Source organism: Coloeus monedula, assembly GCF_965178545.1.
Source record: "Coloeus monedula genome assembly, chromosome: 11".
NCBI classification, from domain to species: domain Eukaryota; kingdom Metazoa; phylum Chordata; class Aves; order Passeriformes; family Corvidae; genus Coloeus; species Coloeus monedula.
In genome coordinates, this window is record NC_138791.1 from 176,611 (window position 1) to 295,499 (window position 118,889).

General features: G+C 41.9%; 1 protein-coding gene across 4 annotated transcripts; it reads left to right on the top strand.

Annotated features, from left to right (window-relative positions):
* Nucleotides 1–8,642: 8,642 nt before the first annotated feature.
* FGD3 (FYVE, RhoGEF and PH domain containing 3) lies at nt 8,643–110,926 on the top strand (the record flags this gene model as incomplete). 4 transcript variants are annotated; one of them, XR_014226743.1, is made up of 20 exons in its annotated part: nt 8,682–8,778; nt 62,233–62,403; nt 65,595–65,763; nt 66,850–67,447; nt 74,138–74,227; nt 75,437–75,573; nt 76,650–76,806; nt 81,485–81,623; nt 82,418–82,476; nt 85,107–85,253; nt 85,920–86,012; nt 87,916–87,995; nt 88,399–88,429; nt 88,910–89,011; nt 93,093–93,155; nt 99,283–99,405; nt 101,634–101,786; nt 103,593–103,733; nt 108,666–108,781; nt 109,590–109,722. XR_014226743.1 is itself a non-coding variant. In XM_082289078.1 (19 exons), 19 exons carry the CDS (start codon nt 8,643–8,645, stop codon nt 109,812–109,814), a joined length of 2,814 nt encoding a protein of 937 aa, XP_082145204.1. In that variant the 3' UTR covers nt 109,815–110,926. The 4 variants fall into 4 exon arrangements, 3 of the variants coding, with proteins under 3 accessions (XP_082145204.1, XP_082145206.1, XP_082145205.1); XM_082289078.1 differs by lacking the exon at nt 108,666–108,781 and having other exon boundaries at nt 8,643–8,778; nt 109,590–110,926; XM_082289080.1 differs by lacking the exons at nt 108,666–108,781; nt 109,590–109,722 and adding an exon at nt 107,904–108,126.
* Nucleotides 110,927–118,889: the final 7,963 nt, after the last annotated feature.

Genomic DNA, 118,889 nt, shown 5'->3' on the forward strand with positions numbered 1-118,889 from the left:
AAAAAAAAAAAGAAACAAAACCAGATGAAGGTATACAAGAGTATGAAAGGGGCAAGAAGGAAAAAAAATGGCAGCTGTGGATGAGGTTGGACTTGAGCAACTTGAAGCAGCTGAATCTGCTGTGGGTGTGGATTGTTTGGCATAAAGCCTAGGGAAAATTCAATTCCAAAAAACCAGCTGCCAATTTAGTGTAGTCTGGTAGTACAGATATCGTACTGCATAGTGTGCATTTCTCCATCTTAAAGGGATCAGCTACCACATTTATTAGCTCCAGGGACTAGGAAGAGGCACAAAGAACATGAGACCACAGAAGGAAGGAGCAATGTGAAAAAATGAGGAGAACATGTGAGAGAAAATTATGTTCCCTGGCTTTTTTGTGTGGTTTCAAAATGTCTCATGCAAGTGTTCTGGATTCCAGTAACCCTCTGTTTTAAGCTTTGGTTGGCTAAGAATGATTTCCTCTTGAAGTGTGAGCATGAGCCCAGGTGCGCCCCAGTGGGCAAGAAAGCCAGGGATACCTGGCTTGTACCAGCCATGGTGGGGGAGCAGGACCAGGGAAGAAGTGATCATCCACCTGTGCTGAGCACTGTGAGGCCCCACCTGGAATCCTGGGGTCAGTTTTGGGCTTCTCATGACAAGGAAGACCTTGAGGAGCTGGAGTGTGTCCAGAGAAGAGAATGGACCTGGGGAACGATTTGAAGGACAAGTCTGATGAGGAGAAGCTGGGGGAGCTGGGTGAGCTCAGCCTGGAACAAGAAGGTCCCCCCTGAGGGATCTGAAATCCTGAGGGATTTAAAAGACATGTAGGTGTGGCACTTGGGGACATGGCGTAGCCTTGGCAGTTCTTGGATAATGATTGGACATTATGATCTTTGAAGTTTTTCAAACCAGAACTATTCTGTGATATTTCTTCTAATTAATATCTGAGTCAATCCAAACACAGCTGTACTTATTTTAATATCCATATCAAGTGTAGGTGGATACCTCTGACTAGCCTCAGGTTAGGGTGCTTTTAAACACATTTTTAACTAAGTTAGCTTCTGTGGTGTTACATTAAGAGAACTAAGTTCGGTGCCTACAGAATGCTACCAGCCAAGTAGTCGGTGTCACTACCAGCTTCCAAAGCTAAAATAGCCCAGGCACAGGGATACCTTATACTAGTGATTGACACACTGCTGGGAGGTCTGGGGGGATCTTTGACCTTCAGTACCCTCTTGAAATTGTGCAGAAAGTCACGGACGGAGGGAAACAGAAAGGCAATTACTCAGAGAGTCAGTAAAGCTCACAGGTCCAGAAAGGGAGCCTCAAGATGTGGGTGGGTAACATGGCAGCTGGGTATCGAGTGTTTTAGAACAGCTGAGATAGCATGATGGTAACCACATAGTGCCCTGTATGACAGTACTCTTTCAGAGTCTGCACCTCTGCAAGTAAGCACCATCCAGGCTGCAGTCTGTGCTCAGCTAAAATGTGGAAGGTGCTGTTGGAAGCTGGGGGTAGTAGCAGTATGTTCACAAAAATAGGCTGCAAGATTTGTGTAGTTACAGAGTCTCAGAGCTTCTCACACAAAATACAAATATTCTTCTGTGGAGCTGTTTATACCAGGTAGTGTAAGACTGGTTGAAGTGGTGTGAAGAAGATTTGTGCATGTGCACTTCAGGAGACTGTAGAGGAGGCAGGAGTGCAAGTCTGTGCCAAGCATGACACCTGTCCATCAAAGGCATGACAAGAATGTTTGTCTCTGACATTACTGGCTGTGGGTTTTATACTTAGCACCCAGCAAATAACAGCATGACTTTGGACATAAGAGTTAAAATTGTACTAGCAGATCTGTTTATGCAGCATGGCTGGAGAATCTGGCCAGTACAAAGGTGCCTATTAATCATATTCTTTACAAGTCTGGCCACCAATAAAGGTCAGAACTGCTTTTTGTTCTGCGTGATACTTGTGCTGAAAGCACCAAATTTCCAGTCCAGTTGCCTTGTGCTCTGGAATTACCCAGTTGTTGAATGTCCAGAGCAACTCCCTTTGGAAGTCAGCTCGGAGAAATAACATTGACTGTGGTCTACATGAAGGGAGTAGAATCCGTGGTGGGAGTCGAAAAATAGTAAGAAACATAAAGGTGATGTGACCCTTATACCCGAACATGCAAAATAAAATTGCCGGCAGCTGTGTGTGATCAGGGAGCAGTTCTGGCAGAGAACACGAGATGGCAGTGCCAGACAGGGCTGGAGAGAGGCACAGAGAGCCAAACAGGGCGAGAGAGAGCCAGGCAGGGTCAAGCGGCACCAGCCAGCCGGGCTCGTCTGCTCACAGGACCCTCTGCTGCTTCAAGGAAAATGAGAGCTGAGATCAGGTCAAAACTGGTCACACTTCTTCCACACTAAAATATTTGACTTTTGTCTCAGGAATTCTCACCTCCACTCCCCCCCTTCTCCCTTTCGTTCAGGTTTGCCATGGTTACCCATGGTTTTGTACAGCTCACCTTGGAGGTATTTCTTGCTCTTTCAGTGAGTCACTGGCTTGGCAGCTCAGGAATATGAAGTTTTATGAATGGATACCAGTGCTGCAAGTGATTACTCTGAGTCACATGACAGACAATATGTGTAATCACAATTGTGAAGAAATTTTTATTTTTCTCTTTTTTGATTGCTCCGGTAGCCCAGTTCGCTTCCTGAGCATTTGCCATTTTTCTGTGTGTCACATAACTGTTGTGGGCTTGTGCAGGATCTGTTGTGCACAGAACTTGCCCTGCTTGTTAATGTCAACGCTCAGCAGGAATGGGTTGGGCAGCAAAAGCTGTCTTCAGCTGTGTGCGGGGTTACGGGTTTGACAGAGAAGCCAGTGAAGAGTTCGGTCTGCGCCTTTCCCTTTGCCCATCTATAACCCCAAGTCGGAGAGCACTGTTCCAATCAGCATGGGCAGGGTTTCATCCTGACTGAGTCCAGCAGCCAGTGGGCATGCTGGGAGATGTGGCTACGTATAAGTGAGTACTTGTGCACATTCTCAGCTCACCACTCACTGGCATTGCCAGCTTGCAGGCAGGTTTTGTGAAAGGTAAGAAACCAGGCAGGCACTGCCGAGGGTCCTGCAGCAGACATCATCCTATTGTACAGGGAGGAACAAAGTTAAAACTACTGAAAGCAATCATTTCTTCAGAGTAAAGTTTTACTAAATGTTTTGGCTTCAACTGATTTGCTGGGTCACCCTTAAATAACAGAGTAATTGCATAATTGATGAAATGTATGTAGAGTGACATAAAAAAGGAGATGAGAATTCTATTCTCAGAAATCAAAATGAGTCAGTGTTTGTTTCTGAATCCAGATTAACAGTGACTAGGGTGACAAAAATCAAATTCTGTAATTCCCTCTTTTGTTTAAAAGCTTTACCTTGTGTCTGCCAGACCACTGTGGCATGTATTAGAAGTCAGTGTTTCTGGAGTAAATTTCTAATCTAGTGGTGCCCAGAAAAAAAACAGTATTTTCCTCTCCTGTTTGACAGAGATTCCAGTTTTAGTATCTTTCTAATCAAAGCACCAATCTGACAGAATCTCAGTTTGACTGATTTCAGGTTACTGAAAGTCTTGGGTAAAATCTGCAGTGACCTTTAGATTATTTAATTTCTGAAAGGGTTTACCTTCTAATCCTGCTCATTGTTAAAAGCACTTAGGTACCTCTGTGCTTTTCCTTTTGAATAATGGGGTTTGTGTTCCTGAAAGACATTGACTGTGAAACTCATCACCCTTGATGCATCTGTGCCATGTTCCATGGTTCAATTCATAAAGCACATCTTGTTTTTGAAGGTAATATGAAAGTTAGTGTTGTTTGAAAGTGTTTAGTTCAATGGTGACAAGCTGTAACTCCTCATTTACTTTATAATGTGATACAAGAATAAATGATGAACGTGGCAGCTGAAAGGACCTTCTGGGTCACTGAGTTCACCCCCACTGCTGCAAATGAATGTGCACATCTGACAAACCTACAGCTTTAAGTAATCTAAAAATATGAATGCAAACCCACAGTAAACAGAACCTAATGTATGCACAGAGGTTTCCATAACACTACTATGCTCTGTCATGAGTTCAGCCCTGGTATTCTGGTCACAGCCAGTAAACAGAGAGACACTCACTGGCAGGTGAGGAGTCTACTGGCTGTCACGTGCATTGGCTGTTAGCTAGTGGTCAGCAACACCTCATCATCCTCATCATCCTCTCTGCTGAGTATGGATGGTCACACATCAAGTGTAGCTTTTCTGGTCAGAATATTATGAGTCCCCTAATGACCTGCCCTTGTTTTACCCCAGAGACAGAAGTGAATGGATCCACCACTCTTGTAGCTCACTGTTTTTTGTCAAGCAATGGCAACAGGATTACTGTTTTCCCCAGCCCAGTATTTAAAAGATGAAGAATGGCTCTTGTGCCCTCCTTGGGCATAGAGGACATTTTCAGTCGTGAAGATCAGGCTCTGAAAACAGGTGGTCCACTGATCATTCATTACCTACTTCTGCTTTCAGAGAGCCCAGATAACAATGCTGAGGTATATTACCTTGAAAAGATCTGAATCAATTTAAATGAAAAAAACCTGATAAGTCATTATATGAAGAACACCAGTGAAATTAGAAAGTCCGGGATTGGAAATGCCTCAGTGTTTATAAAAATTAACATTCAAGCCCCGGTAAATATTTAAGTTCAACTACTTCATGACATGCAGCTAAAATACTATTCTGCTCTGCTATAAAAATTTCATGCCAGAGTTTAAAATCTGCCACAGGACTTGTGTCCCAAATGGAGGGCTGCTTTACTTTTATCTGCAGTTCTTACTTCTTTCTTTTGTTTCGTGGGTTTTTTTTTCCTCTGGATTTTTAGCTGCTCTGGTAAGTCGGATTGGTGAATATGGAATAGATCTGCTTTTGCCTAAGGTATCATTAAAAAAAAGACAACCCAAACCCTACCTCAGTATGGTTTTGGCTTAAAAATATTTTCCCTTGAAAGCTACCTTTGATCAATCATTTCTTGCTGACTTGTTTTTTTTTTCCAAATTTAAAAGCAACAGAATAAGTTTCAGTGCTGCCATAAAATTTAATTGTTTTTATTGCATTTGCTGGTTTAATCTCATTGTAAATGATAAATTAAGCAGTTCTGCTTTATCTGCAAGTGCAAAGGTCCAGCTTCAAATTCATGGAAATGAGATTGCACAAATACTCAAAAGACGTCCCAGTAATCTTCAAATCTTCATTTTCACATGAAAAGTAGGCTTTTCAGGAAAGAAAAAAACTCCAATCAAAATTCCAAGATTTATAAATAAGGACTCTGTGCACAAAGGAACTCTGTGTTTGCCATAGAGTGTCATATGATGGCAAAAGCATGAGCGTCACCCCAAGGATTACATGATCTGGAACAAAACACACTGTGCATCTCCTACAGGAAAAGCATGTCAGACAGACGCCATGTATTTGCAAAGCCTTGGCTTTTTGGTCTCCAATGTCTCATTAAATCTAGAAGAGGTTATTCTCACCCTCATTAAATTTATCTTTTGTGGACATGCAATGGTAATCCTCATCGAACTGCAAAGCCTACCATGAAGGAAAATTACTTTGTATTGAGAGAGCTCATCTTGTATCAAAATTTTAATGCAACATGACAGGCAACTTTTTTGTTTTTGGAGAGAAAGACTATTTGTATGAACTTTGCTGACCACTCACTCTGCATTTATTGGCCCTTTTCTCTTAACCTTGCACATATGTGCATTGGAAACCAAGGGACTGAAAACAATTAAAACAAGCCCAAGATGAAGACCATATTCAACAGACATTGCCCAGTGCTTCAAAGCTTAAAGAAGTTCATTGTACTGGGTACAAAGTAGAATTCGCAGCTAAGATTTAATAAAACTAAGACCTTCAGGTGCTCAGCAAGGTCCAGTTCATTGCAGAAGATTTCCAACGGGTTTCTAGTCTATTTAAGAGAATCTTCAACTTCTTTGAGACTAATGCTGTGAGTGACAGAAGTGACAGAAATGTCAACAAGGCAGACTTGCTTCTATTATGACTTCCTTCACAAGACACGAAGGGAAACAGCTCAGGTACCTGAGACAGGTTAGAAGAAAAGGGCTTAAAAGAGATGGATATGTATCTACCGCCTGCAACTCAATGAAGGGTGGCAATCCCGTGCTTGTTACTCAAGAGTCACAAACTGTGCCATAAATGATCCCAGGATCATTTTACTCCTCACGGTTTTAAAGGATTGGATGCCTCTCAGTTCAGGTAGGAAGAAAGTTCCGGTGTTCAGGGGAGGTGTCCCAGCAATGTCTTTTGTCTTCTAAACCCAAGTCTGCGCTGTTTTGCTCTTTTGCTGGTAGTGTCAGACCACCTTCTTCTTAGCTGTTATTCCTTCCAATCCCTAGCAGAGCTGCAAAGCAGAGCCCTTCTTTTCTTTGTTGCTTATCTGTTGAAACTTCTCTCTGACTCCACACGATGTACTATGGTTGGAGTCATGGCTTATTTCCCAGATGTAAAGAAATTGACGCTGGCCCTCTGTTACAATGTTGCTGGTCAAAAGCAATGGCTACATCTTGCTTAAATTGTTACCTCACTCCAGAATAACTTGCCTGATTCTGGTCAGAGATACAAATTATATGCTGCAGATACCCGGACTGTAGATACTGAGTGCCTAAAATGAAAAATGGTCCAATTCTCTAGAAGAAGAAACAACCTAAAAAACAAACCAAACCAAACCAAAATGCTGGCTAGGGTGGGGAAAGAACTGGGCAGGAAATAAATTGGTAATTTTAAAGGATTGCTGGTTATTTGGTGTTCTGGTGCTATATCTAACAAGTTTAAATGCTAAAAATAAAGCTTGTCTCAGCTTCCCACTTTATAGCATGGACCTTGCTTTCATGAGAACAAAGAACCTGGGAAATTTTCAACAATTTGTTTGTTTCTGCTGCTGAATCTCCATTATACCTGATAACCATGCAGCAATGTTTGGTGAGCTTGGATCTGTTCTGGGGAAAATGCTGTAGAGAAGACCCACCTCATTGTCCTAAAGGACAGGACTAATCTAAGAGAGCCATATCCATTTTTACAGCAATAAATGTCTGAAATCATTAGTTGTGTATTAAATTTGTGTATTTATATTAATGCTTTGAGGTAGGATTTTGAAAGTAACAGGTAGGATTCTCAAAGTGACAAGAAATCCAGGTTGGTCCGTTACTGATAAACCTGCTTTCTTACTTTGGTTTATCTAGACCCTATTCATAGAGCTGATCCACAACAGCTACTTCTTTTATTCTTGAATGATTAGTCCATGGAAATTAATTTTGGGGATGTCACTGCAAAACTGCTTTTCCATTCCACCACACTATTGAAGCGCTCAACAGTATATTTCCATACTAATGCCTGCATCAACATTGGATATTTCAGGGGGAAGGTAAAGAGCAATGACAAACTACTGGGTAATAAAAAATAGACTAAAGCCCAACACAGATAACTTTTCATTTTACTGTTTTGCAGTTTTTTTCTGAAGTTAAATGCCTTTGTGAAGACCGTTTTACATGACTTTGTGCTTTTAGAGATAGATTGCTTGATAGGTACTTTCAGGCTTAATACGTTTGTTTTTCTCCGTGTTATTTACTCCTTGTGATGAGAAGCTGAGGTTTTAAATCTCAGAAAGCTCTCCTTTAAATATATGCCTCACCTGAAGAGGCAGGGTTTCCTTCTGTGGAAGGAGCACTTCACCAGGGCTACAAAAGAGAGCATCACCCTCCAAATCGGCTGCAATCCCTCCTAGCTACAGCGTCCTACTCCCTGTCCAGGCACACAGTACTAAATCAGGTGGGCCTTCGGGTCTGACTGTTTAAAAAGCTCTAGTTTCTTGGAATGGTTCTGGGAGGTGGGAAGAGGCTGGCAGGGTTTGGTCCCCTCAGTCAAAATTCGAATCTGAATTGCTCTCTGACACGTACATGGAAGAACAGGTCAGTCAGAGAAGTCATGCACAGCTCGAGGTCTCTCCTGGGCCTCAGCATGTGTCCCGCAGCCGCCCCCAGCAGCTGCACCGAGAAGCTTTTGGCTCCAAGGGCAACAGCCGGTGTGGAGCCTGTAGCCCTTAGGGTTTCCCTTTGTATTGCTTGTGACGTGATTTTGAGCTTCGCCCTGGGTTCGTCCTCTTTCTTACTGCAGGGACCCATAAACACCTTCCCTGTGGCATGCGAGTGGTGAGGGGCTTGAGCGCCCCTTGCTCCGTGCAGCTGTATCCCGGAGCCCACCGGTTCACTCGGGGGGAGTGGGATGTGGTCCTCGGTTAGCCCGGGACGGGTCTGGCTCAGCGGGAGCTCCTCGCAGCGCTACCCAGGGGCCACGCAAGCGGCAGGCGCTGCTTGCCCAGGGCCGGGCGGGAAGAGGGCAGGAAAGGGTGTTGTCCCCCTCCCCTTGGCCCCTGCTCCCGGCCCTAGGGAGGGGCCAGCCCCGGCGGGTGCGCCCTTTCCCCACCACCGCCCCCGGGCCGGGAGCAGCACCTGGTCCCCCGGCAGCCGGGGCGGCCCCTCCGGCGTGTCCCGTTGACGCTTGGGCCGGGCCGGGGCGGGGGCGCATCCCGCCTCCTCCTCCGCCGCCTTCAGGGGCGCCGCGTCCCGCTGGCGGCGCCTCATGGCGCGATGCAGCTGCAGTGGGAGGGAGAGGAAACCCACCCCCCTCGCCCGGCGGCCGCCTTTGTAACCGCCCGGCCCAGCTCAGCGCGCAGCGGCTCGGGGAGCGCCGGAGCGCGGCGGCGGGAGCAGATGGAGCCGGAGGGTAAGGCTGCGCCCAGCCCCCCCCTCGCCCCGGTCGCGATTCCAAGGAAGCCCCGCTGTGGCCCGCAAGTTCTCGGTGGAGGCTGCGGCGGCCGCGGGGAGCCGGGCCGGGAGCGGGGCGGCGTAGGGGTCCCGGCGGGCCGCGGGGTCTCTGCGGCGGAGCGGGAGGAGGCTGCTTCCCGGGCCGGCCGCGCTCCAGGTGTGCGGAGCCCCCCGCCGCCGCCTCCCTCCCCTTCTCTGCCCTCCCCTCCCCTCGCCGGCCGGCGGGGGCTGCCCCGCGCGGTCCCGCTGGCTCTGCTGGCGCAAGGGCCCCGCTCCGCCCGCGCCCTCGGCGGGGAGCCCGGGGATCGGGCCGCCTCGCCGCGGGGAGCCGGGGGGCCAGTGGAGCGCAGCAGCCCGCATGGACCCGGGGGCGCGCTCAACTAACTTTCTTTCTTTAATTGATTTTTTTTCATTTCGTTCCCGGCCCCCGCGAGCCGCTGGCGCGGTTTTGATGCAAACCCATCGCCCGCGGGGCCGGCCCGCCCTCCCCAGGCCCGACCCGCAGCGGCGCTGGCTGCGCTCCCCGCGGACGCCCGAGCGCCGGCTGCGGGCTCACCCCGAGCTGCCCTCGCACACACACCCTGGACCCGGCGTCCCTGTGCGGCTCACAATGGCCAGGGAATCCATGTTTGAGTAAATGCACCACCGAGTTGTGTAAATATATTTTTAGTTCTCCTAAAACCACACAAAATCAGTTCTGTAAAACACTCATTTCAGTAAAACTGCTATTTAACTGTATAGATTAAATTTATTTCCTGCCAATACGTGTTTTGGTACTTATGAAATGCTGAGGTCTTTTTCCCTCTCTCTCCTTTTTAAATACCTTTTGGAACTGTTAGTATGCTAAACATAAACTATTTCCAGTTGCACACTGGAAATCTCAGAACCATAATGGTCTGTTACGTTTAGCTGGCTGTCTCTGTAAGACCAGCATTCTCCTGGAAAAAAAAAAAAAAAAAAAAAAAAAGGAAGGGGAAAAATAAAAGCCTGAAAACCCCTTATGTTTAGAAAACTGGCCACATGCGTTGTAGCTGTTATTTAAACCTCAGTACCTATGTCACATTTTCCATTCCAAGTATTAAGAGTGGTTTAAGTATGTTACAGGGATATGCTCTACCTTAGTTCCATTGCAAGCTTTAGGGAATTTTAACACAAAGGAAAATAGCTCTGCAACATAAAAGAATCTTGCAGTGCCTGATACGCAGCGGCACCAAGGAGTGGAAGAGACTATTGGCAATTGTTAATGACCAGAATTGGTTTTGTTGAGAGGTATGCAGGATGGAAAGGGGTTATGTGTGGCAATGAATACATTGGTAGAAGTATTCTTGCATTCTTTAGAAGAAGTTTATTCTTCATAGAGAGCTGTTTTTCACAATGCTAGGAAGATGTTTTAGAGTTCATACTCCAACTAGCAGAGCTGTGTTTATAATATCCCCTGAAATAAACAAGCTGGGTTGTTCCTGATTTAGCTCACTTGTGACCCAGTTCTTTATATTGTACGTGTTCTTACCTTAATAAAGCTAGAGAAAAATGATAAAAATGAGATTGCATTTGAAGGAACTCCTTCTTTTGAAGAAATAAATTCTTATTTTTAAAAACTGGAAGTTTTCTGCCCTGCTTCGTGGGTAGGTAAAGGCTGGATCAACCTAGGAGAGATGATGGTGAATTGCAGAGCTGCTGAAGATCCCTGTCTGCCCTGGATCCAGAGATATTCAGGCAACCTGACTTCTGGCACCAACTGAACTTCTTGGGTACCAATCTTCAGTACATTAATTTTTAGAGGCTGGTCCTCCCACATGGGTTGGAGCTTGCAGTAGCTGAAATGCCTATGTTAGCAGCCTCCTGCTCTGTTAGTGAAGGAGCCAGGGTTGTCGTGTTAGTTGCTTGTAGATTGGTGGAATACGTAACCTGCTGTATGTGTATGTTTGTGATTTTCTTGAGTGTGGTTGATGCTCTTCAGTGAGCTTCATTCCTGTTTTCAGAGTCAGGGCACTCAGAGTGTGGTGATCTAAGGGAAATCTGTAGAGCTTACTTGCTCTTGTGGCTCTGATCTGATGTGCCCTGCTTGCATAGTCCTGGCTGGAATCATTCTTGAATGGAGCTGGAATTGCTGTTGTTCAGTCTCATTTGGTGCAGCTTCTTGCATTTAAATGTATGCCTGGAACTCTTGCTGAAAGGGAAGACGGGACTTTCTCTTTCCAGAGGACCTTTGCCTCTTGCCAAGTGTGCAGATCTAAGGCCTGAAAAGCATCTTCCACGCAGGCAGGGGAGAAAGACGGGGTTGATACAAGGTCGTGCTTTCCTTAAGGAAATCCGGTATGGTGTACTAATGCCACAGAAATACTGACCAACACAATTCTTGGTGTCTCCCCAACTCCCAACATTGGCTGAGGTGATAATGTAGAATGAGGTCAGGACTGCAGAGTGTATTTGTCTTGGAGTATCTCAGAGGTGCAAGAGGGAATACTATATTCAAAACAATGAAAATAGTAGAATCATAGTGGTGATGGTCCTCATGGCTTTTTGTATGGGATGAGCTTCTCTAGTGTGATCCAGAATGAGGAAGACTGTCTTAGGTGAGTAGTGGTGGAAATGGGATGTTGAAACCTTGAGACACCAGGACGGACAGACTTGGGAAGTCAGAATCCCAGGTGATGATATTTCATCAGTGCATTGTTTGCACTGCAGTGTTTTCGAGGCAGTTTTTGTGGCTGGGTTTTCCAAAGTATTCCAATGATTTTATACTCTGAGGTCCCTGATCAGGTTCAATGTGTTTGGTTTTGAGAAAGCTTTGTTCTCAAATGAGCTATGTGAGATGGAGTGACATGGGCAGTGCTGCCCTCTGAAATGCGACTTAAAATCCATCTGCTTTCTACTGGTTTTCAACGAAAAATGAACAGCTAACTTCTGCAGGAGGTTTTGGGAACAGCTTTGTCTTCCCATGTGTCTGTAAGCTCAAAGAACACTGAATGTTCCTGACTGAAGCTTGTCTGTACCTGCTGACCAAGCTCAACAATTATGGATGCATGGGGTTTCTTCCAGATTGTCTGGACTGATTTTTTAGGGATCTTGATACGATTATTGGGGATCAATAATGGTCTGTCTGTGGTCAGTGAGTGTGACCCAGTGGTCTGTGTGAGAATTGAAAGGGCAGAGAGCGTACGTGCAGCAATGATGTGATTAATGCTTTGATTCCTCTGACTGTGCACCAGTTTCTACTGAAGCTATGAACTTGTGAAATGCTTTTGAGTAAGATTAATTTTCTTCTTCAAGCCATTTGTTAAAATTTGCATTTTAATTTTTAAATTTAAATTTTTCATTTACCAAAAGTTCAATTTGAAACTAAAAGAGGTGACTGGTAAAACCTAAGTAATAAATATTTCTAGATCCCTGGATACAGATACCGTGTTAGACATTTGAGCCATTGATTATGTAGATGTTAACTTGTTTGAGTAGAGTGAAAAGTGGCAGATTAAAAGCAGTAATAACTACTGTGGTATCCATTTGCGTTGGCATTATCAAATTTTAATGTGAAATTTGATGTTTCACTTGAGAGACTGACTGTGACTTGTGATTCTTACATAATGATGAATATTGATACTCTTTGAAAATACGTCTCTTGTTCCAAATTCTATGAACTAATGGAAAGTTTCTTTTAGGTAAAAAATCATGTGACTTCATATATTTCTCAGATGTGGAGACAGAGCATACGAGTTAGGCTGAGCTAAGATGGACTTGGGCATGAATGAGAGAGGGAAAATAGGAGGAAGTATTGTTGAACTCCTTTCCATGATTTGACAGCTCTTGAGCCATGCTGCATGCCCAGCACCAGCTCTCAGGGCTCCCATTTGTGTTCTCTGCCAACCTCTTTGGACTCCCCATGGAGAACTGAGCCTAGCACCCCCAAGCACAGGACCCCAGACCTCCAGGGTGCAAATCCACATGAAATTGAAAATAGGTGTCTGCAGCTCAGTGTTGCATTCGCTGCAGCATTTGGGAGGCATTCAAGTCACAGCACGGAACTCTGGCTGGTTTGGAGGTTATGGATGGTGAAATTTGAGACGCCTTTGTTGGTGGAACAATAGTGAGGTACACTGGAAAGTGCTTCCAGGGGAAATTTTTTTTCCCCTCCCTCTACTTTACCCCCTCCCATTCCCAGCCACGTCCTAAAAGCAAGGGTTAGTATAACTAGATTTGCATTTTACACTTTGCAGTATCTTAAAACTTTGTGGGCCTTTGGGGTTTTTTTCACAGTTTGTGGCTGTTCATTTTATCTGTGCTGCCTGCTGTTAGGAGTTCCTGAGACTACAATGCTGAGTGTTTTCTTAACATGGGTACTGGGCGAGGGCTGTGCCAGCCTGTGCAGAGAAGATGTGCTGGCGTGTGGTGTCTCTGCCTGTGATGCTAATTGGAGTGATAGCCTCATGCTCATCTCTGCTCCCTGCGTGGTGTGGCCATTGCTTTTTCTGGCAGTAGTCACCATATCCTTCTATGAGAAATACCCAGGTCTGCAGTTGTGACCTGGCTTCTCAGGGTTGACACATTAAGTGGCATTATTGAAAGCACATTGCCTCTGTGGTCCCTGACCACTACCTCACAAAATGCTGTTCTCCCTGCCTTTTCTTCTGTTTTACTGACTTTTGTTGTGAATTTGTCTTTCTGTGAAAGAGTTTATTGGTTTTACCTGCTTTCTTATGTTCTGGGTTGGACTTGTTTTTTGTCCACGATTAAGACCCTTGTGTGAGACAGAAATCCAGTGATTTAACTGCTGTGAGAGGGCTAGGTGAAGAATTGAGGTGGAAGGCTGAGAAGAGGAGGTTGTTGACACAGCATAATCTCAGTCATCTCTTGCAGGACTCCCTGCAGGATCCTTGAGGGGCTCAGCAAAGTGAGCTCATCAATTCCTCATCTATGGTCCCTCTATTAACAGAGGGATGAAATTCCTACCTGGAAGCCAGGCTGTTTGAATAACCTTTCGGATATGGGCACGATGTTTTTGTCCCTCAGTCTTTCTTCTCTCCCTCTTAGTGTAATTAATTCTGTGGTTATGAACTCTAAAAACCAACGTCTCTGTCACGGTTAACCATCAGCATAAAAAAGTTGCAGGAGTGTTAATATGGGATTTTTCTCCTTTGTTAAGACACTTGGTACTGCCTGAATGATGTAATGTGCATTAGTGGTGGGGCTAGTAAATCTGGCTTTACTGTCACACAGCATCCCCAAGAGGCTGGTCAGACTGACTGTTGTTGGTCCCTCTCTGTACTCGTGTTGGGCGCCAATAGCCTGAGAAAGATATTTTGTGTCTTGAAGAAATATGTCAAGCGTTACCAACTTTTTTGTCTTAATTGCTGGTGGCTTTCTAGAGAGCTCAGAGGTACTAAAGGCAAGAATAACCATTTCTAAATTTTTAAATTTTGCAGGCCTCTAGAGTACATTTAAATGTGTTGGAAGTATCGACAGCTGTTCAGAGGACACTCCTGAGGTTGGGTCAGAAACAGTCATCGAGCAGTGAATATAATCATGTAGAACTAATGCTCTTCAAATCTGTTGCCAGCCATAGGCAAAATGCATGTTTTGGGATGACAGAACCTTCACAGAATTAACAGGGACAGAGCAGACCTCTGGCCATTGCTGTGAGAGGTGAGGAGCTGTGAAGTGTTGTAGGTTCTCATGCATTTCAGCATGGCCACAAGCAATTACCTTACTGGAACTGCATTTTAAAATCCTGAAATGTCCCCTTTTGAAAGATTGTTCTAGTTCTTTATTTCTTCTTTATTCATCTAATTGATTCTGCTTCTTAGAAATTCTTTTGTTTAATGAATATTCAAGGAGAGAGCGTTGTTATGCTGGACTATTGAATGAATAAATTACACATTGTATTTGCCCTTTTTGTCTCCTCAAGCACTTTGAATAACCTCTGCCGAAGTATATAGAACCACTGCTTTAAGTGCAGCTACCTTTATGGTTAATGTCGGGTACTCATTGAGCTGGTTAATTAATGTGAATGGCTAAAACACTAACACAGGGTCCAAAGCTGACACAGGTTACATGTCGGCCTGCTATTGGAAGGCCAACCTCTATCCTTGGGATACAGCATTTGGATACAGCGTATGCAAGCAACAAACACATCTGTACGTGGCATCATGGCAATCTGGATGGATGAATTTTTGGAGGATACCAGCCTTGATATTAAAGAATCTAATTTCTAAAAGTCTGAAGAACCCAGTAGTCCCAGTATTTTTTGGAAGACAGGGCGACATCTAAATACCGCTTGGATGTCAGCGGTTTCTCCTCTTTATTTTATACTTCTGGAAAACAGGCAGGTGTCTGACTATAATGAAGGAATTTAACATTGGGGTCTAGTTTTCTTAAACTCTTGGCCTCTTTTTGTTCTTTCTTTTTGGGCTTGCAGGATCTGAGCAGAAATTCTCTCTTGGTAACTTAACCCTGAGCAAATATTTACATTCATGGGATTCTTGCTACTTCAGCAATCATTTTGGGCTTTGAGTTTGGAACAGGGTTGAAAGTTAATGTACCAAACACTGGGGCAAGGAATTGTGAAAGGAAGACCAAAGAAGCCTCCAAACATGGGTTTACCATGTTTGATATGAATCACCTGCTAAGTGTAATTTGGTTGTCACTTCCAGAATGAGATTTACAGAGATATTGTGTTTTCTGCCACTGGCCCTATGTAGTGGTTTGGTCCAAAATACTCATTACTGTATGACATGTCTGATACATGACTGTATCAGACACCCTATGTGTCTGATGGGGGCTTGTGATTTGAATTTTACCCACAGCTTTAAAATGCTAAATACAAATGTTTGTGTAAAAACTGAAGGGAATGAAGTAGTAGAATAGAAGACTGAGATAGAAAAGAAGGAAAAAGTGAGTACAGTGCAAAAAAACCTGATAGGGACGTAGGAAGAGATTTTAAAGAGAGAGGGTTTTAAAGTAAAAATTAGTAAGTAATCTGAAATTTGTAAAAGAGGAAACCTGTACAAAATGCTATGGGAGTTTAACCTGTGAGCACTGAAGAAGCAAGGGAAAAGTTCTCGGAGGTAACACGAAGAGAGAGTTGAATAAATACAGTAAAGGAAGGAGTGATCTCTTGCAGACTAGTGGATTAAAATACCATGAGAGTGCAGCTTCCCATGGGTTTGGTTTTATTCCTAGGTTTTGCTGTTACAATCCAGCATCATGCCCTGTGCTGGCTGCAGTGTTTCTGGGAAAGACAGGGGATGACAGTATACTTAGTTCTCACACCCTTGGGGGAGAAATATGCAAGGTTCCTCATGGAGGCTCTCAGCGGAGGATGGAGCTTCCTCACACAAACCCACCTCGGCCACACCTTTGGAGATGTGTTTGGAGCCCCAGGGATTTGGTAGCTGTCTGGCCCTTGGGTCAACCACTGCAGCTCCATGCTGTTGCTGGTGAGCTTCCAGGAGAGCAGGGGGGTGCGCACCCACGTAGGATAGCTGAACACATAACCCAGTGCAACCTGAAGATTGTATTCCCTCTTAAATTTGGTGGGAAAAGGGATTGTACCCCCACAGGCAAAATTGTGCTGCTGGTTGACATGGTTGTACTGGAGCTGTGGCTCAGCCTACAAAACCTGACAGTGATTAAGGTCCAGCCCCCAGGCTGTAGTAGTGTACAGCTGCGTCTTGGAACTCTTAGGGGTTTGTACTGAAGTAACATATATGGTTTTTCTATTTAAATTTTTTTCCCATTTTTTTCTTTGTTGAATATCTACAAAGCCCCTGACTGGGGGCAGATGAATTTTGCCTGGAGGAAAATCTCAGCCATTCCAATTTCCTGTTAGAGCCAGGTGTTCCACCTCTGTGAATCGCTCTCACTGGCTGTGGGAGTCATTCATGCAGAGTGAAGTTTCCCGTGGAGGAACAAACAGTGCTGCCTGCTGAGGTCCCCCAGATCTGTTTTACTAATTGCTATTGAAATTCTTACAGCCTGTTTCTTGGCTGTAGAAATGCAGAGCCAAATATCAAAGTTGGGGGCAGAAGTCCCCCTCTAATTATTGCACAGTTCAGAAATGCATTTCTTAAAATTTTTTCATCTTATACAAATACATGCCTTGCTTTGCCATTCTTAATTTACTGGTGGAAGTGCAAGTGTTCACAGCTAGGGGAGAGTAAGATTTCCTCAAAATAGTAAAATAAAAATAATAATTTTAAATAATCCTGACTCATCCATAAAGTGTGGAGTTGCTGGAACTGGGTCTTTGGTTGGAGTTATGGCTGCTTGATCTTGATTGTGGTGCAGTCAAAAAAATTGCTTCACTTGGAATGCAGAACAGATGCTTTTCTTATTCCCTTGAAAGGAGAGTGTTTTTTTGGTATTTCCCAGACCATGCAAGTCCCAAAAGTTATTTTAAAAACTGCTAATCCTCTTCTTAGGACAAAGAAACTGCCGAAGCAAATTTTGAGGATAGGAGAGCTGCTGTGTTACTTGTCCATCTGCTTCGGGGTTCTGGCCACAGACTGAAAACCTTTGTAGCAAATGGTTGTGGAATAGCTGGCAGCAAGAAGTGGTTTTACTATTTCTTTTCTTCCCCCTACACCCAATTCTTTAAAATTTGGATCGTGTCTTAAAGCTGGAGGGTTCATCAGCTCACAGAATTCATGGCCTCTATGGAAATTGAAATTTTCTTATGGCTGATAACAGAATTTCTAGTTGTTCAGAAACTGTATACAGAGTTGTGCCACAGTTTTACTTGCATGTTTGAAGAGTTAAAATGTTGTGTTGTGACAATATACTCGAGGGTGGATGGTCCACCCCACTCCTCTCTGCGAAGTGTTGTATTTTGGGTTTGAGCTGATTTATCCAAAGCTGTAAGGAACTCGCAGGTGAGTTGCCTCCAGCTGCACAGTGTGCACTGTTTTATTGCTCCCTTTTCTCTCCTCCCTCCTTGCTGGATTAGGTTTCACCATGGAGAATTGAGCAGGATCTTGCTGAATGATTTTTAATGACAGCAGAGGCTCAACAGAATGGTGGTTTCCTCTCTCTTTGATGGAGGGTCAGAATCACAGGAATCATAGGTGGCACCTGTAATCTGGGAGAGGCTTGGTGAAATGCTCTTAAAAGTCTTAAACCTTGAGAGCACAGGTTTTAAACTTGGCTGTTTGATTCCCCTACATCTGCTTTTGCACCTACATTGCTTGGGTCTCCCAACCACAAAGGTATTGGCTGCTAAGAGTATATTCCAAATCTGCCAAACACATTAGATTATCCTGTCTCCTGTTTCCTGATCTATTCCATCAGCTTTATTGGACGAACATCCAAACCCCTGTTGAGTCCTGGTCACCTATTTGTCCTACTTCACAGTGCCTGAGGAACCCTCAAGTACCACTGATATGGCTCAGCATCAACCTACCATTTTTTTTTCTCTCTTACATTTCTCACTGTTCTTGGTCTCTTCCCTCTGACATATTCCTGTTTTGTGGAAGCTCCAGGATATTCCTGGTGACATCTTTTCCCAAGATGTTTCTGCTGTGACATCTGCTTGGCTGACTAATAAAAATTAATAAACCCTGAGTTACTGCAGTTTGAGCTGAACTTAGACTTGATCTTCAGATCCTTCTGGAGACCAGATTGCAAAAATGCACATTTTTGTGCATTGCTCTCAGCATTCTAAATCTTCTAGTTTTACATCCAAAACATTGAGGTTTAGATAGATTGTGTTTGTGGAGTTAGGATAACTCTGTAATTGTGCTACTGTTTCCCTGAGTTTTTATTTTACTTAATTTAATCCCCACCCCCCACTGAATTTATAGTCCTCTGTCTTGTGATGGAAGAAGCGATCTTATGTATTAAATGAGGCTTTTGAGCATGTAATCTCTTGGTGTAGCTTGAAGAATTCTGGGTGTGGCAATATGATAACAAAATCCATCATCGTTGTCATTCCTTAGAACCATGCATCCCACAGGGAGTCCTTCAGGCACCTACTGAGGAGGCTCTTGGCACTAAAAGCTGATTTTTTATTTCACCAGGTAGTGGGGAAAATAAGATGAGACTTCACTTAATATCCATTTGACTAGTAAATCAATATATTGATCTATTTTTTGAAATGCATTGAAGATGTTTAAATGACATGTGCCTTAGTTTCTAAAAGTACTGCAGAATCATCATTTGCAGTAAAGCCCTTAAAAGACTTTTTTATGAAATAAAATTGGTTTTTCTTTTTAAAATGGTAAGAGTTTTCAAATAGAGCACAGTTATAAAAGGAGGAGTAGTCCAAACGTGATTCTGTAACTTCCATTTTGGTTTTGTTTGTTAATTTTTTTAAGACTTGAAAATCAGATGGTGGTTTAAGGATTTTTTAAGATGATGCTGGGGATTGCAGTGGGGTGCCCTTGCTGAGAAGGGTTGTGGCAGACCTTCAAATCCAAATCCTTATTTTTCAGTCTGGTGTAGTGATGATGACTGTCATTTATTTCACTTAGAAGCAGAGCATGCTTTTCAGCAACTTTGGTGTTAAAAGACATGGCCCAAAGAAATTTTACAGTTTTCCCCCTGATGATTCTGCTGCCAGATAGATATATTGGAGGGAGGTCACACTTCCAGGGATTAACACAGGCTGGAGCAAGATAAAGCCTTGTCTGAACAGAGCAGGCAGTGCTTTGCCTTGGTATTGCGTCTTGGATGTCTTCTAATGTCAGTGGGTAACCAGCACAGGACTAGAGCTGATCAGCCAGATTGCATGCCCAGAGATTCCCAGAGAAAGGCAATCTGTTGGAAAAATGCTTATCCAAAAGGGAGCTCGAACTGGAAATATGGTGGTAACATTCAAGTTACTGTTGGACTTCTAATCAAAGTTCTGCTTAAAATGATGCTTCTTAATTATGTGTATTTGTAGGTGGTGTTACAGCTGGGTAATAGACTTACGGAAGTGTGTCTATTGAATGAATGTGTAAATAATGTCCAGAATAAAAGAAATGCAATTAACAAGACTTTTCTCCAGAAGGACCACATTTATCGAATAGGTTTGTCTTTTCTATGTTAGCAACCTGGTCTAGTAGAAAGTGTCCCTGTCCATGGCGGGGGGCATTGGAATGTGGTGGTCTTTAAGGTCCCTTCCAATGAAAACCATCTGTGATTCTATAATTCTATGAATATGCAGAAACTGGATGTAGATTGTTACACTTCCTTGTTTTGGCTCTGACTTGGAGTGGGTTTGGTTTTCAGTGATGAAAATGTGTTGCGTTATCTTAAGCTGACTCTTCAGCTGATGCTGAATTTGTCCCCACTCCCTGCACCCAGCTGGCCTATTCAAGATGTGGTGTACAGTCTTCATTTCAGCTTGCTGGTATTGATTAAATTATAGTGTCCAATTTTTTTTCTCTTCCTTTTGAAATACATAAAATGCATTTTTAAGAGCTGAATGTCACAATTGCAGGATTTTAGCTACTTTATTTAAACAAAAAACCCACAAAAACTGGAAGTCTGCACTTTTTCTACATTATTTTTATGTTTATTTAATGGCAGTCATGATAAAGGCTGATTTATGCAGGATTTGAAGTGTAGCTCAGCTGTGGATTTCTACAGCAGTTTACAGATAGCTTAGAAATGTTTGTAAAGGCTAGATAGTGACAGTGTTTGGTTCTGTTGTCAGGCTGAAATATGTAGCATATTCAGTAAAGATACTGACATCTCTGGTCTCTTACTTGGAGCTGACCTAGATAGGTCAGCGTTGCTGCTCTCTGTCAGTCCCACCCATTTCATCTGTTCTCGGTGTAGTCTGAATACAAGGACTAAAACGGAACTAAATGCATTTTCAGGTTTTGTTGATTACTGATATTAAATCTAACGTGGTTTTTGGCTTGGGTTTTGTCTTGTAGGTTTGAAATTTTTTTTTTTAAACTAATTGATTTTTGAGAGAAATCAGGAGTATGACTTCCTTCCTTCCAGTCTGTTTTTCAGTGTTGACAATTGTCTTCTAAATGTTAGGTCTAAGCTGACAGACCCACACTCCATCAGGCAGACCTGCTTCTGAATACATTCCCAGCACACTAACTATTCCAGAAAGTTAATGCAAACACCTTCAGTTTCTTCCTTCCTTCAACTTCTGTCATACTGACCATGTAAAAAGAACTATTTGCATTTAGATTTGATTAGTTTCCCTGTGCTAGTCTCCAAATTAAGAGCACTCTTTAAGCTCTCTTCTGGTAAAGCAACTTGCAGATATTTAGCACCTGCTTTTTTGGGGCTGTCCATGTAAACTCATCTGAGGTCTGGCCAGCATGGCTAAGAGTCTTCTGGCTGGGAAGATACCAAAATCTTTGTTACAAGTACTGTTTTGGGGGTGGTTTTCTTGTTTATGTTGGAGGGTTCTGTGGGTTTTTTTTGAGGGGAGGGATGTTGTGGTTGGTTTTGTTTGATTTGTTTGGTTTTTTTTTGTTGTTGTTGTTTGTTTTTTTTGTTTGGTTAGGTTATTTTGTTTGTTTGGGATTTTTTTGGGTGTGTTTGGTTTTTAAGAAGACCTTCAAAAATAACATCAGGTGTTATATACATGCTGGAATAACTTCATCCCAGTGGAGGCAAACAGCAGATCCTTGGCAATATGAGCTCAGCTTTAGCTCACATTATACATTATTGGATCCTTGCATGGAAAAGGAGCATTATCTTCTGAGTTCAGGTAGGCTAACCCACTATTAAAAGTGGGCTTGCAGTGTTTGTAAATGTGGGCACACCATTGTTTTATATATGTAGTCAGGATTATGATTATTATTATTATTTATATATGTAGTCAGGATTATTATTATGTTTTCTGCTCTTTGTACAGTCATGATTAGTTTCATGGTGTCATGGTTTGGGAATGGTGCTCCCCAGTTTAGCGTTCCCATCAAGACTCTCCAAACCATGCTCCGCTCGCTCTCTCCCCCATGGCAGCTGGATAGGAGAATTGGAGGCAAAACAGATAAAGATCATGAGTTGAGATAAGATCAATTTACTGAAAACAGCAATGAGGTAAGAAAATTAACAATAAAGGCAACAATAATAATACTGAATGAACAGGAAGGAGGCCAACGATTCACAGGTGAGTGCTAATCACCATGCAGGACCCCCGATAATACCTGGCACCACGCTGTGCCACCTGGAAGGGACCCTTTCCCCATCCTGGAAAATGATGTGAAGTGGTATGGAATAACCTCTGGATTCTGCAGCAAAAATTAACCCCTTCCTGGCTGGAACCAGGACACATGATTCTGTTGGGATGACACTTCAGAAATAAGCACTGATACTCGAGTTTTTAGTGCTGTAGTCAGCTGGCAATACTAAGCAGACCCAGAACAGCAGAGGAAAATACTGACCAGTGTTTTGTTAGGGGGAAAAAAATATTCTCCTGGGTTCATAGGTGTTCAGTATATTCCTTTGCAGTTAGATCCAGCTTTGTAAGAAAATGGGTATTTATTTTCCCCAGATTTAGGTCCCAAGTATGGTCAGAGATCTGAACCAAATGTAGAGTTCCCTACACGTCATGTCATGAGTGTTCTCCATATTCAAGTGCTGGGTAATCTCCTTAGATTATCTTTAAAAGTATTTGAGAATGCAGATTGTAAGGTAATTTGACTTTAAGATCTGGGGTGCTTTACAGTTAAGGATTGTCTTCAACATGTCAATATCATTAGGGAAAAAGCCCAGGCTATTTTAAATAGTTTTTCTATTATATTTTCCACTCTTTAATTATGGGCTTGATAGGAGTTTTAATGTTTATGTGGCATGAAAGACTTTTGTCTCTAAGAGCAGGAAATGACAGAAAAAAAAAAAAGTTTACCTCCTGTTACACTCCTCTGTTCCAATGGGAAAATAAAAGTAGGAACAAAACTTTTTTTTCCCCCTTCATTTTCCTCTTTGTCAGATGGGGATGCGTTTGTTACAGTGGAAATTGATTGAAGAAGTTCCTTTTGTGCTTCAGCTTGTGAAGTACACGGGTCCATCTGGAAGGACTAGATTTCTTTCAGTTGGAGATTAGGGAAAATTGCAGCAGTCAAAGCTATCTGTCATTCTTGAAGTAAATATGTTTTCTGATCAGCAGCTCAGGTGGTTACATGAGGGCAGGGGAAAAATGGGATGCTGAAAAGTGTGGTAATTTGGGTTCTGCCAAAGAAAGGAGCTTTGCAATGGTCTTATTCATTGGGGAATAGTCTAAACTGCTGGTTCTGCAGCAGTTCTGGGGGTCCTACAGGCAGTCCCAATGGTAACAGAGGCTCTCTTGGCGTCTTATAATGGCTGATCAAGTCTGAGAGAAGAAAATAGTTTTCGGCATTTCTGAGCTGTTCACCAGTGCTCTGCTGGTGTTACAGGAAACTCCTAACTGCTAATATTGTCAAGAATGCTCCCCTGCCCCCCTCCCCCATTGCAAACTTGAGTTGCTACTGTGCTGGCAGCCAGAAGTCCTGGCACCAACACTAAAGGCAAAACTAGAATGATGTGTGTTTAAGGAATCTGTAAGATGTAAGTCAGGAAAAGATTTCTTTAGCTGGAAGCTGGTGTCATGGTGGAGTTACATCTTTTTGTATTGAATAAAGTGGCATTTGATTTAGTCCTCAGAAGACCACAGATCTGCCTCACTGGAAAAAGTGGGTGTTGTAGGAAAATCAAGATACAGCCCTGCTAATTCTCGTAAATATCTCAGCTTCTTTCCATGCTCCTAAACACAGGGTTTGCAATCCCTAATGGGGCATGAGGACTCCTCACTGAAGTGGCTTTACTTGGCACTGCAGTAAGACATTCTGGTGCCTTGAGCTGTAACACAACTTAATTTTGGCACTGTTGCTGCCCTGCAGTTTGTGGAGGAGGGCTCCTCTTATTATATATGCAGAGTTTGGAGCTTTTTATTCTGCTAGGACTAATAGCAAGACCATATCTTTACCTTGGAGCACCAGGGGTAAATACATGGTGTATTGCAGTGTATTGATTTTTTAAATATATATATAACTGTATTAACCTCTTTAGTTACCTAGAGTATTTTTAGATTTCACCCAAAACAACTGGGCATGGAACTAGGAAGTTGCTGAGAGGTAAGGTGCTACTCTATAGTGTTCTGGCTTTATCTGCAGTTAGGTAGACCATGTTTTGCACTTGGTTGCTTGATGGTTTCTAATCAGGAGAATCAGAAACTTGTCCTGTTTCAAGTACTGACTTACACTGTATAATTGAAACAGCTGAACTTTTAGATGTTAGTATACAGTGCTTACACTTTGACTGAATCAGCCACCTATGAATTGAGGTTTGAGGTAATGCTTTTTGGTCTTTGTCGTCTCAGTTGGACCTCTGACAGCAATTGAGAAAGTCAAGAAGAAGATTGGCTTTGTTTCCTCTGATCTCCTGAAGCTTTTTGTCTTTTCCATACTTCATCTTGGTCAGTTGAGGACTTTATTTAGAGTCTGTAAAAAAGAGGATTAGGTTGTTTGAGCTGTCTGGAAAACCCTGTTGGACTTGGTTCAGCTTTAAGGCTGCCCAAAATTTTGGGCTGGATCTAGGCTAGTGTGTTACTAGCAAGACACTCTTTGCATGAAGAACTGGTGGTGTTTTGGATAATCTCTAAGGTTTCAGCTTGATCCAGAGTGCATAGACACTGCATGGTCTCCTTTGCAGCCAGAAAGATCTGCTCTCCATTTGTAGCATTGGCATTTATTAGTGGCAACTGTGACTTGGGATGCAGAGATAAGCAGTCTCTTACAAACCCTTTCTCAGTGGATGCTGCCTGTTAGAAATTCCCGCTGCGAAGTCTGCTCTCACTTTCTCCTGGATAGACTGGACTTTGTGGTTGCCTTCTCTCTTGTCAGGTTTGGGGGAAGACTGGATTTGGCTTTTAAGGGAAGAGTATAAACGATTCTTGGAGTATTTCTGTTTCTGATTCAGGAGTGGGAAGCAGTTATAGTTGATGTTGGGCACACCATAGTTTTATATATGTAGTCAGGATTATTATAAACAGTGACATGTTTTCTGCTCTTTGTATGGTCATGATTAGTTTCGTGATGTCATGGTTTGGGAATGGTGCTCCCCAGTTTAGCGTTCCCATCAAGACTCTCCAAACCATGCTCCACTTGCTCTCTCCCCCATGGCAGCTGGATAGGAGAATTGGAGGCAAAACAGATAAAGATCATGAGTTGAGATAAGATCAATTTACTGAAAACAGCAATGAGGTAAATGTTCCGCTTAGGATGTATTCTTAGTTTTTAATGTTTAGTGGTAGATTTTGCTTATGTAAAATGTTTACTTTGAGGTTAAAAATACCAAAGAAAGGAAAAATAGCTTGTATTTTCCATGTCTACATCAGTAGCTACTGCAGCCTGTAGAACTGGATCTGTGGAAGGAAGGTGGTGCTGGGGACCACCAACTGCCCTGGGTGTGAGTCTGAAGGGCTTATACGTTCGGTCAGCTCATGGTAGGCCATGAAGGACCACATGCCTGTCAGCAGCTGTTGTGTGCTTGACGCACTCACTGGATGCCTCTCCTCTTAAAAGAGAACAAGTCATATGCTCCGAGACTGTGATGAGCTACAAACCAAAACACAGTAGCATGAAGTGAGTTGGGAGATAGCTTCAAAGGAACTCTCTGGCTAGCACTAAAATGGGGATGGTGACACATCCCTTGTCAGCCCCTGGAAAACTGAAGCCCCTGCACACTGGAGTTTGACAGCCAGTTTGGTGGGGTCATGCCTCAAGGCTCCAGCTGAGCCTTGGTCACTCTTTTCTTTGATCCCACACAGCGAAGAGGTGTCAGAGAGCAGATTTATTCTGTGTCTGTAAGGTAAGGTGTCCTTTGCTCATCGAATTTATTTTGGATCATGATGAAGTTGATGGAGTCTGACTTCATAACGCGGAACAACCCAGTCTAACACGTAACTCAGCCACTAGACCCAAAAAACTAAAGTAGAAGAACCTCAATCCACCCCACTCCTTCTGGTTTGATAGCAGTGACAGCAAGAGATGCCCAGAACCTGGAGAGGGATCACAGGTCAGCAGGAGAGCACCTGCAGAGCACTGCAAAGGAATTCCAACCACTCCAGCCAGTAAATTGGCTTAATTGGGGCCCAGCTTAAATTCCTCTATGCACATGAATACAGCAAAGGAAATAAACAAGAGGAGTTTAAAGCGTGCAGTCCTATGATTGTACTAGCTGGGGCTGGAGCCAGGCTGTGAGAGCTGGGGGTGTTCAACCTGGAGAAGAGAAGGCTCTAAGGAGACCTTAGAGCCCCTTCCAGTGCCTAAAGAGTCCCTAAGAGATTTAGAGTGGGACTTCGGACAAGGGCCTGGAGTGACCTTGGACAAGGGGGAATGGCTTCCCACTGCCAGAGGGCAGGGTTAGATTAGATTTTGGGAAGAAATTCTTGGTTGTGTGAGTGGTGAGGCCCTGGCACAGGTTGCCCAGAGAAGGTGGGGCTGCCCCATCCCTGGAAGTGCCCAGCGCCAGGTTGGACAGGGCTTGGAGCAACCTGGGATAATGGAAGATGTCCCTGTCCATGGCAGCAGCATCTTGTTGAAAAGAGACTATCTTTAAAATCCCATTGAGCCCAAATCATTCTAGGACCTTGATAAACAGAGCCATGCTGTGGAGGCTGGGCTGTCCTCTCTGGCAATTGGCTTTTGCCATAATTTCACACAATTAAAACTTGCTTTAGTGCCATCAGCAGCCATGACCTTCCACAAAAAGCAATGAAATTTTTTGAAAGGCCAGGAAGATGCTGCTGATTTTTCTGCTTTGTAAGATGGTCAACACTTGTCTTCTTCCTATAAACTGGAGTGTTTCCTGGAGGTATGTGCCCCATTGTTTGCTTATCAAGATTGCTAAATATATTTCAAAATCAATGTCTTTAACGTATTAATTGGAGGGGGGATTACTTTTCAAATTGAAGCATTAAAACTGATAGAAAATAATTTTTTGTGGTGATCCTGGCAAAGGCTCCTTTTTTTTTTTTTTTTTTTTTCGGTTGGTTGGTTGGTTTGGTTTTTTAGATTTTATTATTATTTGTCTCTAGGAGCTTCATTAGAAGGAGTTTCTTGCAATCTCTCTTTCTCTTCTTGGCTCAGTCTCTTACTTCTCTTTAGTGATAAGAAAGGAGATGTCTGTTTTTTAAAATCATGATATCAGAGCGGATTAATGTTGCTTTAGAGAGGAGCACAGAATGTGTGTTTTAAAGGCACTGAAAGAAATAGGAAGTTTGATTTCTAGTTAAATGTTTGCTTTTTTATTTAAAGTTTTGCAGCATCCTTGTTGGCCTTGATTAATTTTCTAAATTTTTTGGGTTTTTCTTCATGAGGGAAAACAGCTTGACATTTCACCCAAGGTGACTGTTTTCCTTTAAAGCTCCAGTTCCAGATTCAGATAGTCACTTATAGATCTCAGATTAGATTAAAAAGCTAAATAAATATTTGACTGAGATTTTTCAATGTCTTTGTTGGAGGCATACAGCTTTTTAGTAGCTTTTGGACGGTAAGTCATAAAAAAATTGCGTTTCCCGAATTTCAGTGAGGTAAGTCCATCAAATCCCTGGATGTGTTATAAGAATCTTATGGCTGATCCTCTTCTAAATACCTGCACCTGGCAGAGGTTTGGACTTCTATTTTTTAATCTCTGAGGCCTTAGGTAAATATTCTCTCTTTTTAGTTCATTTATTTTTTCCTCCCTAGTAAAATTTTTTGTGAGAGGTTCTTTGGTGCAGTTCTGTGTCAATCCACCAGATGACACTTGATGCTTAAGGATGAAAACCTGAGTGATCCTGCATGAAAAATCTGTATTCCTATGTTGGTTTAGAAAAAAATTCAGAACATCTTATTTCCAAAATGTTTTCATACGGTACTTGTAAAATTTGAGGGGTGTGTATTGGGAATATTTATATATTCTGCTTGGGCTTTTCACATGTCTCATAAGAAAAAAGTAAATGAGAAGGGTCTTTTTTATAAAGGCTTTGAACAAAACCATGCAACAAATAAAATCACAGTCACCCTCACCTTCTGGTGAACTGTTACTGCAAATGATACTCCCTGTCCCTGGGAGTGTTCAAGGCCAGTTGGATGGGGCTTGGAGCAACCTGGGATAGTGGAAGGTATCCCTGCCCATGCCAGAGTATGGGATGAGATGAACCTTGAGAGCCCTTCCATGATTCAATACTCTTGTTTAATGAGCGGTTAGTGGTGGGAGCAAAGATGCTCAGAAGGGCGTGTTCTTACCCTCTTAAACTCATCAAAAGGTGAGTGATTTTGATACCCATTCATGTGGTGGAGCCCTGGTGCCTTTGCAGGTTTTACCACAATGTTGACAGCGATTACAAATACATAAATGATTTGGACTTAGCTTCGTGAAAACAGAATGTTCTTGAGCACCTCCCTGTCCATGATAGAAAACCAAGTGAGGGTGGCTCTGTTTTGTCCCAGTGTGGAGCTGAGCTCCCTGTAGAGCCATGGTGTGATAAGGCAGTGGGTTAAAACCCAGTGTTAGCACAGGTCTTCTGTGTGTACTGTGGTGAGTATAGGAAACAGAGGAGAAAAACGAGCCAGAAATTTTTGCTGTAGCAGTGTTTCTTAAGTCAATAAAATAAGACATTCTAAAAGGCTCTGGGTGATGTTGTTTTGATGACCTCCACAGCTCCATGACTGTACCTGATCTACCTCAGCAATACTTTTGTACACCCGTGTCAGTTTGTCACTGCTGTTCATCTTAAGAAGCAACTCCTACCCAGAGAGTGTAAATTAGAGATGGGTCCTGTTTTGCTGTTTCAGTTCAAACTGTGTGGAATTTAGGAGGATTATAGACATGTGACAAGGGTCAGTGGCTGGTAAAAGCTGAGTAAAAGGCGTAATTTTATATGAAATAATCCGCCTCCTGCCAAATAACTTAATCTGTTGCATTTGTTAGTTTTTTGTTCTGTTCATGTCTCTTTCTTTACCTCTGCTGAACCTATTCCTAAAGTACTCTGCCTAAGCAGTAAGATTAATTACACCACCATTTTGGAGGTAATGCGGCTCACCAATGTTTTTAGTAAAAAGCTGTAAGATTAATCTAACATTTTATTGATACTATCTTTGAAATAATGCAGTTGAAATAGCTAGCACATGAACTCTGCTTCTTCTCCCAGTGGAAAACCTGAATCTGTGGCTGTGCCTTACTTGTTTGGGGTTTTTTGGATAGTTGGGAGATGCCAAATCATTGCATCTGACGTAATTCCCTAAAAGGCTTTGCACTTAGGCATAATCACCATCCAAGGTGCAAGCAAGGGTGTAGTGGCAGCACCCATGGCAGTCTCTGCAAACCCACCAGCTGGGGGAACGCAAGGTGTGCCCTGGCTGTGACTTTGCAGCTGGAGCTGGGAGATTGCAAACTGTGGGATGTCCTTACTATCCTGATCATTCAGGGCTGTGTTTTGCTCTTTGAAATGACCTTTTCTGATGAGCATTAAAGTCTGAAGAAATCAGAGTGTTATGGGGAAATTTTGAGATCTCAAATTCAATGCTAGTATTTTTGTTTGCTTTATTTTTTAGTAAAAAATAATTAAAAAACAAAACAAAACAAAAACCGCTGACAAATCTAGTTTACTGTATCTATTGTAATGTAAGATAACCTACTACTCTATCTGTGGGCAACAAGAAATGGCCAAAAAATCTGCAGAACAGATGTGGAAGAATATTTCTTGTCTGGGAATTATCTACTTAGCTATTCTGCTTAGAGGTGCGTGTATCTCATGGATCTATGTACGTTCTTGATATAACAACAGATTTACCCTGATAAAACCCGTGATCAGTCAGTGACATTGCAGTTTATTTGTTGGCCAGTCCACCTGTGTTCTAAATCTGTCCTAGCATTGGGAAAATTGTGGATGGGTCCTTTTCATTAGTAGAGCCTTGTTCAGGAATTTAGATCAGACTGCACAGTTGGAAGGATTGGGTTGCTTGTCCAAAAATGCTGATTTTAGGGAGCTACAGATTTCTGGGACATGGCCCACCCTGAAGACTTCTCTGCCTTTTGTTTTTTTTCCCTCTCTTCCCACGCTTCTGTAAGTTGAAAAGAAGACAGAGAAGGCTCGGAGAATTGTCCATGAATATTGGTCTTGCCTAGTGATAGACTTCTTTACTCTTTTACTGGAAGTGAGTAGGTTTACATTAGATATTAGGAAGAAATTCTTGACTAGGTAATGAGGCCCTGGCACAGGATGCCCAGAGAAGCTGGGGCTGCCCCATCCCTGGAAGTGCCCAAGGCCAGGTTGGACAGGGTGTGGAGCGACCGGGGATAGTGGAAGATGTCCCTGCCCATGGCAGGGGGTGGAATGAGATGGGCTTTAAGGCCCCTTCCAACTCAAACCAGTCTGTGATTCTATGATGCTTTTGAATTGATTGTGGGTGGAAAAAAAAAGAGGGGGAAAGTCTGGGCACATGGACATGAAGGCAGCCCTCGAAAGCAGCCCAGAGCAGCAGAACACTGTGCCTTCTGCAGAGCCACTTCTCAGAGCGGGATTAAGGGCTACAGCAGCTGAAGGAAGGTATCCATGGGTAGCAGCATTGTCTGTCAGCCTGCCAGTTCCCTCAGCTGAGGCCCACATTTGTAGTGTTCATTGCAAATGAGCAATATTTCATTTTTGGTTGCACGATTTAAGGTTACTTTTGCTACCTTTTGCTAGTATACACTTCCACATTTTTCAGATGATATATGTTGTCTTTAGCCCATGCAGATATTCAGAGGTTTTCTAATGCAGACGAAGGCTCAATCTGGGATCAATTTGGAAATACAGTGAAGAAGGGGTGCTCGTAAACCTACGCAGTCTGTCTGGGTGAGATGCTACAAGATAAGACTGTCAGGATACCTCCCTTTAGATGAGAGGTGGACAGTCCCAAATGGAGCATGGAAAGCTGTTAAATGCCTGGAGGGACATGAAAGTTTGTGTTTGGAGGGTTGACAAAATTGAAATCAATAATTTGTACCATTTGGAGTTTAAATCTGGGTTTCCCTTTGTTGTGTATCTTGTGCATGAGATAAAAACCCCACAACTTCACCTCTCTTCCCTTTTTACTTGCCCCACCTCTCATATATTAAAAGAGAGAAATTCTGCATGTGATGGCCCAAAAGCCAAGCTGGGATGAAATAGTTTACAGGCCATGGTATGCATTTGTCATATTCTTTGCTGCCCTCCCTCTTCCCTTACCCTCTGCTCCCCAAATCTTTTCTTTTTCACTTCCACTCTTTCTTCACAACTTTTCTTATAATGTTCACGGTCAACTCTTTTGTTCCACTTCAGTTTTGTCTCAGAACCCCATAAAAGAATTAGACCAAAACCATAAAGAAGTAACTGAGACAAACTGAGCCTTTAAACTGTGTTGAAAAGAGATTTGAAATTGAACAAGGGGGGTTTGTGCATCCCTAATTAGAGGCAAAGCTAAGCGAGCATGACAGATTTATTGATGATAAACCTCAGTTTTGTTTAAACATCTGTTGAAGCTCAACTTAATAAGTGACAGCAGATTACTGCTGCCTCAGATGCAGTTTCTGGGTGCCCGTGGGACTCTGGAGGAGCTGCGTCATTATGTGTTTGCAGTACCAGTCCCAGCAATCCTGGGGCTCTGTCCGCTGTGCAAGGTTTACTACAAGTGTCCAGAAAATTGTCCTTCTTAAAATCAACTTGTTTCACTACAAGCAAGAAGATCCAGAGTCTTCTCAAGGTGTACTACTGAAGGGGGCAAAAGATGCATAAAAATTATTTTCTTTTGGATTAAAGATCTGAACAGCTCTTGAAGGCAAGCAGAAGACCGCAATGTTCCAAGGGCAACAAAATATTTACCTTAATATGAACTTGAAATTACTTGTGTGGAAAATCGTGTTTTACAGGTCGGGGAAGAGTGGAGTGGGGCACCAATCACGGGGTGGTTCAGTGTGGCTCTGTTTTAGTGCTGTTGGCATTAACTGAGGGCATGGGTGGTTTGTTTGACTCCATTTGCACACATTCTCTCACTGTGGGAAACGTGGGAATTTCTTGAAAGTGGTGTTCTGCCTTTTCTGTCTTCGCTTGTGCCCTACATTTTTTCCTGTAGTCCAACAGGTCCAAGTTTTGCTTTGTTTCATAACCAGTACAGTAGTTTTCCACCTTTTTCATACAGAGCTCTTCATTTTTCATATTCATTTATTAATATGAAAGGACATTTCCTTGAGAAAATGTGGGGGGTTTTGAGCCAAGAGTGCATTGCCAAATGTTTGTCTAGAAGATGTCATTAGTACGGAGGGAACAAACGATAACCAGCCCAAATCCGAATCTCTTGGCAGCAAGCTACAACAAAGAGCTCTTTGGGCTGTCCTGTGCCAAACATTTAAACCCGTGTGAGAGGCTGTGCTTTAAAGAACAACATTCAAACCAGAAGTCCTGGGTGCCATAAAATTGGCAAGTTAGTGCAAAACAAGTGCATTACAACCTTGTTCCTCAAGCCAGGTTGTAGTCCCATGGCTGTTTGAAAAATCAAAGGACAAAAGTAAATCCTTCTTCTGCAGGTACTGAGCTTGTTCTGGGTCCAGAGCAGCTCAGGACAGACTCTGGTCACAGAGCAGTTCCCTCCAAATTGCCATGCTCAGGGCCCAAAATAGCAGCTGGAAAAATTCAAAGAACTGAGTCTCTTGATTTGTAGTTTTTTCTGGGTCCGTTCAGCAAAAACCTCCAAAATCTCAGCTGGGAGGTGTTTGAATGTCTGTAATTGATATATTGTTTCACGTGAATGGAAATGTTACTTCATGAAGTGCTTCGGGATTTTTTGGGGGTTTTTAAAAACGCCTTTTGTATAATAAGATTATTATTAAGCCTGATTAATTATGGTTGAACACATTCCAAAATCCAAGATGAGGACTCTAAAAACTACAGGCTTGAGTTGATTTGAATTTTGCAGATCTTTGTACAGGCACTGATTTTTGATTGATGCAATACTGAAGTTAGTAGGATTTTGTCGATTTTTTTTTTTTTTTTTTTTTAAATTGTATCTATAAAGCTTTAAGTTTTCTCTTGGCATGGAGTGAGATACATGGATTTGCCATGTCAGGCAAGTGTGCTGCTGCTGGTTCCTGACAAGGAAACTAAGGCATTTGTACCTCTTAGGCCTGGAAGAGAAATGAGCAATTGAGTGAATTGTAACCTTTTTCTTTACAGCAAAAGATAAATTGAAAGGGAAAAATAAACAAAAAAACTTTTGCTTTGTTTTTCATGAAAGCATACATATGTACAGCTAATTGCAAAAGCTGCAGAATAAAGCTTTGAATGTTAAAGCTTTTTTCATAAATCAGAAGTAAAACAATAGCCCATATGAAAATTGCTGACATAATCACAGGCTCTTTGTTACTGTGCAAATTTCTGCAAAGTAATTTGTCTTAACACCATTTTTGGTGTTTCTGAATTAATTTGGAAACTAAGCAAGAGAAAGAAGACCTCTGGTGGTCCAATTGAATGTTTAAGTAGAGGAAAGCAGTGTAGCATTCTGCCTGCTCCAGCAGGAGATGCTGCACTGAGCCCAAAAGAAGTACAGAGGGGAAGTCTCCTATTTTTCCCCTGTGCTGGGCACTGATGAGGCTGTGCTTTGAATCCTGGGTTCAGTTTTGGGTCCCTTATGACAAGAAAGACATTGAGGGTCTCCAGTGTGTCCAGGAAAGAGAACAGAGCTGGGGAAGGTTCTGGAGGACGAGGAGCAGCTGGGGGAGCTGGGGAGCTCAGCCTGAAGAAAAGGAGGCTCAGGGGAGACTTTGTATCTCTCCACAGCTCCCTGACAGGAGGGTGCAGCCAGAGGGGATTCATGATCTGCTCCCAGGGAACAAGGGACAGGACCACGGGAAATGACCTCTTCCCCATCAGGGAAGATTTAGATTGGATATTAGGGAAAAGTTTCTTCACTGAAAGTGAAGCATTGGACAGATTGCACAGGGCAGTGGTGGAGTCACCATCCCTGGAAGCCTTCAGAAAATATTGATGTGGCACTTGAGGACATGGTTTAATGGTGAACATGGTGGCGCTGCATTCGTGGCTGGACTTACTGATCTTCCGGGTCTTTTCCAGCCTTAATGATTCTATGATTCTATTGCAGGGTTATGTCACCTTTAGTCATGAAAAATAGGTGTTAATTCAATGAAACCTTCCACTTTCTTTGGCTAAGGCTGCTGTATTATGGAATTTGGATGGGAATTAGTCCTTGTTTTGGGCGTCCCATATTGCATTCTAGATCCTTACAGAAATATGATTTCTGTTCTGGATAGTGTTACTTTGATATAAATCCCTATATGAGCCCACCTGCCTCTTTCCATGTGCTAACAAGTACATTTAAAAACAATTTTTAATGGACTTGTGAAAATCAATCCAAGGCTTTTCTACTTGTGGAGGACAAAATCTTTGATCTGTTAAACCTTGTATGGCAGCAGTGGGATGACCCTGTTTCAGCGTGGCATGAAGAGGAAGTATATTCTTTGGAAAACTTGATGCTTTGCTTGGCAGAACTGGTTTAAATCTGACTTCTTTCAAATACACTTACTGCTCAGTGCAACTGAATCCATATGGGATAAGACTCTGTTCTTTTTACTATTTCTTGCATGAAATGCTATCATGATACTAACTTCTCTGCACAATGTCAGTCTCTGTGTGCTTCCTCACTTTTTTTTTCCCTGAAGAATTGCACGTTCTTTTTGCATTGGGCTGTGACCAATGTACAGATTCACTTTCTGTAGTGCCAGTGATGTTCTGCCAGTGTTTTAGTAGGGGATTCCCACAAGAATTCCCCTACCTCTCCCATGTGGAGGAGTTGTGTGCACCAAGAATACACGTACTTCAGTTATTTACTTTGTGGAGTGGGAAAACAAAGGCTCCTATTTACTTCTTTCTGTTTGAAACAATACTACCAGCTCACTAACTGGTGCTGAAAGGAGTTAGCCCTGTTGCAGGAGCCAGTTAGGACTCTGGCCAGGAGTCCCTGCTACAGTTCTGTTCCCGCTGTGAAACCTTGGCAGCACTTTCCTTTTGTTTTTTACTTTCTTTCATTTCTTTGTTTGAACTGTGAACAAAGCCTGTTTTTAGTAAGTACTCGTACAGTGCCTATCTCGATGGGCTCTGCTTTCCTTTGGGATTTTTAGGTGCCTTTGTAGGAATAATAAAATTAAAACTAGCCACTGGTCCAACAAGCTGTTATCAAAGTGCTCTCACCAAGAGCAAGCCCTGGTGTTCCACATCCCCAAGCTTCCAAAAAACTGTGAAATCCCTGGAAGTGAAGAAGGCAAGTTGCCTACATTATACATACACACGCATTCAGCTAATTGCAGAGGTTCATTCTCCTCACTGATGACTTCAGGATGTCACGAACCTGAGCAGAGTGTGCTGCTCCTGTGCACTGTCTGCTATGGCAGCAGTGATAGGGATTTTGGGAAGAAAATTGTTCAGTGATGTTATTTGTGAATAGATTTGTATTAATATTTTTCTTAAAGAGATGATACATAAAATTAATCATGAACAATTACGGTAACACCAGCAAAGTACATATTTTTAAGTTTGAAGTTATAAAGGGGGTGGTTGTCAAAGCATATATGTGTATATATATATGTATAATGTACAGATGCATATATACATATATTAAAAATTAAGAATTACATACAAAGAATTAAAAAGAATTGGCCTGGCTCATGCTCTTTCTAAAGCTGTGGGTGTTATGCACCATTCAGAGCACACAACTGTGGTTCCCCTTGCACAAAGACTACCTTTGTTTTTTGGGTGAAGTCATGGTCTATTTAAAACCCTGTGTTTTAATAATGAAGTTCACTGGAAACGGAAGGAAATGAGACCATGAGGTTTTGTCCCAATAAAAACCGAATTGGAAATTGCAAAGTCAGCTGTGAATAAATGTGCATGTCATAGTTTATGGTTTCAGCTTTTGAGTTTTGTTCCTCTTTTCTAAATGTTTTGGAAGAAGTATATAGATCCCATCAGTGACATCATAAAAATAAGTTCTACTTACTTTCAAAGCATTTTCTGACCATGAAAATAAAATGAAAGTAGGAAAAGGCACGTCATACTTTTCATATTTGTATCTGATAGATTTCGTTGGGTTGAACTTCCAGCTCCCCCTGTTCCCCATTTCATGCTGGCTCGGTTCTGGATTTTCTTCTGGTGTGGTTCCAGAGCAGAACACTCTGGGGACACGCAGCCCAAGATTGAAACTCAGAAGCATTTGTGCTTAAAGGAATGGTCAGCACTGCCTGTCCGTATGACAATAGTAATTATAACCTATTATTAGTACAATGAAATTTAATACACTTACTGAATATGTGGTATGAAATGGCTGGATCAAAGGCCTCTAAAGACCCAATCATCTAGCTTTATTGAGGAATTTCTTTTTTGTTTGTTTTAGGAGAAAAATTACCCAATTTAAATAGCTGAAGTTATTTGGGTGTTTAACCTTCTTTTGCCACCGTTTATATCATGCAAGTGATTTAAACCTCTCTCTTTATTTTTACTGCAGGTCTTAAGGGGGAATTAAAATAAGTTTCAGAAATTTGTATGACCAGGGCAAAAATTTCTGTTTAGTTTGTTTAAGTCTAAAAGAGAAAAGATGCTGAGTTCTTAAAGGAATATATTTTGGCAGCAGAGGTGACTGACAGCAGAGCTCCTTCCGTTTTCTCAAAAGTTACTTGGTTTTCAAAAGTTTCTCTTGCAACAGAGCAGTGATAAAACCCCCTTGCTGTCTTAATGCCTCTAAGGTAACTCCTAGTGGATTGGAATGATCAAGCTTTAAAGTTGCACTGCTCCTATAGTGATTGCACATGCAGGGGGAAATAATAATTAATGAACACTGTTTCATATAGCTTTTTTAAACTCATATTTTAAAGCAGCCATGGTCTGTAGGGTAGCACCTATATGCCTTGTTAGTGCATACGAGGAATTTTTCTGCTGCTATATGAGAAGGAAATGCTGGGTGTTAGCAGAGATGGGGTTTAAAATGTTGAAAACTTAAGGAGAATTGTGAAAAGTCATCTTTTAAAAAAAAATCCCTTCAGTTTCCTTTCAGCTGACTTGGACTAGGTCAAACAAGGGCAAACCTGTGTGGCTCACAAAAGTACCCTGAGTTTTCTGTCTTCCTAACCAATCAGCTCTGCAGAGGAGAAAATTGTAAAAATACATATTGCAAATCACAGAGTGTCCCTGGATCTAATAGGTACCTCGGTAAATTTCCATTTCCATGGGCTGGTGTACCATTTCACCTTCTAGTGGCATTATCCAGGGACCAGATAACATGATGCACTTGTACTGCTCTCAGAAGGATTAGTAATTGTACATCTTTTTGTTGGTTATTTAAAAGATATTACTCCCCTTAAAAAAATGATGCTATTTTGCTTGCTCCACTGTGGCTTGACTGATTTGTTGCATCTTCTTAGGTTTTTTAAATTTATTTTTGGTGCATGCAACTACTGATAGTGTGAATACACAGCAACACAAGTGTCTGCAACAGATATCAGTGTTGCAGTTAGGCAAGCAAGCTGACTTTTCCTTTGTTTCATTGGCAGGTGAATGTAGTTGTCAGAGAATAAAATATAGAGTAAACAAATAATAGGTATCAACTTGTTCCCTGTTTTGCTGGGTACATGATTTGAAATGATCGTTTGCTCTTAACAATAGCCTCTTTTTGGTTTGGTGGTTTTTGTTTTCTTTTTTTTTTTTTTTTTTTTTTTTTTTTAATTTTATATCTGCTCTTCCAGTAAGAGGTTATCAGTCATCTAAAAGCTACCACCAACTGTGAGATTAACTCTTCATTTCTTTGGACACGCACAGGTCTGATAAAAAACTTCAACAAGGTTACAGGAGGATCATGTAATAATAAATAGCCAGTCATTTGTCAGTTTTGTTCTATTTATTATTTTACAGTAGAAGACTAAAGTATGTTTTTTTCCCCCTCAGCTTTGCACATCTGATACCTTGCCTTGTTACTAGGAGACGAGGTATGATGCGTATGTTCCTCTCCTGGAGCACAGCGGTTTTAGCCACTTAATCACAGGAATGATGGCTGGTCAGTCTGTTGCTATTTAGCTGTTAGAAAGTCTAAAACTGTGAAGCTTTTTTGTTTGTTCAGGGAGGTTTCAAAGAAATCTCCTGGCTGCCCTTTCCAGACATACCTGGATATCTGCAATTTTTGTATACATATAGAAATGAATATATTCTTGACTTTTAATAATCAAAACATGCACTCCCTGCAATTTCATGGCCTTCTGCTTAGCCTCAGTGTTTACCTTTGTCTCTCCCTGGCAGCTGCCTTTTAAAGAAAAGAATAATCAATCTGAGCTGCTCCCTGGTCTTGTTGAGCTTCCCTGGTAGTTGATGGTGTGGCTTTTAATCTGGTTTCCTAAGTAAGTGAGGTTTATTCATTTTGCTTTCTGTCCCTTCTTGCTCCTCAGGCTCATTCCAGAGTGGTCAATAAAAGGGGTAAAGAGCTATACAATTTTTTTTTCCTTTTCCTTTCTGTTTTTCCCAAATTTATTAGCCACATAAACTGGTCCCTAGAGAGAAGGAGACAAGTGGGCAGAAGCATCAGGATGGCAGCTGCCGGCCAAACAGTGGACATCTGAGTTGCTTCAGACTCTCCCCATCCTGCACTAGTTGGTGCCTGCTGGAGCTGGGAGAGGGGCGCAGTGAAAAGCCAGCATGGTGTGAGGGGATGTGGTCAGAAACATCTAAGCCCATGCCAGGTGAGCCCTGCAGAGCTGCCCCATGGCTTTGGACTGCTCTGGTTTCTGGCTGTTTGGATTTTTAAGCCCTTTCAGCCCTTCCCCATTGCTTGTGTGTAGCAACTAGTGTTTTATAGCGCTTTGCTGTGTTTGCATTGGCAGATTTAATTCTGTTCTTCCTTGATGTTGCGTATGAATTGAGATTTTGCTGTGAATAAAACTTTACTCTTGGTGGTTATGAAGACATGATGGCGAGGCCACCTGTAGGGGCTTGGGAAAGCATGGAGAATTGTACTGTGTGATCTGGGTTACACATGATCAGCAAAACTGATTTTTATTGTGATATAATAAAAAGAGATTTGTGTTTTATTTGTATTGGGGTTTTTGATTTGTGGCCCTGTAAAGAAATGTTGAACTTGTATTTGGCTGAGGAGGAAAACAAGTGGAAATATACTGGTTGGACTGTTCACTCTGCGCTTCACAGGGAGATGGACCTTCCCTCAGGTCCAGGACGGGTTTCTCCACTCCTGGGCCAGCAGTATGTCTTCTTGGGATTCTATATATGTAAATGTAATGTATTAATTCATCTTACTGCTGTGACATGTTGTTGCAAAAACCATGTTTTCATATTGTTTTTTTTCTCTCAATTTAGATTAGGGCAGAAATTTCTGCGAGTGAGAGAGGAGTCACAAACAGACCTGGCCTAGGTTACTTCTTCCACCAGTTCTCCCCTGGCTCCACTTGTGTAGAAGATATCAGCCACTTCTCTTGGGGCACTGGGACTTCAGTGGTGTCTCCTTTTCTCTGATGTGGGACTGGAGAGATGAGGGAGCTCAAGGGAGAAGGCAGCTGCTGTGGGGGCTGGCTGGAGCAGCTGTGGAGCAGCCAGAACTGGGGATTTCTGCAAAAACTCCAAAGCCTGACAGGTTTTTCCAGTTTGTGCCCAGCTGACTTGTAATTTTTCTCACGGCATCTCCACCCCAGCTGTACTCTGTCCTTTTATATTGCCCACAACTTGCTTACCTCCTCTCTTTTTGGCTTAACTTTCTAAACAAGCCCATTGGAAATGATAAGTAAATATATGGTGGATTTTGGAGTGCATCACCTTTAGGTGCTGTGCTTGCAAATCAAAGTGGTCTTTGTGTTGGCGCAGGCTTCTTGGTGCCCTCTACAGAGAGGCAGAGGAGGGAGGAGGTCTGGCTAATGTGCCAAGGTAGAGCTCTCTATTAATTAACTATTATTAAAAAACTTTTTCTGTGTGTTCAGAGACAGAGCTTGGAGAATTTTTTGATGTGCAAAATTTAAATACATTGGTAATAGTCAGTGGTAAATTGATGACTGTGAAAGTTACTTTGCTTTGTGGCAAATAATGGAGAGTGAGTATTGCACTTTGGTTGGAGCATTGTGTTAATGTCACTGTAGTGAGCAGCGTTTACCTCTTTCTGAGGTTGGAAAAGACCTCCAAGATCATCAAGTCCAACCTTTGACTGAATCCTATGATGGTCACTAAACCATGTCACCAAATGCCACGTCTGCTCGTTTTTTGAACACTTCCAGGGACAGTGACTGCACCACTGCTCTGGTCAGCCTGTTCTAATGTTTAACCATTCTGTTTCAATGAAAGAATTTTTCTTAATATCCAACCTAAAAATACTAATTAAATTTGTATAAAATATAATCAGTTTGATGAAATTGTATTGGCTGTTCTCACTGGGATTTTGGTGCCAGGCTTCCACCTCCCATGGATTATTTTGGTTTACTTTCCATGGGGACCCTGACAAGACCCAAGGAAGGGGAGGGTGGCGGTGGTATGAGTCAGGTTCTCATGGAGGAGCAGTGTGGAGTAGTGTGTCACAGTGCCCACCCTGCTTTTACTGATGGCCTTTACTTGGTTCTGCAAGGGACAACAAGATCATTGAGGTGATCTGTTCCACACTGTGTGTGAGAATTGTTTGGAAGAGAAATGCTACCCTGCGTTTTAATGATAAGGTGATGTTCCTTATCAAGCCTTCCTGAAAATAGTCTTCCTTGTTACAGCCTCAGCTCTGCAACAGGTTCATCTTTGTCAACCAAGTTTTAATTGCAATTGAGCATTAATTCCCATCTGTGTAAATTCCAATATGTAAATAAAGTTTCTTCAGCTCATCATTGAAGGGATCTTACATCGTACTTGTTTCAACCAGCATCCCCTCAGCATCTCAGGGAAGTTTCATGCTTTTCAACTATGTGAAATTTGGTGCAAATGAAAGGAAGTGCAGGTAAAATGATAGTAGTAATAGTAAAACACTTTTTCTTCTCCTGGACTATACTCCCACGCAGTCAGGCTTTAGAACATCTCCACCGAGTAGCAGCAATTGCCATCAGAGAAGCCCCCTCCCCTTCCCACATTTATTTCCATGGTAACCTGGAGAAGGCATTCTGCAGCCTCAAAACTACTTTTGCTCTTTCATCATGCAAGCCGGCATTGTCAAGGGCTGAGTGTATTCCTACAGCTTTGAATGAATATAAAAAAAAAAAGCCTGAATTTGGCTGGGCAATTTTTATTTGGGAGGCCCTGCAGCAGGAAGGAACAGGCAACCTTCAAGTGACCTAGTGTCCGTACGTTGCTTAGTAAGGAAAAAACAGTCTTGCTTCATTAATTGATTAACGGGGAGGGTGGGGGTCATCAGAATGGTCTGTCTGTGAAGCGAATGCGGTGATTTCCTGAATGCTGGGAGGTGGGTGGGCGAGGGGCATATGGCTGGCCAGGCTGGGCTGGCGAGCTGCTGGTAAGAGTGCATGCTGTGATCTGTTCAAATAGCGCTTTCTTGTGGAGTCTGTAATGCTTTTTCAGGTACTGTGTAGAAAATGGTGTCTTACTAGATGCCTGCTCTTTGACTGTGTTATGCATTAGCCTTTTCCTGGTGTAGAAGTGGGGGGGTTTGGCAGTGTTGGGCAGTGCTTGCTGAGTGTGAGCAATTTAGTGCTGGTGGTAAAACATTTGCTCTTTCCATATAGCTCCATAAGGAGCGGTATTGATTTTATGCTTTTTAAAATCCGTATTTATGCAGCATTTGTGTGTAGATGTTGAGAGGATTTTATTCTTTTTGAGCTGGCTAAGGCTGTTTGATTGCTCTGTATGATAACAGCAGCATGTGGAATGCATAGTACTTGGTAACAGAAAACCAATTGCTTACAAACAGTGTCTGCAAATGGGGGATGAATGAAATGTTTTAAGTAATTATTTTTTAAATAATCTGAAAGTAGAAACCTGTCTGGTCCAAGTGTGGTCAGAATCTTGTATAATGAATAGATTGGATGGATTATTAATTTGAATTTTCTGCTGATGTCGGTTTCCATGTTGTCTGAGTACCTGATTCACAGTGCAGGAATAGTATTGGTTAAAATATTTCAGGGGTGCTGCCTGATCAAAGGATCCAGTTGCCATATGTTTGGCTTGGGACAAGCTGGCAGGATTTTTTTCCCTTTCTTGCGTTATTTGGTTGGGAAGGCTGAAAAATGTAGCTATTTTCTAAATGTGTCTGAAGTACATAAATGACTGAGAAGTCACCATGACAACATGGGGAGCTGGATCAGACTTTCCCTTCATGCTTTTTCTGTTTTGTTGTTTTTAAATATTTGTTATTTAGGCATTCCCTGAGGTGTTTGAGGGAGTATCTTACAGCTCCTGTTGCTATGGGACTTTTAATGATATTCAGCTCTTAAAGTAAATGATGTATGCAGGTTTTTTCTTGATTTAGCTCAGTCCAATGTATACAGTTTGCTGTACAATTAAGGTGGGATCTAAATGAAGACGTGAGCACCTCCAGTGGGAGTTAAGGATCCGGCTTTCCCGCAATTCTGATGTTGCAGATTTGAAAACTTCTGCAGAGCTCTTCCATGGTCCTTAGGCTTCCTGTGTTCTTGTGGTGTTCTCATGTGGGACCCAGAGCCTGGAGATTCCTGAAAGTTATGTCCAAGCTAAGGTGTAAGAGAATCTTTGTTCAGGAGTGTCTGGAGTTAGGGGCAAGCTCAGAGACAAGAAAACAGGCTGATCATCATCAAGAAACAAACAGGTCAAGAAACTAACAGTTCTTCCACCCTTCTTTGCTAAGGGGTGCTGCTTGTACCTCTCAGGGAGGAAGAGGGTTTTTGCAAGATGTGTTGCTGGCTGTTCCTTTGCACTCGCTGGGACATAGTGAAGCCATGCTGCCTGGGGGGAGTAAGGTTTGTGTTCAGTTCCTTTCTTGATCTGAGGCATTCAAATTTCACCACTCACAAATTTTGGAGTGCTGAACCCAGACTGTGAGAAGTTGGACCACACAGAGCATTCTGAGCTTTCCTGAAGCCCTGGCACTGTGTTCCTGCCTCACCCCTCAGCCTTTATGCAGACACTCCGTAGAGACCCACTCAGAGGGACCAGCCCTGAGCTCCAGTTTCCATTGGCTAAAGCTGTGTTCTCAGAATGGGAATGCTCTGGTCAGGTTCTGTGATGCACTGAGGCAAAGGAAAAATCAGAGCTGTCAAGAAAAATAATTGCTTCAAGGTGGTTTTTAATTGAAAACCTCATTTGCACTAATAGGAAGAATCATGTTTTGTTCCCTGCAGGATGCACAGTTAGAGAACGACAGAATGGTTTAGGTTGGAGGGGACCTTGAAGACCATCTCATTCTAACACCTACCATGGGCAAGGACACTTTCTGCTAGACTAGGTTCCTCAGAGCCCCATCCAATCTGGCCTTGTGAAACAACAACCAGAATAAAACTAGAAACAAATTGAAAGTTCTAGTTATTTAATTCTATTAAAAATATAAAAACTATATAAAAGCCATAATAATATATTAACTTCTTGGACTATAGAACTTAAATTGTAATAGCATTTAACAGCATAAAATTCCAATCCACTTAGCAACCTGTTGGAAATATACATGATAATGTTAAGTTAAAATTACTGGGGTTTGGCATTTGAAAAAAAAAATATTTAAACAAACAAACTATGAAATTTGTTAAATTTGATTGTTTAATACCCAAAAGTGGCAAAGGCTGACAAATTATGCCGTTTTGGTGCTCAAAGAGGATGCAAACAAGTCTTTTAAGAGTCACCACCATCTGGGCATCAGGGACAGCAGGCAGGAGTTGCTTCTCTCCCCAGGGATATACACACACAGTGAGCTCATCATTACCATTTTTATGTAGATCATACCATGACATTCAATGACATTTTACGGACAGAAAAAAGACTAGAAAGCCCTGCCCTTATGAACCAAAGCCTTCGAGGACAGGGCAAAGCCTGTATAACACACTTTTCAAACTGGAACTATCCATGTCATTGAGAAGTGGTCTATGGGCCAGAGCCCACCAATAAGTCAGTAAGACGTTGAATTTTGTAACCATTTCCTCAGAAAAGACAACAAATTACCTGTATTTAATCTTCAAGATATTTGTGATTATTAGGAAGTCAGCTCCGACTAGTGCTGCAGGACATGATGAAAGACACAAGTAATGGTTCTAGAAAGCCCATTTAGAGACTTATTGAACACCTCACCTCTTGCAAAGCAACAGCAATGCAACTAGGAACATAAACACAACAGAAAAATACAATTACAAAGTCAAAATCTAGTGCTACTACTAGATAGAAGATATTCTCCAGTCCATTACCAACATAAACCCCCTGGCTGTCAGTAATGTTCTGTCTTTGTCCAGTCTCAGTCCTCTGTGATCTAAATATTCACTGATAAGTACTTCTGTGTATTTAACTCTTTGAGGGCCCAGTCCTGAAGCCCATCATATTTTTCCATCCAGGCTGCTCAGAAGAAACACAAGAGCACTGGGCAGCTCCTTTGGAAGTGAAAGTCAACACCTAGTAGGACTAGCACAGGAGCTCCACTACTGTTCCGTGTTTTGTATCTATTGTCACTCACTCTGCTTCTCGTAGTAGTATTTCTGAAAAAGGACATTTTAACAAACCAGACCAAACACCCAAAAGCAGAAAGAAATGGTAAATCCTGAGCTAAAGGACAGTGTTTAAGACAGGTGCAAGGAAAAGGTGGTAGGACTAATGGTGTGGCTTTGTACTACACTTAACATCCTCCCACTGAAAGAGTCATCCTGCCCTGCTCCCTCAACCTCAGACACTACATTATTCTTGCTTAGAAGGTTTTGATGCAACTCAGAGTTGATTCAGCTGATCCCATGCACAGGGAAGTGGTGTGAAAGCTGTGCTCAGAGTGGGAGCCAGCAAGACAACAAGCAGCAGAAAGTGGAATTGATCTTGGAGGCATCTTCTACAGTGGTGCTGCAGGCAGGGCTCCTGTTGTGACAGGTCCTGCACTCTGCAGAACCCTGGGAATGACATGGTTTCCTCCAGCTCAATTCACCAGCAAACAGAAACACCTCATCTCAATTATTATTACCTAATGGCATGGAAAAAGTATGTCAAAACTTCTTGTTCTGCAGCAAAATACTTTTTCACTGGGAATCAGAAGTATAGAAAGAAGTATTCAAAAACTGATACTGTTTATTCCTCTTAAAAGCAAAGTCACTTTTACAAAGAAAATAACTCCAGTTTGATCTTTCCACCTTCTCACACCATGGAATTTTTACCACTCGTTCATTAAATATAACCCAAGTCAAACCAGTTTGCCTCTTATAACCAAAGAAGTCAAGACCTTGAGCTTTTTCAGTGAAGTGTTTTCTCTAGACCTCTGAAATTTTTGTGGCAAGGGTTTTTTATTGTCATATCACATTTATAGGGGAAATTAAACTTCAACTGATCCCATGCTTAAGTGAAAAGGCCCGGTTTTGGTTTCCTCTTGGAACCTGCATATGCAAAAACTTTTTTTGGGGGGGAAGGGTAGGGTAACAAGGCAAAAACAATAGCTCTATAAAACACAGGATTCAATTTTAACACTGAATTGTGAATTTATCCACTATTATGAAGTCTTCATTTTTTTGAAGGGGTAGTAAGTGGGATCCTGTAAGTTGGAAAGAATTTTTAAACTTTGGATGCAGTTCTTCATGGCTGTCTATACACACACACTCCCCATGTACTGGGAAGGAACAAGAAGCAGGATTACACTGCAAGCTAGTGCCAGTCTCTGACACACAGCAAAACCAGGTTGTTCCTAATAAAATACTGCAAATTAATTTAATCCTATTTTGTAGGACCAAAACTAAGACTTTTCTTTCTCCACTTAGAAATGAACAAAATTAATAAGAAAAAAAAAATACAGATGCCTTGATTTCAGGTGACTGTCATTGAGATTTTGGAGCACTACTGCTGAGAGCAGGTGGAGTAAAAAACATCATTTCCATTACCAGGACCCTAAAGTACCAAGAATGCTGTAATGTCATCTCCAGTGTCTATCTGCCCTATCCCCACTGGATTTTCATATGTTAGAAGTATTTCTTTTGGTTTGGATTTCCTTACAGCACCGAGCTTGACTCCAATCCTAGAAATAGGAATAGGTTTCTTTTGTTGTTTGTGGTTGGGGGTTTTTGGCACAGAAAGAAAGGGTGGGTTTAGGTTTGTCCTGTTTTTTAACTACTCCTAAATTCAGGACTTTCAAGTTTTTGCCTCTAGCATTATGATATGTACCCTAACTGTAAGAATCTTGAAAGCAAGGTATGTAACCACAAAAATCTGTATAACTAACTCCACCAGGCTCTTGCTCTTACTTGTTTTTCTCATAACGGATTTATCTCATTATTTGAGCCTCTGGCTTTAAAACAAACAAACAAACAAACAAACAAAACCCAAAAAAACCAAAAACCAAAAACCAAACCTTTTCTCGGATACTTGAGATGAATTTCTGAAGGACTAGATTTTCTGCACATTTTCTATATTCAACATTACAACATCGGGTAACTTTAAGAAAAAGGAAAGTAGGCTACATCACGCAGATATGCAGTTCTTCAAAGAAGATAATCCTACCCAGCTGTAGAAAATTTCTGTTAAGCATCACTTGAATATTTAGCTCCAGCATGAGACAGAACTCAGCATTTTTCCAAATTAAAAAAAGTCATTATATTATTCATTTGGCATCAAATAAAATGTTAGATTAATGGGTGTCAAGAGGAAACTGCGTGGTTCTTCACATTCTCATGTTGAGATGTAGGGTAATAATACAAAGTGAAAGTCACTGTCATGTTGTACTTACTTTTCAATTGCCTCCATACTGAAACACACAGCTCTGCCACAAGGGCAAGTAAATCCATACATTCTCAGAAAATGTCACAGACATTTTCTTTCCCTCCAAGTTTACATAGGAACAAGTGACAAATGCAATTATTTTTACTTTCATTTACCCAAATTACAGTGGGGTTTTTTCATCAAGAAATATGGTAATAACAGAGAAGCGTATCATTACCTTCCTCTGCTGACACTGAAATGTCACCTCCACAGAACATCTATCACTACTCATTATTCCACTAAATTCACTATCAATTATGTAGCTTGCTGCTACAAATATGAAAAACACCGTCTCTCCAACCCTAGAAACTTTGCCAGGAGGAGGCAGAAGACAGCACCAGGGAGAGATCTCCAGGTAAGATGTCTCCTCCCCAAAGTAAGTACTCTTCTAGAAGATTGCTAAGCTGGATCACCCCAACACAAGCACATGTCTAATTCCACACACGTGTCCACAGCTGTGGCAGTGGAGACCAGAAATCAAGTGCTGTTCCTCCACAACTCCCCAACAAAGCCTCTTACTCACTGTGCTGCAGCCTTCCCTGCACACCCTCTCTAACATGGGCAGTCTTTCATTCCCTTCTGAGCAAGAGGAGGGGTGGCCCCATTGGAGTGAGTGTGGGGGAACAACAGGGCTGTGTGTGCTGGGCTGTGTACGACAGGATGTGCACAACAGGCTGTGCACTTGGCCTAACTTAGAAATTGCCAGAGCTGCAGCCATCCTGTTTGATTTCTCTGAGAAGAGCTGTCCCTCCCAAGCAGGGCAGGTGGGAAACGTGGCTGGTGCAGACTTTGCATATATTTATGAATGCCAGATTTGGATACGGGGGGAAGATACCTGAGCTCTAAGCATCTCCGAATTAGCCTCAATTTATTTATGAGCTAGGATAACATGGCTTAAGGTGCCTTTCGAGCAGTAACTTTGTGTGGTGACTATCAGCACAGTGTTTTGAGGGTTTTGCCCATCATATGCAGAAGCTGACCTCAGTGCCACAATGAGTGTGGCTAAGGACTGTGCAGCCAGTCGGTGCCATGATCAATGACAGTCAATGAGTTGGTGTGTAACAGCCATTCCCAGAGTGGAGCAGGGTGGCAGGGCATAATCAGACTTTACTGCAATTTGTGTATGCATGTGCTTGGGGGTTTTTGTTTCTTTTCTTTTTTGGAAGTGCTATGGAGGACTCAGCGGTGTTTGCTGACACCAACGTGCTGTCAAAGAAGCAGGAAGTGTCCTAGGCAATTTGGAGATGTATTAGTAGGAGATGTATTAGTATTACTGTTTTGATTTTTATTTGATTGGTCCTAACTTGGGTCCTCACTTTACATGTAAAGATACTGCTTTGAAAGGTGTCTTGTTCCTCTCCTTGTGACGTGATGTTGGCAGCAGTTAAAGCTCTCTGAAGCCAATATGCCATAACAGATCTGAAAAACTCAAACCGAACAAAAATTATTTATCTACAACCCATTCTAAGCAACTGATAGGATTGTGAAGATATTACTAAATTACACTTTCAGTGTCAATTGTTTTAAGAGCTCAAAATTGTAAATTCATTACAAGTGTCATTTATTATATGAAATAATCTCGTAATGACCTTTTCTTTTATTCTTTTTCTTCTACAGTGAGAATTCTTTGCATTTTTCTTAATAGCATCTAAATTTCTGTAATAGCATTTATTTTTAAATCCCTTCAGTCATCCTTTCTCAATAATGAAGCTTTGCCATCAAGCATACATTGTATGCATTGAGATTTTTCCATTAATAAAAGAGTAATATGGAATAATGATGCAGAAGTTATATGGAAACCAGTAACTAGTTAAACAGTGACTTCCATGCAGTATGTGCTGTTTTATGCAATATAATTTTAAACAAAAATATTCAGACGTCCTGTGCAAGTACCATAGTTTATAATTACCCGTATTAGCTATACATATATATTGGAAAATGCTAGTTGCCAGTTATATTTTATGTAATGATAGACCACACTCTCAGTTTACTTCAGAATTGAAAGCTCTCACCTAAGCAAGAGAGAATGTATACTATTTTCACAATATTAATTTGAATGCATATTTTTGGTTAATGGTCTGATTCTGAAATTGCTACCTGTTTCTGTTCAGCTTGAGCTTCCAATTTCTTAAAAAATTTCTTTAAAATAATTGCTGGCAGAGTTGTAATGCAATTTTGAGATGAAGTGTGTTGTGTTTTCTTTAGAATGAACATTTAGCAGTCATTCACAAGGATTTTATTGTTTGTAATTTATAACTGATGTCCCAAATGATAACCTGGGTTCTTACAAAATGTCCTTGGTTTTCACACTGTAGTGGTTATAGATTGGATGAAAGTGTAATTGTAGATAACGGGAGAGATGAAATAGCTGCTATAGATACAATGAATTAACTGAAGTCTAGTTGGGAAAACTAATACTAATTCCTTTTACTCCAGTTTTTCTCTGTACTCTGTATTACAGGCCTTTGATCTAGTGTTACTTTCTTTGGAGCTTCTCAGGTTGAAATAAAGGATGCTTTATGCTATCCCGCGACTGGGTTCCAAAATACTGGAGCTGGTTCAGTGGTTTTCAGTCTCTTCAACTTTATTTATCTGTGCATTTGTTCCCATGGACACCTTTAACCTTTCCCATGTTCTTTTCCTTGCTCTCACTTTGGATCTTAGAGACTGTGGATCACAGAGTGAGGAAGCATTGATCTAAGCTAAGGAGATGGTCGTGCAAGGGAAAGAATGCTCTTTGCTCCTCCATCTGCAGAGTACAGAATATGTTTGTGTGTCCCCCCAGAGTTGGAAGAGACGTGGAGTTTGACCTCAGGAGCTGCTCTGGGATAACTTGGGTGTGTTGGTCTCTGGAGGAGTAGGGTGCAGAGCCTGAGGCTGCAAAGAAGGGTAAAGATTGTGTTCTCTAGTCAGCTGAGAAACCAGTGCAGGTGTAGTGTGGACCTTTGGTCAACATCATGGGCTGCTTACAAGTCTCCAAAAAGTAGACACTCACATTGGCTAGACCCCTTCAAGGCTTTCCTTGTGCTGGATTTGCAGTCACTGTGTGGGACTGCTTTGTTGGAAGTATAGATATGAGGAAGAGGCATGGGACTAGTGATGCTTTTGCTTTTAGCCTCTCAGTGCTGTCCAGGCTCTTAAAGGCTCTTCCAAACTGTGACTGTGCTTTTGTGAGCCCACGTGGTACTTGATCATCCAGTCTACAGCAGAGGCACCACATTGACCTGTTTTTCTTCTCTCCAGCTGCTGCCCATGTTCAGCTCATCAGTCAGAAATGGTTTTTTTTCTGTGTCCTTTCCTCAGTAAAAGGTTTATTTTTTGAGAACAATATTTATTGATAATTTACATTGTTCTTTTGTTATATTTGTTTTAAAAGGGACAAAAATATTATTATAGATGTCATATTGTAATATGCATGTCCATGCTTGGAACTAGTCAAACCAGGTCCTGAGCAGCCTGCTTTGTGTGGCCCTGCTTTGATCAGAGGGGTTGGACTGCGTGGTAACCCCAAGGCCCTTCCAGCCTCAAAACTCTATGGCTTGGTCGCTTTCTGTGGAAGTTTTAAGCTTCAAGTAGGGTGCTACTGAGCCACACTGAGAGCTGAAATGTTTTCCTTTAGTGATTATTGTAAAATTGTTCTGGATTTTGAAATATGCAGCTCTGCTGTCAAAATAGCATAAAAATACTCCCTGTGCTTTTCAATAATGAAGTCGAATTTTCTTAATTTCTGCAGTATGGAGTGACAGTACATTGTGGTCACACAGAAAAGCTAGTCCTGCCCTGGAAAGCTCACTTCTGTAGCAAAGAATCTGAGCTCAGTTTTACCTACTTATATTTAGTACCTAAATAGATTTTTAAATCAGCAAAGGCTAATTATTGGTTTATTAAAACTAATAAAACAATTCAGGTTTATAAAGAGAAAGCCAGTTGTTTGGGACACTGCTGGAGATGAATTACATTGTCATTAAATCTTAAGGGGAGGATAATTTTTACTCACCTTGCTGGTCAGATGAGACCTTACACATTGCAATATGTGGCATTAAGAAGATGCACAGGGACATCAACTGAGCAGAGATCCTTGCATGCCACTTTTGTCATTAGGAATAACAACTTAATAAGCTATTAGTAAAAGAAGAAATGAAGCACATGAAGCATTTTTTGACATGGTTTTGACTGAAGGCTGGAATTTTCTCATAGGACTAGATCAGGCTGTTTCTCAACTTAATGTCTTTTAAATCACTGGAAGGTGGGCAGTGTAATGCTTTTCTCTGTTCCCCCCTCTCCCCACAACTCACCAGTTCTGGAAATTGGAGATCTGCCATCTTTCTCTTTGATCTTGGAACAGTAAATCACCCAGCTGCAGGTAATCTGAAAGAAACAAATTGAGATGGCTTTGGCTGCAGTAATTTGTTTGTAGAATAAATCTCTTTAGGTTTTTACGGTAATGGATTGCTCTGGTGTTGCAATTCCGGTGTTAAAGTAGTACAGATGTGAAGTCGCAGGTATATTATTAGCCTGAAATAGATCTTTGACTTGCACAATCAGTGTAATTATAAATTAGGACTCTTTCATCATAATGAAAAACCTTTTACTTGTCAAGGGAAAAAGAAAAAAGCATGTCTGTGCTCATCTAAGAGGAAAGTCTCAGGAATGCTAAATAAAGATTCTGCCTGCATCCCTTCATTGGGATCCAGTGTGTGCATCTTAGAGGTGATATAGACATCTGACATCAGTGAGCGCTCTGAGGTTGCCTGGCAAAATGATAGCTTCAGCTTGGGAAATCCATGGTGAAAATGCATTTATAGTTGCAGCTACACACTGCACCTCATGCTCAGCTGCCTTTGGCTGCTCTCTGAGGACACTGTATAGGGATTAGTTTTGTATGGAGTATTCCCTTCCGGGAGACCAGGAGTAGTCCATGGATAAGCATCCCTGTGTCATGCAGGAAGCAGCCAGACTACATCTGGCGATCAGAGCTAAATTGAGTTAACAACCAGAAACATGAGATGCAAAGTGAGTTTGAATGGGGGAGAGGCAGGAGGAGGAAAAGGTGTTGAAGTGCTGCTGCTGTGCTGAAGGACTCCACAGTGGTGGTGTGTGGGACTTGTCCTGTGCGTCAGAGAAATGCCATTGCTTCTGCTGACCTAGCTAGAATGAGAAGGATGAGGGTAAAATTACGATGAGAAATACTTGGCTGTAACTAAAACTTCCTTAGAAAGTGTTCTAGTCTGTTTCAAGTGCTTACCTTAATTTTTACTCTGGGCATGTTATCTGCCCAGTACTCAATCCTGAACTCAAGAAAAAATTAGGGAGAAAGGCCCATTATCTTCTATTTTCAATGAATCCTTTTGCAAAAGAGAAAAGCAAAGCAAAACACAGTCTTACTAATTCATGGGTTCTGGGTTTCATGTTAATTGTAATGAAGTACATGAATGAAAACCTAATTCTCCTTTCCCCTTCTAAATTAGGTACCTGCAACAACTTAAGATGGACTTTGATGTCTGGACCTTGGTATCTGCACCTTGGACAATGCAGGAATTAAGTCTTGAAATCTACTGCTGAAGTTAAACTAGTTGCTGTGCATTTCAGCACACAAAAGTAGGACAAGACTTGTATGCACCAAAGAGATGAGTCTGGCTGCTCACCCCTTCTTACCTTCTTTTCTCTAGTTCTCTAGGAACAGCATTTGACAGCCTCGTGTGATGGTTGAATCTCCTGATGTGTGCTGTGAGCAGTGTTCTGGCGGGGCTTTTGTCACCTGCAATGTCAGGCTGGCTGACATCTGCCCCAGGCTTCTTCTCCTTTACTTTGTCACTCTTTATGCCTCAGTCTTTTCATGTCATCTAACCTGCTTTTCTTACTGGGTGGAAGAGTCTCAGGGGTTTTTCTCTTTTACCTTTGATCTTGGTGTCACAGAAAGTTACTGTGCTGATTAGTTTAGCCTAATTAAACTGTGCCATTGGGGGAGAAAAGTCAGCTAAATACTTCCTCCAGAAGAATGAGATTTTCAGAGCCTGTTTGTTACACTTTGCTAAATCATAAAAGTTTGTGACTGCCTTCCGTTTATGGGGATTTGATTTTCACTATCCCCTAATGTTTATTCTCTGTATGTCAATATGAAAAGCAGGCCAAGTGTAAATATTGAGAAGACTATAGCTAAATGCAGGAATTTGCTTACCAAAGAACAGTCTCCAGCACTAGATGGAGAGATTAAACACGTTTTTTCAAATTGGAAACCTGTTTCCTGTGTGCCTTGCGGGAATGTCACCAGAGGCTTGAAATCATAATGCCAAAGTTTGGGACCAGACCTGTAAGATATGCCCGAATTCTGAGGTATGATAGAAATGCTAATGCAAAAGTTACTGGTGAGCACCTGTGTCCAAGTAAACTGAGAGATGAAATCTAAGGCCAGACTGGTACTCTCCGGAGGGATACAAATATGAACAAAATAAGAAAGAATAACTTTGGTACAAGTTTGTCACAGAACAGCATGAAAGAACTTAAGAGTTACCACTTAGGTGGGTGTCAGTCTCTTCTCCCAGGTAGCAAGTGACAGGATAAGATGAAACAGCCTCAAATTGTGCCAGGGGAGGTTTAGGTTGGATATTAGGGAAAATTTCCTCACTGAAAAGGTGGTCAAGCCTGGCACAGGCTGCCCAGGACAGTGGTGGAGTGTTCAAAAATGTGTGGAGGTGACACCTGGGGGACGTGGTTTCGTGGTGAACATGCAGGTGGTGAGGGGATTGATGGTTCAACCTGGTGATCTTAGAGATCTTTTCCAATCTTAACCATTCTATGATTCTGTGATACTGTGGAGAAGCACACAACCTTGTTATTGGTTCAGGACATTGTAGTTCGTTATCTGTGTAGTTCGTTATCATAGCAGCACTACAGACACAGATCTAGAAATTACAATATTTGTGTTAAAACACATGAGAGAACGTATATGACTACTTAAAAAAATCCCCCAAGCCCCCCAAAATCCATCAGTCCTCATCTATACTTCAGCAGAGTTCAAATTATAAACACTTAGAAGTTATTGGCAAGGAAATAATTATATGTGGAGTTTTCCACTCTTGGGATTTGCATCTGTCCAGTGCTTTGATAACAGTGATGCACAGCAAGGAGCTGCTTCCCCCCCAGTCCCTCCTTCTCTGCAGGAGGTGGTAAGCCTGGACTTGTCCGTGGGCTGCCAGCCTGGTTGAGCTGGGTGCCTTCCTACAAAGAGGTTTCAGTACAACCCTACCATATGGGGCTGACTCCTGTGGCTGAAGGGAGCTGAGGCTGTGCAGCCGACAGCGTGTCCTCAGTGTCCATGTGGATGCTAACAGAGGACTCAGTTAAAACACAGTAGAAACACAAGAGCTTTTTTTTTTAAGTTTGTACCAACAGCCTCAGGAGCTGAAGGTAAGTGATTGCTAACTGCAGTACCACATCCTGTTTCATACAGGAAAAAAAAATTTTTGTTTTGGGGCTTTATTGTGCCTGATGTTAGTCCTGGGGGAGAATATATTCTGTGGTGCTTTACTTTGTTTTTTCTCGTTTTCCTTTTGAGTGAATTTATTCTGTTCTCAGTATGGCTTTTCTGGTTGTTTCTTCCACTCCTCAGGCCTCCTTGGAATCACCAGGGTTGGAAGTTGGTCCTTCTTCCCATTCGGCTGATGTGTTTTTCCCCTTCATTCATTTTTGGCAAGAATTTGCTTGGCAGCCTGCTACAAAATAAAAATAAAATAAGAAATACCACTTATCTTCTTTGCTAGGGGAAGATGACCTTTCATGCAGTTAATGACAGATTCTGGTTTTTTGTCCTGGAAGGGAGTTTAAATTTTCTCTGTTAGTGGCATGTTGAGTTGATCCTGTATTACATCTCAACAGATGTTATCATTGCCACTTTGGTGGAAGCGGCATATTTGACTGGCCTTGGAAGGATCCTTGCTTTGTGCTGTCTGTGGGGGATGTGGTGGCCAGCTGTACTCAGAGCAACATAAAAAGCCTGAAACTAGAAGTGAATGCCTGCTTGATTTTTTTGTCTGGTTTTTTTTTTCCTTGCCCCAGTGTAAGGTTGTATGTAATGACTTTCAACTGGTAGGATTTCTGAGACATGCTTGCATTTTTGCCTTTCCTTTACCTTGTCTTTGGGTAAGTATGAAGATCTTGGCAGGGATTTGGTTTACACATCTGTGTTAAGTAGTGCTGTAATACAGAATTAGGTGTTGAAGCTCCTCATTTCTGTCACTCAGAAATCTTCTCCTGACCACTGTAATTATATAAATATAGAGTAAACATTTAAGAATCACTTTTATAGCCAGTTTTAATAGCAGTTTGCCAGCTAACCTGTGTCTAAGGGAAAGGCCCTAGTGCCCAAGCTGCCCCTGCAACTGTAGGGGGTCAGAGAGCCTGTTCTGACAATGCATTCCTGCTTCATGTAGAACTAACTGTGCCCTCAGCGCTTCTGGCTGGACAAATGTAGGTCTGGAGTGTGAGGTTTTTTCATTTACATGCAGGATAGAAAATGAGGACTGTACTGTAGTACCCTGTCTGGGGAGTATTGAGTGGGACAAGGAGTATGTTTTATTGTTGTGAGGGAAGGGCTGATGTAGGTCTGTTGAAAAGCTAATTCTTTAAATGAAAGTATACCAGATTAAATGAGTAATTAAAATTCTGTAATGATTTCTTTAAAGCAGTTGTGGAGAAATCCCTGGCTGCAGGATCAAATGTGAAATGTCCCAGAGGCAGAGGACTGTTGGAATAGCATTGCACAGGTACCTGAATTAGGTGCTGTTCCGCATAGGGCAACAAAAAAAAAAGATTGCAATGACAGATACAGAAACTGCACTGAAATGAGTGTGTAAAAGAGGTGTTTACTAATCGTATGTGAAAACCTGCTCGAGAAGAGCAGAAGTCAGAGCTGAAAACTCCTTTCTCCAGAATATGTCTGTTGTGATTCAGATGATGAGAGACGTAAGGTGTTTGCCAGTGCTGGTAAAGCACAGCCTTTATTAGGATTACCTTGCAGGTGTGTGCCTTAGGAGAATCTAATGAGAATAAAGGTAGGGTGTCTTGATGCAGGTTTATGGAAGATACAATGTTAATGATGTTCAGTAGTGACACTCAAGATGCTACACAAACATCTGTTAGTGAAAGCATCCTCATCTAAGGCATTTAAAATTAGTCAGAACAGGATAAAAGTACACCAAATCCCAAAATCCCAAATCCTACTGTTATAGGTCTAGGGAAACTATTGGTCCTTCTTGTGCTTTATATGCACAAATTTTTTTAATTTCAGCTATGTGGTTCTTTCTGTGAAAAACTCTTTTTTTTGTGTCTGTATTTCTGTGGTGGTATGAGGTGGACTGAATATACCAAATTTCTGGCAGCCCTGCTCAGACCGAGCGATTTGGCATGGTTTGCCAGCATTGTGTTTTTTTGTAAGAACCCAAAGCAGCAGCTCCTCTGTGGATCCTCAGAGATGGCGTCTGCCCTGAAATGCAACGTTTATACAAAAATTTTAGATTTTGCTTTGTCCTTTATCGTTTCCCATGGAGATTCTGATGGGAGAGCAGGATAGGGGAAGAAGAAGCTTTGAACATTTTCAAGACATTTGATGTAAAGCTTTTAACAAACTCCATCCCTTGCTGGTGGAATTGCATTTATTGTCACTTTTATGGTTTCTCATTTCCCTTCTCAGACTGTGAAGCAGACTGAGAGTTTGCGTGCTGAGAACTGTGTTTTTGTTGGTTTCCATGACGTTACTGCTGTTACTGACTGTTCTTGCATTAATATCGAACTGTATCTAAGCAAAAAGCTCTATAAAAATATGAAGGAGGCCTACAAGAGAGCTGGAGAGGGACTTTTTACAAAGGTATGTAGCGATAGAACAAGGGGGAATGGCTTTGAACTAAAAGCGCTCAGGCTTAGGTTGGATATTAGGAAGAAATTCTTCTCTGTGAGGTTGGTGAAGTCCTGGCACAGGCTGCCTGGAGAAGCTCTGGCTGTTCCATCCCTGGAAGTTTCCAAGAACAGGTTGGATGGGACTCTGAGCAACCTGGTCTAGTGGAAGGGGGTTGGAAGAAGATGGTGTTTGTCTAAGGTTCCTTCTACTCCAAACCATTCCGAGACTCTATGATTCCATGATCTAGCTTTCTCTTTTCTATTTCAGAAAGAGTCAGGCTTCTAAACCATCCACATCCTTTGTATTGCCTTTCAGATGGTTTGAAACTCAAACCCAGCAGTAATCTCCTGTGACTTGTGCTTAGCACAGCTCCTCCACGGGCATTTGCCACGTTTATATGCTTTGACTCACCAACCGCAGTGGTGGTCGGAAGTGAGCTGGGGGAGGTCAGTTCCTGTGAACATGGCGTTTAACCCATGAAGTGAAAGCTGCAGCAGGAGCTGTTCTTCCTTCTTTTTGGTTGTCTTAGATCTTAAGCAAGTAAGAAAAAATACGTGAACTTCTGCTCAAGCACAAGTAAGTGATATGCCTTTCTTTTGGTGGGGAATCGCAGTCCATGCCAGATTCTTGCTTGCTTTGAAACATAATGTTTGCTTGATTGCATCTGTTTCTGAAAGCTTATGGCGATGACTTTGCTGTCACTCTTTTTTGCTGAATTTAATGTTTTGGAACGCCAGAAAATTGTAAGCTAATAGTTGTCAGTGTCACTGAGCTGGGTTTTATAGCAGGGCTGTACAGCCCCACCACACACTGCCTTACAACCCTGCTGAGGTCTCAGCTGGGCCATGGACAGGAGGAAGAGGTGAGCTTTAAGTGGGTTTGAGGAAAACACTGGAGTTAATAAAGCAGCACAAGAGGAAGAAATAGGGTATACCTGGTAGCAGAGTGGGAAAGGCTTTGTGCTCCTTGCTGAGCAGAAGGAGAGGGCTGGGAGCTAGTCTAGGGTAGGGCAAGGTGTGAAACAGCCGAAGGAGCTGTAGGCTTGCTTTGTTTCAGGGGAATACTGCAAAATCTCTTCCTCTAACAGAGGGCTAGAGGAGAAGTCCTGTGGGTTGGCTAATGTAGGATGTGCCAAACCCAGAGACTGTCATAACATTTCAGGTTCTTGCTGCTATCACAGACCTAAAAGGTATTTTTTTATTTTAAACTGGGGTTATTTTTGAACATAGCTACATAGGGACTGAGTGCCAAATACAAGATCCTTACCTGGCTTGTGTGTTGGTAGAAAACCCTGAGATCTGGAGTTTAACCACTTGGGCTCAACTGGTCTCTTTAGTGCTCCACTAAACTTAGTGGAGCACCCAAAATCCTTTTATTTTATCTTGGTCTACTAGAAAAAAGTATTTGTAGCCTTCAAGTTTCTGACTGCATCTAAGGGAAATATTTCAAAAATACAGACTTTCTTCTGGGTGCAGTTAGTGAGGATAAGAGGAGACACTCAAGAAAGTTCTCTGTGCCATGATGTTCCTGGTGGCTTTGAATTCTGTCAGAAAAACTGATGTTACCTTTCCAATTCAGTGAAAATACAAATTGTAGCTCAACTGAGGCATTGCAGAAGTTTTGTTTAAGTTTTGCCTTAGCCAAAGCCTAAAATACCTATTATTTTATTAAAATATACAAAAAATTACCTCTGAAAAGAATAATCTGGGTCTTCTTTGCTTGGATTGGTTTTGAACAGAGGACTTACAAGCATCATTGTTCATGTGAGTAGAATTACAAGCCAGACATGAAATACTTGAGTTTAAATATATTAGAAGCACAAGGAGTGCACAGAGTAAACCTGAATCTCAGGGCAGGATTTTATGAGTTTGGAAGTGCATGCTCAGGTTTTTGGAGTGCCTGCTGTGAGCACCTGGGGGGTACTGGCACACTCCACAATACTGTGACCAGTGGGTCCATACGTAATACAGCAAATGCTAACATCAAACTCGTTTCCAACCCACTCTGGGCAGCTCTGTTGTTAACTCTTTGTGCCTCACTTTGGGCAAATAAGGCTGTTGTGGTATAGGACTGGTATTCCCCATTTTAGTGTTCCACTGAAACACTCCAAATCATGTGTTGCTTGCTCACTCTACCGTCCCCTTCTCCCTCCCCTTTGGTGGCTGGAGAGGAGAATTGGAGGAAAAAAGGTAAAGATCAGGAGTCAAGATAAGAGCAGCTTACTAGAAACAGCAATGAAGTAAGAAACAAAGGGTAACAGCAACAATATTAATAACAGAGGGTACAAGAGAGGTGAATGATTCATGCACGAGCACTCACCCTGTGGAAACCGGCAAAACCCCAACCACCCCCCAGGGTACCCGAACTGAAAGAGGCCTCTTCCCCTCGGGATGGAATAACCTCCAGGTCCCGGCCATGCCCCTCCTGGCTACTGCAACAATTAACCCTGTCCTGGCCACAGCCAGGACACTGGTCTAGGAAGAGTTTTCCTTATCCAACAGTGGACCAAAACTCAAGGAGGAGGCAGTTCTTTGTTGAGTCCTGCAGGTTTGGTGGGTGCCAGAGAGCAGGCAATAGGGGCCCATCACCTGCTCCCACTTCTGGAAACATGTGGCAGAACCAGATGTCTTGGGAGTGATTACCTGAATCTTATGCTGTCCCTCTCATTTCCCATTCCCAGTAGCACCTGTAATGCACTTGGCAAACTGGGTTTTACTTTCAGATAGTTTCGTGTTAAATAATCCAGTAAGTCTTGTTTTCACGAGTCATTTTATAGCACTTAAAAAAATATGTAAGGAATTTTTGACTTCTGCACAAAAGCAGTCCTTAAGGGCCACATCAAAGATGAAGAGAGAGAACCAGCTTAGTTTAAATTAAATAAAAAGAATGAAAGCCACTTCTGTGCTTCGCCCCTGCGTATTATTCTTGATTTAGGGCCAGCACTACATTTGATGTGTAAGGCACTTGTGTCTTTCCAAGTTCCTCTTCTTTCCTGGTGCTTATCAATTTTATTTTCTGCCTTGTGCCCTTTGGATACTTCGGATCCTCTTGGTTAATGGGAAGTAGCATAAGACCTCATGAAGTATTTACTCTGCAAATGCCTCTGAGTACAAGTCCTAAAACATTCAGAGCCAAATTTTGGGCAAGATGGATGTGTTGGTTGAGTAATTACCGGTGGAGGATCCTGTGCCATGATTGTTTGACAGGATTACACGGTAGAAGAAAAAAATTTATGTCTGAATTTATAAAATAAAGGTCAAAACACTCTATTTGCAGTACTGTAAGCAGCTTGTTAAAGGTTTTAACCTAGACAAAAGAGGTGTCTGGTGGGGCCACACATTTGAAACTAATGAAGGAGCCACTAGCTCATTGTTTTCAGTAAAAAAAGTAAGGTGGTTGGGCCTGCATTCACAGCGATGAATCCAAGGAGGAAAGAAAAAGGAATTGGGTTTTAATTCCTTTTGAAACTTCACAAAATTATACCAACAGGCTAGTCCTTTTTTGTGGCAGTGGTTGAAGAAGAATGGGGAATGCTTAGGGTAACTGGTACCTTACCCAAAGTCAGCATAGGGTAGCTGGGCTCGTCTTAAGATGATCAGCTGGGCATCCCCCAGGAATGTGGTGCTTGAGGGCAGGAGAAGCTGTGGCTCTCCTCCTTCAGCTGCTGTGGGGGACTGTGGACATGTCTGGCATCTACCACGACTTCAGTGCTTTGCCAGAGCTGACACTGCTGCCATGCTTGTGTCATCAAACAACATAGCATGGGTTAGAGGGGTCTTCTAGTATTTTCTAGAGCTGTGGTAGGTGCAGAGATTTGTCCACCGAGGAATTGGATCACTGAAACAATTTTTGAGAAAATACAACATTGCTAGATTGCATTCCAGTCACACGATGGTGAATACCTGCTGAAATATTGAGCTCTGTTTTCTGCATGCTGCCCTTTTAATTTTCTCAAATTCAGGCTTTTTCCTTGTGCGCTGTTTTAATTTCTGGCTGTGTTGAGCTACTGTTCATAAGGAAGAAGTCCTAGTCCTTCCCCTTAAAATCTGGCCTGTGGCAGCACTGCTGCTGTCACAGGGAGGTTTTGGCACCCAGAGCCAAGCCATCAGTGCAAATTCTATCAGTCATGATGTATTTGCAATAATCTATTAATCTGCTCTAACAATCTTTTCTGTTTTCACAGCATTTTTCTGGTAAGTGAAATTATATTTGAATAGAACCTAGTACTTATAATTTCCTGTTTTTAGCTGGAAGGATGTTTTAATAGCTGGTCTCAAATCTGCTGAAAAGAAGATTTTTGTGGTAGAAATGCTAATGAAGCTTCAACCAGCAACAACTGGCAGCCATATATGGGGAATTCAGGGATTGTATATTTGGGTGGCAGAGATCAGTAAGTAGATTTGTGCCATCTGAATCTACTTTGACAACAAAATCTGCAGTCTGCATGGCTCAGACTCCAGGGGCTTTATTCAAAAGGTCACATCCTGATTTAATACCATTAATATAAATCCAGAATAATTTAGTTGATGTGAATGAGAGTGCTTTTCATTTCAGGTTTTTGATCTTAATAGGAATCTGGCTGAAAGTAGGTTGCACTTTTGAAGCTAAAGCCATGTTTTTGAAGACATTGCAGAAAGGCAAAGACTGGTTTTTCACCTTTAGGTGAATCCTTTCTATGTGATGCAGGCTACCCTCCACTCTAGTGAGATTCTGGTAAATTCAGCTAGTCCATTTTAAGACAGTAATAGGGAAAGAATGTTTGTCATGTTTTCTTTGCCCTTTTTTAGTGCATTTATGTTCAAATTTCTAAATTTGTTGTGTTTTTCATTTCTGAGTACTACCAGAAGCCTATATATTCTTATGCTCATATACAGCAATTTAAAACCACATTCCTTTTTAAACTCTTTCTTTTAACCTTCTCATGACACACTAGTAAAGCTGATGTGAGGGTTTCATGTAGGCTTGCCACAAGTCCAAAAAACTCCAAATCAAATACTGCAGGATCCGTGATAGTTTGTTTTCTGAGTCCCGACAGAAGTGAATCAACAATGTTAAACTAAAGACCAACAATCATTATTAATCACTTCTTTCTCTGTGTTGACACTAGATAGTATCTTAATGGTGTCTTCTAGACCGGAGCATTGTGCAGGCATGTTTATATTTTATATAAGGAGGAGTAATAAATAGGGATAAAATACAACTTGAGTGATTAAATCCAAAGAAATGGCACTTGTACCATCCCCACCACATGGAACACATTTCTAAATCACCCTAATTTAGTTGTATTTTACCAAGTAACACGATGTTATATGCTATAGCACTTGTGGCTCTGTTTGGAGAAATCCTTTTGAAGTGGTTTTTAACTTTTATATTTGTTCTTTTATTTTGGGTGTCTGTAGTAAAGAAGTAAATAATTAATTGAAGACAGAATAGCTGAAATTCTGCCTATCTTACCAGTCAGGCAGTTTAACAGGATTATTAAGGCTGGATATATTGGTTGTAATCACTTGTGAGTGGCTGGTTTTGAGTAATAACTGTGAATGGCTCACCCCTCTCATACTCCCCTTCCCTTCCTCAGGAACTTGAATGGGTGACATACCTCCAGAAGTAGCACAAATTTTCTTCAGGATCAATAGAACAAGATAAATACTGACTTCTTTCCCTCCTTCCCTCAGGTTGCCCGTGCTCTCCTTTCCAAATCAAATGTAACATTGACTCCAATCCAGCGTTGGAAGCATGTGGGGAGCTGCAGCACATCAGCTCAGCGCAATGTCTCCATCAGGCTGGAAGGAAACCCAAAACCAAAACTGCACTGGCCAAAATGCATCCTCTGCAGAAACCCCAAGGCAAGTGGCTTTGTCCTCCTAGAAATTGTACAAGCTTCTATCGCACAGAAAGTGTAATATTTTAAAATTACTGTTTCAATTTGAGTCACAGCAAAATAGTTACTTTTACATTGCATTGTATAGCTGGTAAGGTTTTATTATCTTCATTTTCCAATGTTAAATAGCCACTTAGAGAAGCCTTCAAGAAGAAATTGATTCAGCAATAACCAATTACTTAACTTGTCACTTTATATTGCTTGTCCTGTCGTTATACCTCATGCAGCTGTGAAGTGTAAGTTGGATTTAACAATATTGTTTACATTGCTGATAATTTTTTTTTAAAAGTAATTTAGGTAATAATATCTTATTGTTTAAACCTGGTCTGCTTTCCATATATTGTAAGAACTACGTATGGCAAGAGGAAATGCCTAAATGGAACAAATGTATTTTGAAAATATGAAATAGAAGCTAAACCAATCACGTGTGGGCTGTGGTACTTCAGAGAGCTGCCAGCTAATAGTCAAATAGGTGGCAATCCCAAAGTATGATGGAAGAGGAGTCAGGAAGACCAGCTGGTCTCCAGATGTTCTTCTGGTCTCCCCAGGCTTCTGAATTCTACAGAAAAGACAGCAGCAAATTTCTTGAAAGAGTATAAATTGTTTTCATGTTTCTTCATCAGTGAAATCACATGTGGTCTCTGTAATGCCAGTTTGCCAAGTGCCCTACTCTCACCACCCTGTGCTTTGTAGAATTGATTTCACTTATGTATGTAATGGGTGCTTGCCTCAAGGGATTTGGGGATGCAAAAAGCATGGAGTTTGAGAGGTGTTTGGAACAAAAGAAGCTAAGAAGATCAAAAAGCTTAGCATCAAGAAGATACTAAGTTCATAAATTGAAATGTTTAGAAGATATGGGTCCATGTGATAGATGGTCATTGTCATCTGAAAAAGAAGGTATTTTAGTGTTGTACATACTGAGATGTTGCACCACCACCCCCTCCCAATTATAATATCTATACAAAAGCAATTCAACCTTAAACAACAACAAAGAAAGCATTGTATTTTCTGCTTCTGGAAGTAAACCTTAAACATTAAATTAATATACTACTTCATGCTTGAAACATCTCACAAGGTCTGTATCTTTATGGAGCTTTCACCTAGAGGTCTTGGTAGCTCAAGTTTAATTAGTGGTTGTTCCTTGAATGTTGTTTGCCTCCATGCTGATGTCTCTATTTCTCAACATTACTTCAGTAAGTAAAAATTCAGAATTAATAAAAATATTTTCCTGCTTCCTTTTGGTCCAGTGCAGAGTGTGTTGTCTGAGGTGATTCAGATGAATCCACTAATGGAATGACATCAAATGTTTACATGGACAGCAGTGACACCCAGTGTAAATGCTTTGATATTATTTTAAAACCTTTGGGTGTTATGGACCAGGGCCAACTTTGAAGGTCTGATGGGGTATGTGGGGTAGGTTCTGACATGTCTGCCTGCTGCACTATGCACCTTCTGTAAGGAGCACAGAGCTTGTCTTTGGCTAGATGAGCCAGATGGCTTTGTGGATACTTGTCCTTAGGTTGTTTTTTATTTTTACAAGGAGAAATATGGCCAGACACTCACTGGTCACATGGTGTGCCCATGAAAACCTGGTGAACAAAACATAGATCTCCACCAGCCCACTTATATGCAAGAAGATTTCCTTTTCCTGCTTCCCTGTTATTCCTGCATAAGATAGGGCTTGTTAGAGGTCTTTTCAAAATTGGACTTTAACACATTTATTTTAAGATAGGAATTTCAGATGGTTTTGGAGACTAGGTAAATCTATCCTCTCATAGTTTTCTTAAAGTGTTTTCTTAAAGCTCAGATCCTTAGAAAAATTGGTTTTATTCTTTCACGTTGAAATAAACTCAGTAATGCAGGGAGTTTAAAATCTGACCTATACTCAGAACTCCAAAATGCTTTAACAGCTCTTCATCATTGACCTCAGGAAATGTCTGTCTATGGACTACTATGGCAGCTGCCCATCTGCTGGAGCAGGGCAGACATCTGGGCTGATGTGGATCTTAGAAGAGATGCAGAGCCTTCTGCAAGGAAGGGACAATTGGAGTTGACTTTTTGGGTGCATACGCCTCTGTTTACCCTCCTAAAGCAAGTAACCTTGGAATTACATTCAGAACAGTTGCTAACTCAAGCCCCATTACAATGCTAATCACATGTGCCAAATGGATTATCAAAGTCAAAAAATGGTTGAAAGAAACTGTTCTCGAAAATGTTTTTTAATACAACATGTAGTTAGAATTTCCTCATTTAGCATGTCAACTCATTGGATAGTCTAGATTGGCGGTGCTACTCCAAGCAGTGTGTGCTTTGGGAACAATCCCACAATCGATTTTCCTGCCGTCCAGTGTCATTTCTGCCTATGGGAGTTGCAGGAGTTACTGCCTGTGTATGATAAATCATTTACTCTGCAATCAATGGAAGATATGAATAAATTTTTTTTAAAGACATTACATTTTAATGCCATTTTTTCTAAATACTGTGTTAAACTTTGTACCTTGGCCTCCTTGTGAGTCCTGAAGCGGAATGTGAGTGTTCTTACAATACTTGTTTTATTTATATCATATGCAATGCAGCATAGGACCAAAAGAGGAAGGAAATTCGTGAAGACTGCTACACCACAGAAGAGAGGGGGGAGGGAGAAGGAGAGGAAGAAAAGCTGTTATGTTCTGCCTGTGGCATTTTTGACCAAGCAAACATAAGGCACTGAAATGCATGCTGGGTTGGGTTTTGATGGTTTGTTTTGGGATGTGGTTCATCCCTCTGCCTTTTTTTTCCCCAATATAAGAGATTCAATGGGGCACCAGCATTTTGAGAAGTCATGGAAGGGGAAACTCATTAGTGTGATTGAGACGGCAAGCAAACTTGCAAACTGAAGTGTAAGCTGTGCATCCTGTTTAGTAACGAGGAAGCGGTGCAGTGCTGCAAGCCGCCCGGTTTGTTAGCACAGCTAAGCCAGCTGTAGAAACACAAAATAGAAACGTGTTGTTTTTCTTTAGCAGCTTGCTTTGGTGTAAGCAATTCTTCAGGACTGCACCTGTGCTGTTTATAAAAAATGGGGAAAGAATGCATATCTCTTTGTCTGGATTTTGTTTCCAGTTTAGGATAAAGAAGATGGAGATTTATCCTCCTGTTTTTTCCCTTCTCTTTCATTAGTACCTCCTAAGCCTGTCCATCTCAAACCTGGGCAGGAAAGAATTCCTCCTGCACCATCTCGGCCTTTGCCAGCTGATCCCAAGTCATCAAGGAGCTTAGCACCTGGAGAGGAAGAAATACCAATATCAGCAGGAGTCAACACGCTCATTGAGAAATTTGAAAGTATTAGGTAAATATGGCATTGTGAGATTTGGTCTCATCTCCCTTTCCTGCATTTTTAACTTAGGATATAATAGTAGAAAACATTAACTGTAATGATCACATAGAAAATCCTCTTGGGATGTTTTCTACTGGAAGTGCAAAGCTTCACTGAGGACAAAGTATCTTTTTCTAAAAGCTGTGAATTTTAGTTTGTTGTATACAGTTGTGCTTAAGGAGCTTAAGACCTGCTAAATTTGGTAAGATTCTAAAAGAGGCAAGTAGCCCACAGTCTGCTTTCTGTAAGCTGGCTTGATGTGGGAATTGCATATAGGAACTTGATTGTTATATGAAATAATTGAGTTTTCTGTCTAAGATATAATAAGCATCAGATCTTGCTTCTTGGAGGCAGGGAGGGGCATAGTGTACTGTGAAACAGTGTTGTGTAGAACAGCAGCTGTTCTGAAACTTTGTATATGAAAGACCCTAAACTGGATAAAATATATGTATTTTGCTGTAAAACCAGCTCATTTTATGAACACATGAAAACTTTCCCTGAAGAATGAATCTGCTGGGTGGAGCTAAGTGATGGGTTGTTTGTTGTTTTGTCCACAAAGAGGGAGATGAAGACAGGCACCATACTGTGCCTTGGAGTTTGTTATCACCTGCGTGAACCTGGTGTCTTTCAAAGAGGAAAAGTAGTGCCTTCCCATGCTTCAGTACACCCTCTCTGACAGAAAATACCTTGTCCCAAAGGCTTGGTTCTGTTGAAGAATGAGAGTTCCTGTTTAAATGAGCCCAGAACCAGCTCCTTCTTTTTAAAGGCTATTCCTTCTCCAAACCCTCAAACCAGACTGTTCTTCAAGGTGACATGGGAAGCACCAAAGGCCCAGGATTCTGGTGGTACCATTTCAGTAGAATGTATGGGTGAAGTTTTTTTATTGGATGTTGTTGGGTGGTCATTATTGTTGCAATGTGTGCACACTCTTGCCTCCTGGGTTTGTCAGTGGGGTGCAAGGAATACAACTTGAATCAAATGACAGACAGACCGTCTCTTTCAGGGCACTCGTGAAACCTGAGTGTTAATATGACTGTGGTGCTTTCTCTTCACCCACAGGCAACCTGTTCATGTTCTTCAAAGAAACCAGCTAAATTTAGCTCTTAAGATGGAGCCTGTCCTGGACTCATCCAAGCAGATGAGCTCATGTGACTGTGACACAGCGGCTTCCAGTGGCTCTTCCACAAATGACAAAACTGAACTGGATGAAGCTGAGCCCAACATACCATGCAGTATGGATCTAACTAACACAGACATAATGAAAATTAAAGAGCTGAGCATAGGTGATAACAAAAGCCATGAAGACTGTATTGCTGTGGCTGTGAGCAAAGAGCCCGAAGAGGAGCTTGGCAACAAAGACTCAACTGCAGAACTGAATGGGAATGGTAAAATTCCCAACAGAGACAGTGGCATTGACAGTCCTTCTTGTAGCGTGGCCGGGGAAACATTCCCCAGTGAAGAAGGGGCAGAGCAGAAGAAGCCCAGCATGGCTGGGAACCCAGGAGAGGCAGAACCTGACAGAAAGGGCACCAAACCTTCCTCTGCGGAGCAGAAGAGAGACTCCACGCAGGATGAGGACAGTGACATTGATGAAGGAAGCAGTGAGGAGCAAGAGATAGCAGAAGTGCCAAAGTTAGAGTATTTGGATGTAAACAAGGTAAGGGAGTTGGTTCATTGCTATCAAATGCTCGGAAACCAGTTCCTGGCACTTGCAAGAGGTCTCTTGCGTCCCTTTCATACGTTGTTTGGATTATTTGTTTGATTGGTTTTTCATCAAAGGATCATGATAGTCAGTATCATTTCCTGCTTTATGAAGGTCCTAACTTGCTCCTGACCTAGATAGTTTTTTTAGAAATGTTCCCATCTTGCTTTAAAAGGTCTCATATAAGAGAATCCATCACAGCCAGAGGTAAGCTGCTAAAATTCATATACTTTTGTAGGTCAAGACTCCCACCTCGTATCTGTTATTTGGGTTTGTCTAGGTTCAGCTTGTTAGAGCACGTTGTTTTCCATGGGGCTTTGTGTTATTCAGAGAGCTAATTGAATAGTGCATCCTGCAGGGTCAGGGCCTTGCATCTGAGTAGAACAGGCACGATCAGAGTCTTGTGTCACACAAAATTTAGAGTGTTTTTTACAAAAACCTGTGCTTTTGTTGGTGTGACCACTTCTTGAGTGCAAAGAAGTTGTTTCAATGTCAAATTACTCTTCAGGAATCTGTAGCTAGAAAAGAGCTATTTCTTTGATTCTAGACTAATGTAGTCCAGGCCATTGTGTATTTGCAGCAGCTATGCAAGATTACTGACAGATTCCTTTGTTATCAGTTTATCAAGACAGTTATTTTTAGAAATAGTGCTGTTAAAATGGATTAGATTTTTCCAGAAAAACAAAATGGAATAATGCAAAATGTCTGCAAAATGTTCCACTTTTTGCAATTTTTCTTTGGTGGGTCTTTTTGTTTGTATTTGGGGGTGTTTGGGTTTGTTAGGTTATTTTCCCCCCAAGCTATGATGACAGTAAAGTTAATACATGGGATTTTTGTGTTTTGAAGAATATGATGAGCAGCTGCAGCTAATAGCTAGTGAAGTGCAGTGTCCATACCTCAGTTTGTACAAATAGGGTGGTTCTGTTGAAATCACCAAGTATATAATGATTTGTGGCTGCCAAGAGCTTGTCCCTCAGGAAATGTGGACATTAGAATGCATTTCTTAGTTTCTAGGTCAATCAGCTGGTGACTGTAAAAGAATGATGAAAATGGCATGCAGGTAAGTGGTGTGCACAAAGTTCTGCACCTCAGAGCTCGACAAGAGTGTGTTTATACATACATACACACACAGTAACAGTCTTTGTTTCATATTCACAATGTGTATGTATGCGCATGTGTGCAACTGAAGTATTATTTAAAGGATATGTTGTTAGTTGTAACTGACCAGCGAGAAGCCATAGAATCGTAGAATATCCTGAGTTGGAAGGAACCCATAAGGATCATCAAAGTCCAACTCCTGGAAAATAATACATTACATTAAAAAAATCTTTTATCTGGTAATTAAATTTACAGTTTGGACTAGGAATACTGTATCAAACCAACTGTGACAACCCCATGAACGTGATTGAGAAGTGCTTTGTTGACAAATACCAATATTTTGTAAGATATTGATGATTTGATGGCTGGTTTTAAGTCTTGTTCCTTAGGTTAAGTGTCCACATAGTAGGAAATAAGGATGACAAAACACAAAGTTATGAGGTTGTAATTCTCTGGAGCTCACCTGTTGAATTTGTGAGAGAGGTATCTCCAGAAGAAACTCGTTTGTTTTGGTTTTTTTTATTACCCTTCTTCCTGAGGTGCATTTATATGATACACTGCAGGTTTTCCCCTTGCAATTTGAGTTGATTTCCCCTTCCAAAAGGCAGTTTTGAGGATGACCAAGGCACACTAAATCACCTTGCTTTTGCAGCCACATAGAGGAGGAAGGCTGAGAGAGCAGCTGCCTCTTCTTCAGTGTAAAGATTGTGCCCTCTTCTGGGACATACTGGGTGAAGCCAATTTCTGTGTCAAGTGTCAACATAAAATCACAGAATCACTAAGGTTGGAAAAGATCTCCAAGATCATTGAGTCCAACCACTACCCTAACACTGACAGATCCATCACTACACTGTGTCCCTAAGCACCACATTTTCCTGTTTTTTGAACACTTACAGGGGTGGTGACTCCACCACTTCCCTGGGCAGCCTCTTCCAATGCCCAAGAGACTTTTTTCTGATATTCAATCTAAACCTCCCCTGGCACAACTTGAGGTCATTTCCTGCTCCCCCCTTTGATTCCATTGCAGATTTGGGGCACTACAGACTCAGGGTTAGCGTGAAGGGCCATAGCTTCCAGCAAGCAGAGCTAATGTGATTCAAAGTTGACTTGTTCCATGGTTATTCTTAGGCTGGAATTTCACATCACCCTCGGCAAAATTGATAATTTTCCTGCTTGAAGGAAGAGAGGAGAGTTCAGTTGGCACCAGCTGCTGGCTTGGGAGCTGGGGAGAGACCTCATCTCCTTCAGAAAGCCTTAAGTTGGGAGAGTCTTTTTCCTCCCTTCCCCCTCCTACCCCTAGTACCAGGCTTTGCAGCTGCATCATGAAGGTAATCAGTGGTCTCATTAAATATGCAAGTTGTTATAGTTGGAGGAGGATGCATTAGTACAGCTGCAGAGTGATTTAATGATGGCTCAGTAACTCCTAGGATATCAGGGTAAGTGAAGCTCATGAACAACTATTCTTTTCTACTTCAGATATCTCTCCATGTTCCACCCAAGCTTTCACACAACCCATGGCTGGGGAAGGCAACCTTGCCTTACATGTGCTTGGTATTTTTTATTTAGTCTAGGTTTAGCTCTGCAGTGATGTGACGTCCTTTAGGAGTCTGCAGCAGTCTAACAGGGCTCACTATTAGCACAAATTATATTGTAAAATCTCAGGAGTGACTTACTGGGATTTCCAGTTATCTTTTATCAAAATGAAAATGAACAAGGGGAGCTTATTAGTTTTGGTAAAGTCTTAGAAAATGTCAGGAAGTGATGCCCATTAACCTTGATGGTTACAAAGAAAAGAAGTGACAGGAAAGTGAGACTGAGGGACTGTCATGCTCCAAAGTCCCAAGACTTCTGCTGAGAAGCCTGAGAGACTGAGTAATGCTTCTGGGAGGGCTATCAGTGGTTCATAGCTTTTTATTTAGGTATTTTTTCACCAAGAGTAATATCTGCTCATTTGTAATCACCAAAAAAAAGATTTTCTCCATCTGTCCTGCTTCCTGCTGTGTAAATGTTAACAATGGAGTATTATATGGGTCTCATGCATTCACTGACACATGCTTCCATTCTGCCTGTACGTGGCTGGAGTTTCACTTCTAATTTCATTGTCCAGTGTGTGTTGTAAAATTTGGCCTGCAGTCCTGCTACTCAGACCTTTGGGCGAGATTATCTCCATGTATATTCTGGAAAAAAGGTCCATAGGTCAATGTTTTAGTCATAATGCTGGTTGAGAAAATTCAGATATGCCATCGTCATCATCATGATATTTGGTTTAAATATCTTAAGGAAAATGAGATCTCAGTGCAACAAAGACAACCAAGCATATCATAACTTTTCCATATTGTTTTCAGCATTGTTGAGTAGGAAGTGGTCTATAATCTTTCGGGACTTTTTGTGTTCTTTGTAGGGCTGACTGGTGGGGTTTTGAAGCAAAACTGTGTGTGATTTAAGCTCTATTCCAGCAGTTCTCTTGCAAGATATGCTGAAAGCTCTGTGTGAGAGACATGCTGGCCGAATATAGTTGCACACACCCGTTGTATGAAAAATGGTTGCAGCAGGACATTGCCCAAGTTTTCTCGTGTTAAGCTTTGTATGTACTTAACATTTTAGTTTCAAATTTGCTTTTTTTGTGATAGACAGGTCAGTCTTTGCCTCCATGAATCCTTGGCCCAGCCACACCCCTGGGCGTCCAGCTGGATTGTGGCCACTTAATTGCACAAAGCAGACCAGTGTGTGCCAATCTGTGCCTGTGACTGGCGTATTTGAGCTGCAAATGTATTCCAAGCGTGAATCTGACCTTCATGGGAAGCTGGTTCTGTTTGTTTTCGGGTTGCTGTTTCCTTTTATTTAAAATGTTTTATGGACAGTTGCAGCTGAAAATGGATTTTTGAATCTTCCACAAAGAAATGAAAGAGCATCATCCTGCTTTGAGCACTGCAGTGAACTTGCGGTGTTGTGAAGTCAACACCTCCCTCTTCGGTTTTCTCATCTTTCTTGTCACCCCACCAGCTCAACTGTTCCGCCCAGCCTCTGCAGTAGATATAAAGTTCTAGTGTATGACTGCACAGGAGATACTGTGGCTGTGACGAGCAGTCAGCCAGCAAGAGCACTGCGCAAAGCAGAGCATAATCTCAGTTTGCAAATTTATTTTACTTTTCCTTCAGAAACATGGACCATGAAATATCCTGTTCCTAGTGAAATGAATGATGGCTCAGGCTTTGCTAAAGCTGTCCTGCCATGGCAAAAAATGAAGTTAGAAGAATGGGACTGCCTCACATTTAATTAATCTACAATTTAATTTAAAACATTATGCCCAATAAAAGGCAAATATGTTGCAAATTTGCCTGAGAAATGTGCCTATCTACCTCTCTGCCTAGCAGAGAGAGTAACTGAAGATAGAGTCACCCTGTAAAACTGAGCTCAAGCTGAGTCTATTCAACACTTGTGTGGTATTTAAGCAGATGTCAGCAAGTTTTTTTGAAATATACACTGTATTACAGATGGTGAAGGTCAGGAGGTTAAAACATGCGTGCACTATATAAAGATTTACTTCTGAGTACAAATGTATTTGCTTGGAAATAAGTATTTTTCCAATTCTGAATTCAAACAACTCAAAGGATGCTCTTGGTGGTTGGCATGCTAGCTGGTTACATCAGTGCCTTTCATCTGAGCGCTCCTTTGTGCCCAGCAAAACCAGCAGATAAATTCTTTATCAGTGAGAGATCCTTGTAGTTACTGGGTTTGATCAGTGCAAACTGTAATAAGATGTATTTGCTTGGAACAATTTGAAAACTTATTGTGCTGCGATTTTTTTTCTCTTCCCCTAAATGTTAATACATATTGAAAGGAGACCAGGATGTTGTGTAGCATGTTGAAAGATCTTAAAAGAATATTTGAAATGACTTGGAATAATTTGAGTGGCAGGGCAGACTAAGCCCATGTCAAACCTTCACTCATGTCATGTTTGCCTCTCTCCAGATTTGTGCCTGGAAAAAGAGGGATTGCTTCAAAGGAAGTCTGATGTTTCTTCAAATAAAGAAAAGCTATTCACTTTCCTTCAATAATACTTACATCATGGAGTTGTGGGTACTTCATGCCAAGTGACAGATCATTCCATGTAGGATAACTGTGGATCTGATTTGTTTGAGTTCATGGCTCTCTTTGAAAAGCCTTTGAGGCTTTCAGTTGTACTGCAGTTTGTCTGAGTGTGTGTGGGGGATGGGGGGGGGGGTTTAAATTTTTCTCATCAACTTTATTTGGAAACAAAATAAGGTGTTGAAGAAGCTTAAAGAGAGCCTTTATTTGATATTTTCCAACAATCTGACGGTGGCCCACAGGGTTATGTCTAGAAGTCCTTGCCCCAAATGAGAGCACGAGAGACAGGCATTTGGGATGGAGCACTGCTGCTGGTGACAGGCCCAGGTGCTTCCTGAACTGGAAATTGCCTCATGTGTTTAATTCAGCTGAATTTTGACTCTATGGATATTTCTGGTTCTTTTGCGAACCTGTGTGAAGGTTATTGCCGCCAGTGTTGCGTTGCTTGAGGAAGCAGCTCCTGAAGCAGCACCTTGGTGATTTTATTTGATGCCTTTCAGTTTTCCCATAGAAATAGTGATTAATTGTGCCCAGTTGATGTTCTCCATTCCAGGAATCATTAATGCACCTCTTACCTTCATTGCATTTGTCTTTTTTTCTGGATCCAGCCCAGTATAGTTTCCCTACATTTGATCATCCTTGCTGCCCATTTTCCATGTTTGTATTCCTGAACACAAGCTCTGTTCTGGACTGGTTTCATTAGATGTAGGCATGATGTTTAAAGTCTAACACTTTAAAAGAGTGTTGGGAAGCTCAAGCCTGTATTCTAGTAATTCAGGTATTTTTAAGCACTTAGAGGGCAAAGGGTCTATGTAGCTTTTGGCTAAACTGTGCTTAAAGTGGGTGCTTTATAGCTGTATATAGGGTTTTTAAGTAGTCATTTCTCATTCTACTTTTTAAAATGAGCTTGATGAATGGCTTCACTGAGTGATTTGGGTTACCTTGATGAAAATTCTTTCCAGGGAATTGGCCCATGTTTAAAGCTGCACAAAAATCTTAGAAATGTGCCATAGAGAGTAATGCTGTGTTGGTCAAGTTAGAAATCTGGCCAAACAGCCTGGTTTCTAGTTTTTGTTTTAGTCACAGGACTTGAGTTCAAAAAGGAGAACAGTTGGTTTACAGTCTATTGCTGTGTTTTTCAAATAGACTAGACTTATTTCCAGGTTTAGAGGACGTTCCTGTTCTTTTTATAAAACCGTACTGAGCTCAAGTGATGTTCTGACCAGCCACTGATTGCATTACTAATTGCTCTTTCAGAAAACAGCATTAAAAATGTCTCTGGAGCAAAGTGATCTTTTGAGGGATGTGGAGCGGATTCTGAAATGTGTTAACATCTTTCACTCCAGGCTCCTCTTCTGGTAGGGATTTTGGCCACCGACAAAATGAAAAAGAGAACAGTTGGTGGAACTTAAGTGTGTAGGTGCAGACGGATTGTGTAATTTGTAACTGTTTTTTCAGTGCACAGAGCCCCAACAGCTATTCAACATCGCCAATGAGCTGCTCCATACAGAAGAAGCGTACGTTAAAAGACTCCACCTCTTGGACCAGGTAATTCCATTTTGAATTAACTCTCCATTCTTTTCAGTGAGCAGCAATGCTGTCGCCTGTCCATTGCCTAAGCTATAACTCAATATACTGCAAATGCTGTGTGTAGGTGGAAGATGGAGTTTGCTTGCCAGGCTGTGTGCCATGGGTCCCAGAGGCGAGCTTTGGGCAAGAAGGTTCTCTGAGAAGGAACCAGAGGATAGGGATGACAGAAAGGGGAATGGGAGAGCAGCAGCCCAAGACACAGACATTGACAGCATTTGGTTCCTCCCTGGGTGTATGAGGGAGGAAACAACAGGGACAATGAAGGCACTAAGAAATGATGAAATCTGTGATTGCTCTTTGATGTGCAAGAAGTTGAAGTTTTACTAAAATCAGGCCACATGTGTCAGCCCCACGCTTACAATGAACTATTTTTTTACCACTGTGTTTTGTAATTGTTGTCCATCATGTTTACACATGGGGAAGAAGTAAAACTGGTGTGATGAGTCTGAACTTTCTTCCCCATAGACTGAGTTGACGCTACACAATTCAGGCATTTCTATAATTATCCCAAAGAAAAAAACCCATGAATGTGCAGGAAGGAAATAAAAATGAGGATGAGACACATTGCTAGCCAAGTGCTTTTAAAAAATGAGGAGAAGGAAAAAAAAATTAGAAAACTGTGGCCTGGCTAGCAATATTGTTAGAAGCTGTAACTTGGAGAGCCCTTCACCCTCCAACTCTTGGAGCTCTATGGAAGACTTGCAGTGTTTGTATTAGATGAGCAGAGACTGTTTCTAGACCACAGAAATCTAGGGAATGTCTTTCCCTTTTGTTTGGTACAGTGTAATTTTTCCTACTGAGAAAAACCCAAGCACATGGTTTATTTTGCTTTGTGTAAATAGCAGTAAATGCTTTTGAGGGACTGAATGTTCTTTGCAGCTTGCACTCCCAAACATGAGATGTCTGATCTCAGTAATTTCAATCTTTTTTTAATTACAGCTCAGATTTTCCTAGGTTTTTTATGGCCTATAGTGATATATCTAACCCTGGGTGACAGTGGGCTTAAGTTTTGTGAACCTCCTGAAGACTCCAAGGACTGGCTACCAGGGATCAGATCCTGTAGCTCTGTTCTAAGCAGTCAGCTTTGCAAAACTGCAATCTAAAATCAGCATGTCTAGGACTGATTTTTGTAAAGAAATGTTGGTACTGTCTTGTTGCCTTCTGCAGGTTTTTTGCACTAAATTGTCCGAAGCAGGGATTTCATCTGAAGTGATAACAGGCATCTTCTCAAATATTTCTTCCATCTATTGTTTCCATGGACAATTTCTTCTTCCTGAGCTCAAAACAAGAATTACACAAGAATGGTAGGTAGCTGTCATTATAATTATGTAAAAAATACGTTTTCAAGAAACTAAAGCAACCATAAGGCCTAGTCTACTTCAGAATTTTTTACTGTTTAATGCAGTAGTTACAGTAGTTATTTAATATGTTAATATGAAGTCTCTCAAACATTTCTGACTTAAAGAGTAGGCCTGAGCACTCAAAATTTCCAGAATACATTGTGAGCGTTTTTTCAGTTCAAAGTATTGCCGGGGCTGTTTTCCTTACTGCATTCCAACTCTCCTATTATTGCAGTACTACGAAATTGCAGTACTAGGAAGGAATGAAATTGTTTGTTTTGACCCCATAGCTGAAATAAATATTTTCAAATACCAATTAAAATTTGGCTACTATAATAAGTTGAAGATGGGACTTGCTGATTTTGGAGGTCTTCTCCAATCTTAATGGTTCTATGATTCTGTAGGTTGTAGATAAGTCAGAAATGCAGTGATAGGTAGAAAGGTTAATTGTAAATTAACCTAGGAAACCTGATTTGAGGGGACACATTGGCTGCACAGTGTCCTGCAAGCTTCTTAACTGGCTAACGAGGGTCTTGCATGGGCAGAGTGGGGAAGAATGGCTGGCTCTCTGCCTGGCCCTGACTTTGGAGGAGAGAGATGTGTGGCTACTGCTACTCCAGCCTGGGGTTGCTGGTCCCTAGGGATTCAGCTGAACTGAACTATCTCTTTGCATTAAAACCAATTCAGATGTTTGGCTGTGGTGGAAAAGGTTATTTTTAATATGTAAAAGTTTCCCACGAGGTTTTGTGCCGGGCAGAAGAGATATATAGATGTTTCTTTAATGATGTGTAGTCAGTCTGCTCTTCACTTAAGACAGTGAGGGCAGAAATATCGTCCCTTGTACATGAGGATTCATCTTTGACGTTTCATCTAGGGTATTTTATAGATTACCTTAAACTAAACTTAGCCTGTCTTGATTGCACATATGTTTAAGTGTTGTGCTTGTGGGAGACAACTGTGGAAATCTTACAGCTGTGTTTTCTGTCTGAAGATACTATCGATTCCAGAGGTTTCAGTACTTACCTGTCTCTTTGCCATAGGAGCGTCAACCCACGGCTAGGAGATATCCTGCAGAAACTTGCTCCTTTTCTGAAAATGTATGGAGAATATGTAAAGAACTTTGACAGGGCAATGGACATAGTGAACACATGTATGCAGCGGTCCTCTCCCTTCAAAGATGTTGTTCAGAATATACAGGTATGTTAATTGTTAATTGGCATAATAGGACTCGGAGATTGTTGTGGTTTAGGAGTGGTGCTCCCCAATTTAGGGTCTCCAAAACCACACTGCCTCTCCCTTGCTTCCCCCCTCTGCCCTTTTTCCCTCCCCCTCCCCCTACAGTGGCTGAAGAGGAGAGCTGGAGGCACAAAAGGCAAAGATCATGGGTTGGGGTAAGAACAATTTACTGGAAAGGCCAATGAGATAAGAAAACGAACAGTAAGAACAAAAATATTAATAATAAAAGTGTACTAAAGAAAAAGTGCAGTGCTCAATCCCACTACAGCCACGTCACCCAAACCATTCTCTCCGGTCAGGACCAGCATCACCCAAACTGCTCTGTGGGTCACATTTGCTCCACCATAAGAAAGCTTCTCCTCTGAAGTGAGACCCTCTCTTCCAGCCTGGCAAGGACCTGAGGTGTTATCCAATAACATTGGGGTCCTGGGCGCACCCCCTACTGTTGACTGCAAAAAATTAACTCTGTGCTGGCCAGAACCAGGAATGAGAGATCCTCACTTAATTCAGTGTGTGTTTCCCAGTTCATGACACACATTGTCAAGATAATAAGACACTAATACTAAAAATACACTATTTTAGTGGCATTCCTTTCTTCTCTTTTGCTGGTTCAAAGATTTCACACACAACTTCTTTCCAGTCAAGCTTTTATTTTTTAATTTTTTTTAAAATATGGCTTTAAATGACAGAGGGCAGGGTTAGACGGGATATTGGAAAGTAACTCTTCCCTGGGGGGGGGGGGGGGGGGGGGGGGGTGAGGCCCTGGCACACGCGGCCCAGAGAAGCTGTGGCTGCCCCATCCCTGGAAGTGTTCAAGACCAGGCTGGATGGGGCTTGTAGCAACCTGGGATAGTGGACACGGGTTGGACTGGATGGTCTTCAAGGTCCCTTCCAACCCAAACCATTCCAAGATTCTGTGGTTTAAGAGGAGTATCAGAAGTCACAGAATGAAACTTGACCCTTGGCCCAGTAATTCTGACTCTTTTGGATTTGTCTCCCTCATTTCTAAATTTTTTTTTTTTTTTAAATTAATACATTTTCATTTTGAAGTGGGTGGGTTTGAGTTTGGACATGTCACTGACAGCATCTCCTGTTTGTCTGGTTTTCCTGAGGCTTCCAAAGTGGCACACAGCTTGTGGGGTCATAGCTCCACAGGAGGATGCTTAACATGGATTTTCATGTGTTTTCTCATAATTACACGAAAAGCTGCTCAGGGAGAGGGGAAGAGCTCCGGTTACGCTGATGTATCCATAAAACTGCTCTATCCTGCTCGGCCCCTGGGCCAGCTGAAGAGATGCAGGCTCCAGCGCGCTCATGAGCATCCCTTCAGCACTCCTGGGAAAGGAGATACCGTTCTTTGGGAGGGGAGGGCTGGCAAGGAGTGGGTTAAGCTTGAGCAGGGAGCGCAGCTGCCTGCCCTAAATGGGAGGATTGTGGCTGGGCCAGCTGTCAGGAATCAAGTAATCCCCTAGCAAGCTGGGAGAGGAGAGGCCCTGTGTGGAGGTTTAGGGTTGTGTCAGAGACTCAGACAGAAGTTTGGAGAAGCAAGGACTGGGGGAGGTCCTTTCCTGCCACGCTGCTGCTCCACATGGCCTTTTCTTGCCCTTTTTCTGCCTGCGCCCATCCTGCTCCCACTAAGGGCATGTGCAGCAGCACTGTGTTTTGCTGTCCCCAGCCTGTGGCAAGCCATGACTTTCTGCAGGGTAAATCCTTTTGGGACTGTTTTCCCTATAGCACAGGCAATTCCCTTCCCTAAAATTCACCTGTCTCTTCCCACCACCAAGCTTCCAACACAAATGATGTGTATTACCTGTTGATCTGCACCTGTTCCAGACCATGAGCAGAACTCTTGCCAGGCAGTGTGGGCACTGGCAGTGCAGGTAGGAGGTGCAGCTCAGAAGCCTGCTGATGACAGAATTGCACTGTAGGTTATTCAGTCACACCTGCGCAGCACCTTTTGCTCTGTTGCTCAACGATCATAGCTGCAGGAGGCAGAGATTGGACCCAGAATGCTTAGTCCACTCATCTGACATATCTCTGCACTATCAAAAGCCCCTGAGAGTTATCAACATACCAGCTGAAGTGTGCTGAGATCCTTCGGGGATGTACTGTCTACCTAAGCTGCTAATGGAGTAGTGTATGTATACTATACAGCTTAAGGCATTCACTGTTACTAATTATGTCAAATTAGGGAAAGCAGAAAACAAAAATCATATGGTATTAATAAGATGATGACTGTGATTTATCAAGTTTACATTAGCTGACCTTGAAGATAAAAATACTTTCTGTTCTGTTCACATCTACTTGCTGGGGCCAAAACTTAATAGCTGGTGAGTTTATTATGACTTGGTCTGTCAACTTGCTCCTTATGCCATCACAGAAGTATACTGTGATGTATATACTACATATAATAAATAATTATATAGCTTTTTAATATATATTTATATTTTTATCTATTATATGTATTTATGTGGTTTGGATTCTTACACGAATTAAATACAGAATAAACATTTATCTAGTAAAGAATCCTACTGCAAACTCAGTAAACTTTAAACATCACATGGCATGAAACTTTTCCTGTTTGGAAGTTTGCTTTGTCACTGGTGCCTTTTCAAAAAGGTATATTTGCATGTGAATGCAGCTGAAGTGGGTCTTGAAATGACTTCCTCCTCTGCTTCCCTAATGCTGTCCCATGTTCAGTTTCATCCTATTGCAGAAATAAAGGGACATGAAGAAGGTTATAGTAAGTGGATTTGGGAATAAAATCCAAGTGCTAGTAGCGTGAAGTTCTCTGCCCTGGATTCTCTGATTCTGTCCTTCACAGCTGTGTTTTCTGGTGCCGTAAAACTCTGAGAGGCAATAAATTCACTTCAGCTCCACTAAACAGAAATATTGCTCTCCCTTTTACACTGTGACAAGATATTCTTGAAACCGAGTTTAGTCCTTTGAATTTCTGGAAGGACAGCTAATATTTTTCTCTCAGACATTCATCCTATTATCTCCAGCCTTGCTGTGAGAATGGAGCGAGTCAGCAGCATGGTGTGGGCTGGAATATTTATGAGGAAATTTCAGATACTTGAAACAAGTTCCTTTCTCTGAGAAACGCACTGTGAAATTAATATGGTTGTAGAGGCTGCTTACGCTAGAACAGACAACATTAGTGGGCTGATGTAAAAATAATGCTGTGTAGAAGACCTTGTGTGTGTCTGTGGTTAACATGCTGCTGTGGAGTCAGATTACATCGCCAGCAGAAACTTCCTGTGTGCTTTAAAGCAAGTTACTGGTTCTTACTGAGATTCTCATCTCTCCTCTTTTAAATAGAAATACTCTTTTGCTTCACAGGATCCTATGAAAACAGGTACACTGCAATACTCGGTGCCATTGCATGCAGAGCACATCAGTGCCTTATTGGGTGATATTTAGTGTAATTAGACTCAAACCTCCTCCCCTTTTTGGCCAAGTGAAAAAAAAGTAGAATTTGAGAGTGCTCCGCCTTTCAAAGCTGGTGTGTGAGCAGTGTGTCTGCTGCTCATACAGTGAGCTCTGGCAAGCAATATATCCCTGGGGGCATTCTGATTTCATGTAGTTGGGAGAACAATGCTGCACAGGGCCATGGATGGGAAGAGCTTTTCTGAGCCTTCTGAAAGAAGAGAGTTGCATATTGGCAGAAAAAGCCAGACATGAAATGAAGATTCACATAAAACCTGTCAGCTCTGATATCTGCTGTTGGGCAGCAAGGCTCCATGGTTGTATCTGGAGAGGCTGGATCCAAGGCCAGTGGTCTGAGGTTCAGCAAGGCCAAGTGCCGGGTCCTGTCCTTGGGTCACAACAGCCCCTGCAGCTCCAGGCTGAGCCAGAGGGGCTGGAAAGGGCCCAACAGGAAAGGCCCTGGGGGTGCTGGTGGCAGCAGCTGAACAGGAGCCCAGGTGGGCAAGAAGGACCAGGGCACCCAGGCTGTTCCAGCCATGGTGGGGCAGCAGGACCAGGGCAGTGCCCATCCCCTGTGCTGGGCACTGGTGAAGCCCCACCTCAGCTCCTGGGGTCAGTTTTGGGCTCCTCACAACAAGAATGACCTTGAGGGGCTGGAGCATGTCCAGAGGAGGGAACGGAGCTGGGAAGGGGCTGAGGGAGTTGGGAAAGGGGCTCAGCCTGGAGAAAAGGAGGCTCAGGGGGAACCTTCCCGCTATCTACAACTCCCTGACAGGAGGGGGCAGCCAGGGGGGTCAGGCTCTGCTTCCAGGGAACAGGGACAGGACAAGAGGGAATGGTCTCAAGCTGTGCCAGGGGAAGGTTTTGACTGGATATTAGGGAAAATTTCTTCATGGAAAGGGTTGCCCAGCCCTGGCACAGGCTGCCCAGGGCAGTGATGGAATCACCATCCCTGAAGGGATTTAAAAGATATGCAGATGTGGCAGTTGTGGACTTGGTTAAGTGGTGGCCTTGGAAGTGTTAGGTTTATGTTTGGACTTGATCATCTCAAGGGTCTTTTCCAACCTAATGAGTCTGTCGATCCATGAGAGCTTGAGAAGTTCCTGTACATTCCTCTAGCTGTATGTGAATGGTCATTTTTCCTTGCTGTTAAACACCAAAGGCAGGAACAAACCCAAAACCTCCTGTTCTTGTGTTCTCTCCATTACAGAAACAGGAGGTGTGTGGGAACCTGACTTTGCAGCATCACATGCTTGAACCAGTGCAAAGGATTCCTCGTTATGAGCTTCTCCTGAAGGACTATTTAAAGAAACTTCCGGAAGAATCTCCAGACAGGAAAGATGCTGAAAGTACACGTAAACTCCTTTCTGTCTAAAAGCTCAATGAAATCTTGGGCAGTTTTTTCTTCACATGTTCAGATATTTACAACCAGGACTATGTTAGAAATGGAGATTTGAATTAATCAAATTACGGCCAAGCAAAAGGATTTTGAATGCTTCTGGAGTTGAGAAGAAAAGGGTTGGAATGCCAGCTCTAGGAATGAAAGCAGCTTTGGCAAATGAACGGTGACAATATGTTGACGTTTGCTGTAGTAGAACATCTGACATTTTTATTTAATCCATTGTGTGGCCAAGGACAAAGACAGGAGGACATCCTTGCAATAGCCAGAGGAAGAAAGGAAGAATTGTTTTAAATTTGTATTGTATTTAACGGTGTATTTCTTGGCAAGAAAGCCTGTTAGACTCTGTTTATATGGTGAAACAGGGGAAATGGACTTCTCTTGATTACGAGGAGTTTTTGATCTCAACCAAAAGAGGGTCCATATTACCATAAGCAGGCAAGCCCTGTTTTAGGAAAACAGTCTTAAAAATATGCTTGGGAAGACTTCAGTGAGACTTAACTTTTAGTAGGTGATTCCTAGACGGCGAGGGTTTTTTGTCACTGTGCTTTGGCTCATCTAGATTTTTAGGAGAGAAAGATGAGATGTAGATCAGCTGAATATGCAGAAGTGATTGTGTCTATAATTGCTTATGTAACATTATAAGGAAGGAAAAACAATAATCAGAGAGGTGAACCCATCCCCCAAGGTGCCATTACAAGGTATAATCTAGAGAATGCATAACCGTTGACACCTTTATTGCAGAGTCACTGGAGCTGATATCGACAGCAGCGAACCATTCCAATGCAGCCATCCGGAAGATGGTGAGTAGCAATTCCAGAATGGAATCGTGATCTGACTGAAACACTTGGCTAAACTGAGGGCCTCCTACTGCAACAGGCTCAGTACGGTAGACTGGGGAGGAATACCTGACTGTCAGTCAGACTTTAAACATGTGTTGGATGTCTGAGCTCTTTTTACTGTAAATGCAGTTTCTGTGTATTGTTTGTCTTAAATTCCACTTCCCTCATTCTTAAGGACCCAATGAGTTGGGAAAGGAAGTCTTCATAAAACTCATTATTTGCTTTTCCTTGAAAAATGTTGAAAGTATTCCAATTAGGTCCATTCACAAGGTGTCCTTGCAGATTTTCACACTAGTTTTTCAGTCCTGCAGGTCTTCAACAGAATGAAGGTTGCTTTCATTTGATTTTAGCTCATCTTAAGTGCACAGAATGTGCACTTTGCATGCATCGGTAGCTTTGGAAAGCTGTGCTTCAAAAGCTGGGCAGTCAGACTGTGGAGATTTTGGACATGAGCACATGTTTTACATATAGACGAGCCAGTGCATTACCATTAAAGTAAAAGGGCTTTATAGCTGCAGATGTGCACCCAGGTGTCTCAGGACATTTTGTATCTAACAGACCTGAAATGCTCTGTATCTGTCTTAGCACCCTCTGGCCATTTGGGGGTGCAAAGTTTATATTCCCTTCCCTATCAGACCATTACTTCCTCTCCCAGCTGGTGGGGACACTGTGAGACCACGTTTCCTGTGGCTGCTATGGGGAAGTAACCAGCTGATGTCTGTGTATTGTCAGTATGTCTGAAAACAGTTAGGAAACCATCCGTTTCTATTTGAGTCTAGCATGTACTAGTGATAAGGATATATTTTAGTGGAAAATTTTCTGGTTTGGGGCCTCTAACAACTCTTCTCTGGAGGGCTATGTACAGTATCTCTGCAGACATCAGGAATATGAAACAACCGGCTCATTCGTTTTTGTTTCAGTTGCTTTTTCTGTCAGTACACAAGAATCCATTGGAAAAGGCTGCTATAATTTTGCTGCGTGAGGTCCAAGCCAAACTAAAAGGAAAGCGAGTGCTGTAGCAAAACCTCCAAAAGTTAGTGGAGGGTTGAATTAATTGTTGGCTGCTTTCTCCTGTCGTCGTGCAGTAGAAGAAATAAATCATGCTTCCACAGCTGACTTTTCCTAAAAGTGCAAATATTCCTCAGGTTTTGGATCTATTTTTGTGTTCTAGTTTCTCCTTTAAAAAATATATCGTTTGATAAGGTCACTGTTGTTTGTTTGCTTTTTGTTTGTTTGTAAAATTAGTGGAATCTCTTGCTCATCATCCCATTTGGTGGAAAAAATCTGCTGCCTTTTGGGGATTAGATGATTTACTTACTTGTTTTAGTCCACAGCCCCCACCTTCCATTTTGTTTGCAGTATGTTCATTTTAATGGTTTGAGTTTTTGTTTCTTTTTTGGTGTTTTTTTTTTTTTTTTCTGCTGTTCATTTCTTTAATTGTTGGTCAGAAGAATTGATTAAGACAGGAACTGGTGTGATGTGTATTTGTTGTGAGAATTCTCAAGTCCTATGGGGGTAAACAAAGAGTGTAAAGACCTGGAATTCCAGCTTAATCTATAGGTAGGCAGACATTTGATTTAGAGATGTGTTCAGTCCTATCTATATTTGGGTGTAATTAGACTGATCTTGGTCCTCAATTCCTGACCTTTCCAAAGGCTGTAATTCAGGAGCAAGATGTACATACCTTCCTTATTTTGACTTGCTAAATCTTGTGCACTGCTTAATAAGGCAGCTGCAAGTGGGTCAATGAGTCACCTTTATCCATTTGAATACTGTGTAGAGGGACTTTAATATTTAGATGTCTTAATGTAAAGTAGAAACAGTGGTTTGCTGAAAAGGAAATAGTAATCCCTTCATAAAGAATTTTGACCAAGATACAAGGATGCCTTTATGACATTAAAAGTATATTTCAAGCATTTTGGCTGGCCTATTTCAGAGGTACTTTTGGCCATGGAGGCCCTGCATAGGACTGCAGCATTCCCCAGACAGCTGAGGTTTTAGACTTAGCTTAGAGCTGTGGAATGTGACCGTGCTTCCTGATAGCGACCTACCTCCGATTGTATCAGTAACGAACACAAGAGGTGACACTTCTCAGAAGCTGAAAAATTATCATATTGTGGCAGAAATCTTAGTCTGAAACATGGGGTGGAAACTGGTTTAATAAATTAAAACTTGGAAATTATTTGGTAATGTACACTCCAACTTGGCTATTGATTTTATTGGACATTTCTTCTAAAGTTCCAAAGATTAATATTTGGACTTGATGATCTTAGAGATCTATTTCAACCTTTATGATTCTGTGATACATATTTATTGTTGAATAATAGTAGTCTAAAAATATAAAATAAACTGATCTCAAAATGTCATTAAATAGTACAATCCACGTATAACTAATCCAGTACAACTACTCCAGAGTGGGGAATAGTACTGAAGAGTATGAAACCGATTGTAATATAAACGCAAAGCTATAGCAGAAGTGAAAGACTGTTTTCATTCAACTGACATGCATTTACCACAGAAATGATAGAGTGGGCAATAGACCACATGGAATAATTTTTTAAAATTTAAATTGCTGGGGGTTTTACCTGCAGGAAAAGATGCACAAGCTTTTGGAAGTCTATGAGCGCCTGGGTGGTGAAGAGGATATTGTTAACCCAGCCAACGAGCTCATTAAAGAAGGACACATTCAGAAACTTTCAGCAAAGAATGGCACAGCACAGGATAGGTATTTATTCCTGGTGAGTATTTTAGTTGCTCTTTTATTTTCAGGGTTGTGCTCTGGTTGGATGGGCCTTAGAGCAAACTGGTCTAGTGGAAGCGGGTCCTTCTCATGGCAGGGGTGGAATGAGATAGGCTTTAAGGTCCCTTTCAACCCAAACCACCCTTTGAATCTATGGTTCTGTGGTACTTTTCCATCTTCCTAAGCTCAAAGACAAAAAGCATTCATCAGCTGAGCCCAGCTACTCCTTCTGAGCAGCAGTTTTCTCTTGAAGCTTTTTCCTCAAGGATTTCCCTCTTTCTTCCATGCTGTGCCTTTGCCTTTGACATGCCCAAAGGGGCATCTCCCTCCTGAGAGGCTGGGTTTTTGCAGAGTGCCACAGGAGGTGCTTTCCAGCCAAACCACCTTGCTGGAGGAGATGGCCAGCTCTTGCTGGCACTGGGAGAAGAGCTCTCATGCTTCCAAGGCAGTCAAATTCAGAGGGAGGGGCAGAAGGGAGAAGTGACTGGCTGACACGTTTCTGTCTGCCCACTTCTTTCGGTAATGATCCATCAGCCTCACTTTCACCTTAAATCTCTTCTTGAGAACTATGTCTTGGAGTAAAACACACCAGAGCCCTAAACCTTCACAATGCAGGCTGTGTCCAGCATGTAACCCCCTGAGTTAAATTCTTGCCTTATTGCAGTTTAACAGCATGGTTCTGTACTGTGTGCCAAAACTGAGGCTGATCGGCCAGAAGTTCAGTGTCCGAGAGAAGATGGACATTGCAGGACTGCAGGTTTGCATCTCTTCTTTTCCTTTTTTTTTTTTATAGCTTCTTGATAGCTTCCTGATCCCTGCTGAATCCAAACACATAACATTACATTAATGTAAAAATATAATAAAATTCTAAAATCCAGCTTTGGATCACTTTGGATCAATGCAGCTTTTCCACTACGAGGAAGACCTTAAGGTGCTGGAGTGTGTCCAGAGAAGCACAACAGAGCTGGGGAAGGGTCTGGAGCACAAGTCTGATGAGAGAGCTGGGGTGGATTCAGTCTGGAGATAAGGAGCGAGACCTTCTTGCTTTCTACAACTGCCTGAAATGTGGGTGTAGCCAGGTGAGGGCTGGCGTCTTCTTACAGGTGACAGGATGAGAGGAAGCAGCCTCAAGTTGCACCAAGGGAAGTTTAAGTTGGATATTAGGGAATATTTCTTCACTGAAATGGTTGTCCAGCCCTGACACAGGCTGCCCAGGGAAGTGGTGATGTCACTGTCTCTGGCAGTGTTCAAAAAACATGTGGATGTGGCACTTGAGAACATGGTTTTGTGGTGAATGTGATGGTGCTGTTTTGACGGTTGGACTTGATGATCTTAAAAGTCGTTTCCAACCTTAACGATTCTATGATTGTATCTCTTTTTGGTTTTTTTGGTTGGTTGGTGTTACAAACCGGTTTAATACGGAAGACCAAAGAAAATAAGCTTCTGTGAATAAAACGGATCGAACACAGAGAGGTTCAAAATATACCCCAAAACTTGATTAAAACCAAATGAGTTTAGATCTTGGTGCCAAAAAAAGCATTTTATTTAATAGTAAAAGAGGCATAGAGAAAGAAAGAAAAGAAGGAAAGAAAGAAATAGAGAAGAGGTGTGCATGGGTTGGGGGGACAGAGAGGGAGTGACAGGGGTTAGGTAGGAACAGATCACCCTTCCGGGGGTCCCAACGATGTCTCGTTGCTCCCCTCCATCTGGTCTTCTTGGTGGTGAGGGTCCCCTGCTGTCACCACCATGCCAAAAAGTATAGAATCCAGTGGATTAATGCAGGTGGGAAGGCCTGCCCTGTGGAGAGCTAGTTTGACACTGTCCCTTGCAACACTGTGGATCTGTTGCATCACGTTGCAGTGCTCTGGTGCAGAGTCTGGGGGCCCCTTTGGGGGAGCCTTTGATGGGCCATGACTCTGCTGCCCTTCTTGTGGATGTGGCTTTTCCCAGGGTGAAGAGGCCCACAGGTGAGCTCCTCTGCACCCCAGACGATGGGCATTCACTGCTCAGACCAGAGGCTTTTCCACTTCACACCCAAAACCTCTCCTGCCCCCACCCTTTAGTGGGTCTCTTCGAGCCTGGCAGCTAATAGCCCCAGGGCTGTGGTCTCCACCCGGAAGGTGCTAAGCCTGATCCCTCTGTTAATGGATTATTCTCCCCTGAGTCACTTTATCTTATCTTCATCAATGAGCAGCATAGGGCTCCATTCAGGGTTTTGGTAGTTTTCTCTGCAGCTTTTGTACAGTTTTGCTATAATAGGCAAAAGTCCTTCATGAAAGTGTTTAAACTATAAATTACAACATTTCAGTCTCCGACAGTTGGGTTTTTTAAATTTTTATAAGAACCATTCAAAGGGGAGTAGAATAATAACAGGTGACTGTGTGTGACGTGTTTGGATTGAGAGCCCTACCTTGTCCCCTGGCTGGCACAGGAGCCACTTTCTCCCCCTACTGCTGTAGGAGTCTGGTTGGTGATACAGACCCACACATTTTGTAGCAAGACAGGTAATTGTGGAAACACTCCCTTATTTTTTCTACTTCTATACTTTATTCCAAATGATCCTTTCGACTAAGCATTTCAGAGAATGACTATATTTGTAAGTCATTAAAAATGTTGGAAAGACAAGGTCAATGAGTAAAGAGCTGATGTGCTTTTTACAGGTCCAAGAAATTGCCAAGCAAAATGTGGCTCATACATTTTCCATAACAGGAAAAAAGAGGTCATTGGAACTACAAGCCAGGTATGGTACTTGTTCTGTCTTTGAAGGTTTGTGAATATGTATGGAGAAATTGATCTATGGGCTGTGAGAGTGTGACAGAGCTTTAAATCACAAGGTGAGCAGCAGAGGTGGGTAACTTAGATATGCAGGAGAATGTTGGTCCTAAGTCAAAGTGTGTTGATTGCCTTTATTGAATGCTTGCAGTATTTAAAGTAGTGCTTGTGGGGTCCACTGTGTCAACAAGTCAAATATTTTGACACTTGGTAATAATTATTGTCAATAATTATTAATAATGTTTATAAAATAGTGGATAACAAAGCTAAAAATCTAATGGATATAAAGCTGTGAAACTGTGAATTGAATTAACTGAAAATATTGTAAGTAGAATGATGATGCTTTCTCTATTTTTCTTTTGTTTTAACAGGACAGAAGAGGAGAAGAGGGAATGGATTAATGTTAGTACAACGCACCAATGATAAGGAGGGCAATAACCATGCAGGCAGCATCTAAAATTATCATTTTGGGGTTCTGAATTAACGTGGCTGTGCAGGGAAGCTGGGTGGGCCAGTCTGGCAGAGCTGCTCATGGAGAAGTGTGGAGTCCAGTCAGGGTCCCAAAGATGACCAGCTGGCCCCAGAAAGTATCTGGGAGCTCAAACTGGGCTCCCTTTCCCTGCATTCCTCAAGCCCAGTAGGAGAAGAGACTGAGGCATCAGACCTTGTACATTCTTCCAGTTTGACTTGCAGAGACACTGTCTGATGGCAGTCTTAGTTTTTAACTTAATAATAGGTTAACACCACCACTTAAGGTTTTTAAGTTTCCCTTTAATTTGTACAAGTGTAAGGGTTTTTCACCAAACGATAATCCTACCCATCTTCCTATGAGAGAATTTTTTTTGGTTATGCTTCTCATCTTAGCTGACATTTTTGTCTCAGGTGATTCAAGCCACAATAGAAAAGCACAAACAGAACAGTGAGACATTCAGAGCTTTCAATAGCTCTTTTTCACAAGAGGAGGAGCATCTTCCTGATTCCTCAGTAAGTACCAGTGCTTCGTTCTCCTTTGCCAGAGCAGTTTTACCAGCAGTTAAGGCTTGCACAGCTAACTTTAAAGTAGTGGAGTCTTGTTCTGGATTTTTATATGACATTACAGGGCAGTCATCTCCATTTCTCTGGCTCTCAAATGTGTATCAGTCGCAGTTACTCAGCTGCGCAGATACGGAATAAATTACCCGGGGCAATTCAACGCCAGAGACCCATCAGTCATGTTTTCCAGGCTGGTGGCTTTTTTTAGCAGAACAGGTGTAATTCCTCAATGTTATGAGTGCTTAGCTGTTTGGAATATTGTTTTTGTGGCTGGGAAATTTTGTTCATTACTTTTCCCCATCTTATCAGAGATGCATTTTGGGATTATTTCTTTGATATAATCAAAGAAATATTTTATTATTATTTAAAATATTTTAAAGAATCAGAATGAAAATTATGCATTTTAAAAGGATTTTAAAATGCTGTCTTAGAAATAGTAAATATATTTCAGAAAAAATACTCTTCAACTAAATATGCAAAATAGTCTTGAAAGTTTATTGTTTCTCTTCAGCTGTAAGGTATCACTCTGTGTTGGTTTGCTAGGAATTCAATTTTAGAAGTATTCACATCAGGACAGTATCTCTCCATTCAACTTGAAAATGATGGTGATAACCTTAGCCACAGGCATTTGCTACAAGCTAAAGAGGAATAGGGCCTGGGAGAGCAAAATATTTCGGAATATCATGCAGTGCTGCCTGTGACTTTATGACTTCAGACATGGTAGATCTTGGAGCAGAGGGAGAGAAGGTCCATTTGCAGAGGTTGAACTTTGGGAGTTTTTTATCTTCCCCCTCCCCTGCCTCCTAAACTGTTTGTTTGGGTTTTTCTTTTGTTTTGGTACCTAACCATTTTTGACATCTCTCCTTGGAGATTCAGGACTGATTCGGTGACTCAATAATCTGGATTTTTTATCCGCCTGATTTCCTCAGGAGAGATGTTGGAGATGCCTTTCATCCCAGCATAATCAGATTGCCAGTGGAGATTTCGCAACACTCTGTAGTCTAGAATACTGCTACTGATAGCAGCCAGCAATGAGCCATTTTCAGAATGTGGCATAGTTTACTTATCCTGAGCTACTCAACAGCTGAAAATACTTCAAAAAAAATAGAAAATACTCAGTTCTTGCCTATATTTTTCAGTTAACTCACGGCTGCATTCAGAGCCAGGATGCTTTGATGGAAAAAAATCTTTTGCTAATAAGCAAAGTAATCAGCACACTTCTTTCTATGTAATTAAGACACAGCATCTGGTCAACTTCATTATTATTATCTTGCTTTGTAAATTCAATTTGATTTTGCTTCTGTGTTCATGGTGTAGCCACATATTTATACTATTCATAAAAGTCAAGCAGAGCAGGAGTCTGGTTTATCCCTGGCTGTGATATTAAGGCAGTCTGTACTGTAATTTCTTTAAGGCCAGAATACTAACCTGCATATTAGGAGATCAGCTTCTCTAGATAATCAGCTTTGAAAACCATTGTAACAGCTAAATGTGACAGAAATTGCTGCCAGTTAAAATGAGCTGAAGTTGCTCCTGTAAGGAAAACTGGACAAATACTGAGAACATTCTTAACTGCAATACGCTGCACTGGGTAGCACCCACCATACATATCATGTGTGGAATACTGGGCAGCAACTTTAGAGGAAAAAGTGATCCTTTTTTTCTCTCATGAGTCAAGAAATAGATATGCACTCATGGATTCCTGGCTGGATCTGTAGCAGCTACTAGAAATCAGCCTGTGAAAAGAGTCAAATTGTTTTTCTCCCATCCTTGGCCATACATTTACTATGTTATAGTGCTTAGGCTGGTTGCAGCTCCTGATCAGTGCACGCAATTCTGACCATGCTTGTGTTTCCTTGCTGACTCACATAAGCTCATACCAGCATTTTAGGTTGGTGTCAGCCTGAAACCTGCCTACAGAAGACTTGTGGTTTCTGGGAGGTGCAGAAATCTGAAATTTGACCTGATTCTTAAGATTATGCCTGTACAGGCCTTCAGCAATTAATGGACTCTCACCTGTCAGGAGGGGAATATTCAGTGTCATTGCCCATCAGTGCCAGGCAGGGTAATGGTAGCTGTAGTCTTTTTAAAAAGTCTTTTTAGAAAGCTTTCAGGTTCCTTTGTGGTTTAGTTCCTCCATTTTCACCTGCATCATTTCCGGGCTATGTGAAGGGTGTTTTTAAAGCCATCTAAAAATGTTCCCAAGGAAAAGGGCCTCTTTCACCACTGCTTCATCTCAGAAGACTTGGAGGCTTCTGGTGTGGCAAAGGACCCAGTTTGTGCAGTCTTGGAAGGCTGGCAAGGAAAAGTGCTGCAGAGAGCTGAGCTCTGTGGAAGTGACATCCTCAAGATTTGAGATTGAGAATGCTTCTATTAGTTAAATCATGATTGTTAGATGCTGAATAGTTATTATTTCCCTCTGCTGTTTCTGTCCCCATAGATCTGGGGTGCTTCTGACAAACATGTCAGTAACCATTCTTACCAGATCTTAGGCACTGTGAGTGGTAATGGTAACGTAACAGGGAGAAGCCCTTTTAAAATATTTTCCAGGCAAGAGTAGAGGGTATTTGAGTTTTAGCCCATTATTGCAAATAAAAAACCAGACATGGGGATCTGAATAGGCAGCTGGAGAAATTTATTCTTTTCCCTAAATTTGCTGGGGGTTTTCTCAATCTCTTCTCCAAACCCTGTTTTTTTCTCCACATTTTTCTTTTTCCAAGTCTTGTCACAGCACACAGATGTCCTTTAACTACGCAAAGTAAAACCCTGGGTTGATTAGAATTCCAGTGAAAACAGCACCCTTTGCAAAGGACTGAGGAACAGATAATGTGACCACCTTAGGGTTGCTGGGTTTTTGCAGAGGCAGAAATAGCTGGTTAGAGCTGAGTAGTGATGCTTCCCTTAATTTAATCAAATTCCCCTAGGAAGCGCTCTAGGGTGACACAGCCCCGGCCCCAGGAGATGCATTTGCTCCTTTCCTTGTTCTAAAGAGTTGATTGATTGTATGAGAATATAAATACATCCAATGAGGCATCAGAATTAATAGCTCTTCAATTTGGCCTCTTAAAGAGGTATTAAACCTTTTTGCTTTAAAATGAAATGAAGCCAGAGTGCCGAAATGCACTGGCCATTTGGATAATCTCAAGAGATGTTGTCTGCTTGATAAAGGAAGTATGATCTATGGAAATAAGAGGAGAATTTATCATGAAGAATCTAATAGTTTGAGAACCCTGTGTAAACTAGCAAACTCTGTAGCCTATGATTTTGGTACTCAATGTACAAAGCTTGTTATTTGCCCTCTATATGTATTGAATACTATTGAATGTATATGTAAGTATGGCATACATATAGATATATGAACTCTATGTGAATATATATAGATATACAAGCATCTGTGTGTGTTTAGTACATATACTTCTCTATGATTGAATAAACAGAGATGCCACTTTGCACTTATTTAGGGATTGAGAGGTATTGCAAAGAAGAAAAACTTAACTGAGTAGTGCTTGAATGGAGTAAATTTTGTTCCTCTCAGAATCAAGTGCCTTCACAGAGCCTTTGCTGTTTTGGCTGGCAGGCTCCGATACAGCAGTGTCCTTCAAACCACAGCACTGCCTTTCTGCAGCATGTGGGGGACAGGCACAGTTTGTACCCAAAGGCAGGTTGGCAATTCAGTGCCATCTTTAAGGTCATCCACATCAGAGCTCACCCCATATTTGAGGGTGGCTGAGCACATGTGCGACAGATGCACCTGGTCTGGTGGAAGTTGTGCCTGCTCATGGCAGGGGGCTGGAACAAGATGAGCTTTAAGGTCCCTTTCGACTCAGCTCATTCTATGATTCTGTGATCTGATTATATGAATTAAAGTGTACTCACACGCAAAGAGTTGAGGGGCAGAAAAGTAAACTCTCTTTCTTTTCTTTTTTTCCCCCTCCCCTTGTTTTCCTTTGTTCTGTTTTCTTTTCAGTGTTTAATATATTTGAGGAAGAATGTCCATGTTGAAACTGTTCTGTGTCATTCTGTTTCTTCTCAGATAGCCAGCACCAGCTCGGTGGAATCAATGCCAGGAGCAGATGGTGGTGGTGCATTAGGAGGGGTGAGTAATTTGAAGCTAATACTTTAGTCAGAGCAGTGTTGGGAGGTGGGTTACATTTGCTTTGTAGCAGGAAAAAAAAATCATACTTCAATATCGGTTTTATAGGGTTTATATCCTGCTGTGTGTGGCTGCAGCTGTGCTGTCATTAGCTTCCTGGATAAGTTATACCCATAGCTACTTACCATTTGCAGCATCAGGGAATTTGAATCTTGCTCAGATATGTCACAAAAACCAGGAAATAGACTCTCCAACCAATTTGCTGGGTTAAAAAGCTGACATTACTTTATTAACAGTACTGGATGTGTGGGGGTTTCTCCTCAAAGCATGCATAGACTTCTTAAAGCAATATAACTCATTCAGTAACAGATATATGCTGCACGTGCATCAGAGCTGGTTCCTTCAATTTGTAGCACTGGGTTTGAGAGGGAGAGGTTTGTGTGGGCTTTTTTTTTGTTTTTTGTGAGGTTTTTGGCGTTTTTTTTTTTTTGTTTGGTTTTGTGTGCATGTGTTTAAATTGTGATAGGGAGCTACACTGATTGCTTGGAGAGAGAAGGGCAAAATGAGGCCAGGAAACCTATCTGATTAATACTGTCACATTGTGTAACTCAGGATTTCATCTCCAGAACCAAATTTTGAGCAGCATTTCTTCCACAGAATGCTTTCCATGTTTCTGCTAGTGCAGAGGAAGAGATGATAGTACTTTTGTACATCTCTGACCTGTAAAAAATTGGCTGCCATGAAAGCAAAATATACTTTCAAAGGTATTTTGCTCAGTACAAGGACTATGACTGCTGCTGAGTCAAACCCAAGGGTTTGAGTCCTTAATAAAGTCCAATTTTCATCTTGCTCTTCTAGAACAAAAGATTTTCAGGAAATGCCTAGGGTTGGTTGAATTTACTGAACACTAGCCTCAACAAGAACAACCAACCACCAAAAATACCCTTACCTGTAGAGATGTGCTATAGGATATTATGTATTAGTATAGATGATTTTAGTAACAAAGGAGCCATTTAGCAGCTCTTCCGGACCTCTGGCCAAGCTTGGAAGGGTGCACAAACTTCTGGTAGAGTGCACAGAGTGCCAATGCAAAGCTGTTAAAGGAGCCAGCAACCTGACCTATAAAAAACCAGGTTATAAGTGTTTGTGATTAGTGTGCTCCTTGGTGATTATTTTTTGTTCTCAGTTCATATTTTCGCTTAAATTTTTTTCCTTTATTTATAGTCAGTTTTGTGATTAGTGCATTGTGCCTTGAGTTACAGATGCTGTATTGAGCGAGCTACTTAAAAAAAAAGATGTTTTATAGTATTAAAAAAAACCCAAAAACAACAAACCCACATAAAATTTTTGGTTGCTCTTAAGTATATTTGGGAAATGTAAATTTTATTTGTAATTAAATAAAAAGTTGTATCTTTTTAGTTGATTATAAATAGTCATGTCAGGGATTTGCATAGCATATCTTGATATGTTAAGTAATTTTCCTGAAGTCATGTATTAAAAGAAAAATTTAATTCCTGACATAGAAATAAAAATGGAGTTGATGAAAAAGACAAAGTTAAAAATACCTGAAATTGTGTAATGTTGATTCTGGGCTCTAATTTTGCTAAAAATGGATAATATCAATGTGAATAATGAATAAAAATGTTACTTGCACCTTCAGAAAAGATGAATTTTTAGTGCTGGCATCCCTTTAGTAACAGCTCAGTGAGAGCACAAGCACATCGTGTGCTCAACAGATTCACATGCGAACCACTTGGTGGTAGTGGTGGCCAGCAAACTGGGAGCTCCTCCCTGTGCTTGCCCAGCCTGCTCTAGCGGCTTCTGGGATTTTCTTCAGTGCCCACGTTTTCATAATCAGACAGTGAAATTCTACTGCAGGAAGGATCATCTGCTTGTCTACAGCATCATGGTACCTCTTTGCTGAATTGTCTTGCTGCTCTGCACTGCTAGTGCAGTTTATGCTCAGACTTCTGTCTGTAGGAGGAAATGCAAACCTTGCATGTATAATGTTGGCATGTAGAGAAACAAACAAAAATATTACAAAGTACAAAATTTACTATATAACTCAAAATCATTTTTCACCCATAGTAAGCATTTCCAGAAGCACCTGCTGATGTTCTACCCCACTGTGGGTTGCTTCAAGTAGTTAATTTATAAATGGAAAATACACCTGTAAGAGCATAATGAGACGGAAAAGAATTGAAACCGCTTTTTAGCTCATATGTCTGCTCATGTAAGAGTCTCATCAGTCTGTGTCTGTGAGTTACATGAACAACATAGGGGCTGAATTTCTACCTGCTGGCCCAGACAGAATGAAATATCTGGCACAGAGAAGCTGCCCCATCCCTGGAAGTGTCCAAGGCCAGGCTGGACAAGGCTTGGAGCAACCTGAGATAGTGGGAAGTGCCCCTGCCTGTGGCAGGGCGGTGGATGAGATGAGCTTTAAGGTCACTTCCAACCCAAACCATTCTGGGACTGTGTGATTCTCTGACTATATAGCAAGTAATAAATAATGGTAAGAGCAGTCTTCTAAGCCCACTAGTTTTCTACCAGCTTTTTAGTGATATTTTTCATTGCATTTCAGAAGCACATGGAGGCTGCATAATTCACGAAGTTCAGATGTCTGCTTACCCAAGAAGGCCAGGCACAGGCCTTCATCTTGCAGTCACATGAGTTGTACCTCTTGGTGGGTTAGATGCTATTTTTCCACCAAAATTTTAAAATTGGAGGAAACTGTCAAGATTTAGAGAGTTAAATGCAGTAGAGTAAAAGAAAATTAGCAGTCAAAACAGCCTAGTCTGAAGGAAGTAGATCCTGGCTCTGAACAGATTTTATGTGAGTGTTTTTTCCTGTCAGACTGAGCAGCTTCAAAACAGAGTTGAGTATACTGAGAAAGATGAGAAATATGACAATTATTCAAGCTCATTAGTATCAAGATGCTGAAGTGAGGGCAGCTCTGTGTTAGCACCCCTTTTAACAAGCATCAGCAGTAAATAAAGTAGCTTGTGTAATAAAGGACACAGTTGCAAAGTGACTATTAGAATTATCTGCAATGAACAGTGTGAGTTACAACGCATGTCCTTGTTTGCTACAAAAGCCTCTCTGTTCAGATGATCTGTTAAGAGTATGTGGCAAGGTCACCTGAGCCATCACTGGGTAGGATGAGGCTACTGCCAGTGCAGGAAGGTCTCCTCGTTTTCACAGGAATGGAAAGCAATCTTTTTAAAACTCTTTTTCAGTGTCAGCAGTTAAATAATGTATTATTGAAAAAGTCTTTCTTCTATAATAGCTCACTGGAATTTGCCAAGTAATAAAGACTTTCATTTTTATTATCTTTTCTGGAGCTACAATGGCAAATGTTTCAAACTCTTGTGTTCTCACTGTATTCTCACAATATTGAGAAATACTGTGAAATACTGCTGGCATTCATCAAACTCTTAAACACATCTTTATACAGGGCCTTTTTGGATTAGTAAAGTTAGTATGAAGTGCTTGTTATATGCTGCAGTGTAAGTTAATGGTGTAAAATACAAGCTCATGCAGAACTGTCCTGAGAAATCTTGCCCAGTAAATTTGTTACGCTTTCTGCCTTCCTTCTTTGTCCAGTATATTGGTCATGTATTCCTGGAAGTGGACACTGTCCAGACTGTTCCACTCTGAGGAGGAAGTCAAATAGAAGATCTGCTAGAGGAAATATTCAACTTGAGTCTTATCTGTGTTGTGGAGCATGCATGTAGGGGAGGTGATGGGTATTCCTAATGAAGTACAACCAAATTAACTAGTTTCCATACAAAGCAGCCCACTTGATTCATAGTAGAGGAACTCCAGCTTTTTTCTTATGTAGGTGCCTACATGTAGGTGGCTACTGAAAGCCAAGAACTGGTTTTGTTTAGTATTTGTCGTGATTATCTTCCAGCCAGAGCTCACAGGGCTAAATGGTGCCCTCATTTTTGCTCTTGCCATTCCAGTAACACCAGTGTAATTGTGGTTAATATAAGAATCAAAAGCCTTGTTATGCTATATGCAGATTTGCACTATTAAGACAAGAAAAAATAAGGCTGACCAGTGAGGGAATGCTCTGATCTGACAACTTAAGGGCAATCCATCCCTCCCTAGTGGAAGGATAATCAGGCTTCTAAAACATTAAATTGCATTAACATCAAAATCAGAGTGAGAAATAGCTGATGTGTGGTACAAATAAAAAAGTGACTCTGGACGTTGCTGGTGATCAGTCAAAGCTTTTGGAACCAGCATTATTATCTGCCTTACTTGGAGGGGTCTGATAGATCTTGGAAGGAAAGACTTGCCAATGACTCATCCTAGGCATTGTTTCATTTGGTGTCATAGTGGTTATAACTGGTTCTTTACAGAAAAGTGAAATACTGCTCTCTGCTCCAATGTGGGAGGACTTTGATTTGCAGACATTCTGTTTTGATGAGCAATTAATATGTGTTTTTATGGGCTTATAGTGATTTTCCTGAATGAACAAATCTGTGACTGTGCTTCAGCAATCTGAATTGCCAAACATCCTATGTGCTTGAATAAAAGTTTGAAACATTGCTATTGCAGCCATAGAAAAGATAACAAAAGTGAAAAGATTCAATGAAATTGAGGTAATTAGTTGTGGGTTTGTTGTGTAATGGCATTATAAGGCAGGGTGGTTCTAGTAGCTCTACTGAAATACAATATGCTTTCCTCTGTAAGAAGGGAATCCAAGGCGGATTTGAGGAGGCTGAATGATGGGAGTGGTGTCAGCTTATAAAATTTGACAGCTTTTCTTTAATTGGCCTGAAAATCTCTATTACTGGCTTCTGTACCTTAGTCATGACTACTGAGATGAGACCTTAGGGTGAATGGCAGGATTTTCCTGGGATGGAGGGTTGTCAAGGAGCCATGATCTGTCTGTCCTACAAAGGACCTGATCTTGAAGAGTTGATTTCCAGAAAACATGTAAAATACCTCTACCCTTTTGTTTTAGAGGAAAAGTTTATTCTCCCAGTAGTTTGCTAGATGATTATGTCAAGCAAGCAAAAATGAAGAGAGTTATCAAACCTCTCTCATGAAAGACCTGTGCCAGAGGAATGTGGTGCATCCAATCCTTTGGGTCTCCATGTGGATGCTGCCTGGCTGGGGGGTGCCCCAGTCTGGTGCCCAGGAAGTTGCTCCTCCCTTGCAAATAGCCAGCTTGGCTAGGGAGGAGGAATAGTATTTATTTATTTTGAAAAAGAAAACAAAACAGAAAATCTATTTGAAGCTCCATGTGAAGTTTTATTTTTGTGATCTGCACGTTGGCATGTTAATCGTAGAATCACGGAATCGTTTGGGATGAAAGGGACCCATCTTGTTCCAACCCCACCATGAGCAGAGACACTTTCCACTGGACTGGGCTGCTCAGAGCCATATCCAACCTGGCCTTGAACACCTCCAGGCATGGGAAGACCAGTTTATGCTGGATCCAGTAATGCTATTCAGTTTATCAGAAAATTGTACAATAGGGTTTGCTGAGTGACTTTAGGTACCAGCTTGGATTTAGAGGCTTGGATTCCTGGCCAGCTAGATAGTGCAGGTCCCTGATGTGGGTATCCCTGCCTTCCTGAGGAGCTTTATGCTTTGTCTTGGGCTGGGAGGGAGCCTCAGTAAACTCCTAAATTAAGTATTTGAAGTTGGGTGGTGTAAAGTCCACTCTTAGCACCATTCGCTTTTTCAGTCAAGCCATTTTCCCCAAAATCTTCACATCTCCTCCCCACCAAGGGAGGGAAGTTTACAATGCACTCACGAAGTCAAGATGTACCTTAAAAAAGGAAGATCTGAGTGCTGGAAGGGAAGCTTTTCTTGAGACACCCACTTTGGCTGTTCCTCTGTCTCCTCACTGATACACAGGGAGAGGAGATTGCTCTGTGGCAGTAAGGAGATGAGTGGGCAGAGAGGGGCTGAGACCATATAATATCACCCCCAGAGATCCCTGATGGTTGAGCCAGCCATCCAGCTGAGGCAAGCAGCACAATTACGCAAATTCTTTCCTAAAATGGTGTGAACCCCAAAAAGGATCTTTGTCAGTAGAACTCTATGAACAATTTTGTCATTATTTTATTATTATTTTTTAATCACGTACTTGTGCTTTTAATTTCAGACTGATTCCTCTAGGAAATCTTCCAAATCTAAGCGAGACAAAGAGAAGCAGGCTTGTAAGAGCTGCAGTGAGAGCTTTAACTCCATCACGAAAAGGCGGCACCACTGTAAGCAGTGTGGGGCAGTAAGTATCCCAGCACACTCAGCTCTTGAGTTTCTCCTGCAGAGACCATTGAAGACAATTTTTTTTTTTTTCAGTGCAGTGACTAAAAGACATTCTGGCTCATGGCAAGTCAGAGCAGTTTTTTCCGCTTTCTTTATTCTCTGGGAATTGGGGGTAAAGAGAAAACTGGTGCAAGGGTCACAGTTTGTGCTGGTTTAAAGGCAAATTCAGTGCCTCAGTGGGTAGAAAGGAAGGTGGTGCTTTCCCTGGGGGTGGGTGTGTATCTGGGGAGGGGGTCGTAGTTTCTTTGCAGAAGCAATGGCCTTAAGACAGCCTCATTTCACCCAGACAGCAGCTCCTCTAAAATGAACAGCTGAACATGCAATATTACAAATGGTATTAAGGTATTGGAGACCATCCCAAGGAGGACAACGAAGATGGCAAAGCGAAGCCATGTGAGGAGCAGCTGAGGGCACTTGGTCTCTTCAGCCTGGAGAAGAGGAGACTAAGGGGAGACTCACTGGGGTCAACAACTTTCTTGTGAGGGGGAGAGGAGGGGCAGACTGATCTCTTTCTATGATCTCTTTCCAGGACCTGAGGGAATGGCCTGAAATTGTGTCAGGGGAGGTTTAGGTTGGATATTAGAAAGAGGTTCTTCCCCCAGATTGTGGTCAGGCACTGGAACAGGCTCCCCAGGGAAGTGGTCACAGCACCAAACCTGCCAGAGCTCCAGGAGCATTTGGACAACAATCTCAAGCACAAAAAGTCTTGGGGATGCTCTGTGTGGGGCGTGGGGTTGGACTTGATGATTCTTGTGGGTCCCTTCCAGCTCAGCATACTCCATGATTCTGCATTTCTTGCCCTAAAGAAAAGTTGTGCAAAAGTGGTTTCCTCCTGCTTGAAACACCAAAGAAAATCTGTCCCACAGAGGCAAGGCTGGGTTACTGAAGGCCCTTAGCCACCTCCCCTAGTGCCATTTATCAACAGCTGAATTCCCTTTTTTTTCCCTGTAAATCATAACCATGGCCAAGATGAGATGGATTTCTGCAAGATGACTTGAAACCTCATTCAGTGTTCCTAATGTAACTAAGACAGAGTAATGTTATTTAAATAACATTAGTCATTTGAAATAGAGATAAATTTTCAGCTGCAGAGAGATGTAAATGTATAGTTAAGATATTTAAAGAAACCTCAGTCTCAGCAATTGAAATTAAATTGCTGTGGAGGAGGCATTTTTACCCTAGAGTTGGGATTTTCAACCTTTTGGGTTTGTTTTTATTAATAATCATTAAATACATTTCTGGGGGTTTAAAATATCCCATTGCAAAGTCAGTGTTACTAAAGAAGAGACAGAGAGATAACAAGAATTACATCATTAATAATTTATTGTTAAATCATTGTTTGTTGTGCAATGCCTTGTGGTGTGCCAATAGCATTCAAATTAAAGAAGTTAAAAATGCCCTCTTGCTTTTGTTTGGGTAACACTTCCTGAATTAGGACAGCCCACTTCATAGAGTAATTAAAGTCTTACAGTGAACCACGTAACAACATAGATGTATGCTGCAGGTTTGTGGTTATTATTGTACAGAAATTCAGAATAGATGTCCATCAGGCTGACACCCTGGGGACAGTTTCTCTCCCTGGAGCAGGTGTGTTAGAGACAATTTTTTAGCATGAAAACAGGTTCTGGACCTGCAGATCCAGCATTCTTTCCAAGCACTGATTCCTTGGTGCTTGGAAATGTGCCACTGCATGCTCTTGGAAGCTGAGGCAGACAAATAATTTTTAATGGATTATATTTTGGACTATGTTCTTAAAATAGTTGGTGCTTTCTGGATTCCTCAGTTCTCCAGGATGTCCTTGATTGATGAGGAATGTCAGCCACTTTCACTCTGAAAATCAGTCCTTCCTAAACCATTAAAAAGCACTAATCGCTTCATCAACTTAAGCTCTTTTTGACTTATAAAAGCTTATAAGAAAAGACAAGAAAAGCAAACTTCATGAAGTTAGTCATACAGTATTTCCCCAAAGGCATAAGTTTTCTTTAATTTGGTATATGGCATGGGATCACAAACAAGTTAATTATTAATGGAGTTAAATATAATGAATATTTTATTGGTCTCTCTATCTTAAGTTTACATTAGCTTTCATAGAATTTTACTTAAATAACAACCATTCTGCAAGTCGATTTCTCTGATAAAGGGTTGTGTTTTAAGCATGGCTAATTAAACGCCATCTGTTTGTTACAGGTGATCTGTGCAAAATGCTCTGAATTTAAGTCACTTGCAGATAACAGCCGCCATAATCGAGTGTGTAAAGAGTGCTTCCTGCAGCTTCCAGCAAGCCCGTGCAGCCCTGGGGTGGAAGCAGTTGGAGAACAGAAGAAAAGACTAGCTGCAGAGGTACAGTCTTTGGCTAAGAAACTTTGTGAGGCTCTCTCTTTTTTTTTGTGTATTTATTAAAACCAAATCAAATTGGTTTTCTTTTCTACCCCACCATGATATTTAATCCTCTGACCTATAACTGGCATTGAACATGCCTGCAGACTGGATGCTGTTTGTAGATGGTGAGCATTCATCACAGGATGCTGATCACCCAGGCACGCACACAGGTTTGGCAGCTAAGCTTCAGCTTTCAAAGTTACAAAAAAGAAGGAAAAAACTCTGACTTCTTTTTATTATGGTGCAATCTTGAGTTGCACAGTGACTATTCCAAAAATAAGATCTGATTTTTCACTTTTAGTTCCATGTAGCAGATACTTCTGCACTCTCTGTTTCACATCCTGTCAAAATACTATTGAAATTAATTTTTTTCTTAGTTGATTGGTTGGACACTGGGACAGACTGCCCAAGGAAGTGGTCACAGCACCAAGCCTGTGCTTGTGGGTCCCTTCCAACTCAGGTTTCTATGGTTCTGTGATTCTTAGACCCTGCCCTGCCCTGCTTCCCAGCATGCTGTATTTTGTTCCAGGCTACTAAATGTACCTGAGCAGGCAAACTTACACCAGCATGGTGTCCCACAGTGAACACTGTTGCTTGGGGGCTTTGTCAGCTTTATACCCAAATGCATCCAAGATCTCAGCAATAGAGTGGGGTAAAGTTGCAGGTCCACATTGCCCTGCCCTGGGTCTGTAGAGCCCAGAGAACCGGAACCTGACCCCATCAAAACCTTCAGATATGATATCAGATATTCCCCTCTGTGACAGGGGGCTGGAACAAGATGATCTTTACAGTCCCTTCTGACCCAAACCATTCTGTGATATATGCTCCTGCTATGCCTACAGATGATGAGCTCTTCATGGGTGTCTATACAGTCTGTGGTGTCTCATGACAAATTTTACAGCACTGTTTCAGTAAGAAAAGTTTCAGGTGAAAACCTGCACCTACACAGGGAAGAGAGAGCACTGTTAATCTGAAAAGCTGAGAGGCAAACCAATGAAATGTGACCTATGGCTTTAATTCAGAAAGCAGATTACAGCAAAAAGCTTTAAAAACCCAAAGAAAAGTGTAATTTTTCCCTCCTCTGCTCAGTCTTCTAGATTTTTTGCTAAATCTTCAAAGGATGAGGTAAAATGCAAGAAACAAAATAATGTATGGAAAGAAAAGATCAGACTCAGGCTTTTTCTTTCCCTTCTGTTTACATTAAACTTTCTTAACAGGCTTAGTAGCAGCTGAGGAGATTGCCACTTAACAAATGTTATTACCAGCTGCCAGAAATCTTCAGGAGACTTCTGTGAAAATCCTAATGCAAACAGGAATTTTGATTTACTTTGCTTTCTATCAGAAGACAACAATTTCTTCCAATCTTTTTTTGCACCCTGATTTGGTTCCATCCATGCACAAGAGGATCTGTTAATAAACCCTTTGCATTAATTTGAAGTAATCTCCCAGCCTACTTTGCTAAGCAAGAAATGAGCTGCATCATCTTAATTACCATTCTCAATTTACTGGCTGGAAGTTGAATTTAGCTTCATGTCTGCTGAGAATGGTGGTTCAGCCTCTGCCTCAGTTACATGGAATTGTGCTATTTCTTAATTGTATATAATAATTATTAATTTTTTACTTGGTTATGGCCTATCCAACATTTGCCCTCAAGTGTTATTTGACTCTGCACAACTTGAGTATTTTATATTTAATTCTAAGTATTTTGCACACTTAAACATCAATGGAAACAGCTCTGTTTTCTTTTTTTTTCCCCCCTTCATCCAGAAGCAAAGCATCCTTGCAGCTGAAAACAGCATCTTCAGCAGCTACCTCCAGTTCCTTGAAAAAGGGAAGACTTGGTACAAAATGTGGGTGACCATCCCCAAGAGTGAACCTCTTGTTCTGTATCTGCAAGGAAGCAGCCAGGTAAGACGGCATTCACGAGGGATAACACACAGAAAAAGAAAAGTGTAAGTTTAAATATGTCGAGCTGAGAAATGGGTCAAAGGATTTGGCTTGGTTTCAACAACAGAACTTAATTTCCTATTCTGGATAAGGCACAAAGCCTCAGGGATTTCAGGTTACCTTGTTACCTGTACTCACTGCTGATACAGTTGTGAGCAAATATTGAAGCTCATTGCTTCTCCATTCAAATTTTTAGCAAAAAGAAAGAAGACAAGTAAAATTAGGTTATGCTTTGGCTTTTTTAGAGGTTTCAGACAGATGTATTCAAAGGTTTTATTACTCTGTCATTAGGGAAAGTACTTTCCCGTTAAATATATAGAACTGCAAAGGAGGCTGGATATTGCAATTGCTGGTTCAAGCTTTTTGTTTTTTAAACCTAGTTCCGGGTTGATGGGATAGAGGAATTTGTGAAAATGTAGGTGTTCTTCAGCCTGAAAAACGGTAAAGCTCCTTGTCATAGCATCATGGGGTTTTATCTTTACTTGAAATACTTACATTGATAAGAGGTTTTGTCTCTAAATGTGCTGGTGACGCTAACTAGCATTTGTGTGTGATGAAAGTCAAGGGATAAAAACACCTATATCCAAAATAGAAATATCAGTTGTGCTTCCTTAGCATTGAAGAATGACAATGCTGAAGTGAGATTCCCCATATCCAGTCTGCATTTGGCATTTGACACATTTATACACAGCTTTGTTTTACCTCCCATGTGGGATGGAAGAAGAAATGGATCTGAATTCAGCCAGCAATTACAATGCTGTAGTTGTAGTGATAAGAAGGGTTTCTTTTTATTAGCATCTCTTTGTGACTAGGAACAGTCAAGGAAATAAATTTTCCCCTTGATTTTATAAAGCATTTCAGAGTAAAGCTTACCCTGTATCTGATCAACAAATACTACACGCTGTCGTTAGACCTGTGTTCATTTCGCAGCTTGTCAGCAGGAGCACCTCTGGCTTTAAACAAGCTTGTGTAATGTTTTAAACATAGTGCTCAAAGAGGCTGAAAGCTTGAATTTGGAGCTTCAGCCCCCTTGGCTCCATCTGTGGTTCCAGCCCCACACTGGGTAAGCTTCCAATTCATCCTGCACGCAGCGAGCTGCCTGGTTTCCCTCCTAGTCAGCGGGAGATGCACAGCTGAAATTACACATTGAAAAAGCAAACAGCCTCAAACAAGGCACTAAAATGAAGGCAACAAATCCAGTATTCGGCTGTCTCTGGAGCCAGGGTCTGGGGAAAGGAACAATGCTTTAAAAAACCAAGCAGAGAGAACAGCTTCACCCGTGGAAATTTTCAACTAATGTGCAAACTGTGCCTCAGCCAAGGGCCAGTGCAAGCCCTGTATCCACACAAACCAAACCAGATTGTCTCACACTTGGGCAAAGAGAGTGGGAATAGAGGGAGAGAGGTTTAAATTCTTTGGCCTCCCTCATACAGAAACAATGTGTGTCATGTAGGAGGTGACGGGGGTGAGAAGTTGAGAGGAAGCAACATCCCTTACACAGTATGATTTAGAATTTCTCCTACTGCCCAACCGCTTGTTGCGGTACAGCACAAATAATAATCCATGGACATAAATCACCTGCATCCAGTGCAAACTCAATGATGCTTGATTCTGCAAGCCCCACCTGAGAACCATGCAAAGCCACAGATGGAAGCTGGAGGAGCTTCTCTGCTTCAGTTGCTGTGTACTTTGTCCATGTCCTGCCAAATTTGATCTTGAGCCTCTGCTGATATTATTAGTAAGATCCTATTATTTTAGGGGAAAAGGGTGCCTTTGACACTGATGGTCAATTTTATGATAGTTAAATTCAGCGGTTAGTGTCCTCAACTATTTCAGGTGTGAGATAAATCTCCCAAAAAGTGTTAAGAAAGCAGCAGGACAAGGTTGTTTATTTTACATTCCAAAACCAGGATTTGCTATCAGGAATGAGACTATAAACGACAAAAGTGAGTCCCTTCTTCAAGGGCCTGCCATTCACATTTGTATACTTCAATTTGCATCCAACTGCAGGAAAAAATTCAGAAGCAAGTCCTATTCCTTGATGTTAATCCAATATTCTTGTTAGTTCTGGTTTACATAGGATACACTAGACTTCTGAGGAAAATCTCTTCCAGAGCTTCATTACTGGAGTCTGAATGCCTGGAATCAGTTGGGAGCCACTCATGTGCTGAAATATTCTTTTCCCAGGCATAGTTCTGTTTTGCACAACCACCTCTGTGAATCTCACAGACCTCTTTAGGCCTGCAAAGAAGCATTTCAGTGCCTGAGATGTGTCTTTTGGGAATAATATTGCCACCAATAGTATTAAAGGTCTTGAAACATAGAGTAAAGCGTGACTGTAGAAGTTTGAAAGTTGGGGGATTATTGTTAAGAACAGAAAGAATAGCTGCCTCTTGGGAAGAAGGAGCAAACCAAGATGAATCCGGAGCTTTGGATACAGTGAAAGCTTCTTCCTCTGCACCCTTGGCCCTCACTCCCAAGAAGGGATGCTAGTGCAGGTAGAAAGATGACTCACAAATCTAAAATAGGAAGAAAACTGCCCTTTTGCTTTAGACCCTTGTTCCAGGAGAATGAATCAATCCCCTGAGTGTTTGCAGTTCAAATCTTGCATAAGGCTTTATGCATGAGGATTCCCAGCTTGTTTAGATTTGGGAATCATACCAGTTTGATTTGTCTTCAAATGGAGTCAGAATTTGTACAGCTGTTTGTTGTGTTTATCTCAGTGAAATTGTAAGAATTTACTTACAAGCAAAGTGTAAGGAGCAGCAGTTTTAAGATAAATTTGTCTTGCCTTTTCAAGGGCTCCAGCTAGAGCTTCTGCCCCCGTTGGCCTTGTAAAATGCACAGCTACTTGCAAAGCTCTGACATGAACTGTACAAAGTCAAGGCTTCCAGGCTAGCTGGGAAAGTTATGGTTTTTGGAGAAATATGAAGGATAAAACTAGTATAGTTAGAGCTACTATATATATATATATATATATATATATATATATATATATATATATATCAGATCAAGCTTGCTCCAAGAGAAAATTTTGCTTTATAAAGAAGAAAAATCCTCCATTCATCATGTAAATGTAATTTACTTTTAGAAAATAAGGGAGTAGCTGAGTTTGAAATTGAGCTCAGGGTTTTTGAGAAGCATTTTTTTATTTTTGCTTGCCTGATGATCCTGTTTAGTAGAAGCTTTACCTGGCCCTGCTCAAAACTCTGCCTGCCCTTTCTTTGGACCTGAAAATCTTTGCATCACAGGAGCCTCTCAATGACTTGTGTAAGGTTGGGGTTAGATCATGGGTGGGTAAAGAGTGGAGTTTGGGTAGAAACAACCAGGGATTTTCTAAGCCCACTCAGAGGTAGGAGGGGGCAAATATAGGGGGAAAATGACAGTGGTGCCACTGGTGGGTCACTGTTGTCTAAAAGATCTGCAAAGGGCTGGGCAGTGCAAGACACACGTCTGTACGCAGGGGTGCCTGAAATAGAACAGCCTATATGGTGGAACTGAGTTGTCTGTTCCAAAATCTTAAACCCTGGGTGTTGCAATGGCTGTAACAGCAATAAATACATGCTGCTGTAATGACCTAGATAAATAACCCGTTTGTGTTGCGCTGCTGAGAGTCAGGATGAGTGCACAGTGCTTGTGATTGCTGACAGTATTACACACCCACTCAACTTTTATATATCACTCACTCACTATCTGAGGAAAATTATTGTAATCACTCCTAAGGTGAAGCTCTTGCAGTACTGGGCATTTTGGTTTAATGAAATACCAATATCATGCAGTCTTACTATGTTGCATGCAGAAATATTTTTTAAAAATGCAGTCCAACCAGCCAAAATCTGGTAGGTTCTTAAAACTAAAACATGAATTTCATCTCTCTTGTAAGGTCTGTAAATCCTATTTACATGTTCAGTATAGGGCTGGAATTCCTCACGGGTGCATGCTTGTCCCTGGATTTGCTGGGCTTCAGGTAGGAGGGAAGGGCTCAGTGGCAAAGGACATCCACAGATGTTGCTGGTCCCAAAGAGAAGTCTGGATTGGGGGTGGGGTATTCCTCAAGGCCAAGTGCTTCACCTTTACCTGGCAGTAGTACAGCTTTTCAGAGATAATGTAAATCCCTTCCTTTTGGATCAGGCAGGTACAGACAAAGTGCCAAAGGCAGCATATTAAGAAAAGGGAGGATGCAAGACCAAAGGCAGACTGCTTAATTTGCCTGTGTCTGCACATGTTGGGTAGGTGCAACACATACAACTCAAACATCAATTTGCTCTTACGGTGCTCTTCGTGGCTACAAACAACATCATTTGTCATTGTCATGGGCAACCTACAATTTTCCATGTGACAAGTCTGAATGTCTACTCTTCCAAACCAAGACCAGTGAAACAGGCATGGTTGAGCTTGCATGTGCTCTTGTGTGTCTGTGTTCATCAGTCCCATGTTCGCTTGCTTGAGCAGTGCCACGTGTGCAGGAGCTGCTCTCTACGTGCCAGTTCTTCTGCATGGGCAAGACCTTCCTGTTTATAGGGATGTGGCTGTGGTGTCAGAGAATAGAAACTGTGCTGCATTTAGGACAACTAGTTACACTCAAATGGGAACTGAGTGTAACTTTAGTGTTTGGCCTAAAGCTGCCTTGGATCTCATTGAAGAGTGCTTGGTCTTCAAGCAGTTGGACTCTGGCATTTTTGCATGACAATAACAAGCAAGAGAGGAACAAATCAAGAAGCCTGTATTGACTTAATAAACTGTGATACGTTTTTGACTGTATATTTCTTGCCCATTTAGTTAGCGTATGTGTTTGCATTGATGTGAGCAATTGATTGAATTACTTTAGACAAAGTATTAGAAAAGTAGGTGCTTTTTTTTGCCATTGTTCTCAGAGTTTTGGTCCTCTTCCAGATTTACCAAGTCATCTGCATTTGGTGTGGGCTGACAAAAGAATGACTTTGCCACTTCTCTGTGGGATGCTTCGTTAGCTTTATATGGGGCTGCAACACAAGCAGCTGCTACAGAAGGTGACAGCTTTGTACAGATGCTTGATGCCTGTGTGATTCAGACCTCAGTTTGGGGACTCATCTTTAGAAACACTTTGCTGGGAGCAGTTGAAGAGGTTGCTTGGCCATGGCACACCCTGCCTTGCTAAAATATGTCTTTCCTGAGAGCTTAGGAGAGGAGTTGTTTTGACGCTCAAGATATGACTGTTAGAGAGCTGTATCACTCCTTAGATCTGTGAGCCAATCTGGCCTTTAAAGGATGGTCAAGAATTTGATCACTGGCTTCCTTGACAACTCTCAAAGGCATCATAAATGACAGGAAATCAAAAGTTCTCTTCTTTCAAAGAGTTTTCCCTTGTCCTTTAGTTGTCTTGGTGTCTCTCAGTGTCCAGCTTTGCTTGATTGCTTCCTTTTAACCAATCCTACAAAATATCCCATGAAGTTCAAAAGGGACAACACCAAACCTTCTCAGCTGGATCCCACTGCCTGTACCTAATGCAGAAGAAATTTTGTAAAAGACACCTGCATTAGTTACATGAAATTATATGAAAATCCCTGGCCACATTTACTGTGACAGGAAATCAGTGAAATAAGAATAAAGCACCAGTAAGTCATTGCTTTTTGCTGGTTTAAGCTGAGCAGTCGATACTGCCCCTTCCCTGCTTTCTATGCTGCAGTGCTAAACAAGGAGCCGAATGCGCCTGTACTGGGACTGCATCCATGCGCTTCCTGCAGTGTGTGCCTGCCGGCTCCATGCAGTGTACCCCCGGGCCTCCCATTTCAGACAGCATTTGCTCCCTAATTTTTGCATTTGTTCTCTCTCCTTTAGGATGGACGAAGCCCACGTCCTATCCCTCTGCCTGGCTACGAAGTCAGTTTGCCAGGTTCTGGTGAGAAGTTTGAAGTGAAGCACGTTTTTAAGCTTTGCCAGTCCCATCAAACTCTCTATTTCAGTGCTGAAGATGAAGAGCTGCAGATGAAATGGATGGAAATTCTCACCAAAGCTGCCAAAGGGGAGACTGAGGATACAGCTGAAGGGCTCGGCAACCCATAGAGCAAGTTTCATTTAGTTTCTTTCCTACTTGCTATAAACCATCACTTGAATTTGGTATTCATGGCACTTTGGAATCTGTATGGCTTTATATTTTCATGTGTCTGCATAGGAAATTCAGTGGTTTCTCACCTTTTATTGTAAATTTTTCAAGTACAGTAGTTACCTGCCATATATTATGTTAAAGGAAAAAGTAGTTATAGTTGTTGGTGGTGTCAATGCTGGTTTTAAAACAAAAGACAAGGAGCAAAGCATTAATTTTAACAAAGGTAATGGAAAACCATCAGTCTTTTGTTTTCCTAAATGTATATTTTCCAGTCCTTTTTATTGCTGTTGAGTGCAGGATGTGTATAGTCTGTGATTAGTTCTATAAATGCTGCCTTTTAAGTTAAATGTTGTAAAGGCTTGTGCTGTCCGCTGACATTCCATTCTCTGCCTCGCCTTCCTGGTAAGGTCTTTGTGATGTGTGAGCAATGTACTGAGTATTTTCCCATTGCTAAAACTATGTCTCTGCTATTTTGAGATGACCTGTTCACATGACAAATACTGTAGAATGGACTTCTAAAAATGACTGCAAATGGTGCAGAACAGAACATTAAGAAGCCTCATTGATTTTAAGCATTTATTATATTGATTGCTTTCTTTTGGAACCAGTACCTTCCTTCCTTCTATTGGAACCCATTTTGATGTAAGTGAACAAACATTTTATACTGCAAACTGGGTTATGATCAATAAACAAGAACATTTTTAGTACACACCATACAAAAAGGTGACTTTTTTGTTGTATTGGTTAATTTAAGTGGCCTAGATTTTATTTATATAATTTGTAAATAATGTTTCATAAGTATTTTAAGAATTTTTTAAAGACCTCAGCTAATTAACAGGATTTAGTGCATAGTATAAGAGATATTTGTATGAACTGAATTTGTAATTTAATTTTCCTGTTCACTTGTTTTTGTCTTATTTTCAAACGTAAATGCTTATCTATTTAAATAAAAATTCCTGCAGTTAACTCCTGAGCCAGATTTCCAAGGCACAGCAAAGTTTAGGTCAACATTTAATATAGGTTAAAAAAAATATAAAAAGTCCAAAACAAACCAAAAAAAAGGCATGTCTGTTCCTAGTGGTAGTAAGCATGTAGTATCAATCAAAATGAAATAAAATCTGTCACAGTACTGTATTTTTAAATGGTTTGGTTTAACTTTTGTTTCCTCTTCAGCCTTCTACAATTTCTATTGGTAGAGAGGAAGAAATGTTCCATACAACCAGAGTTTTTTTTGAATTGTTGAATTTTTTTGATTGTTGAAAATTAGTGATCTGCATCAGTAAGTATTTTTTGGACCTACAGAAAAGGACTTATCCTTGCTTGGGGTTTGGTTTACTTTTTACATTGGTGTAATAAACCATATCTCTGAAGTCCATGATGATAAAAAATTAGAGGCCATGTATTTGATTATCTACTGGGAAATTTTCATGAGACTTGCATCTTTCCTCTCCTCCCTACCCACCATCTCCCAACAGCCAACACAGAAAAGATTTCTTGAAGAGTAGCTTTTACCATGAAAAGGAATTCTTTCCAGTGTGTGTTATTTCTTCTCCCAAGCTTCCTTGAAAATATAATGACGTAGAGTGCTTGCCTTGAAAATTTACTCATTTAGTAACATTTCTGGTTTGGAGGTGGGGTTTTTGTTTGTTTGTTTAACATTCTATCATTCTATGATTCTAAGCAAATCAAGGGAAATGTGCTTAGTGAACACATTAACAGAACATGCAGTAATGCAACAGCAAAGCACCCTCAGAGAACGGACCCAGGCTGTTGAATGCTACAGAATGCTGTTGTAGGAGAATCTCTCTTGGTCTGCATTGATTGACCAGCAACAGGGTCCCAGAACACAGTGCTGCTGTGAAATCAGAATCAAATCCTCTGAGAAATCACTACACGTCTCTGAAGGCTTGTCCTAAACTTACAGCAGGATCTAATCTTGTCCAGATTAAAGGCTGGAGGGTTAGGACCTTTGTTTAATTCTCCTTCCTCATCTTCTCTCATTTGGAAGGAAGTGGGAACTCCCAAAGCTGAAGAAATAGGCATCACTGACACGATTTGTCATTAAAGCTGTAAGCTTTAGACTTTCCTTTGTCATAAAATCTGTTCTGAGCTCAGCCCGCTTCTCTGCAGGGGTTAGCACAGGGCTTCAGCATCCCATGGGTCCTACCTAGGCCTTTGTATTAGTGCACAAATAAGATTTAAGCCACTAATAGCCCCTTTCTAGCTTTGCATAGAGCTGAATTATATATGTTGGCCATAATAAGACCAGAGAAAAAAATTTAGTTGTGGCAGCAGCAGTTAAGTTTAACCAGGGGACTGAATTTTTATTAAGTGGGGATTAAAAGTACAATACCCATAGTTGTGGTGTCCTGACATCAGCACATTTCAGAAAAGATGCCAAAAATCACGCAATAAGCCGAGAACGCTCTCTGTGCATGAGGGATGTGGCCTGTGGAGGTGCACCAACAAACCCTCTCTCTCCCCTTTGCTGCTTGCAACTATGAAATAAAACACACCAGGTCTTTGTGACTCTGCCTGTCAGGTCAAGGCACCAGACCCCACCTACCTCATATATACCTATACATATATACCAATAGCCACAACATTCCTGCCCTGAGCATGGCTGGGGCAGAATTCAAGCTGTGGTGCCCTGGGCCCTCAGGCACTGCAGGATCCCAGAATTCTGCTGTGTTTGGGGGCTAAACCTCACAAATCTGTGAGAGCTTGCTCAGTCCTTCCCGTTAACAGTTGGATTAACCTTTCCTTTGGCCAGCTGGAGAAGCCTTTCCTTTGTTTCTCCAGGAGCTGCTGTCTCTCTCCAAGGTGCCCATAATCTCTTGCCTGAATTAAACTGGCATCTGTAATTTTTTTCTTTTTTTTCTTTAAATTGACAATCACAGATTAAGGGTTTGAACAACCCTGGATCTATTTCAGGAAGATTTCATTAACAAATCAATTAGCTGTATTTAATCTCATTCGCACACATTTTTCATTCTGAGTGCTTTTTTATTAATTTTCCTATTCTGCTAAAATGTGGTGTTATGCCAGTAGAAAGAAGAGCTGGCAAAGGCAAAATACAAAGAGCTGGCAAGGACAAGGGAAAAAGGCAGTGACAGAGCAGACAGAGGGGGCCAGTCTCCAATTATTTATTTCCTTCCTCGAGGTGGAATGCATTTTGGTGGGTGGCTAATTTTGCAGGTGGTGAGCAGTAACCAGGATGAGGAACAACACAGAATTATGACTTGGAGAGACACAGCATTCCAGAAATTAGCTGAATCCAGTTGATCCACCTACATCTTCTCCACCTCTATTTGAGCCTTTGGTGCTGTACAAGCAATACCTGAGGTCTACCACTGTGATCCTTGGAGCTTGGACAAGACTCACTGTCAACACCAAGGCTACAGGAAAGCAAACCAGTCAATGAAGAGGTTTCGTTTGAAATTAATGTCTCCACTTAAAATGATGAAGAAGGAATGTAAAATTATCAGGGCAGAAGTTGTGTTTTTGCTAAATGATGTGTGACTTTTTAGTATCTCTGGTCCCAAATTGCTCATGGGTATCTAAAGAACCCGGTATATTGTGTGCAGGGTCCATCAGGGACAAAAGTAGGCATGGACAAATCTGCTGAGAAATAGGAGAACTGTGAAATATGGGAAATGGATAGACCTTACCTGCTGTGCCTGCTGTGGACCATCAGCACCAGGGACTCTGGGCCAGGTTTTCACAGAGGCAAATGGGACTGATTCATTCAGATGGATTATTTATTTTTTACCTTAATCTTCTATAAAAAGGCTAGATTTCAGTGCGCTCATCTGGTTTATTCATTCTCCAGCCTCTGTGTTGTCTATGATGGGTTACACAGAGTTCATTGACTGCTTTTCAAAATGAGAATGAATATGAGGTTTTAGGAGAACTAGTGCCACCATATCAATGTCTTGCTGTGATCAAAGGAGGGCTTTTGCTAAATCATAGAATCACAGTATCATTTGGATTGGAAGGGACCTTAAGATCATCTTGTTCCACCTCCTGCCATTAGAACACCAGGGTGTTCTAAGCCCTGTCCAACCTAGCCTTGGACACTTCCACTGATGGGGCAGCCACAGCTTCTCTGGGAACCTGTGCCAAGGCCTCACCACCCTTACAGGAAAGAATTAAATCTGAACCCCATGAGTCCCCACGAGGTAAGCACAATCACAACCACTACCTGTATGTAAAACTGCTTCTAAAGGTGATGCAGGGGAGGGAATGTGCATCCCAGATCTTTCTTCTGTGCTCACGGAATTCCTTGTCACTGACAGATGCTCACAGCTGCCTCAAAGATGACAAAGCTGTGAGTTTCTTGTTTGATGCTGGAGCTGCTTAAAGAGATAAAATACAGTAGAGCAGTGAAAATGAGGAATATGTTTTTATGTCCATTATAAACATCCTTACAGGTGGAACAAAGTAATTACTGTGCTTGGGCACATTGGGACTGTGCGTATGCCAGTCTCCCTTCTCCAACAGTGATGTGGAGATGAGGCTGGTGGCTTTGGGAGGTGAGCACCTGTACCTGCTCAGAGCACACAGCATAGCCAGGTGAGGAACCTGTCTCCAGCCGTGGCCAAAGCAGATGTGAAGGAACATGTATAGATGTGTGACTCCCAGCTGCCTGACACTCAAAGATATCCCGAGCTGGAGACGGTACCTGGCCTTTAACAACGCCTCAGAGGATTTTTGTCCTAGAACTTAGCTGATGACTTTTTTCACTGTAAATTTTTTTTTTTACTATCCACAATATCCTGTGTCAAAGAATTCTGTAGCTAAACCCCACCTTGGCTAGAAAGATTTTTCCCTTTTTTTGAAGCTGCAGTGCTGGCACCTTCTAGGTCTGGCCTGGGAGCACCACTGAACAGCTCCCCTTTAACCTTCCTCAGGACCCTGAGGGTGCACAGAACTCTCCTGGGTCTTCCCAGGTGTCTCTTTCTGTGGCTACAGTGTCTGGACTGCTTTTTTGTTCCTTGCTGGGTAGCTCCGACCACATTTTCTTCCCCTCCTTGAATCTCCTTTCTTTGTCCACACAGGACATGAGGTGGGTCAAGGACAGATGCTGGGGCAGGCAACTTCTGTTTTCACATTTCTGTCCCAGACTGTTTATGTCTGGGGCAAAAATATTTGGCTATTTTTCCTCTTCAGCATCTTGTGCCACTTTGACTGTCTTTGATGTCTTGAACAACAGTGATGTGTCAGGACTTCACTGGTGGGCAATATTTCCCTTAAAGTCCCTTAAACCAGGTGGAAGAAGAAATATTAACCATTATCAGCACAGGCTGTTTTGAAGTTGATGCTAGACATGTATATGCATATCCTTCAGTCACTGCCCTTTGCTAAATGAGCAGACTGACAATGTTGCAGAGCATCTGTGCAATTATACTTGAATGCACCACTTTGTGACAAATCCATTACGTGAATTGAAAAGGGCAAAAGGTTAAAATAAAAATGGCTTAATAAAATTGCAACAATCCATTTAAAACTGCGCAGGGGAAATGCAGAACTGTGAAAAGCACTGAGCATCCACCATAAAATAAAATAAACCTTTATTTGCTAGAATGGACACTGGGAAGCTCCTTGGCTGATACAAATAGATGGATTTAGTTACAACTGTCTGTTAAGTTAGGTGAGGATCTGACCATACAGCTTTGTTTGATCTTTAAGCACTTCTGCTTCCTGCTAAGCCTTAGGTAATAAGTGTTTTACAGCACAGCTTTTGCTGTCCCTAGATGCACAGTAGACTTGAGCAGGATTCCACTCCACGTAGAGTCATTTGGAGACAAGGGCTCAGCAGGTTTTCATTGCTCTTGGCTTGCAAATAGTTAATGTTCTCCCTCAACGGTGAATTTTCCCCCATTTCTCCTAGCACAGAGAAAACCTGACACTACAGCATTATTCCAATAGCTGCTATTTTTTTTGCCTGAGAGATCAATTTTGTGTCAAATTTTTGGCATAGTAGCAATTCTTCCCTGATTTCTGAAGTATGCACTAGGCTTAGGATAATATTGCATTTCTGTAAGTCTGTTATGAAGTCATCACTCAGGAACAGCACGCTAATGCTTTACTATGTTCCTTAGAGATCGCTTCCTGTTTTGAAGAGATAAAAACAAATCCAATATGCATCTCATGCAAGGGCCTAAAGCAGTCACTGGTATCACATGGGCTCAATCCTCTTCCGAGTTACACAGATCAAATCCCCAGGATTTATTTGACCTGAGGGCTTGGCATATGTGCCAAGTGCACCACAGAAACCTTACCCCGGCGCTGTGGTTCGGGACAGGTTCAGAGCAGATTCCACCAAGTGAGTGGTGTTTCTCTGAAATGAGGGAAATTTACTTGATGCTGATATTCACAAGGGCATCGAGTGATAGGACAAGGGGAAACACCTGTAAGCTGGAGGAGAGCAGTGTTAGACTGGATATTAGGAAAAAATTCTTTACTAGAAGGGTGGGGAGGCCCTGGCACAGATTGCCCAGAGCAGCTGTGGCTGCCCCATCCCTGGCAGTGTCCAAGGCCAGGCTGGATGGGGCTTGGAGCAGCCTGGGATGGTGGAAGGTGTCCCCGCCCATGGTAGGGGGTGGAACTGGATGGACTTTAAGGTCCCTTAACCATTCTGTTTCAATGCTTAATTTAGGCTTATAAAATATAGAGCTCATCTCTGGTAGAGAATAACCAGATATAGAATGAATATCCTGACATTTGTAAAAAATAGACATTAGGAGAAGGCAATTAATAAATCAATTTGCAAGGCCACGTCTGCTTAACTGGAGCCATGCTGATTAGCCCCAAACAATGCTGGAGGAGATAGCTTGCATGAGTGCTCACAGCAATATTTTATCTTGGATTGAAGACACAAATGGTTGTTCTCAGAATGTTTGTTTTTCCAAGCTACTGACAAACAGAATGTGTACTGATGCCACTTGGCCTGTCACACTATATTTACTCATTTCTATAACAGAAGGAACAAAAATGTTCCCTCTTCAAATTAGCTTAGCATTTTCAGGCGCTGATGGGATATATGTAGCTGTGTGCTGCTGTGTTTTTCTATACTGTGTGCATTGCACTGCACTTAATAGTAATACATGAAAGTAGTTCCTGAGCTGTGGCCCCAAGCTGAATCCACCACCTCCCTAACATCTACTAGAAAAAAGGAAAACACACTGGAGTTTGCAGCAGGCAAGCAGGTCACTTGTTATCAGCCATAAGCCATCTTTACATGAGCACCACAGAGCTCTGTGCCACTGATAGCCCAGGGGAGTCGCTGGAGGAGCCAAAATGGAACTGGGTGTGGGCATACATGGTGTCCTTGGCAGAAATGATTCTCCAGGTCCTTGTGTGCAGTGTTCCTCGGCACAGCATTACTCCTCTCTGCTGAGAGAAGCAGTACTTTATTCCCACATCTATCACAGAATCACAGAATGGTTTGGGTTGGCAGTAACCTTAAAGCCCATCTCGTTCCACTCCTTGCCTCGAGTGCTGTGTCCAGTTCTGGGCCCCTCAGTTTAGGAAAGATGTTGAGATGCTGGAGCATGTCCAGAGAAGGACAACAAGGCTGGTGAAGGGTCTGGAACACAAGTCCTGTGAGGAGCGGTTGAGGAAGCTGGTGTTGTTTATCCTGGAGCAGAGGAGACTCAGGGGTGACCTTATCACTCTCTACACCTCCCGGGCAGGAGGGTGCAGCCAGGTGGAGGTTGGTCTCCTCTCCCAGGCAGTCAGCAAGAGGACAAGAGGACACAGCTTTAAGCTGCATCAGGGGAAGCTTAGGCTGAACACTAGGAAAAAATTCCTCACAGGAAGAGTGATAGGGCATTGGAATGGGCTGCCCAGGGAGGTGGTGGAGTCACCATCCCTGGAGGTGTTTAAGAAAAGACTGGATGTGGTATTCGGTGCCATGGTCTAGTTGACAAGGTGGTTTTAGGTCATAGGTTGGACTCAGTGATCTCAAAGATCTTTTCCAACCTAATTAATTCTGTGATTGTGTGGGTGAAACCTAGAGCTGGGAGAGGAAAAGCCAGGTGGCAGAGTGAAGCCACCTCCCTGGGGCAGCAGCACGACTGATCCAGCACCCTGGGGGATGGGAACAGCTCTGACAACCCAACAGATCATTTCCTGTAACTTCTAAGGATCAGGTTTTTCTTTCAGGAATCTAATTGCTGAGCTTTTAGCTATCACACCTATGCATGTGTGATCTGGCTAAACCGAAGCTGAGGCCGAGAGCTACTATTCTCTTTTTCAAGAGTCACAGGACAAGCAACAGGGTCTGCCTGAGGCTCTGAGCAGTGTAGGCAAACCCAAGAGTCACTGCCTGGGGCTGAGGGGCCGATGATCAGCTGAAGAAGCTGGTGGCAGTAGGGCCGGCCAGAAGAGGAGAAAGGGGATCAGCTTGCTGCTGCTGGAGGGCTGGAAAGCTGCTGTCGCCGGGCTGGGACTTGGGAGCATGTCCCTGCTTGTGGCCAGGTAAGCCCTGCAGCCGCCCAAGCAGCTTTGCTTGGGACTGTCGCTTCAGCAGTCTTGTGCCCTTGGCATGCCTGGAGCCAGCACTAATAACTAGGATTAAAAGAAAGACAATGCCTTAGGGCAGCTTAGTGAAATCCAACAGTTTGATTGAATCCAATCAAACAATCCCTAAGCAAAAGCAGCAAGTATCTGGCAGGGGCTGCGTGGCTTCCCCTGATGCTGAAGGTGAAACCAGGGGCCTTAAAAATTATGAGCATCTCCATGCTACAGCCCAGCAAAATGTTTTTAAGATGCTCGCCCTGTTCGCTTCCTTTCCCTATCACCTTTTTGGATCCACTGCCAGCGTCAGCAAATCAAGGATCTCAACAAACACTGCTGAGACCCAGATTCACTGTGGTAATGCTGCCAGGGCAGCAAGTGGCAGGGGGGGTGACATGGCCAGGATGTGACAAGCAGAAAATGACACACGCAGTGTGTGCAAGGCACTTGTGTTTCACCAAGTAGCCTGTGCATGTCTGTGTGCGCCACCCAGCTCTGGGTAGGATGAT